The sequence below is a fragment of the Solanum lycopersicum genome, chromosome 11 (assembly GCF_036512215.1).
Source record: "Solanum lycopersicum chromosome 11, SLM_r2.1".
Lineage (NCBI taxonomy): Eukaryota > Viridiplantae > Streptophyta > Magnoliopsida > Solanales > Solanaceae > Solanum > Solanum lycopersicum.
Window position 1 is genome coordinate 47,305,202 of NC_090810.1, and position 144,179 is coordinate 47,449,380.

The following is a 144,179-nucleotide window of genomic DNA, read 5'->3' on the forward strand; positions in this document are numbered from 1 at the left end:
TAGAACCCATCTATACCTTGACTTTGTCTTTATAGAGTTCTTCAACTTGAGAGAGAAAGAAGAGAGAAGGAAGATAGTTTGTGTTTTGGAATATATGAGAGCATAGGGTAATCTAATTAGGTTAGGCCTTTATATAGGTTGTTAATTAACTTAATTAGGCTTCCCCTAACACCTAATTAACCTCCTAACTAATCCAAATAATTAAATGAATTAAATAAAAATTTGCAGCAAAACAATGGCTCCAAAGACGAGACCACGATCGACGGATCGTGTGTCCATCGACGGGCATTGTCCATCTCCGTGTTACACACTCGTCAATGAGTTTAGAGACTATTCAAAACAGGCCTCCCATGGATTTGTCTAAGTTAATATCGACAGTGGACATCGACACCCCGACGATTGGTCCACGATTCATCGACTGTACTCGTTTGTGTGCGCTGCCTTTTGGCAGCTTTTTGTCAAAATGCAACGGTCCTCTTCAAGGGCCATTGGTTGGTCCTTGGGGCGTCGTGCACCAAATTTTCGACTATGAACTAACTCTAGTACGTGTTAGACAACCTTCCACCAATTTTCATCATTTTCGGACTCTTAAAACTTAGTCAAACAGGCTGAGGAACACTAACAACTAATTCAACTAGTTTCCAGACGTCATGGACGTTCCTTGAAGTTTTGATTATAGACTTCCTAATGACTTATATTCATTAAAATTTACCTTAAAAAAGTTTCTAAACCTTTTTAAACTCATGTTAGCTCTAGAACACGTCTTAGACTTTCGAAGTGTTACATAGGTCAAAGTAACCCACATCATTAGACTTTCGAAGAGTTACATAGGTCAAACGAACCCACATCATCACCCTACAAGGCTAACACACTACCTTGACTTCTAGGATCAAGCCTATACACAAGACTTTAATCCATGAAAGTGAATTATGAATCATTTAACATATACCAAAGCAACAATGAAACATTTGCACATATACAAGGGCAACATTTTAATCCTTACACCCACAAAGAGACAACATGCATTCTTTAGATATTATAACACTTCTTCAAAGATTTCAACCTAAAATACAATATTAGACTATCATCATACAATCATATAGAAACATACCATTCAAAAGGGAAGCTCAATTCAACTAAAACAAAATTTAAACAAGCTTTAACGATATCATAGCATAAATCTTCACATAGTATGTCATTTCACTTAAATCACATATATAGCCATAAATGGCATCACATTAACATATATCAAGGTTCACCTTCACACATACACATATAACCATAAAACCAAGACAAGCATCAAAACTCACCTTTTCACCCTCAAGCATAGAGATATTATCTCATCCAAGCAATCATATCTAAAAGACCAACGGACAAGAAAACATATGAGAGAGATCTTATAGAGTTAAGTTCTACGGCACGACATGAGAATAGTGAAGAAGGGAAACTCTGTCGTCCAATAGCCTCTCTCTCATAGATGTGAGGTGACTCACCATCGATGATCGATACCCTACTAGACATGGAAATATGATAGTTTGGACCCTAAAACCACTTTCAAAAACCTCATGCTTTGATAACACATTTTTCACGACTAGGAACACCTCATAGAAGTAACATGGCATACTTGTCCTCTCCGAGGTATTATAAAAACCCATATATCATTCATCGCATTGACATCGGTAAATTTAGCGGAAAATTTAATACTTTCATAGCACATCATATGCTAGAACATCACTTCCAATGTGTGTGTGTGTGTGTGTGTGTGTGTGTATATATATATAAATATAAATAATATTATAATACATAGTTAAAGACTATAAGTCTCTTTTACATCTTAAATTCAATATCATTAGAGTATATTAGGGACACATCACTTTCAACATAATTCATAACTAAGCAATTACAAGACTTTACGTAAAGTAATTACATAGGAAATCCTTGAACTAAAGGATTCCATTCCTTGAGCTTGGGAATCACATATCAAGCTCTCACCTTAGATACATCCTTTAAGCACCCATAACCTACATTTTGTGTAAAAAGGTAAAAAGTAATGGTGTTAGTACAAGAATGCACTAAGTATGGCAACCATGCAAAAACATGCATTTGAAAGGGGACATCTTACTTTGAAACCATGCATCATTTTTTTTTTGTGAAAACCTCATAAATCTTGATACTTTAAGCATTATACGAGTTACATACTTCATTTTAGGCACATACAAGAGTAATAATATCACATAATATTATGCATTACATTTAAAATATATTTGGGACCACTTTACAGTGAGTAGCCTTCCTTTGACAGTAAGTATATTTCCGTTAATAGTAACTCCTTTTCTTGCTTAATTCCTTAACCTTCCAAGTAACCCTTTAGTGATACATTGGTGCAATGTATTGATAATGTCCCATTACCCCATCCATACTCAAGCATCACCTTAAGGCCACAAGGCAATCATGCATACAACCTTCATTAACCCAAAACATGCAATCATGGAACCATCTCATATAACAAGACATGAAATTCACATTTGACTCAACATACTTTGAGGACCACATAGAGGAACTCATTACAAGACAACATGAAACTCAAGACTTCTAATCATCATCATAGTAAGACACTAGTCATCATGCACTTCACAAAGACATCATAGAACTCTACTCACAATACCATTTCTATTCTTAATAATGTACATGTGAAGTCCCATAATCTCACACATACTAAGTAAACCTACAAGGAGACTACAATCTTTAACATACACTTCATTAATTAACAAGACAAGCATAGACAACCTCATTCATGCCAAGAAACACCTTCATTATATAGTCATTAAGGCCAACATTATGCATATAGGATAAGGCCACATCATATAGACTCATACCATACATTTCATCACAACAAGTAGACTGTAGTACAAAGTCATGCATAAGAAAATAAACATAATCATATACATTAGAAAACCTTCCTAGAACTCCCTTCAAGACCTACTTGTGCAATGCATCGGTAAAGTCCCATACCCTCACCCACACTAATTAAGTTCTCATAGGTTAGCCTTTTAGGCTACATACTTTATTTCCATTGTCCATTTTACTTCAGGAAACTATAGGATTAACCGACACTAAGACCATGGGTGCAACATGGAATTTGGTGTTGTAGAGCCTTATACTAAAGGAAGGTGATCAACCTTGCCAAAGCAGAACATTAACATCATGCTAGAATCTTAGGTGATATCATTTGCTCGATCCTATGGGGCAAGCATAGTTTATGGAACTTGGAGGCATATATGGAAACATCACTCTATATTCTTCGGCTATGAGGCTATCCACCTCGTGAGGACTATGGTGAACCTACCTTCCCTACAATGGAAAGGGACACCCCTCATCATCAAGTTCACTTGGTGATAAGAAAAGTTCCCTTCATTGAAAAGCCATTATTAGTATTATTTTATAAATGTAGGCTTTAGGATATTGACTCCCCATATTCTTAGATCATAGGTCATAGATGAGAGATTTCTTTCATCAACCTAATTCATGTAAGAAAACCTTTCACATGTACATAGCATACTTAAGCAATATCTAGTTTAGGGTACCCCTGAGAACACCTCTCAAAAGCCCCTCTATTGACTAGATCATCATACACTTATGTGTGTATACATATATGTGAGTACACCTGTCACGTAAACACTCTTAGATCACACATGCTCATACTTTATTTCATTCATGCATAAGTGTAAAAGTACACTATTTGAGCAATCCTTTCATATAAACACATTTATACACTAGACACAATCATACTTCATCATATCATATACTTGATATTATAGTATATAATGTGTGTTCATGACATACTCATGCATTCACATTCATGTACATAAATCACAAACCTAGGAACTATCCTATCAAGGCACACTTATTCAATGCATAGACGAGGTCCCATACCCTTACCCATACTATTACACCTATCAAGTCATCCTAGTCAAGGAATACATAACAAACTTCATAGACATATATTTTACATGCATAATATTAGACACAAGTGCATATGAGAATATCCTTTCATTAGACACCATGAACCTGTACTACTTGTAAACATGTATGATGTGTGAGTGTGTGTGCATTGGTAAACATGATCACAGAATTGATATCAACATCAAATTGAGTCAGCCACCCTCTTTAGACCACAATTTAAATACATGAATAGACCATACATCACAATTTAGCAAAGGGACAAGATAACATCACATCACATTCAAGACTCCTAACCTAAGCTAACCACACATTCATATAAGGGTACATAGGTAGGGGGTTATTAACCATCATTACTTCTTCAAAGGCAGCACCTAAACCATTCCCTAACATAGTCATTCACATGCTTATCACACTAGCCATACAACCTAGATTATAAACTTGAATAGAAGACTAGGCATGCTTTACATAGTGTGATCATCATAACCACACACTCATATAACATCAATTTGCCTTCAAGGCCATGATCAACACACACACACACACACACACACATATATATATATATATATTGACAAGAAGTAAACACCGCCACCATATGTGGACCATACCACACAATGTCATACAAGGCCAATTCTACAAGCCATAGTATAGAAAAGTAGATAGATAGAGAAACATTACCAAATCTCACTTGCTTTGATCATCAATGATTAGTACTTATAGTGCATCAATAGTACAATATAGGGAAGTAGATAAATCTATAATAACCTAAACTAATTGATACTTCAATTTTCCATAGAATCGAGATCATATCAAGTGCTCTAAATTAACAATCAATAGCAGATAGAAGAACATAGGTCAATCTCATTCAAATCTTCAAACCTTGATCCACATGGATCACTCATAAACAATTCACCATCAATATATAAAATTGTCAGTAGATATAAGCAATTCAACATGCTAGAATCACAATTCAATTAACACTTTATCAATATCCGTATGCCCATAACATAGGCTAATATGAAAATTAGAGGGAACATGGGTTCATCATGAAATTATTGAAATTCAGTTTAAAATTAGTACATTATCATCAATTTATCATGAACATGCTTTTGAAATCAGTTTGAGAAAGAAGTCATGGCTAGATTGAAAACAAGGAAGTTTTATTATGAACTTTCATTGAAAAACATTGGGAAGAGCTATTTAGATGGAAGAGTATCTAAGATGAAGGATAACCATACCCTATTGTAGGAGAGAACCACAAAATATTCATTATGAATTCCATTGGAATCCAAGCTCCAAGTTGTTCTTGAACTTCATCTCCATTGGAAGTTTCTAGAGAGGTTTCTTTAAGAGAGGGAAGTCTTATTTTTAAATATGAATTTGTTTGGGGGTTTTAATCTTTTTAACCAACTAAATATACCCAAAAATATATAAATAAACAGCCTAGGATCTGGTTAGGATGTGGGGTGAATTTCCTATTCACCCCTTAATGAAACAGTTTGCCTAACAGTTAGATTGCACGCTGCATCGATGAAGCAACTTACGCCCCATAGGCCCATCGGTGGGTCGTTTTGCTGTTGTCGTTTGGGTCTGAGGCTTGGCATATGTTGATTTGGCTTCTAGGATAAGTATGGAACGACTCCCACCCATTGATGGGGCGTCACCACACATACTGGCCGTTGTTTGCTAGGCGTAAGTAGACACTACCAAGGTTGTGTCTAAGCAGACTTTGGGTCCTCCTTAAGGGACTTTTGTAGGGCCCTTGGGTAGTCGTACTCGGACGTTTCCAATGTACATACATTCTTATACATGACAAGGACCTTCAATACCAGTTTGAGCATCAAAAAACACACGCAACACATCAAAACATGTTAAGCACACTCAAGTACGCTCAAGGGCTAACTTTCAAACGCCTTGGACGTTCTTGGACGTTTGACTTCCAAATAACGTCAAATCAATCCTACATTCTTTAAACACTTAATTAACATGTTAACAAGTTTATTAGGCACATGTGAGGCTCTAGATACCTTAATTTATTTTGGGGGTTTTATAGACAGATATATCCCTCAGGGGTCCCAGACAGAGAGACAGTGGGTGTGTATCACTAGGTAAAACATGCATCATTATACTTGAAATTCCATTCCATTGCACATATTTATCATAAGTAAACTTGATATTGTGTTTTGGTGATCTTGTGAATGCCTTCCTGTGAATCTTTGGTTAATGCATATTGAGGTTGTTATTGAGGATATGTAATGGTTAGAGTGTAGTTGTTGAGTTATGTGTTATGTGAATTATGAAATGGTAGGTTGGGTTTGTTTTAAGCTTCTTGTAGTCGTGGAGGTTGTAATTGATGAATATTGAGTTTGTTATTAAGAATAGGTGATTGTTAGAATGTTGTTGAGATACCCGCTTGTAAATTGTGAACTGTTAGGTTAGGCTAGTTTTATGTAGGTTGTAGTTGTCGAGGTTCGCTTGGAGTATAAAGAGTACTCGTGTTCTATCCCCTTAGCTTGTGTTTAGAGGTTTACATGCTTAGTACCGTGTGGTTTGGTACTCACCCCTTGCTCTACATATTTTTAGAGATAACTAGCCTGGACCTTTGTGATATTTTTTCTTCTCCTTGTTTGAGGCTTCTTATGGAGGTTTATATGATAGACGCTTGTCTATTCATCGGGCCTTCTTACTCCTATTTATTATCTTGTTCTATTCTACAAATAAGTTCATTTCAGACTTGTATATTTCTTTTGAATCGTTTGTAATAATTTAGAGGTTTGTGATGTCATGATTTTATAGTGCTTTCAATGCATTTTGCTTTAGAGTTGTGTGTAGAGCCTTTTTATAGTAGTTTTAACATGTTTTTTTAGTTTTTTTTGTAGGAAAGATATCCAAATTAAAATGCAGAAGGGAGCTGGAAAAGAGTGAAGAAAGATGACCACTGTATTTATGATGAGTCATTGGAAGAGTACTTCTACAGAGGTCAAGATGATAACAATAAAGCGGTTCTCGATACTATTGTGGGTGGTTCATATGGAAAGTGCACAGATGAATAGATAGCATAGAAGTTGGAGAATATATCTCACAACAACAAGGCTTGGAGAACCATAAAGTTAGTCATTGGAAGAAACACCTTTGGACTACAAGCTACAAACAACCCATCAGCAGATGAAATGAGTGAAGAGTTAGCACATATGAGAACTGAGCTAGGGTTGGTTTTTAAACATGTGAATGGAGGTGCACAGAAAGTAAATAAGGTGAATTATTTGACCATACCACCACTACCAGCAGATGAGTACTATTATGAAGAGAAAACTTATGTAGTTTATGAACAGACGGTTGTTTCCGACCAAACTCCCAAGGCTCCAATTAGGAAAATTGGTGTCAAGGTCATGGAAACCAAGGTCGGAACTATGGTAAATACAACTCAGAGGATCAATATGTTTGAGATGGGAACTACAACCGCGATAACAACTTCAATCGGGGTAACTATGCTAACAAGAATGATAGGAGTAGGCCCTATGTTCCACCTCAAAAAAGAGATGCTGCTCTTAGGGTTTGGAGGTAATATGGCGCGAGATCAGAATATGTTACAAAAAATGTTGAGGATATTTGATACTAGTGATGAGCATACCAAGGAGATGAGAGATGACTTAGCCAACATTTTGCAAAAGGTAGATGCACATGCAGTTTTGATTAAGCATCTTGAATTATAGATAGATCAATTGTCTAATACTGTGAATCAACGACAACTTGGCACTCTTCCTACCAACACCATCAGAAATCCTAAAAATTATGGGAATTACATGGCAATCACTACTCGAAGGGGTAAGCAAACAATTGATCCACCTATGCCGCCTGTTGTAGAAGATGATATGAGAAAAGACTAAGAAGTAGTAGAAACTAGTGGATTAGTGAAGAAGACTGAGGATGGTAAATACCGGCAATTTATAACTATGTTAAAACAACTTTCTATTAATGTCCTTTTGGTAGAAGCTTTGGAATAAATGCTCGGTTATGCTACGTTAAGGGATATGGTAACCAAAAAAAAGATCGGTGAGTTTTGAGGATGATGACAGCATGCAGCATTGTAGTGCTATTGTTACAAGGTCTTTTGTGCAAAAAAGAAAGATCCTAGAGCTTTCACCATACCATGTACAATCAGGTTTCTATATTATCCTAAAGCAATATGTGATCTTGGTGCAAGAATAAATCTCAAGCCTCTTTCCGTTCACAAAAATTTAGGTTTGGGTGACCCAAACACTACTACGATGTGGTTACTGATGGGTGAACGAACAGCGAAGAGGCCCATTGGAATACTCCATGATTTTCTTGTGAAAGTTAAGTCATTTATATTTCTAGCCGAATTTGTGATTCTTGATCGTGAGGAAGATTTTGAGGTTCCCATTATTCTAGGGAGGTCATTCCTTACCATCGGGAATGCATTCGTTGATATGAAAAAGGGGCAGATGAAGTTTAGGTTGAACAATGAAGAAGCAACTTTCAACTACATAGGTCCATGAACCAAAGCATTGAGATATAAACGATGTCTGCTATATCCTACATCGTTGAGAGTATAACTGAGGTACAAATTCAAGAGCGACTAGGTGACGAGGCACTAGGCAGTAATCATGAATTTTGAGAGTGATGGTATTGAAGAGTATGGGTCTTTGGTGGCTGCACTTGAACGAAATGAATATCGGTCAAAATCATAGAAATTGGAGTTAGATATGCAGCATCGCGAGTCTCCACCCACGAAACCATATATTAAGGAGGCTCCAAAATTAGAGCGTAAGGCTCTACCACCTCATCTGAGGTATGAGTTCTTGGGTAGAGATGACACTTTGCCGGTTATTGTAACGACCTGTTTAGTCGTTTTGAGCAGCAGATTTTATTCTGGAAAAACAGGCTGAGGTGACGGACCCAACGACGGACCTCATGGACACGACGGACCGTCGCAGGGTCTCGTTTCAAAACACTTAGAAAAACTGAAAATTGGGTACTGAAAATCGACTCTCTGAACTTCGTAATGAAATGGCAGGACGGACCGTCACAGACCCTTGGTGGAAATTTGGGTCTCTGAACTTTGCGACGACCTGCAGGACGGACCGTCGCAGGCACGACGGCCCGTCACAGGTTGCGCAATCCCAATCCGGGTCGGATTTCTTAATACATTTTAAGGGACGTTTGTGACTATTCTTGCCTTAATTATAAAGTTAGTGGGTTAATGTTAATAAGTCTAATTACTTGGGGGTTAAAAGAAGTAACCTTAAGTTAATTAGTGGGGCATTATTGCCATCTTTTATTCTTAATTATATACTAATTAGGGTAAAAGAAAGAGGGTTTGAATAAGAAAACAGAAAAAACAAGAAGGGAGAGAGAGAGAGAAACGATCGAGAGAAGAGGAAAGCACCAAGCTTTGAGGATTAACTTGCTTGATTTCAATTCTTCGGTGGAGGTAGGTTATGGTTTTCATGCTATTCGTAGTAAACTCTTAATAGCGAATGATATGTGTTAGTAGTATTGTAAACCTTCTATATGCTTAATTGTATGCTTGCATGAATGCTGTGATTATGTAATTGTGAATAAATAAGCATGATGAAGCTATTGAATCCCAAATCTTGAAAAGAAACCCTAATCTACTTTGTTAATGATGATGCCTTGGTATAAAAGAAGGCTTGATGAACGAAAGTGGTGAGATTAGGGGATCGGGTGCCACGTTCCGGTACCAGGATAGAATATGGATCGGGTGTCACGTTCCGACACCAGGATAGAATATGGATCGGGTGCCACGTTCCGGTACCAGGATAGAATATGGATCGGGTGTCACGTTCCGACACCAGGATAGAATATGGATCGGGTGCCACGTTTCGGTACCAGGATAGAATATGGATCGGGTGTAACGTTCCGACACCAGGATAGAATATGGATCGGGTGCCACGTTCCGGTACCAGGATAGTATATGAGGATCGGAGTGTCACGTTCCGACACCAGGATAGAATATGGATCGGGTGCCACGTTCCGGTACCAGGATAGAATGAGGATCGGAGTGTCACGTTCCGACACCAGGATAGTATATTGAGGAGCGGAGTGTCACGTACCGACATGAGGGGAATAAAGATAATGAATCTTGAAATATGTTAATATATCCAATCTAATGAACTAAATTCCCAAATGAGTATGATGAGGAGGTGTGAGTCCTCATTGATGTGCTTGGTGTTGTAACCAAGGGTTATGGTAACTGTAAATGCTGCATGCTAAGGATATTAGTTGATTTTATGATATTGCTTAATACATATTGTTTTCTATTTTGAGTTGGCCGATGATATCTACTCAGTGCCCGTGTTTTGTACTGACCCCTACTTTTATTGTTTTCTTCTTGTTTATTTGTGGAGTGCAGCAAACGTGTCGTCATCTTCAACTCAATAGTAACTCAAGCCAGTCTTACTACATCGGAAATTCAGGGTGAGCTAATGCTTCTAGCTTGGACTGGATCTTCTTCTTCAAGTCTTGATGCCTTGAACTTCCGGCATGGACTAGCTTCTTATGTATTTTTAGCTTCTTAGAATACTCTTATTTTAGTAATTTGATTATAGATGTTCTTGTGATGATGACTTCAAGATTTTGGGAATAATAAAAGTTATTGATTTTATTAATGAGTTTAAGTCTTCCGCATTACTTTATGTTGATATTACCTTGAAATGTTAAGGTTTAGATGGGTTGGTTCGCTCACATAGGAGGGTAAGTGTGGGTGCCAGTCGCAACCCGTTTTGGGTCGTGACAAACTTGGTATCAGAGCATTAGGTTCGTTGGTCTCATCACACAGAAACAGGTCTAGTAGAGTCTTAAGGAACAGTAGGGGGACGCATTTACTTTTCCTTGAGAGGCTATAAGACTTTAGGAAAATTTCACTCTTTCATTCTTTCTTTCGTGCTACTACTCGAGTCCAATTGGTATCTAGGCAATATGAATTGGTATCTGACCATCTTCACTCTCTTTCGCAGATGGTTAGAACTAGAGCAACGACTACGCCAGCATCAACACCAGCACCGGCGGGACAGGGTGAGACTGAGCCAGCCACTGGGGCTGTAGGTCGAGGAAGAGCAGCGTCAAGAGGCCGTGGTAGAGGTCGTGGGAGGACATCCTCTAGGGGAAGAGGACTAACACCTAGTCCATCTGATACTAGGGCAGTGACTCCTCCACCGACTGAGGAGGTAATAAGAGAAGGGGAGGATGGGGAAAATGAACAAGTGCAGAATGAGGAAATGCCACCCCAACCTACCCCAGAGATGATCAATCAGGTTCTGGCTTATCTTAGCGGGTTATCTAATCAGGGCCAGACACCCCCAGTGTTTTCTGCACCACCACCTCAGGCTCCGGAGGTACAACATGCGGCTACTATGGCTCCCCGCATGGATGTTCCATTGGAAATAGGCACGTTTCCATGTCTGACTACTGGGCCTATAATGACAAATGATCAGCATGAACTTTTCAGTAAGTTCTTGAAATTGAAACCTCCAGTATTCAAGGGTGCGGAATCTGAGGATGCTTACGATTTTCTGGTTGACTGTCATGAGCTACTACACAAGATGGGTATAGTAGAACGGTTTGGTGTTGAGTTCGTGAGTTATCAGTTTCAAGGGAACGCCAAAATGTGGTGGCGGTCACATATTGAGTGTCAACCAACAGAGGCACCACCTATGACTTGGGCCTCATTCTCTAGCTTGTTTATGGAGAAGTATATCCCCGAACTTTGAGGGATAGGAAAAGGGATGAGTTCTTGAGCCTAGAGCAAGGCAGGATGTCGGTCAATGCATATAAGGCTAAGTTTCGTGCACTATCCAGATATGCCACGCAACTTTGTTTCAGTCCACAAGAGAGGATTCACCGGTTTGTGAAGGGGTTGAGATCAGAGTTGCGGATTTCAGCCTTACAGGTAGCGGCTACAGCAAAATCCTTCCAAGAAGTGGTAGACTTCGTGATAGAGGTGGAAGGAGTGAAGCCAGATGACTTCACCCCGACATCGACATCAAAAAGGTTTTGAAAGGGAGGTGAGTTTAATGGTGCTTACACTAGAGGACAGGGTTCGGGAAGTTACTCAGTCCGACCAATTCAGTCTTACTGTAGTTGGGGGTCCACCTCTGACCGGTCAACACTTCTCTGAAAGACCTATATATGAACCCAAAGAGTGCTATGGATGTGGGGAGATTGGACATATTAAGAGATATTGTCCAAAACAGAGTTACAGACCTCCAATTGTTAGAGGTAGAGGTGGTCATGGCAGAGGCCGTTATTCTGGAGGACGTGGTGGTCGAGGTAATGGTGGTCACCAGAACGGCCGAGGTGATGGGCAACCTGGAGCCACTACATCACAACATGGTAGGGGCAACGGACAGACGAATGATATGGCCCATTGTTACGCTTTCCCTGGGCGGTCTGAAGCGGAGGCATCTGATGCTGTCATCACAGGTAATCTTTTGGTTTGTGATTGCATGACTTCTGTATTGTTTGATCCTGGATCCACATTTTCATATGTATCTTCCTCATTTGCTAATGGTCTAACTTTACATTGTGAATTACTTGATATGCCTATTCGTGTTTCTACTCCGGTGGGTGAGTCTGTGGTAGTTGAAAAGGTGTATAGGTCTTGTTTGGTGAACTTTGTGGGGAGCAACACTGACGTAGATTTGGTTATCTTAGAAATGGTTGATTTTGATGTAATTCTGGGTATGACTTGGCTTTCTCCGCAATTTGCGATCTTGGATTGTAATGCTAAAACGGTGACGTTAGCCAAGCCTGGGGCAGATCCGTTAGTGTGGGAGGGTGACTACACTTCCAATCCGGTGCATATCATCTCCTTTCTTCGTGCTAAGAAAATGGTTAGTAAAGGGTGTTTAGCTTTCTTGGCACATCTCAAGGATGACACTACCCAAGTACCTTCGATTGAGTCGGTTTCGATAGTCCGCGAGTTTTTGGATGTGTTCCCTGCAGATCTTCCGGGTATGCCACCAGATAGGGATATTGACTTCTGTATCAATCTTGAACCGGGCACACGCCCCATTTCTATACCCCCTTATAGAATGGCTCCCGCAGAGTTAAGAGAGTTAAAAGCCCAACTTCAAGAGTTGTTAAACAAAGGCTTTATTAGACCAAGTGCATCTCCTTGGGGTGCTCCGGTTTTGTTTGTAAAGAAGAAGGATGGGAGTTTTCGAATGTGTATAGACTACAGACAACTAAACAAGGTAACCATAAAGAACAAGTATCATCTTCCCCGCATTGATGACTTGTTCGATCAGTTACAAGGTGCTTGTGTCTTCTCTAAGATTGACTTGAGATCCGGTTATCATCAATTGAAAATACGGGCAACGGATGTGCCAAAGACTGCTTTTCGAACGAGGTATGGGCATTACGAATTTGTAGTGATGTCTTTTGGTCTTATGAATGCCCCTGCTGCGTTCATGAGCTTGATAAATGGGATTTTTAAGCCATATTTGGACCTCTTCGTGATCGTATTTATTGATGATATAATGGTATACTCAAAGAGCAAGAAGGAACATGAGGAGCATTTGAGAATGGTGTTAGAGTTATTGAGGAAGAAGAAGCTTTATGCCAAATTCTCCAAGTGTGAGTTTTGGCTAGATTCAGTGTCCTTCTTGGGACACGTGGTTTCTAAGGATGGAGTGATGGTGGATCTTTCTAAGATTGAGACAGTGAAGAATTGGGTAAGACCTACTAATGTGTCAGAAATAAGGAGCTTTGTTGGGTTAGCTAGCTACTACCGTCGATTTATCAAGTGATTCTCTTCTATTGCTTCCCAATTGACGAACTTGACTAAGCAGAATGTGCCATTTGTATGGTCGGACGAATGTGAGGAAAGCTTTCAGAAGCTCAAGACCTTGTTGACTACCGCACCTATCCTTACCTTGCCAGTAGAGGGTAAGAACTTCATTGTTTATTGTGATGCATCCTATTCGGGTTTGGGTGCAGTGCTAATGCAAGAGAAGAATGTGATTGCTTATGCTTCAAGACAATTAAAAGTGCATGAACGTAACTATCCAACTCATGATTTGGAATTGGCTGCGGTATTGTTTGCATTAAAGCAATGGAGACACTATTTATATGGGGTTAAGTGTGAGGTCTACACGGATCATCGTAGCCTTCAGTATGTCTTTACTCAGAAAGATTTGAACTTGAGGCAACGGAGATGGATGGAGCTACTAAAGGACTACGATATCACTATCTTGTATCATCCGGGAAAAGCGAATGTTGTAGCGGATGCTTTAAGTAGAACGGCGGGAAGCATGGGAAGTCTAGCTCACTTGCAAGCTTCTAGACGCCCACTGGCTAGAGAGGTTTAGACTCTAGCTAATGACTTGATGAGATTAGAAGTAAACGAGAAGGGAGGATTGATGGCTTTTGTGGAGGCAAGATCTTCCTTTCTTGACAAGATTAAGGGAAGACAGTCTGATGATGAGAAACTGCACAGAATTCAAGATAAGGTATTGCAAGGAGAGGCAAAGGAAGCACAAATTGATGAGGAAGGTGTTTTGAGGATCAAGGGAAGGGTATGCGTACCCCGCATCTATGATTTGATCAACACTATTCTGACAGAGGCTCATAGTTCAAGGTATTCTATACATCCGGGTGCAACCAAGATGTATCGTGACCTAAAGCAACACTTTTGGTGGAGTAGAATGAAGCGTGATATTGTTGACTTTATTGCCAAGTGTCCAAACTGTCAACAAGTAAAGTATGAACACCAGTGGCCCGGAGGAACACTTCAGAGAATGCCCATTCCTGAATGGAAGTGGGAGAGAATTGCAATGGACTTTGTGGTTGGTCTTCCCAAGACATTGGGAAAGTTTGATTCTATTTGGGTAATTGTTGATAGGTTAACTAAGTTTGCTTACTTCATTCTGGTCAAGGTGACTTACAATGCAAAGAAGTTAGCCAAACTTTACATCTCGGAAGTGGTGCGATTGCATGGGGTTCCACTATCCATCATATCAGATAGAGGTACGCAGTTTACTTCTAAGTTTTGGAAGACATTGCATGCGGAATTGGGTACTAGGTTGGACCTTAGTAGTGCGTTCCATCCTCAGACCGATGGTCAGTCTGAGAGAACGATTCAAGTGTTGGAAGATATGCTTCGTGCATGTGTGATAGAGTTTGGTGGCCATTGGGATAGCTTCCTACCCTTAGCGGAGTTTTCATACAATAATAGCTATCACTCAAGCATTGATATGGCTCCATTTGAAGCATTGTATGGTAGGAGATGTAGGTCTCCCATTGGTTGGTTTGATGCGTTTGAGGTTAGGCCTTGGGGTACTGACCTTTTGAGGGATTCGATAGAGAAAGTGAAGTCTATTCAAGAAAACCTTCTAGCGGCGCAAAGTAGACAAAAAGAATATGCAGATCGAAAGGTTAGAGACTTAGAGTTCATGGAGGGTGAACAAGTCTTGTTGAAAGTTTCACCAATGAAAGGGGTGATGCAGTTTGGTAAAAGGGGTAAACTAAGTCCAAGGTACATTGGACCATTTGAAGTACTTAAGCGAGTAGGAGAGGTGGCTTATGAGTTAGCCTTGCCTCCAAGGCTGTCCGGAGTACATCCGGTATTCCATGTGTCGATGTTGAAAAGATACCATGGGGATGGGAACTACATTATCCGTTGGGATTCAGTTTTGCTTGATGAGAACTTGTCTTATGAGGAGGAGCCTGTTGCTATTTTAGATAGAGAAGTTCGCAAGTTGAGGTCAAGAGAGATTGCATCCATCAAGGTGGAATGGAAGAATCGACCCGTTGAAGAAGCCACTTGGGAGAAGGAGACGGATATGCGAGAAAAATACCCACATCTGTTTACAGATTCAGGTACTCCTTTTCGCCCTTGTTTTCCTTTTTTTGATCATTCGGGGACGAACGATGGGTAAATTGGTATCTATTGTAATGACCTGTTTAGTCATTTTAAGCAGCAGATTTTATTCTGGAAAAACAGGCTGAGGCGACGGGCCCAACGACGGACTGTCATGGGCACGACGGACCGTCGCAGGGTCTCGTTTCAAAACACTTAGAAAAACTGAAAATTGGGTACTGAAAATCGACTCTCTGAACTTCGTAGAGAAATGGCAGGACGGACCGTCACAGGTGTGACGGACCGTCACAGGTGTGACGGACCGTCACAGGTGTGATGGACCGTCACAGACCCTTGGTGGAAATTTGGGTCTCTGAACTTTGCGACGACCTGCAGGACGGACCGTCGCAGGCACGACGGCCCGTCACAGGTTGCGCAATCCCAATCCGGGTCGGATTTCTTAATACGTTTTAAGGGACGTTTGTGACTATTCTTGCCTTAATTATAAAGTTAGTGGGTTAATGTTAATAAGTCTAATTACTTGGGGGTTAAAAGAAGTAACCTTAAGTTAATTAGTGGGGCATTATTGCCATCTTTTATTCTTAATTATATACTAATTAGGGTAAAAGAAAGAGGGTTTGAATAAGAAAACAGAAAAAACAAGAAGGGAGAGAGAGAGAAACGATCGAGAGAAGAGGAAAGCACCAAGCTTTGAGGATTAACTTGCTTGATTTCAATTCTTCGGTGGAGGTAGGTTATGGTTTTCATGCTATTCGTAGTAAACTCTTAATAGCGAATGATATGTGTTAGTAGTATTGTAAACCTTCTATATGCTTAATTGTATGCTTGCATGAATGCTGTGATTATGTAACTGTAAATGCTGCATGCTAAGGATATTAGTTGATTTTATGATATTGCTTAATACATACTATTTTCTATTTTGAGTTGGCCGATGATATCTACTCAGTGCCCGTGTTTTGTACTGACCCCTACTTTTATTGTTTTCTTCTTATTTATTTGTGGAGTGCAGCAAACGTGCCGTCATCTTCAACTCAACAGTAACTCAAGCCAGTCTTACTACATCGGAAATTCAGGGTGAGCTAATGCTTCTAGCTTGGACTGGATCTTCTTCTTCAAGTCTTGATGCCTTGAACTTCCGGCATGGACTAGCTTCTTATGTATTTTTAGCTTCTTAGAATACTCTTAGTTTAGTAATTTGATTATAGATGTTCTTGTGATGATGACTTCCAGATTTTGGGAATAATAATAGTTATTGATTTTATTAATGAGTTTAAGTCTTCCGCATTACTTTATGTTGATATTACCTTGAAATGTTAAGGTTTAGATGGGTTGGTTCGCTCACATAGGAGGGTAAGTGTGGGTGCCAGTCGCAACCCGTTTTGGGTCGTGGCAGTTATAATTGAAGAGGATTTGAATGGGCAACAACTAGAGTGTTTAGTGGAGGTTTTGAAGAGGTTCAAACGAGCCATTGGTTAGACTATTACGGACATTATTAGGATTCCTCTCTGTATTTATTCAAACAAAATCCAACTCATGCCCGATCAAAAACCAAGTATTGAGCACCAAAGAAGGTTGAATCCACCTATTCAAGAGGTAGTGAAAAGTGAGATCATCAAGTCCTTCGATTTTGGAGTCATTTATACTATTGCAGAGAGTAGTTGGGTGTGCCCTGTTCAATGCGTGCCTAAAAAGGGTGGGATGATAGTGGTGCCAAATGAGAGGAACAAGCTTTATCCAATGTGTCCAGTGACCAGATGGAGAGTTTATATGGATTACCAAAAGTTGAATGTGTGGATTGAGAAGGCCCATTTCCCCATGACCTTTATGGATCAGATGTTAGACAGACTCGCAGGCAAAGGGTGGTATTGTTTTATTGATGGCTACTCGGGTTACAATCAAATCTCTATTGCCCTTGAGGATTAAGATAAGACTACTTTTACTTGCCCTTATGGAACATTCGCATTGAAAAGGATTTCATGTGGGTTATGTAATGCATCGCCCCCTTTCCACAATGTATGATGTCGAAATTCTCCGATATGGTGGAGGACACTATTGAGTTGTGTATGGATGATTTTTCTGTGGTTGGCAATTCATTTGATCGGTGTTTGAGTCATTTGGTGGAAGTGATCAAAAGATGTGAATATTTTAATTTGGTGCTTAATTGGGAAAAATGTCACTTTATGGTGAAAGAAGTCATAGTGTTGGGCCATCGCATCTTGGAGAAGTGGATAGAGGTTGATCGAGCTAAAGTTGAAGTGATAGAGAGGCTTCCTCCACCCATCTTTGTAAAAGGTGTGAGAAGTTTTCAAGGCCATACGGGCTTTTATCGGAGGTTTATTAAGGATTTTTTGAAAATTGCACATCTTTTGTGCAAACTACTTGAGAAGGAATGTAAGTTTTATTTCAATTAAGCCTCTCTGAAAGCATTTGGAGAGTTGAAGGAGAAATTTGTGTCCGCGCCCATTATTATTTCCCCGGATTGGAGTAAGCCATTTAAGGTGATGTGTGATGCTAGTGGGGATGCTCGAAGCTCATACGAACTACATGGTAACCGAACAGGAGCTTCTTGCAGTGGTGTTTGCATTCAAAAAAAATTCTCCTATTTGCTTGGTACGAGGCTTATAGTGCATACAGACCATTCCGCTTTGTGGTACTTGATGGTAAAAAAGGATGTGAATCCAAGGCTAATTAGATGGGTATTATTGCTACAAGAGTTTGACTTCGAGGTGAAAGATAGTCTGGGGGACTGAGAATCAAGTGGCAAACCATTTATCTATATTGGAGGATGAAGCTATGCGAGAATTAGGTGAAAAGGCTGAAATTGATGACGCATTCCCAGACGAACATATATTGGCCTCTTCCCATGATTTGATCCCATGGTTCGCAGGATTCGCGAATTATCTGGCAAGTGATATAGTTCCATTTTACTTGTCTTTCCATCAAAGGAAGAAGTTTATGTATTATGTGAAAATATCTTTTGGGATGAGCCTTAGTTATACCGGAGTTGTACAGATGGGATTATTCGACGTGGTACACCAGAATTTGAGATGTTGAGTGTTCTGGAGGCATGTCACTCCTCGCCTGTGGGTGGGCACTATAGTGGTATCCGGACTACGCATAAGATCTTGCGCTGTGGTTACTATTGGCCAACCATTCACCAAGATGCTCATGAGATCGCCAAAACATGTGATTGGTGCCAACGAGATGGAGGAATTTTAAAGAGGCAAGGGCTACCTTTAAATCCTATTTGGGTGATTGAATTATTTGATGTATGGGACATTGATTTTATGGGTCCGTTTGTGAGTTTTCATGGGATGGAGTATATACTTGTGGAGGTTGACTATGTGTCAAAATGGGTGGAAGCAATAGCACTTCCTAACAATGAAGGGAATAGTGTCACCGCGTTCTTGAAAAAGAATACCTTCTCCAGATTTGGCACACCTAGGCCATTATTAGTGATGGTGGCTCTCTCTTTTGTAATGAATTGTTCAAAGGGTTGTTTGAGAAATATGGGGTTCGCCATAATGTGGCTAATCCTTATCATCCACAGACTAGCGGACAAGTAGAGGTGTCCAATAGAGAAATCAAGCAAATTCTGGCAAAAAGGTGAATGCTGATAGAACAGATTGGTCAAGGAGACTTGATATGCTCTTTGGGCCTACTGCACTGCATACAAGACTCACATAAATATGTCTCTATACCATAAATATGTCGAGTTAGAGCACAAACCAAGTGGGCAATAAAGAAACTAAAGATGGATTTGAACGAAGCGGCAGAACAAAGATTAAATGGGTTGAATGAGCTTGATGAGTTTTGCCTCAAGGCCTATGAAAGTTCAGCCATCTACAAAGAGAAGATGAAAAAGTATCACGACCAAAGGACTGAAAAAAACCAAATTTGTGGTTAGTGATTTGGAGCTTCTACTCAACTCTAGGGTACGCTTGTTCCCGGGCAAACTCAAGTCCAAGTGGAATCAGTCATTCCTCATCAGTAAAGTGTTTTCACATAGAGTGGTTGAGTTGGAGAACAAGGAGGGTGCAAATTCACATTCAATGGTCAAAGAATAAAGATCTACCTGGGGCATGCAGAGAGTGCCCATGAAGTGGTTGAGGCCTATCACCTTGATGAAGTCTGAGTAATCAAGGAGCCTGCATCGTGCAGTGACGTTAAATCAAGCACTTCTTCGGAGGCAACCCAAGGGTTATACTCTAACCAACAATACATTATATTTTCTTTGTAGCAACAGTCGTATTTTCTTGTTTCATTTTGTTTTTTTCTTATTTCTTAGAACTCATATAAGAACTCTAAGGTATAACCTTGGTGATCATACTAATACCTGCATCATTAATACCTTTAGGCGAGGGAGGGGTTGATTGATTAGGAGAATCTTCGTCATCAGAAGTAGCAATCTCTTTTTCTTTAAGAGAGACTTCAGCGTCCTTAAAAAATTGTTTTGCTAAAGCATTAATTTCGATTTTGTTAAGTCTTGACTTAACTTCTCGAACTTTTTCTTTGAGAGAGTTTATTTCTGTTCGAAGATCATTAATAGAAGGTTCTTCCTTCTTGTCATAAATCTTTTGCATGATTTGTTTCATGCTAAAAGGGACTACATTCTTTGTAATCTCTTTCTCCTTTTGCTAAGTGACAAGCTTTTGAAGTTCCAGAAGATAGCTTCTCCGAGCATCATCATCTTTGATGTTCTCAATGGTAGCAAAAAGGATTTCTGCAGAGTCTTCAGAGAGAACTCTAATAGATTGATGGTCACAATGACAAAACGCTCCTTGACAATTGCATTCTTGTCCACTGTCTTGAGCATTGTCTTGAGCAACATTGAGAAATTCATCGTCCTCGGTTTCTTCTTCTTCTTCTTTAGAAGACGAATCTGTTTCTTCTTCGTTTAATATAGACAGAAACTTTTCTTTAGTTTCTTCGTCTATTTGAAGAAGATTGATCTTCTTTCCCTTTTTCTTATTTCTAGGACATTCAGGAGACTTGTGTCCTGTCTTTCCACAAGTCCAACACTTATCTTCGTGAGAAGTTTTCTTACTTCTCTTATCCTTAGAATATCCTTTCTTTCTTGAGGATCTTCTCTTAGGAGCTTATTTTCCCGATCGCTCTTCTTTGGAAATCCTTTTTGCAGAAGGGGGTTTTAAACTAGGGAATCCAAAGTCTTGGCAAAAACTTCCAAGCTCATTACTTGAGAATTTTTTATCCTTAGTGTATGTATCCACATACCAAGCTTTTTTCAAAGCATGCTTAGGGCTTGTCCACCACTTATTAATCCTTTTTAAGTCAGGAGTAAACTTGTCGGCTGACTTAATAGTTCCTATAGAATCCTTTTTCTTATAAGAAGGAGCTTTCATTTCACTAGGAGTAGGACTACCCACGAAAGAAGAGTCATAATAAACTTTGGGAATGGTTTGGGTGAAATCAACCCCACGGAATTTACCATGTAGTTCGGAAACCTCAGCAGTTTCATATAAATCTTCATCTCCCTCCCGGGTTTTTGAAGTAGAAGGTTTAGCCATAGACAATCTCTTACTGAAAGACTCTAGGCTGAAAGAATTGGATCTATGAAACTTAAGGTTAACAGATCCACCTAAAAATTGCAGAATACTTTCAAGAGAAGACCTAGAGGGTTGAAGAGGAAGAGGTTCGGTGATGGATTCAAATTTCCAGCTTTCGTCGGAAAGGATCTCATTCCACTTTAACATCCTAGGCACAAAAGTAGTGTTATGCTCTTGGTTTGATTCCATAAGCATAGCAACACCTTTAGACTAGAGTTAATTGCCTTTGGGGCAATAGTGGTCTTCATTATCTTGTAATATACCCGATATATTATAGCTAAATCTCTGGTTCCAAGCTTGTTGTTCATGTTCTTGGTTTTGACATTAAGAGTCAGAGTATCAAGAATATTGGGGTCTTCAATTTCCACAGAGAAGTTAGGGTAACAATTGAAGTAAACCGGCCCCTGAGCAAGATTACTCTCTAAGATTCCTAATAAAGAATCATCAACATTGAGAAGTCTAGCATCTCTAAGCATTAAACAAATAGGAATATTTAAACCTTTACGGAAGAGGGGTTTCACAGCAACCTGTACAAGACCAATATGAAGGAATTTAAATTCCTTTCTATACATGTCAATGTCAGCAGCAATTAACAATTTACTAGTTTGTAAAGAACTATTAATTGCAGAAGTAGATTCACAAGTTTTTATATTAAAACTTTTAAATATATTAAAATTACCTATTTGGTAAATCTTATTAATAGGTTCTTTTGGAATAGACCAATTTTGTAAACACACGTCTTCTTTAGATATAGAACAATTAACAGAGTTAACAATATTGTTGCTATTCATGAGAATAAATAGTTGTCTTTTAGGCATGAAAGAATGTCAAGGATAAGGCAAGAGTTTAAGAATAATTTTAACAAAGATTATCAAACTAATAAAAGATTAAATTTGCTCTTAATTTTACTATGATTTAACAATTAAATTGTCCTTGGAAGTTACTCAACTTTTGTCACGCATGTTGGATATTACAAGTCTTTGGCAAGTCTTATTGTAGGACGGATCACCAAAAGATCGGTTGCCTGTCCCCCTGGGTCTTACTGGACTTACAATGATCTAGTTTCAGGCTATCAAAATCCTTAAGCCGGAGATTAATCGGCATACTCAAACTTATGCAGAGACTAAACCTCAACATGATAAAAGGAAACCATGGCCTTTAACATGCTTCAATCAAAAGTTAACTTAAGAATCAAATATAATAAATCATAAGCTGGATAATTACTGTTAAAATTAGTCTATCATCTCACTTATCACATGATTTCTCCACATTCTTTATTGAAATAAATGTTTTTAACGCACTTAAGTATTCGATCTAAAAAAGAAAATATTTATTACAAAAAAAATAATTATTAAACTTCTAGAATAAATTTTTGGATCATTTTTGTATTTTTTATTTTTTACAATTCTTAATGACGTCAAAATTAAGTGCATCATTTTTAAACATAATTTCTTTTTTGAATTTGTTAACCTTAGTTGTCAAATAGATGAGGGTAATGGGACTTCATGTCAGCCTCGGCCTCCCATGTTGGACCCTCAACTAGCTAATTTTTCCATAACACCTTTACGGAAGTCACCTCTTTGTTCCTTAACCTACTTACTTGTCTATCAAGGACTTCAATCAAAACCTCCTCATAAGAGAGGTTTTATTGAACACCTAGACCTTCAATAGGAAGAATGTACTTGGGATCACCGATACACTTCTTAAGCATGGATGGAAACATGGAATACCTGATGAAGCGACGTCAATTCACTAGTTAACTTCAACTCGTATGCAACCTTACCAACTCTTTACAAGATTTTATAGGGACCCACATAACGAGGACTCAACTTTCCTTTCTTGCCAAATCTTATCCCCCCCCCCCCTTTCATAGGTGAAAGTTTTAGATACACCTTATCACCTTCTTCAAATTCTAAATCTATTCTCCTATGGTCGGCATAAGACTTTTGCCGACTATAGGTTGTTTCCAAGTGATTCCTTATCATATGAACTTTCTCCAAAGTGTTATAAATCAAGTTGAGACCCTAAAGTAAAGACTCATCCACTTCAAACCATCCAATTGGAGATCTCTCCTTCCATACAAGGACTCAAAAGGAGCCATTGATATAGATGAATGGTAATTATTATCATAGGAAAACTCAACCAAAGGCAAGTGTTTATCCCAATTCCCCTTGAAGTCAATTATACAAGCTCTAAGAATATTATCAAGGGTTTTAATAGTATGTTTCGCTTGACCATCCGTTTGGGGATGAAAAGCGGTGCTTAGCTTCACCTTGGTACCCAACCCTTTTTTAAACGACCTCCGAAACCTAGAGGTGAATTGTGAACCCCTATCTGATGTGATGGATAATAGAATACCATGGCGACACACAATTTCATCTATGAAGATCTTTGCATAATCCTCCGTCGAGTAGGTGGACTTGATGGGAAAAAATGAGCAGATTTGGTCAACCTATCCACGACCACCCATAAAGAATCATGTTGCTTTTGTGTCCGTGGAAAACCTACCACAAAATCCATATTTATGTCTTCCCATTTCAGTGTTGGAACTTGGATTCTTGGAGTTAACCACCCGCCTTTTGGTGTTCGGCTTTCGCTTGTTGGCAATTGGGACATTTTGCCACAAATTTCGCTATGTCCCTTTGATTTTGATTCACAATACAAAATGAATATATATATATTTATCAATGTTATTTATGTGATTTATATTTTGCAGGAAGTTTGCTTCAACATAGTTAGTACTATATAAACACTGCCCTTTTGTTTTACTAGAGGGATATGAGGTACCACTATTCTAATGAAGTAAGTCGTTTTATCCTAAGAGGGAGCATTTCATAACCTTGAGTACTTGAGAAAAATAATTTGATGATATAATAATTATTTTGTTACTTAATAGATACATTAGTATGTAATGTTTCAATATAAATTAACTTGATATAGTCTTAATTCATTTGTTTTTTAAACAATTTCTCTTGTGATGTAGATATATGCTTCTGAATATCTTTTTCCAAAATTTAGAGAATTGTTAGGATTTATTTTTGATGCTCAAGACAAAAAAATGAGTGCAATTATCAATGTTACTTATGTGATTTAGATTTTCAGGAAGTTTGATTTAAAATAGTTAGTACTATATAAACATTGCCATTATATTTTACTTATTTACTAGTATTTTCTTAATATTTTAGTATTTTAGAAGAAGAAAAATTCATATGACTTGTAATAACCAGTTGAAATTAGTATTGGTTTAATTTTTATTATTTATTTAATACCAAATTTTATGAGATACATATTTTCATTAATGTAAATATGTATGTATATTTTGATAGGTATCTATGTTTAAACTAGATATCATGAGTCCGCGCCAGCGCAGGCCCAACGCATGTTAGTTTTTTCTCCCAGTTTATGTGACACAAATGAAATTTGAAAAAATGAACTAACATTTTTATGTGTTTTCTAAAAAAAATATTTTAGATTGTTAATTTATGTACCTTTTATATCATTTTCGAATAATATTTGTTACTCCATTTTTTTTAAATTTTATGTGTTACAAGCGATTTTAGGAAAGTGAACGAAGTTTGTTATTTGATTCTCACATATTTTTAGTTATTATTTTACTGTAATTCATAGTACTTTTTAGTTCTTACATTATTTTCAAACAATATATGTAACCTTTTTTTCCCCAATAATTATAAGGGAGTCAACCAAATTTCATTATGTTTTTTAACTATGTTTTTCTAAAAATATCTTAAATTGGTACATTGCGATTTTAAGCTTCTTTTTTAATGTAATTTTCAAATATGTAACAAATTACAAATTAAAACGAAGAATTAAAATTTTCAAATAATTATATTTCTATATTAAAATGTTCAAATCTTTAAAACTCCGCATATATACACAAATTAATAGAAGGAAGCCAAATAATTTTTAATAAAAATAATAATATATGAAAGCTCATTTCAATAATAACCCATATATATTTCTTTTTTATATATGACTCCCTCCTTTTCGATTTATATGAACTTATTTTTATTTCATTTCAAAAAGAAAATAACTTTTGAATTTTAATTTTTTTATATAGCATATTTAAGATCATAAAATTAAAAAAAATTCAATACATAAAATTTATATATACATCTAAATTTTAATTTTAATTTGAAATAATACACAAGTACCCCCTCAACCTATACCCGAAATCTCATAGACACACTTATACTATACTAAGGTCCTATTACCCTCGAACTTACTTTATTAATAATTTTCTACCTCTTTTGGCCTATGTGGCACAATCTTGTGGGTCCAACGCTAATTAACTTTTTTTTTCAAGCTAGTGCCACGTAGACCGAAAAGGGGTAGAAAGTTACTTATAAAATAACTTCAGGGGGTAATTGGACCTTTATATCGTATAAGTGTGGCTCTGGAATTTCGGGCATAGATTGAGGGGGTACTTATGCATTTTCCCTTTTAATTTCGATAGGTTCCACCTAATATTATACTTGATACATAATTATTAAGAGCTAAGTGTAATCATTATTTATTACTTTCATATAATAAATCGATATTACAATAACTCATAAAAATGAAGAACTAACAAAAATGAGGTAATACTAATAATAATAACTAAAGATGTTTCTAGAACTATTTAAGTTTCTTATTATCATTCTTGGTAGATTTTTGCTTGCATGAAGTTACATTTTTACCTTTGATCATCATTAATTTTATATATAGAAAGATGTTTCTAGAATTATGTATTCTTGATGCATTTTATTCTTGGTCATCTTTAATACAAATATATCATCCTATTCATTTTTATTTGTAAAGTTACTTTTTAACATCTTTTTCTTTAATTTCAATCTAATATATATTATTAATTTTATCACAATAATTTATTTTCAAGTATATTAATTAGAGCATAAATAAAGATTGAAATAATTGGTTCATGATATTTTTATATGAAAAGTAGGTTTTTTTTATAAACATAATAAATATCACAATAACTCACAAAAGAAAAGAAAAAGAGAGTGAAGTAATAATGAAATAAGTTAATGGTAATAACAATAACTTAAGATGTTTCTAGAACTATTTAATTTTTTTGTTATCATTCTTGATAGATTTTTGTTAGCATGAAATTACATTTTTGCCCTTGATCAGTATTCACTTTATATATATAGAAAGATAATTCTAGAATTATTTATTATATGTCATCCTAATGCATCACTCTCTTGGTCGTCCTAATTCATCATTCTTCTATATAGTAGTAAAAAAAATTTATACACACAAATTGGTTATCAAAGAGAAAATAGGACTAAATAATGTTTTTTTACACAAACAAGTCAAATTGTATATATAAATTGTAGTCCAGAAATTGAAAATTCATCAATTTATGAAAAAATATGAAAGAAGAGCACTGAAGATACAAAAAAATTCAGAAGAGAAAAAGACACTTACTAGAGAAGAAACTGAGACAACAATGAAGAGTGAGCATTGATGGAAAGAGAGAAGGTCTCTTTGTTTGTGTCTGAAGTGTAATTCTAGAAAATTCCTATTTAAAGTCATATAGGTAGATATTATTTAATGGTAAAAGACACTTTTACCCTTAGTCATTCTTGGACTTCTCTTTCTAGAAAATTCTCTTTTAGTGTTTGATAGTTAGTTAGTAGACATTAATAGTAAAAGACTATTTTACCCTTGGTCGTACTAATTCATCACTCTTCTAAATAGTTATAGTAAAAGACTATTTTACGTTTGGTCGTCCTAATTCATCATTCTTCTATATAGTATAGAGTAATTTTTTTAGTGTGGTGATATATAGTTTGTAGATATCATTTAGTTGTTAAAGACTATTTTTCCTTGGTCGTCCCAATTCATCATTCTTCTATATATTAGTAAAAAGAATTCATACATATAAATTGGGTATCAAAGAGAAAATAGAACTAAATAATGGTTTTACACAAACAAGACAAATTGTATATATAAATTGTGGTCTAGAAATTGAAAATTACTCAATTTATGAAAAAATATGAAAGAAAAGTAGTGAAGATAAAAATTCAGAAGAGAAAAAGACACTTACTGAAGAAGAAACTGAGACGACAATGAAGAGTGAGCATTGATGGAAAGAGAGAAGGTCTCTTTATTTGTATCTAAAGTGTAATTCTAGAAAATTCCTATTTATAGTTATATAGGTAGATACTATTTAGTTGTAAAAGACACTTTTACCCTTGGTCATTCTTAGGCTTCTCTTTCTAGAAAATTCCCTTTTAGTGTGTGATAGATAGTTAGTAGAGATTAATAGTAAAAGACTATTTTACCTTTGGTCGTCCTCTTTACCACTCTTCTATATAATAGTAATATAGTAAAAGACTATTTTACTCTTGGTCGTTCTAATTCATCACTCTTCTAAATAGTAGAAATTAAAGTATTTTATATGTCAAAAATGTATTCCAAATTAACGAGAGTTTTTAACTTCAAAATATATTATTTTATAATGTTCCAAGTTCTTATTTTTAAAAAATAACTCACAATAAATGCGAAAATATGTGAATATATATAATATAGTCGTTTGCTTCACATTATCATATGACATCTAAACAAGTTAACGTAGAATACACATGCATAGTACATCTGGTTAAATGACAAGAGAAATGCAAAACAAATACTATTGGTAGGGTAATATTAGTGATATAAGACTAATTACATGATTGAACTTCATCAAATTGAAATAAACATATACATTTATTGAATTCAACTAATATATTTTTTGAAAAATCATTTTCATTTTCTTAAATTTCGTGCTAAATCAAACTAGATCACTCATTTTAAATCCAAAAAAATATGATATTTTGGTAAGCTAATTATTCAAATCTTCACTTAATTAATTAAGTATAAATATATATATATATATATATATATATATATTTATTTATTTATTTTAAATAAAAAAGTAAAACCCTGAGCTTGTTGGCTGGCAGGTGGTGGTTGCTCATAAAACCTTGCGCCGTGACACTTTGCTATCAAATTCGAACGAAGAAAAGCGCGGGTTGGAAGTATTGGTTTGCTAGGGTTTCTACTTACTCCAATGGCCACAACTACAGAAGCTAATGATGAAGCTTCAAGAAGAAGCACCACCAAGATTGTTGATGCTTCGCTTTGGTGGGACCCCTTCCCTCAGTTGCTCGCTGAACTCGAATCTGTTTCTCCCTACTCTGACCTCCCTTCTCCTCTGGTAATTAAAATCATAGGGAAATGGTTTTTGGTGGTACTGAAATTTGCATTAGAAAATCAATGTTCTGCTATGTAGTTCCTACAGCTCTTAATATCTTATTTTAATTACTCAGGAAAAGAAGATAAAGGAAAACCATGCATGGTTTCTGGACACAGTTTCACTATTTAAGCCACCTAACCTGAAATCAAGGGAGGCTTTAGATGCTAGCCGACTGAAGATTGGTCTACACCAGATTACTGTAGAAACTGATAAAAAAGAAGCAGCCGTGAAAATTAGTTCTGCTTTGGTAAAGCTCTACTTTTTCTGGACCATATGCAATGTGCGGTACTCAAATCATATTGTTGTGTGGTTGGGCTGTAGTAGTTTTTCAATGCTGAAAGTTGTTTTATTCTAACTTTTTTCTGTTTGACATGGATCACCATTACTATTATTCTACATGATGCCTATTTAGTTAATTGTTGGAAAGGGCTAAATCCTCATATTTTTGCAGTGTTTGGATGAGGTGCAGTCATATATTCTTGTTGATAGAACCATTGATCAAAAATGTATTGTTGCTGATGGTGTATTTCGCGAGCTTCCTCATTTGGTTGGTGACAAAATTCCCTTGCTCTTTCATTCTCTAATGCTACTCATACTATATTTTGGAGAAAACAGTTTTCATTAATATTGAGTGGAAGAACAAATTCTAGCTTGACGCTTCGCCTCCGGGGCTTAGTTCAGTGCCTAAGGTTGAGGACTTGTAAGGTCACATACTTGAGCTCTGCGCCATGTGAACTAAGCTTGATATTTAAGTGGAGAAGGGAAGAGGGGGGTAGGGTTGGCCCCAAACAGATTTCTCAGTCATCAGAAAAAGAACTTCTAGCTCATTGAGGTATAAATAGGAAACATGTATATATCTATCCCCACTGCTAACGCCCACGCCCACGCCCACGCCCACGCCCACGTCCACGTCCACGCCCACGCCCACGCCCACGCCCACGCCCACGCCCACACCCACACCCACACCCACACCCAAGCCCCACCCAAGTCCTGCAGTATTGAGAATTTAGGCGAACAAAGTGACACATGGTAATTTACTTCAACAGTGGTCCTTGTTGGTCCAGTCGTGCCTTTGCAACAAAGTACACACTTGAAATTTAATTTTAATAATGTAGTAGTGCCTTATTCATATTGTTGAACTATTTGTTGCAGGAGATGTTTGTACAAGTTCTCTTTTGTTTCATTTTTTTCTTTTTATTGTTTTTATCCAGGTTATGCTTCAGTATTATTTGGAACGACAATGTTTAATGAAGTGCACACGTCATATAATTATGCAAGCTTGTGAGTCTTTCTTCTAGTTTGTTGTTACTTATTGCATAGTTAATTTTAAACTGCTGTAATAGGAGGTGCACAGGTTCTGCACTGTCCTTGCAGTGTTTCATATATGGGTTATGCTTTTTAACAATATTTGGCAATTTTCTAGGCTGAAATATTTAGTTGAGACTATTAATTTGAGCTCCAAATTTTGTATATCAATTGTAGCCAGATATTTTAGGGTCATTTTAATGAAATCTTTGTTCATTGTGCTGCTACACTGTGATGTGAAAATGCTAAGAAGCACGTTGATGTTGTTCTAAACTTAGTTCTGGTGTTGTTGAAGGTGAAAATGGAGCAAAGTGCAATCAAAATGCGAGTTAGTTTAAGAAAGGCGGAGAAGAACAAAATAAATAGAAAGAAAATATATGTAATGCAAGAAAATACCTATAGTTGCAAATATATTAATATAACCACTTACGCTTGCTGTAAATAGTTTGACACCTTCTTTGTTTGATATTAATGATACGATATTTGATTTTATCAAAAATAAAAAAGATCAAAAGGTACAATCAAGTGAAGTATGCTTATCTTTTAATCAAGACAATCAAGTGAAAAATGTTAAGTAAAAATCATGTCAATCAAGTTCAAAAATCATTTGATGATTTTGATTTGGATGCAATGATGTAGTTTTATATTTTTAAATTATATTTATAAACAAGTTAACAACAAAAATAATAACAACTATGCCTTAATCCTAAACAAATTATGATCAATTCTATGAAAAATTATTGAACATGTTCCCAATTTAAATTTATCTCAGTCCAATATAGTACAAAATAATAATAAAAAGTACGAGAAGTTCTGCATATTATATTGGCATAAGAATCTCTGAGCTAAAACTGCTAGAAAGCATAGGGCCTAGAGTAAACATAATAACTTGCATAACAATTATGGAGAATGTTCATTTGTCTAAAGTGGATAAGATGGGTGAAACCAGGGAGCATTAAAAGAGTCCTGAACAGATGGAATAGAGATGACAATGCTTCTGATAAGGAGAAGACATGGAAACTTGTCCCAGCATGTATTTGGTGGACAATCTGGAAAGAGAGAAACAACAGGAGTTTTGAAATGGGTAGAATAGCTTACAGAAGATCAAGATGAATTGCTTAGCTCTTTTCTATTTTAAGTTAGACCCCCAAAGAATATGGATTCAAATCTGGTGTAAATAAGATATATTAAACAGGATAGAAGACATCTTTGATATGGTAGATTCTGTTTTCTCTGTAAGTTGTAACACTTTTGAAGGGGAACTACACTTATGTTGTAATATACTGTGGATATATAGACTAAAGTTACCACTTTAAAAAAAACATGACTAAAAAATATATTCCCAATTAATAGGTATCACATGTATAAACTGTCATCCCCTACACCCTATCATTCGCTAAGTCTGCAGATTGTAGGTCTTTCAATGCTAAAACTATAATTTTTTTGTGGTGACTAACATTCATAAGAAAAAACGTCTGCACAAATCTTTTTTTTTTAAAAGGAAAAAGGTTTGCAGGAAACTTAACATATTATTGTTGTTAGCTGTACTTATTGTTTAATGCTAGCTCTTTTGTCATTCAAGACAAAATCGTGGATGATAAATCGAACCTTATTGCTTGCATTTAACTGTTGTCAAAGTGTGGGAAGTGTCCAACTTGCAATGAACTTGAATTCAAGCTTAAGCGCACCACAAACCTTCAAGGACGCAATTTAGTTTTTCCTTGATTTTTATCATGCACTCTTTCATGCTAGCTTTTTGGAACACTCAAGTGTTCAATTATACTTTCTGAATAGTATAACATATTAGCGTGATCCCACACGTGTGGTCTGGGGGATTCAACTCAAGAAAAGCGTTTTCAGAAGTAGGTTTGACAAATACAAGAGCAGAAGTTACAATGAAAATACTTTATAAAAGGAAAGTATTGACAACAAAAATAGTAAAGATAACTCAAGTAAAAGAAATAACAAGGATACAATTGGAGAATAAGATAATACTAATAGTAATGCAAATGGAGTAGGCAAGGTACATTAAGCTACTACTCTCTACCTTGATTCTCTACGTAAATGCTTTCTTATTTATGGTCATGTTTTGTGTGAGCTGAAGATGTGCCATGTCATATCTAAACACCTCTCCCCAATTCTTCCCCAATCTACCTCTACTCTCTCTTTAGACCTATCAATGTCACTTCCTTACTAGGGCTTCTGTGTTATTTCATCTCCTCTTTACATGAACTATCTGAACCTCGCTTCCCGCATTTATCTACCATTGAGGCAGCTCTGACTTTGCCCCATATATCTTTATTCCTAATCTTATCTTCTCCTAGTGTTCTCACATATCCTTCTATGCATCCTCATCTCTGCTACATTCATCTTCTGCACATGTGAATTCTTGACTAACCAATACTCTGCTTCGTAAAGATTGTCGGTCTAACACCTACTCTAAAAAACTTACCTTTAAGTCTCGGTGGCACCCATCTTTGGAAGAAGATATCCCTTAAACTTGAGTAAACAATTGCTTCCATAACTTTAAATTCTACTGGTAGAATATGTGCAACAAGAATTGCTTTGATTCTTGAGTATTGTCTTAAATTTTTTACATTGATTATGTAGTGTCCCTTGTCTTGTTTTCTTTTTGATGTCTAACCCTTGTATTTGTTTGAGGGACAATATTTTGCTGTTGAGAAAAATGGTAACTCGGCAACATGGCAGCCCTATAAGAACACTTGGCGTATGTTTGGAAATCCACTAGGTAATTGGAATTGGTGTAATTACTAGGGCAACATGTCTCCAATGTCAACGCCACTCTCATAGTTTTTGAAGCCATCTCTGGACTCCATAATAACTTGCTCAAAAGTGTGATATATCTAGTAAATCAGGCGGCCAATCTAGAGGAACTTGCTAGCATACTTAGTTGCAAAACTAGGTCATTACCTACCATTATCTAGGCCTTCCCTTGGGGGCAAGCTTCAAATCCTCTGGAACTGGAATGGAGTTATTGAAAAAATTGGAGAAGAGGCTAGCCACGTGGATAATGCAATACCTCTTTAAGGGTGGTAGGCTCACTCTTATCAACAGTGTCAAGACAATATTTCTACATACTATATGTCTTCATTTCCAATACCAGGTTCAATTTTAAAGCAAATGTATAGGCTCAGAAGGAGATTTTTGTGGGAAGGCAACAACCTCACTAACAAGTTCTCTCTTGTTAAATGGCAATCAGTTACTCACCCTAAGACACAAGGAGGCCTGGGAATCAGGAATCTCAAACTCCATGATAACAACCTACTCATGAAGTGGCTTTGGAGGTATGGACAAACTGAGGTTGGGTTTTGAGAAGACGTCATCAAGGCTAAATATGACATTCAAGATCACTGGTGTCCAAAGGAAAGCACTGAACCCCATGGTGTTGGGGTCTAGAAACATATAAGTAGTTTCCAAGATGATTTTTTTTCGGGAAGTATCCTTCAAAGCTGTTAATGGAATCAAAATCAGATTTAGGCAAGACAAATGGCTTGGGAACTCTATGGTAAAACACTCTTTCTCTCCTTGCTCCAGATAGCCTCCAACAAAGAAGCAACTATAGCCCCGTACACAGACAACAACTTTTGGGCTATTTTCAAAAGGAACTTTCAGGATTGGGAGATCAATGACATCCTTCCCTCCTAGAAACTTTGGAAAGCACTACTTTGGTAGTTGAAGATCAAGATAGGATTCTTTGGGTTAATTCTAAGGAGAAGGCCTACACTGTAAAAGAATGCTACAAAAATTTGAGCTCCTAGAATGGCATTCTTCAATTTTGGCCTTGGAAATATATATGGAAAACTAGGCAGCCTCTCAGAGTATCTTGTTTCACCTGGACAGTTCTGAAGGAAGCATGCCTAACATAAGACAATCTTTGGAAAGAAGGTGTAATCCTCTGTGTCATGTGCAAGCAAACCAATGAGAGTGTTAATCACCTTTTTTTACACTGCCCTGCAGCAACTAGCCCTATGGCGGTTATCTACTCTAAGATTGACCTACAATGGGTAATGCCTTACACCATCAAGGATGCCTATGCCAGCTGGATATTGTGGAATTAACAAATCCATCAGAAAGATCTGGAGAATGATCCCATCAACAATCTTTTGGAACCTATGGAAGGAGAGAAACAACATATGTTTTGAAGGAATATCAACTTGTTTTTGCATACTCAAAGCCAAATGTCTAGTTAGTTTATTTAGTTGGCATTTTTTTGCCATGGTAAACAGTGTGGATAACTTTTTGGATTTTGTTAGTTCTCTATCTCTAGTAAAGTAGAGTAGTAGGGCACTTTTTGTCTGTTTCTCAAGTTTTTGCCAAGCTAGCTCCATATATTTTTTTTGGAGCATCTTTTTTGCACATTGGGCTTTGTGACTTTGCATCTTTTTGATGCTTTCTAATGTCATTTAATTACTTTATCAAAAAATAAAATAAAAAAAGAATAGCTTGTTGGGATGTGGTCAACATAGAAGTAGTTGCAACAGTACAAAACTTTCATGCTCAGAGTTTTTTGGAAAAAAGTTATGATGTGACATTCATATTACTGATTCCAATAAAGATTGGGGCAAAGGAGTTGAAGGACTTCAGACCCATAAGCCTTATAGGAAGCATTTACAAAATCCTATCAAAAGTTCTTACCGAAATGCTCAAGAAAGTAGTCTCCAAGTTGGTGGATGCTCATCAATTGGTCTTTATAAAAGGCAGACAAATTATGGATGCAATTTTGATTGCAAATGAGTGTGTGGATGTTAGAAAGATCAGCAAGGTCCCAGGGATCCTTTGTAAGTCAGATATTGAAAAAATTCACGATCACCTTCATTGGGATTCCTCCGAAAGACATTGGAGAATATGAGTTTTGGTGGAAAATAGATATAATGGATGAAATTCTGCATCACAACTGTGAAGTTTTCCGTTCTGATAAATAGATTTCCTTCTGGATTCTTTTCATCTCAGAGAGAGGAGAGAGAGGATTAAGACAAGGGGACCCCCTATCCCCTTTTCTCTTTATTCTGGCAATGGAAGGACTAAATGACATGCTCAGAACAACCCAAATGAAAGGATGGATAAGAGGTTTCAATGCCAACATGAATGACAGGCAGGATTACACTTCAACTTGTGGGAAAGTTTCTTTTACTCCTTGAATAAGGTGCCCAACATAAATGTGTTAGCAATATCCTTGGGGGAAAGATTGGAGAACTTCGCATGCTGTACCTAGGCATGCCCATGGGGGATAATAGCAAGTCAAAAGGCACATGGAACAATATTGTGGAGAAATGTGAGAAGAAGCTAGTGAATTGGAAAAGCAAATATTTGTCTCTAGGTAGAAGAGTTACTCTCATCAATCCCGTGTTGGATTCCATACCAACATACATGATGTCAGTTTTCCCAATGCCTGCAAATGTGATTGACAGAATGGATGCTATTTGGAGAAATTATTTGTGGCAAGGGAAGTGTGATCCTAATGAGCACAAATATCATCTTGTAAAGTGGGATGAAGTCATTCAAAGCAATAAAGTAGGGGGTCTGGGGATAAGGAATCTAAAATTGCAGAATCGAAGCCTCTTGATGAAATGGCTGTGGAGATTTGCACAAGAACTAGCACTGTGGAAGGAGACAATCAAGGCTAGGATTGGAATGGAGAGAAAATGGACTACCTACACGCCAACACAACCGTATGGACCGGAGTATGGAGGTCTATCAGAACTCAGTGGATCAAGTTTGCAAACCACCGTAAAATCAAGTCGGGAAATGGGGGAAAACGCTATTTTGAAAAGATGTGTGGTCTGGACAAGAAACTTTGAAGAACAAGTATCCTGACTTGTTCAACCTGAGCCTTAAAAAGGCATCCTCTAGAGAAATGAGAGACAATCAAAGGTGGGATCTCAGGTTTAGGAGACACTTGAACGATTGGGAAATTAACAGTGGCTGAACTACTCAATAGTCTGGAGCAATACAAAAATTTAACTCGCAATGAGGACAATCTATTTTGGCTACCAGACAAGCAAGGTAGATTTTTAGGTGGTTCAGCTTACAAGACATCACAAAGATCAGTCTCTCAGAGCAAGGTACCCTTCAAGGTTGCATGTTTCACTTGGCTACTAGCCAAACAGGCCACGCTCACCCAGGACAACCTTATGAAAGGAGGTCGTCAATTATGCTCTAGGTGCTCTTTTGTGAATGTGAGATTGAGACGATAAATCATCTCCTTCTACATTGTAGAGAGACTCTGAATTTATGGCATGACAGATTTTCATCAATTTAAGAGGCATAGGCTGGACCATGCCAAGGAGCATCAAAGAGGCTCTAGCTTGTTGGAATAGGGATGGGAATCAGTCGCGACACAGGGAGAGATAGAAGATTGTCCCAGCCTGCATTTGGTGGACTATATGCATGGTAAGGAACCAGTGGTGTTTCAAAAACAAGAGTTGCTCTCTGCAGAAACTGAAGATCAACTGTCTAGTCCTTTTCTTTTTTTGGTGTAAACACGGATATCCTCAAGAAAAGGAGGATATTCCTAGTATTTTAGATTATTTATGAAGCTTAGTACGGACACCTCTTCCTTTGTAATTTTGTTAAAAGTAATATTGGAATACTTTTCTGAGTATTCCTTTTGTTCATAATACAAGTTACCTTTTTCAAAAAAAAAGAAGAAGTAAAAAGTAATTTTGTTAAAAGTAATATTGGAATACTTTTTTGAGTATTCCTTTTGTTCATAATACAAGTTACCTTTTTCAAAAAAAAAAAGAAGTAAAAAAAATTAAAACAAGAATAAAAAAAATAAATTGAAAAGTAATCAGGTGGTAATTACACCATGTAATTACCAGCAATCACATCCTGTGAATTGTAGAGTGTAGTTACCCCCAGCCAATTACACCAATTACCTGCTGACCAAGTAATTACATGTCCTTCTAAATAGGACAAGACAATGTAATTACATCAAATCCAATTACCAGGATGTTCTTCCAAACATGCCCTTAAAGTACTTGTGCGTTGACTTGGATATTAGGCCTGATTTCAGGAGAGGCTGATGTCTTTTTGTCAACTTTTCCCTTTAATTTTCAGTTGTAAGTTATATTAGTGTAGAATGTATTCCATCAGCTTATTTTGGGATTTCTCTTGAAGTGTTCTTTAAAAGAAAAAAACAGCTTTCTACGAGATTCCATTCAAGTACTAATTGTTGCTTCTATCTCATGAAATTATTGTTTTTTGATTGGATTACAAATGAGCTGAAAAAATCTCTTTTCGAATTCACAATACAAATTTATCGTCATTTGAGACTGTTGTCATAGTATGATATTTTCAATGTTTAAATGTCGACATAGAGCTGAGAGTCCTTATCAATGATCTGTTTGATTGTTTCTTCAATCTTGTTCTTTTTTCTGACTCTTTTAGATGCTTGGCTTAGATTCCGATGTACAGATATAAATTTATTAAACATTACATCTATTTTCTTTTATTCCTTTTTGTTTCTATAACATGTCTTCACCATAATTGTTTATGCATATAAATTTATCTGAAAATTACATCTATTATCTTTTATTACTTTTTGTTTCTATAACATGTCTGTACCATACTTGTTTGTGCACACACATTTGTTTGAAAATTACATATATTTTGCTTTGATTACTTTTTGTTTCTATAACATCTCTCCACCATACTTGTTTATGCGTTATATAAATTCATGTATTACTTATCTTATTCGTCTCCTAATGCAGTATATATCGCGACAAGATCTCAAGATGCGTTTATTGTAGATGAGGCACAGAAATTGATTTCTGATGGACTGGACAGGAAATTCTTTTCTGTCCTGCAGGAGAATCTACACTCTAACTTTCCTGAGAACATGGTAAACTATGTTTTGTATTTGGTGTTCCGGATTGAGTTTGTGTGACTTCAACTCAGGATGTGGTGATCAAAAGTGCTGGGCGAGTTTGTTCATGCATGGGATGGGCTTTAAGGGATTGGATGATTTGACAAGTCTCTGAAGTGGCTAATTTAAGAACTTAATACAGAAACAACAACATACCTAGTGAAGTTCCATTAAGTGGTTTTGGAGAGGGTAGAGTGTACGCAGACATTACCACTACCTCGTTGAGGTAGTGAGACTGCTCCTCTGCTCATTTAAGAACTTAATGATAGATAGTTATGGATGTATGAGCCACTAGGAGTGGTTTCTTGGCCTTTGATTCGCACTAAGAGAAGGAAAACAAGAATAAATGTGTGAGTTATTGGAGAGGAAGGAATACGAGAGTGAAACTTCACCTTCGAAGGGGACTTCTTCTGCACAATCACCCAATTTTGATAATCCCCTTTCTACTAATAAGATAATCATATACATACTTGTGTATTAGAAAGGAATACATTTTTATCTATCAAAGAGAAAGGAAAAAAGAAAGGTGTGCACTGTTGGATCGGGATGAATTAATATGAAGTAAAAAGAACTTATGAAGCAACAAGTAAAAGGTGAGGATTGAAGAAACATGGAGTCAAATGTGAGATCTGGACTTCTATGACTTTCTACTAAATGAATTTGGAGATAATAAACTTGTTGCTACTAGGACATCAAGGGAAACATACAAATGTTAATTTGGAAGCCATGTCAAAAAAGTTCTGTACTTTGATTATCACATAAGCTACTCTTCTTAAATTAGAAATTCTAATTTATTGGTTGCATTAGATAAATTTTAGTTTTCTGTCTTATTACATGAATGGCTGAATTAGCTTGGTGACAAGGTTTCAGCATTTTAGATAGACTCCATCATCGTCTAAATGCTATATATCAGAGTTCTAGTTCGTACTTTCTTCTTTGTTTTCATTTTTAGTGCAATCCGTTCTTGTTAATTATTTCAAAGATTGAAGTACCTGCCTTCTCATGCAAAACAGGATGTTGACCTTTATACTTTGTGGGCTGAAGAAATAGTAACTGAAGACAATGTTGTACTGGATGTTCTTTTCCTCATATTTTACGAGTTCTGCCCCTGCACGGGTGAACTGTGGAAAAAATTGTGCTTACTTTATGAGGTACTTCCTTGAAACTTTAGTTGGAGTTCTTATCTCTTAGACTTGCATATTTGCTGATCCTAGCACAATTATTTCAGGGATTCATTTCAAATTCTTATAATTTTGGGAGGTTGGCTGTATCTGCTGAAGCAGTTTCCTCTATTTATCATGCCAAACTGCAGCTGCTGCTTATCCTCATAGAAACTTTGGATTTGGAAAATCTTTTGCAGATGGTTCATGATGAAACTCCGTTCAGGTTGTTGTTAACAGTTCATTAGCTCCATGCTTACTATTACTGTTGTAATTTTTTTTAGTCAAGGAGTAAATTCATTAACGATGGGGAAAACTCCAATATACACAAAGGGGTCATTTGATAATTTGATACACTTTTTCAACCTATGTAAATATTAGTTATACACCCTATTTGGTACTATCCTATGTATAACTAATACATAACAAGCCAGGTCTTAACAATATCAAGTTTATTAATGCATACATTAGCATGGTTATAGATACAATTGCCCATGAAAGTGTATAAAACTATAGAATATGGAGTATATTGTAAATAATTTTTTTTAGGTATTATGCAATGCATATTATTTGTAATACACCAAACCAAATAGTGGAAGTTGTCTTTATTACCCCTTTTTCATCATTAGGATCATTTAATATATTTTAGTCCATTAACCACCAATCAAATTAATTATTTAAAATTATCCGTCAACTAAACAACCGTAGTTAATGAATAGCTCCAAAATCCCCAAATCAACTTCACCGGTTGATAAAAAATTACCCGTGGCAATTATAGGGAGGGGTAAAACTGTAATTTTAAGAAATTTACCAAAAATGACCTTCCTAGTTATTTCAATTTATTTAAAGTAATCTCTGAATGTTATACCCACACCACATGTGCTCCCAATAATTAAGCCTACTTCTTTCCCATGTCTTGGAAGTTATATTACCACTTAGATCCTCTCACCACTGCATAATGTTTCTCCAAAGACCACACTACAAGGAATACTAATGTTTCTAGTTTTCCACCCTCTTCCAATATATTCTGCTATCACATGTGAAATATAAAAAGCTTCTCATTGCCCTGAGAAATAATGTACCAGAGGTGCTCAAGAAATATGAATTTTGGATTATGTAGAGTATGATACATACGCATCCCTCTGTTTAAGCTTAGGGAAGTGCGATATTTGTAATTAAGTATACAATATTATATAGTGTCCTATAGAATATTCTCTATGATCTTTCTTATTCAAGTATAGACGTGTATGAATCTAAATACATATGCACTTAATATTCTAACATCCTTTCAAACTCAACATGGAGAAACCAACTTGAATTTGCATACTTAAAAAAATTAGAAGTTGGTGCTGAACTCTTGCTGGAATAGTGGCTAGTGCACAACCACCAAAAATAAAAGTGGTGTTGAAATTCTTTATTCCAGAAACTCACTGGTAACTACACAATGAAAAAAGTGCTTCTAGCACTGCATACAGAGAGAAATCTATTTTCAATCATGGAAAAAGATATAGTGTTGCAAATCTTAAGAACATTATCAGTGTAACATGAATTTGCAGAACAATGGCAATAAATTCAAAGTTTAGAGGAGGGATTCGATCATGTAAAATTCGCTGTGCTGTTATCACTGGTTTCTAGAGCGATGGATGGTAGTTGAATGATCTTAGATAGAAGAGCATGTTTGACTGGTCTAAAGAGACCAGGGCACTTGTTGCAGGAGAGAGGAGCATTGTCGGGCACCAAAGAACCCCATGAACTACCCAAAACCTCATAAGGTCCATAAGGGCTACCATTCATCCACAAGAACAATTGTCTAATTGTAGATTGCAATATCTTATCCAATTTCTCCACCTGTATGATAAACACATGCTCTCATAATGAAGTTTCGGAAGTTGCATTTGACATGATCATATGCCTTCCCAAGGTTCAACAAGCACGAAAAATGCAGGGGCTTTATCAACCACGTAGAGTTTCAACCCTTCCAAAACTGTAGTTTCATCAAAGTCTCTTTGCAGCCACTCTTTCTCCTCCGCTGTGATGAAAGACCTACCAGTCAGGCCTCCACGTTTCAGTTTCAGCATAAAGATCCTGATGGTAGCCTACGATTTCCATTTTTATATCTTTAGGATCAGTAATAACTTCCCTTGAACTTCCTTGTTATCAATATGGTTAAATCTTTGTGAGAGTTGGCCATTTTCTTGAAAAAACATGGTGTTTTTGTCTCCTTCAACCATAAAGTTCTTGACATTTGCCTCCATTAAATCTCTTCATATTTAGTTGCCTCTTAGCTTTCCATATAAAATTAGCTTTTTGTAACATTTCATCCTCAATAAATACGCGCTCAATTCTTGTAAGTTATCCAGTATTAAACTCTGGTTCATTATCTCTATCTTCTTTATTTTTAAATTTCGATAGTTGTTTGTGTGAGAAATATAGGAAAAGAATAGTATTGAATTGTTGTTGTGTCTACATCATTACATTGACACCTTATTTATATACACTAGATAGAATTTTTTTACCAAGTAGGATACTATTTACGATGCCTATTTCTATTGGTATTACTATTCCTATTCTATATAGGATCGTATAAACCTATTCCTATTCTGATAGGATTGTATAAACCTATTCATATTCTAATAGGATTGTATAAACATATTCATGTTCTAACAGTTTGCATTCCATTTCTTCAGCTTAGCTTTCATACTTTAAAGAAAATATTTGCATTCTTAACATTAATTAGGTGTACAGACTTTGTTTCTGGGTTATGTGCTAAATGACTTTGAGTAATGTTTTTACATGTTTCTTTTTTGAGAAATATTTGGTCTCGATATGTTAATTAATAACATATGAATAACCTATTAAACAAACTAAATTTGGTGAACTGTTGTGGAGCAGTAGAGGTACTGTAGTGAAATTCTTTGGCCAAAATTAGATTAGCCAAACAAATTATGTAATCTCATTGCTTTGTGTGAGAGCAATAAATACTACTGCCTGGATTTGATTAGCCAAGTCAATTAGGATCATTGCTTCATACCAGGAGTTGCATCAACTTTGGTGCTGTCTGTGGAGCTGTTAAAGATTATTATCTCTTTTTGTTTATGCCAGTCCTTATGTTCAACAACAACAACAACAACAAACCCAGTGAAATCCCACTTAGTGGGGTTTGAGGAGGGTATAGTGTATGCAAACTTTACCGCTACCTCGTGGAGATAGAAATGCCGTTTATTAAAGACTCTCGGCTTAAGTGCATCAAAACCAATTAGAATAAGAAGAAAACATTGAAGAAAGCATAGTCATTAATAAGAAAATAGTGCAAACTCTCCACAAGAAAACACTAACAACAGTAAAATATTGATAATCAAATACAATAACATATGACAAGAACTACAAGGGTACAACTAGTACTAAGACATGCTCTAACAAACCTAAACCTTGACCAGACAAGACGCCCTCCACCCCTACTATCCGTCTATCTAGTCTACCCTAATCTGCGAGCTCCACTCCTTCCTATCTAGAGTCATGTCCTCGCCTCTTCGGTAATATAAAGCTGCATCATATCTTGTCTAATCATCTCTCCTCAATACTTCTTCAGCTACCTCTACCCCTCTGCGAATCCCCTATAACCAGCCTCTGCATGCCCGGTCCAAAATATCCTTTTTATATTTTTTGACTAACTATATTTAATGTCACTAGCTGCTCACCAAAACTAGATTCTTGTTGTTGGCACATCTGTGAATAAGTAAAACAACATTTCATAGTGGAAATCATTTAAACTACGAGATTCTTTAACACATCATATGCACTGATGTATCACTATCACAATTATGGTCTCGGATGATTCAATGAACTGCAGTCTAGTGCAACTCCTTTGGAGTATGAATAGCTTTTTCTCTAATTCATGTTGGAAATTGTGTGATATCTAATTCTAATTATGGAGGGCAATTGCATGGCTTTTCTGCTGGATGACTGACCCCATTGGAGGGAAGATCAAATAGTACTGGTTAGCTATAAACCTCCGTCTTGTTTTTTCATGTTCTTATGGGTTCTTAACTTCTCTCAAGATTTTCTGTTCACTTTTATCGTTGTTGCTTAGGTATGTTTGTCCTATTTCCTTATTGACTTAATGACTACCTTTTTTCAAAATCAGGCATGGTTATGTTACTTTTTCTTTGTCGGAGGTGGAAGAAATTGATGCTATGGTATCCACTTTTGATGTTTTCGAAAACAAAGAATCGGGACCATTGGTTTTGGCATGGGCAGTGTTTCTCTGTCTAATTTCATCTCTTCCAGGAAAAGAAGAAAACAGTATACTGATGGTCTGTTGTGCTTCATATTGCGTAATTGACTTGCTTGTGCTTTCTCCAATAGCTGTAATGTTTTGAGATTGTTTTGCATGTCTTAATGCTGTTTCAGGAGATCGATCATATTGGTTATGTCCGCCAAGCTTTTGAAGCTGGATCATTGAGTTCTTTTCTTGAAATTATTGAAAATGATATACTGAGGGATTTTGATGTGAGTGAATTGCTTGTATATTCATTATATAAAAATTATATTTCACCCACTTACCTTTCTAAAGTATTCAGGTGGTGCATTATATCATTTTATCTTTGCTTTGATATTTATTAGTTTTTTCAGGGCCCAATTACTGGTTTTAGAAGTGTTTTGCGGACATTTTTATCAGCATTTATTGCATCTTATGAGATCAATCTCCAGGTTATTTAATTTCAAAGACTTCATTGCTTTTTGAAGGAATAAGCATATCTTAATTGTCATGCCTTTCCTGTTTTGCAGCTAGAGGATGGTAACCTGAAATTGATTTTGGATATTCTTTGCAAAATTTATCAAGGAGAGGTTTGGATGATTGTTGTGTTTTTGAGCCTTCAAATTCATATTTTCTCTCATTAATACAGGGTGACTATTGCCTTATTTTGTGCAGGAGTCCCTTTGTACTCAGTTTTGGGATAGGGAAAGTTTTGTTGATGGTCCTATCAGGTGCCTTCTTTGCAGCTTGGAGGGTGAATTCCCATTTAGAACTGCTGAACTTTTACAGTTGTTAACTGCACTTTGTGAAGGAGCGTGGCCTGCGGAATGTGTGTAAGTAACTTTCTCTTTCCGAGGAATCATGAAGGATCCTTTCATTTATGTTGCTTGTAGAATGTGTTGTGAGAAATTATGTATGCGTCTTGAACAGATTTAATTTTCTAGACAAGTCCACTGGATTGTCGTCTCCTGTTGACATCAGTAGCTGTGCAATTGTGAATGATGCTTCTCAGACTGTTATGGTGGTCCAACCATTACATCTTCCTGGTATTGAGGGGCTGGTCATTCCTAGTGGAACCCGTGGCCATCTGTTAAAGATGATTGATAGGGATATTGCTCTAGTCAGATGGGAGGTAACTATAACTGCTATTTCATTCATTTCACTATTATACTTCTTTGACTGTTCAATTCTTTCTACCACTAGCTATGGGAGCAAGCTTACCCTGATTTTTCGAAAGTTGTAATTTTTAGGAGCTAATTATGCTGCATTCATCTTCATTTTCATGCGTAACTTGGTATTAGTTTCTTGTTGATGCATGTCTTTGTTGGTTTTGCAAAATTTTATTGTTGACACAGCCAAACTTCAATTTTTAGAGAATTTTTAGATGTTAATATCGGACTGCTTTATGTTTCTTCTATATGACATTGATGCAAAGTCCATAATGGATATGATATGAAGTGGATTCTTTTTTCCGAACTGGTAAAGTAGTAATTGTATTAACGGAAAAGGGTACTTTTTTTTTCAAAAAAATTAACGCAAAAGGGTAATAAATGTCCTTAAGCTATGTGAAATTAACAAAAATGTCCTTAATTAATAGTTCGGTCCAAAAATGGCCTCATTGTTACTTAATGGGTCACAAATGTCCTCTTCCTACGGAGAATAATAGTATTTCTTTTTCTTTTTAAACATATGCTATTCCAAAAAAAATTATTATTAAAAAAATTAATTCTTGTTTATTTTCTTTTTAAATCACTTTAACTAATGAATAAGTAGGAAATGATCTTTTTTTTCCTTCTTAATCTCACTTTAACGATTAAAATAAAATAACTCAATTTACCTTTTTTTTTTTTTGAGAATTAGTACTGTTGTATTCTTCAGCATTAGGACTGCTGGCCACCACCAAAAACATGTTACTGGGCAGTGAGATTCAAATCTAAACTTTACGAAGTACCTAGAAAATCAACCAACTCTTCTACTTCCTCTATACATTTTTTTTACACCAACAAAAATAAGGTTTCCAGACACTTCCATTTCACATCATGAATGGACCTGATCTTGTCTTCAAAGCACCTTCCATTTCTCTCTTTCCAAATTGTCCACCATATGCATGAGGGTATTATCCTCCACCATATTTTCTGACTCTTGCTTCCGCCTCTTCTAATCCAACAGCTCATCAGATCAGGGCATTGTCCATGTTGTCTTTGTGAGACTGAAAAACAGATTCAACACTTGAGTAGTGAACTTACAGTGTAGGAACTGGTGATTATTTGCCTCTCTTGTTTCATTGCACAAAAAACACCTAGTCACCACTACTCTCCCCTTCTTTTGTAGTACTTCATGAGTAAGGCATGCATTTTTAACTACTAGCCAAGTGAAACCTCTCATCTTGGTTGGAGCTATATTCTTCCATACATTCTTCCATATCATTAGCTCTTCCTCTTGCATAACATTATATTCCCTCTTGTACAAATTTTTAACAGAGAAACTGCCTTCTGTAGTGTGTCTCCACCTTAGCTTGTCAGCTTCCATTGTGGTTCCATCAAAAACTTCCACTTCGTTTAGCAAACTAGCCACCCTTTCCACTTCCCAATCATTTAGATGTCTTCTGAAACTGAAATTCCAGCCCTGGTTAGACCAACATTTGGCAACATTTATCTCTGTATTCTCACATTACATCATAAGATATGGGATTCGTCCTGCAATGGAGCTTCGCCTAGCCAATTGTCCTTCCAGAACCCGGTTTTGAGGCCATTGCCCACCCTAATCCTTGAGTTCTTCTGCAACTTCGGCCATTGTGCTCTGATTGCTCTCCAGACACCCACCCCATATGTTGTATTTTGCTCATTTGTGCACCAGGGTTTGGTTTGCCCATACTTGTATATAATTGCTTGCTTCCAAAGAGAAGACTCTTCTTCACAAAATCTCCAAAGCCACTTCATCAAAAGGCTATTGTTTTGGGTCTTCAGATTTCTTACTTCTAGTCCCCCTTGGCCTTTGCTAGATTGAGTCACTTCCCATTTTACCAGATTGTAACCCTTTCCTTCTTTACTCCTTTTCCACAAAAAATCCCTTCTTAATCTGTTAAGTATTTCCACCACACTGTCCGGGATGAGAAACAAGGACATCACATAGGTGGGCAAGGAATCCAAGACTGAATTAATCAGTGTGATCCTTCCTCCTAAAGATAAGTATTGTGACTTCCATTTGGCTAGTCTCCTTTCAGACTTCTCTATAATTCTATCCCTTATCTCGACCTCTTTGAACTTCCTGCCTAAAGGCATGCGTAAGTACTCACATGGCAGAAGATCCACACAACATCCAAGCACACTTGACCTCTTTGATAGGGAAAATGATGCTTTTTCTCGAATTCACCTTTAGACCAGAAATGGCTTCAAAAACCACCAGCATGACTCATAGCTAACCTGCTCCACTACAGCTTCACAAAAAATGATAGTGATGAGATATCTCTAGGTCACTCTCTCCAATTTTGAAGCCCCTTTACCAGTTGTTATGAATTGCTACTCTCATCATGTTGCTAAGTCCTTCCATTGCAAGTATGAACAAGAAAGGAGATAAAGGATCCCTTTGTTAGAGTCCTCTTTCTAAGGGAAAAAAACCAATAGGTTCTCCATTCACTAAATAGAGAACCTGATAGTTTTAGGACAAAAATTGATCCACTTCAGCCATCTTTCCCCAAATCCCATCTGCTTCAAGACACTCAATCGATAGCCCCGATTCACATGGTCATAGGCCTTTTCAATATCTAATCTTTTATTTTAAGATTAGCTAGTCAGCAAGTTAATTCATCCTGGATTACTTGGCATGTAAACAATTCTCTCTCATGTTTTTGTTGTGCTGAAGATCTAAAAGTTTACCCAGTTATTTTATATAATTATGGGTCATGTTGCTAAAAAATTAGCTAAGGTTTTGTCCAAAATTATCCTGTAACTGAGGTTGGTTTTCTATAAAGCTAGAACATAAGAGAAAATGAAATCTTACCCGCCCTCCCCCTCCCCCCCAGGGTAATGAGCAAAGTAAAATAATTAGAGGAATATGAATTATTTAAAATTTCATCATATTTTGCTGCTAATATTCTGTCAGTAAGAACTCATATACAATCTCATCCTTCACTTTGTCAGCATTACCATTTTTATCTTTTGCTGACCGTTTTACACAATAATGTGAATGCTTCAGAATGATCTTTTGTTGTTGAAAGGATATTCTTTTAGTTCTTTTTTGTATTGCTTGTGTTTTAACTATCCTTTAATTTGATTTTGGGATTTTCTTATGTAAAAAAACACACATTCTATCTCTCTGCTGCTGTCTCCATTTTCTCTTCTTTCTGATAAAAAATTGTTGTGATCTAGTGTTAGGAGTTTGAAATTCAAACCTTTTCTCTTGTATATTCAGCTTCAGTAATTGTAACTTGCTAATTTGTAGTTCCCGCAATCTGGGATAGTAGTGCTGCTTTTGCGTTTGGCCCAAGGGCTGTACTTGGAGAAAACCAGTGAAATTGTTATGACTCTTGGATTTCTCAGCCGGCTTGTGACTTTCAACATGGTAATCCACACAATTAATTTTTCTTTGCATGGTGATTTTGATACATCTATTGCAACTGCCCAATCTAAGCGAAGAGATTTGTTCCTTCGTGTCATTGCATCCATATAAATGCATTTACACTGTTTTCTAGTTGATTTAGTGTGCCTGATGACGGGTGATACATTTGTATCCATTTGCACTGGTGGTTGCAATTGATGTTTGCTATGCTACTTCTGAAATCTTAGTTCTCTTAGTCCTTTTCTGCTGTCCATTTCTTTCTACCATTAATATGGTACTTTGTCAACTGCAATAAGGGCTGCAGTAATGACTCTTTGGGAAGGATACCTTGTAATTGGATCTGGGTATTACTGAATGTAAAATTACACAATTTTGGATTGTTTTGTCTGGTGTATTACATGGTCTGCATGGAATAGGATGTGATTAAGGGGGAGTAATTACACTTTCCAATTCTCAAGAGGAGTTAAGAGTTATTGGTAATTCCCAGGTGATTTTTCAAATTCTCCTTTATTCTAGTCTTTCAAGCATTTTACTCCCGCCTGTCCAATTTATGCGATATAATTTGAACCGGCATGGAGTTTAGGAAGGAAATGAAGACATTCGAAACTTGTGCTGTAAAATATGCCATAGTATTTGTGTGGCTATAGCCTTTCACATGCCATAATATTTGTGGTCATAAAAGATTCTCATAAGGGTATATTGGGAAGTATGAAGTTAATTGTTTTTAAATCTAGAAGTGTCATTCTTTCTAGGACGGACTAAAAAAAGGTATCACATAAACTGAAAGGAGGGATGATTATTGTATACTCTTATTTCAATCATTTCAAATATAGGAGCATCTATTTTAAACAATTTTGTGTTTTTTTGCTGGTTTTATTTCTTTTTATAATTAGTACAAGTATTTTGTTATAGAAAAATGTTTTCAAAAACTCATATGTTCTTTTATTATTTTGAATGGAACAAATCACAAATTCGATTATATTCATGTGTGGGAAGATACTGATTGCTCTTTATGATAGTAGCTATCAATTTATAATTAATGAATATATATATATATTTAAAATATGCATATTAAATACCTAGTAATTAATAAAATTTATATTTTTATATGCACGTATTTGTTACAGATTAATTTTTTTTAATCTAAAAAGGTTTATTTTATCATTATTGTTAACTTCATTTCAAAAATTTAAAATATATGTAATTATACGTGTGCAGCCAAAATGACATGGAATAACATTGTAATTAGGTTATAAAAAATAAAAAGTCTTACGTAACATGTAATTACTACTACTTGCTACCCTAGTAATTACACCAATCCAATTACAAGGTGTTCATCTCAACAAGCTTGCTCCACTTCTACCATGCTTTCAGAGAAAACAAGTCAAATACTCAAAACAAGTGTTTTGGAAAGACCAGCCTTGTGATGAGTCTTTTCATGTCTATGCGAAGCCTAAGCTTGTTCAGTTTCACGTTGTTGAATGCAAAGATGTATTCTTTGTTTCACTTAGGGGTCATTTGGTAGAGTGTATTAGAAGAAATAATGCATGCATTAACTTTGAGTATTAATAGTACCTTGTTTTGTACACTTTTCAACCTATATATAACTACTAATGCTTGCATTGATTATACACTCTATTGTGTATTAAAATGTGTGTTATTAATACCATGGATTTCTAGGTATTAGTAATGCAAGAGATTTAATGCGTGCATTAGCATGGTTAAGACTCAATTATCCCTCAAAACCCTTTTTACAGTTTTTCCACCATAATTGTGGATGATATTTTTTAAATTAATATTTTTATGCAATGAATGCAATTTACAATACACCAAACATTGCATAAAAATTATCTATGTATAATTATTGGAAGCAAAACTAATACAAGCACTACTAATGCAAGCAATATTACTATACTCTATTTAACATTATTTTTATACACTCTTATCAGACTATTCCTTAGTTTCTAAGTTCATGTTTTCTTAAGTTTCTATTTGTTAAAAGAGATGCGGTTTTGATGGAGTAAGAGGAGAGAAAATTACATAAATAAAAGATATTTCTGAATAGATTTGAGTTGTACTATGCTGCAAAATAGATGAAGTCTCTTAAATGGCTCTAGTTCAGCTTATTCGGCATTGGATATTTTGCATATACAAACTCCAACAACTTGCCAAACAATTATCTTTACAAGTTTCTATATTTTCGTCAAACCATATTTGCTTAACTTCAATCATTGTTGCAGTCATAAAAAAATAGTTGGTTTTCTTGCTAGATTGACAAATATTGTAGGGAGAATGAAGCAACTTTTAAAATACTTTTGATAAGAATGGACCTTGGCCAACCCTAATTCAATTCCCAAAACCAGCTCATGAGGTGAGGTTAGACCCAGTCCATATAAGGAGCCTAAAACACCCACAACTGGTGTAAAAAATTCAATATGAGAAGATATGCACTTGAGCTGAATTCAACCTTAAAAGTTAGGTCATGACTCAAGGATTGGCAAAGACAATATAAAGGGGCCACAACCCATTTCAATCTATGTGGACGTGACATGACTCCACACACAGCCAGGATCGGACAATTAGAGGGTGATAACATAACACAAGAGCTCAATTTTGAGAAACACAAGAAAGCGTCTGATGGGTCTAACACTGGTCTGCTACCATGTGAAGAAATAGATCTTATGTCTAATTCAATTCCAAAAGTTATCATGAGAGGAGGATTTTCCAAAACCATTTAAGGAGACTATAACCTAGTCTCTCAAACAAAAGGAAATGAGTTGTCTTCCTATACGATCTTTGAGCAATCTTGATGAGCTACCTTTTCGTGTTGAATTAGTTTTATGGTCCATTTGTTAATAAGGTACCAGACTAGACAAAATTCCTGTGTTCCAGTCTCATCACCTCCCATTATTAGGAAAATAATTTCCACGTGCTTGGCTCATCAAATAGAATCAAACTTGCATGTGTGGGGATGTGGTGAAGGCATATACGTAAATAAATCGAAGTATACTCTCTTTAATAGCTTTAGCTTTTAGATGGGGTGACCACCCACTTCAACATGGTATTAGAGCATACAAAAACATCAAGCTGCACGTGACATGGTGTATTGAGGATGCTGTTAATAAATTCAAAAGTATCCTCTCAACTACTTAATCTTTTAGATGAAATGATCACACAAATTTAGTGTGGTACCAGAGCTAAACAGACCCATTCCTATTCTTAGTGTACTCAGTGCTAGCCCCCCAGGTTATGCCCTTCAAGTTTCAAATGTCCAGTCTTTGTTGTGAGGGAGTGTGTTAAGTATCCCACATTGGTGGATGAAATCAAGTGTTGTCTCGGTATATGTTCTTGACAGTCCTTATCTCTAGCTTTGAGTTGAGTTAGATAACTGCTTCATTTTTGTTCCCTTTTTGAAAGGGGTAGAAACAAGTGAGAGGGAAATCACTAACTTGCTTAGACATCAAACTATTTAGTGACTAGATCCTTATGTCTAGTAAGTCCTGTCAACAACATAATACCCTGTATAGTCTCACAACAGAGAGGCTGTTCCCGATAGACCTTGGACTAAAGAAATCAATTTGCAGAATATGTTCAAAAGAACTACAGGAGTAAAAAACTATGCTGAAAATATTGAAAAAAGAGTTGTACTAACAGTAAAGTAGTTAACTTAAAAGGAACCATTATAGTAATAAATATTGAAGAATAAGATAATTAGCTTTCTTAATAATAATATGTATGGAAAATAAGAAATGCTCAATTACCTACTAATCGTCAATCCTAATCCTCGACCTCTATGCTCTATCTAGGGTCGTGTCCTCAATGAGCGAAAGATGCGCTATGTTCTGTCTAATATCTCTCTTCGATCCTTTCCACTTTAGATTAGCTAGGTTTGGATCAATTCCTTGTTGAACCTTTCTTGGATTCATGTCTAGTATGGTTTTCCTGTATGAGTTCATTATCTTCCCCGGTGGATAAATTCTGATGATTAACTGCCACTTTACTTGTCAGATGGACTTTTGTTATCTTGGAATTTTCTGTTCTCCCCAATCTTATTTATACTTCTATCCTTTTGTTTTACCTAGTTTCCTATTTACTTGTTTGATTTTTTTTAATTATATCTTGGTTGCTATCAAATATAGATGGCTGTGCTCCTATGTCTTAACCAAAGCTATGCACATGTTTTCAAAGTAACATAACTTTTGTCAAGGGTGTAGCTGAGAGAAAGATCTGGAACTCAACCTTTCTTATTTGTTTTAACTGGACGTCATTGACTCCTTTCTGTTTAGGACCAATTTTCTGCATTCAACTCTCTGTTCTTTTTTGTGTTTAAAAAGAAAAGAGTATAAGGAAGTTGGCAGGTGTAATAGTTTCCTCTGGACAATCAGAGATCGGAAAGTAGAGAGGTAGCTATGTGGATTCAAAAAGTCAGCAACAGCAAGTGTCTCCTCATAAGTCATATCTCTGAGCCATTTCACACATGCAATTGTTACCTCAAATATGGTTGCTCACTCTTACTTTCCTGCATTTACACTCTAGTCCTTATGTTTTACAGAATTGGAAGTGTTTGTTGATTCTTTCACTTTCAACTTTATCCTTTAAATTGGTTGAGAACATGAGAGTGAGTTATTCGAGGCTGGATTAAGAGTTAGTTGACCTTAGAGAGGTTGAGAATAAGAGTTCAGATTGCATCTATATTTGCTTTAACTTTGAGGAACAACTGTAGGCCATAACAAAGTTTGTGATTTTATGCCCATTAGTGTGAAAGTTTCCAAGCAATGGAAAATTGTTGGTTCCTCACTATGGAAACTTTGCTGAGATATTGATGATGAAACTTTTGTAATCCTATTTGCCAACTGTTTCTCATGGCATGTCAACAATTGTTTTGGCCATTGATTTTTCTTGCTGCTGATAATATTGTGTGGTTAGGGTGTTTGCTATTCTCTTCTGGACCTTGGTGGCTATATGCACGATGAAATGAATTCACCAACAGAACACCTGCGGTATGGCTATAGTTCATTAATGGACCCCCTCAGTTTTCAATTGAATGTTATCCTATATGGTTGTTACATAATCACCAAAAAAAATTTCTCAAATTCTCTGTAAAATACTGTCTTTTCTTTGACTAAAATCCCTTCTTCAACTGCAGTATTAATGTGGCTGAAATCATTTGTGCTTTTATCAAGAATCTGTCTCCTGATTGCTCTGGTGTGGAGTTGATGTCAATGGGAGTTAAGATTTTAGCAAAGATGTTAAAATGGTAAACCTTTTTGTCTATCAAGTTATTAACATTAACTGTGTTTACTTCTCTGGCTCCTTTTCTATGCCTACTGAATTGAAAATTCTTAAGAGAATCCTGCTATATTACTTTTACATTACCTGCCTTTAGGTTTATGTTCTGTTGGGTTATTGAATGAGCATTATGTGGTCAGAGGAAATTAAAATAGCTATCAAGTTGTGTTTATCTCCCTGTTCTATAAATGACGGAATCTACCATGAGGGAGTTTATTATTATTTGTCGTTTAGTTTTCGAGTTAGGTTTTTTAATTCTTCGACTTTTCTTATTGCAGCTCACCATATCATGTTTCAAGGTTGATAGTCCAGGCAAATATCTTTGATGTTGCTTTTAAGACGAATCCCTTCAAAGTTGACTCCAATGGCTTATCGAGGTCAGATGAATCCACCTTTCTCTTACTTCAAATGGAATTTCCGTCCTACTAAACATTTATGATTTTTTTGGGCACAATCTGGTGTATTTGTCAGGTTTACTTGTGATTTGTTAACTGTAACATGTTGTGTACAATCTGATTACAGTTGTGCTAGTGGCTTTTGACTGCTATAAACAACTATGACCATAACCTTTTGAGTAATAATGTACTATGAATTGATTTCTACATTGCTGTCCTTTGAGCTTTCCCTTCATGCACTCTTTCTGTTGATCCACTCCTGGACCCTGAATGGGTTGATTATATATGTCAAGGATTGCAAAGCCAAACCCTTTCACCCATGATGCACAAGGCTGAATGGTGAAGGGCACTTCGAATATGGAGTTTTTCTTTTGTTATACTCGTAAATAGATATCATCACTATAAAGTAATTTTCAATGTGCAGAGGATTCAAAACCCAAATTCAGTCATTCTCTCTCTCAAAAGTATCAAAAAAGTTTATGTTGCGAAGGGCATGATACCTTTTATAATAAAGTAAAATCTTCCCAACCAGAGGAAAGTTGAAGACTTCAATTAGTTTCTATTTTAATTTTTGGTGATAATGGGCTTCTATCAATATCAGTACCTCTTTTTTGACCTACATTTTACTTTTTGTGTTACTGTTGCTTGCATTCAAAATTTAATCTTCTCTTAGACATATTAGTTGTCTGCAATCTACACAAAAACTGATGTGTAGTATACCTTGGACAACATAGTTTTGTTCTAATAGTTTGCTGTTTAGCCTGATGTCTTAAACTGCATCAAGAAACTTCTATAATTCTTGGAAAATCAAAATTATCTGGACACCTTATTCTGTGTTTTTTGGGCTGCTTTAGTGGATCGTGGTTGCTTTCTGGCCGGCTCGCGAAAATGCTTTTGATTGACTGTGAGCAGAATGATTGTCAATTGACACTTTCAGGCATGTTCTTTAGTTGTATTTACTTATTTACTTGTGTTTATCAATTATGTTTGGCATGTTTGTATTTTATGTGAAGTTATTGGTGTTCTAATTGCTGTTATACCAAAGGGTGTCCATTGCTTCTGTCGCAGAAACATAGATATATCGCTTTTTCTGTCTAACCTAATATGTGTTTGGGTGTCTCATTTTCATTGGTCATTAGTCATGACGGCCTATTTTGTTCGATTGTGCAACTAGATTCTTTATGCCTTTTTCTGTAGGGTTTATCTTACACACTATTTTTGATCTCCAGTGCTTGACTTCACGATGCAGCTTATGGATTCTGGAATGGAAAATGATGTTGTCCTTGCACTAGTCATTTTCTCCATTCAGTATGTCCTTGTTAATCATGAATTCTGGAATTATAAAAACAAGCACACTCGGTGGAAGGTGACACTGAAGGTATCCTCTCATCTTCTATAATTTAAACATCTAAGCTTGCTTGAATGACATGATATATTCTCCTTAAAAGGGGCCTAGTTGGAGATTAGGTAACCATTTTAGATGCTGTTTTTGTTGGTATCCTTCATTGAGATTCTATAGAATAGGAGGGTTATGGATGGGGATGGAGCTATGTAGGACTAAGGGGGTTCATCCCAATGGACCCAACGCCCTTCGGTGGAAAATTGCACTATTTATACATGATTGAAATTAAATTTTAGGTATATATGTATGTTGCTTAGAGTCTTCATTTTTGGTGATTCACCCGTACGGCACTAGGTGTGGGATCCATATCGGATCAGGTCAATTGATTTTGGGTACTTTGACAAAATCGATGGTGAAATTGCGTGTAGATTCAATGAATTCTATAATCAAAACAAAAACTAAAGTGAAACTAAAGGAAATGAAATAGCTTGTATAGATCAATTTTTATGTCACTCTTTTTCCTTTTATCTCCTTAGTCCTTCAGTATTCTTTTTTTGATCAATATTTTCTCCTAATTTTTTCCACACAATATATTATAATTTAGGTTTTTATAACTCTAGATTTAGATATTTGAATTATTTTTAGCTGAATCCCTGCATATGTATCCAAACCTGGATTTGTATCGCCGAATCTTAAAAATAATATCATGAAGGATCCGATCTCTAGAAACGCACCCGTATCAAACACGCGCATATGAGTATGAGCAACATAGGTTTATGTAGTAAATGTGGGATGCCCTTCGACTTCTTCTTGTGTTTACTTTTTCATATTTTGAATCCTCTTAGTGAAAATCTTGGCTCCGCCATTGGTTATTGAAGCTCCATTAGAAGAATAATTTTTCACTTTGGAAAAATTTGAGGAAGGTCTTGTTAATTTAATTTAATTAATTCACGCACTAAAATTGGCAACGTCACTAATTTTCATAAAGAATTTTTGGAAATCATATAAAGAAATTTAGACCTTAGATGAAACTACATGGAAAATATTGCGTTACAAAGTCTAGGAAAATTGTTTTAGCAATACTTTGTTGAATTTTATTCCAAACTAAAAGAGGCGGTTAAGTGATACATTTTAGACCTAATAAGTAGTTTAATGTGTATTGAATTATATCTCAGTCACATTAGATGCTACATCAGTCACATTGGATGCTACATCGCTCAGATTCTTCAAAAATGTTATGGGTGCGTGTTGGATCTTCCCAAGTTATGCACTTTTGGAGGATATGACATGTGATTGTTAGAATAGAAATAAGTATTTCCTACTTAGAATAGATATAGTAATAGGAATAAGAATAGGAATCTTAGTTGGAAAATGATTCCAATGTAGTGTCTATAAATAGGGTCTCAATGTAACAATTTACATACACAATTCAATAATATTTTTCTTATGTATTTCTCACATGGTATTAGAGCATTGGTGAGAACAAACAAGTCACCTTATGTCTGTCAATTTTCGGTGATTGTTGGGTCTGATTTTGTTATTTTTTTTTCTTTCGGTGGGTGTTTGTGAAAACCAACACCACCATGAGGCTTGGAAAGCTCCCACGGCCAAACACCAACCAGAACCGCCAAAAAACACCACCCCACGCGCTCTCATGCACCAATCAGAGGTGGTAGCTTTCGGCAAGATTTGTGTTACGCGCCAGCGCATGAGGGTTTTTCTGATCACATTTTTTTAGAAGTTTTTTGGCAGTTGGGGTCGTCCAGCCATTCCAACCAAGCTAATACATTTTTTGACTAGATTCGATCGTCGGAATTTGGAATCTGACTATTTTGAGGTTGTTCCCGGTGACTTTTTCTTCGAGATTTGAATTTTCTGACAATCAGATCTCAATGATCAAGTTTTTTTTTGTTGTTTCCAAGACAAATTTAGCATAATGTGTTTTGGGTGTGATGTTTTTGGTTCTAAAAATATGGGGATTGGAAGTTGTAGCCCTATAATCACTTCTGAACTTTATTGGGAATTTCAAACTATTTATCTTCGGCTTCGTTGATTGAGCTATGGTGCAAGGGTCAAGGCGTCCAAGATCACTTAACAAAGAAGACTTATGTGGTAGATGTAAAGGCAAAGACTAGTGAGGAAGATGTAAAAACCAAAACACAATTGGAGAAAGTAGATGCTGAATTATGTAATCTCCTATGGCGTTCTATTGGTTCCAAATTGATGCCCTTGTTTCGCCCATTCCAGACGTGTTGTACAGTTTGAGAAAAGGCTCGTGCTTTATACACTGGATATGTCTCGATTCTATGATGTGATGTCTCGATTGACCAACTTAAAGAAACAAGAATTCGATATGTCTACTTGGGACAGGTACATGCAATCATAGAGGAATTCAACACGTTGATGCCAGTTACTATGAATGTGGAAAAACAACAAGAAGACGACAAATATTGTTTCTAGTTCTTACTCTTCTTGGACTTCCTCCTGATCATAATTTTGTGTGTGATCTGATTTTAGCTAGCCCTACAGTTCCTACAATCGATGTAATGCTTGATGAAATACATGTCTTAGAGGAAAATCACACATGGGATTTGGTGGATTTACCCAAGGGAAAATATCAGTGGGATGTAAGTGGGTCTTCACAGTTAAAGTTAATCTAGATGGGTCTATAGCAAGACTTAAGGCTAGCCTTGTGGCTAAAAGATATGCTCAAACCTAAAAGAAGATTATTCAGACACTTTCTCTGCAGTTTCCAAACTCACTTTTGTTCGCTTGTTCATTTCTTTAGCTGCTTCTTAGAATTGGCCTTTACACCAGTTAGATATTAAGAATGCATTCCTTCATGGTTATCATAAGGAGGAAGTGTATATAGAGCAACCACTTGGTTTTGTTGCACACTGGGAAAGTTTGTCATTTGAAAAAGTCCTTGTATCGCTTGAAACAAAGTCCCCGAGCTTTGTTTGGCAAGTTCAATGAGGTAGTATAGGATTTTTGGTTGAAAATGAGTAAATGTGATCATTCAGTCTTCTGTCGACAATCAATAACCGACAATTAACAACATGCATTATCCTCCTTGTTGTATATGTTGATGACATTGTTATTACAAGAAGTGATTATGTAGGGATTTCCTCCCTCAAGTCTTTTATGCATACTAGATTTTATACAAAGGACTTGGGCCAGTTGAAATACTTCTTGGTAGTAGAAGTGAACAAAAGCAAGAAGGGAATTTTTGTCTCGGAGAAAGTATATTCTTGACCTACTTGCAGACACTGGAAAGTTGGCAGCTAAACCCTGCAACACTCCAGTGGTACACCCAATGTACATCTTATGAAAGATGATGGTGATCTTTCGATGATCCAGAAAGATATAGAAGGTTTGTTGGGAAGTTAAACTATTTGACTGTGATTTGTCTAGATATCGCCTTTTACAGTAAGTGTTTTAAGTCAGTTCATGTCCGCACCTACGATAAAACATTGGGAAGCTGTAGAGCATATTCTATGTTACTTAAGAGGAGCTCCTGGACTTGGCATATTGTATAACAATCATGGTCATACTCGTGTGGAGTGTTTTGTAGATGCTGATTTGGCTGGATCCAAAATTGATTGAAGATCTACAACAGGCTATTGTGTCTTTGTTAGAAGGAATCTAGTATCGTGGAGGAGTAAGAAGCAAGGTGTTGTATCTCGATCTAGTGCAAAATCCGAGTGCAGAGCTATGTCGCAATCCACGTATGAAATTATGTGGATACATCATCTCTTAACTGAAATTGGGTTAAATCATCATACTCCAACAAAACTTTGGTGCAATAATCAAGTTGCTCTTCATATTGCCTCAAATCCGGTGTATAATGAAAGAACTAAACATATTGAAGTTGATTGTCATTTTATTTGTGAGAAAATTCAAGAAAATTTGATTTCAACTGGCTATGTGAAGACAGGAGAGCAATTAGCTGATTTGTTGACATAAGTGTTGAATGGAACTCGAGTTGATTACCTTTGTAACAAGCTGGACATGATCAATATCTATGTTCCAGCTTGAGGGGGAGTGTTAGAGAATCGTAAATTATATGTTTCCTGGTAGATAATATTCTGAGTTGATTCTTAGGGATTTAGATATTTGGTTACCTTAGTTAGTCTTTTCTTACTTGTATTTAAATCGTTATCTTCTTTGGATAATACACATTGAAATTACTTCATACTTCTGTTTCAACATACTAAGTATGGAGAAATGTTACCTTTATAAAAGATAATACATATAGAAATTATATTTAAAATATACCAATCATTGTTTTCTTAATAGGTATGCCAAGTCAAAATTTGACAAGTAAAAAGGGATGAGGGAGTAAGTATTAAGCATTAAGTACAAATAAAGTTAGAGGAGAGGATGGTTATATTACCTAAAGCATATGAGTTAATCTTGAATATGTCACCAAACATCAAATTGATGCATCACATGGAGTTCATTGAATGTGTGGGCACACACACACCATCATCATGTCACCCGCTTTAACATTCTCACTAGCATTATAAGTGACAACCTACAACATTTCAGTCCGATTCTCTCAATAGTCTTCTCAAAAGTTATAGGTTTTGGTGGAATAGGTTATTCATTGCTAGAATCGACACAATTAAGATACACTACGTATTGGAGAGTTCACCAAAATATTGAAGATTATTTTTCCATTTCATACTGTAATCTAGAAATGCCTTTGAAAATGGTGAGAATTGCCCTTAGATGCCTGATCTGAATCTCTGCTGGTTCACAAAGAACTGATGGGTCATCTGCATACAGAATGCGTGTAACCTCCAACGCATCAAGCCTGACTGTTTGTGCATTGAAACCCTGCAACCATCCTTTTCCATTTGCAATTCTGATCATGTGATTTGAGTCTTCATTGCTAGTAAAAATAGAAAGGAGAAAAGGTCCCCCTCTCTATGCATAGTATGCTTTCACTGAGTAAATACGATTACTTGGTGTATGCAGTACATACTATCATTTGCTTGGTCATTGATGTTGCATCCCTCTAGCTAAGAATTAGCAAGTAAGCTCATCAGTTCTTCCAACTCTCAATTTTGGACATGTTTTCTGAATCATGGAGCCCAAGAGGTTCCTTCACTGTAATGTGAAATGGCCATAGTCAAGGTCACTGGCCATGTTGAAGAGATTGGAAATTCATTCAACAATATAACAATTCCCTACTCATTTCAAGAACTTGTACAATACTAAAACCAAATGGAAGTTTTACTACAGAATACCCTCCCCCTTCCAATACTCAATACAAAATTATATTCTGTGCAAGGCGGGCACACTTTGATACTCAAGTGAACTAAACTATTTATTAAGGTCCCCTTGTCTCCTTTGCACTACCTTGCGGTGCGAAGTCACAACGCAACGTCTTGGGACCTGAGATTTCCTCGATTTACATGGGAGGCTGTCATAGGAACCCCTGTAGGTCTCCTTATTTTCTTTGCATTTTTTTCCAGTTTTGGCCACGCCCATTAAGCAAAACCACTTCCAACACGTGTTCTTCATCAAAGTATTAATGACCTTTCTATCCGCATGCAGTCTCTCACATACTTTGATGCCAATTAAATTGCACATATATATTATGGTTAATTCTAATTAGTTAGGAATAATTTACAGGGATTTAGGACATCTCCAACCCTACACTCTATTTTACTCCCCAAATATTGAGTTCTCTATTTTTTCAGACAACCTACTCCAACCCAATTCTCTATTTCACTCTCTAAAAAAGAATCTTTTTCTCCCTCCTCAATATTGTTTTATTATTTCTATTTTCTTTTTGTTTTATTATTCCATAATATAAATCCTTTCTTTCTTTTCTATGAATAATCATCCTTTATAATTTCATGTAATATAAAATTTTAATAATTTCTTGAAATTTTTTATTTAATATTAAATTGTATATTATTCTAAATTTCTAAAGAATAACTACGAATAGTTGAAAAAAGAAATGCACAACCACAACCGCAATCACAATCACAACTTCTTTAAATGATACGCTAATTCCTTTTTCAAATATCGTTAAATCTTGAAATAACTTACCGGATTACTAAAGTATTGTTGTGATTTTTAAAATTATTATGTTATGCATTGTATCTATTGTTATCTTGTATTTAAATTATTATGTTATGTATTATATTTTTAAATTAAAACCTTAATCTTATCATTTAAATTTTGTGCATTCTTCATAGTGGAAATTAATATAACATCAAATTATATCACAAAGTCACAAAAATTGAAAAAATATTTAAAATATTATTGATTCGAGATGAAAGTAGTATATATAAAATAAAATATTTTAAAGATGTATATTAAATTTAAAAAAGAATTGCATATATTAGAGATTTAATCAATAGCTTTATTAATTATAAAAAAAAGTAGAAATAATAATATTATATTCAAAAGTGAAATAGAGAGTGAATAGTAGTTCTCCAAAGTCTATAATTGGAGAGTAGAGGGCAAAATAGAGAGTGGTTGAAGAGGACATTCTCTATTTTACCCTCCAAATATAGAGAATGGAGAGTATAATCGAGTAGGGTTGGAGATGGTCTTACATGAGTATATTGCCATTTTATTATTTGAATAAACGCTGCCTATTTTAGGTTACATTCATACAAAGTAAACCAAGCCTAGTGGTCACTACATCTTATTGATATTGATTGAAAAGTTTGATGGAGCTTAGCGAAATGATTGGTGTGTATTATGACAGGTTTCATCAGCTCAAATGACCAAGTAGCAGATGATCTTTTCTTGTTCTTTATAGTTCTCTCAGGCTGTTATCGAATATCCATAGACTCAGATGTCTATATGTATTTCATATGGAAAGGTGTACTATCATCTTGATTAATGTTGTTTCTGTTGTTGACAGGTGAAAGGTAACTGTGTGAATCCTAATCCATCTTCTTCAGATGGTGTAATATTCAGCAGTATTGATTTATTAGTAATGTTATGTAGTAATCATGTAACTACTGTTGCTTCATTTGCTTAAATATCCTGTAATTTCGCTATCTAATTTCCTTGCAACCCTGCTTTGAATTCTTCTTTTCTTTTGAGCTGAGGGTCTAGCAGAAATAACCTCCCTACCCTGCAAAGGTAGGCTAAGGTCTGTGCACACCCTACTATCCCTAGACTCCACTTGTAGGATTACATTGGGTATCTTCTTGTTGTTATTGATATATTTACTGAGTCATTCTCTGTGTTACAAATTTTCTTTATAATCATTATATTGTACTGTCTGAATGCTAAGGAAGATGGGCTTTGTTATTTATTTGCTTTTAGGTGCTTGAAGTCTTGAAGAAATGCATTTTGTCCATTTCATATATCCAGAAACTTGGCGAAGTGGTCAAGGATATTTTATTTGGTGATTCTTCAATCCACAATGCACTCTGTCGACTTGTTTGCACAACTTCAGATGTCCTGGAGGTGCATCTTGCAACCTGTAGTTCCCTTAAAATATGCTAATAAACTCTAAATGTGCGCTGAATCTTTAGCCAGCATGCAGAATCCACACTTGATACCATTGCTTTATGTTTTCTTCAACAGAAGCTCTATTTTAGCCGGCTTTATGGACTGACAGACATTGAAGGATTACAGCAGGCTATTGTCTTGGGATTGGATATTCTTTCCAGTATGCTTTCTGATTTTTCAATGGTATGCTTGATAAAATTTTTGCTTCTCTTTATAAACTTGCTGAAGGGTTGCATGCATTTGGAAGAAAGTTCACTATTCTTCAATCTCTGTGCCCCTGTTCCATTCTACCTCAGGTTAAATAAAAGCAAAATCTTTCTCGTTTGTTACTTACTAGCTTATTTTAATAAGAACAGAAATGCTTGAGAAATTCATTCCGGAATGAAATGCTTTATTGTGGGTGAGAGAGGATGAGAATAATGTAGTTTGCCTTTACTTATTTGTGCTCAATTCTTCGAGTTTATTTTTTCTGGGGATCCAGATTAAGTTTGCTGTTGACAAAATCAGACATAAGTAATTCTTGCATCAATATTTTTGGAGCATCTGCATAAAGCATTCTAATCTTTAATCAAGTGAAAGGTGTCCCAACTTGGACTTCATGATCTTTGTCTAGTATTTTTCTCATAGCGGCACCCTGTTGAGTTGTTTATTTTTCTCTCATCTGTGATATTTATAGATTTCAGAGTTTTCCTGCTTTCTTTACTGCTGGAATCAGTCTAAAACCTGCTTATGGTTCATTTCAGGTTGTGCCTACTTTCACTGTCTTTTGTCAAGCAGTCATATCACAGACGGCAAAACCAGTGCCTGTGGTTACTGCTGTGATATCACTGATGTCATTCTTCCGAAATCCTGTATGTTGTCATCACTATTTAAATAAAAGCAATTTTTTTTCTTGTGTTGCAAAATTTCTTCGATGTTGAGGAATTTTCTGCTATTTTCTCTAGTGCATTAATACATTTACTAATTTGCTGCTTCTTATGGTGTTAAGGTTTTGAAGATTGTGAATCCCTATTCTTCCTGTTTTATCTTGGTTTCAGTGCTGATTTCCCTATTTTGGTCAGCTTTTGTGCTGACCCAGTAGTGAAATCCTGTTTCTCCAGGGCTGCTTCATTTCCAAACCTGATAGCTGTGTTAGTCTAATCTAACTTTCGATTAGATTTCTTTCAGTCAGGTGCAAGTTGTCTCAGTTTACCAATGTCATATATGTAGTGGTAATTGTTGATTACCACCTCATCTGTAAACTTAAGCTGTCAAAGAGGGGATACATTATTTATTAAGGTCCTCAAAAAGTCTTCTCATGTGTTAGCCTAATTCTTTTTTGCTGGCCAAGAATGAAAAAATACTCTATTTTTTTATATATGGGTCGCAGTGAGAGTACAATGTTGAACTTAGTGTCCGCTTCATTTACATGTGTAAGTTGTCACAAGGATAGTTTGGTATTGTTTATTTTGTTATGAGACAATAATGATCAAAACAAGACGTGTGAATTTCATCAACTGTCCCAAAGTCTCCAACAACTTTATGTTATGATTTAACTCGTTCAAGGTGAACTACTATCTCGATCTTTATAACTTAAATTGCTTTCTAAAACAACTACTCCCTCCATCCTATTTTATGTGGCCCCCTTTGACATGACACGGTGTTTAAGATTTTTTTTTTTTGAATCTTGTGGTCAAACAATCCTCAGATATTTGTGTGGTTGTAAATCATTTTACTAAGGGAAAAAGTGAAATTTTAACGTGATATTGTTTCCAATTATATTAAGTTGACATTCTTTTTAGGACGGACTATAAAGGAAAGAGTGCCACATAAAATGAGATGCAGGGGGTATAATTTTCCTGGCGTTATGTCAGGTCCCAAATTACCCCTAGACATGATTGGGCACCAATTGCACCCCACCGTCCAGACGAGCCTTTCTTGAGCTTCAAGTGCCTCATCTTCATGATCAAGGAGAGTAACTTGAAGATGTGTACTTGAGGTCCTTGAAGTGTGAAAAGCATGTTCTTGAGCCTCAAACCTTCATTTCAAACTCCCTCCAAGCCCGACACAGTTACTTGATGAGATGCTCTTCAACTCCCGAGCTTGCCTTGGTGTGTATGCATCACTTGTGGTCTTGAATATGCCATAACATTCTTACACATTTGTAAGATTTTTGAAACTCGTGATTTTAAATATGCCATAGCATTTGTGTGGCTATAAAAGTTTCTTATTAAGGGTAAAATTTAGAAATGAATCATTCTTATTGGAACTAGACTGAAAAAAAGAAACAAGTTTTACTTAAATACAAACATAAATGGCTTTTTGGGAAAGATCCAATCTTCAATACATAAAAGGAATTTCATGGGTGCACCAAATCAAAATGAAAAATATCCTTCTCAGGTGCACCAAGTTATTTTCATCTCCTCAAAAGCTCTCTTATTTTTTTCTCGCCAAATAACCCAAGCGGGTGCAAACTTCAATGTCTTGCATCTTGTCCTTCTACCATGTTTTTAGATGAGCATAACCTTTTTTATAATGTCTTGTATCATCTGAACTGACCCAAACCATCTAACGATTTCCACTACAATCTAGCTGCTAAAAAAATGTATGAGTTGGCTGTTGAGATCTTCACCTGAACCCTTGCACATAAAGCACCAACTGACATAAATAACCTTCGTCTTCTCAAAGTCTCAATTGTCAGCATCACCTGTCTTATTGCTAACTAAGTTTTAACACACATTCTTTTAGGTACCTTAAAGATCCAAATCGAACGAAATGGAAAGACAACCTCCCCTGTCAAAGGCTTCTCATAGAGAGACATAATAGAGAATTTTTCATTATTACCCGTCCACTTTCTGAATAGTGGCTATGTTGTGGTTTGTTGCAGACTGTATAACCTTGCCACCTCCAAGTGTCTTAGGATGCTGTGGAGAAGGTGTAGAAAGAGCTGACATGTCAGGTAGGGGGAAGCAATGAATGGGAGGGCAAATTAGTGGTGTACAATGGAAGGAATAAGGAGATGGGAAAGGGAAGTGAGGTGGAAGAACAAAATAAGAATACAAATGAAGGACTAAGGAAATGAGAAAAGGAAGACGGGATGGAGAAGTGAATAAGAATGAGAATGAAAATCTTACTAAATAAAAGGTCGGATGACCTAGCATTGACTTGCATTGCTATGACATCACGACCCCTTTATCTTATGTTGTCTCAACCAGAGATTTATAGATAAACTCGATATTCCTTTCCGACCATTAGTTGAACATATGTTGCAACTTGACGATTGAGTTCGATAAAATGCATGTGTTTCATGCGTACAAGGAGCGTGAAAATGATGATTTTTAGACCACGAGTCAAATAAAAAGAAAAAGAATAATGAAAAAATGGTTCTTTTTTTCCCTCTCTAGCATCCCCCGCCTCCAGCTCTTTGCACGTGCCACCGTTGGTTTCCACCTTTGCACCACTGTGTGTCGCCACCATTCTACACTAATTTTAGCCTAAAATTTTGCTCTCCACCCAAACCCCCTCGGGAACCACCCTATTATTTCTATATACTCATAAAATCACGTACCCTCCGATAAGGAACTCGAGCAAAAATCAACAGCCAAAATTCTTAGAATAAAAATTTTAACCTTAAAATTTTCAAGTGGATTACGAACATTGAGAATATGAATTCTCTAAATTCAACTTACCCTAAAAATTCTGAGTGAAATAAATGGAATAGTTTGATGAATGAATTTGAGAGGGTAAGGTTTTGGATTTTTATGACAAGGTCACTGTTTTTTTATGGTGAAGATGGTGGACTGTGCTTCCATGGAAAAAGATATCAACAGTGGTTCCCGACAAAGTGTTTGTAGCTGTGAGATGGAATGGTGGTCTGTAGTGGTAAAGAAATCAAGGATATGGTGGTCTATTGGGTGTATTATGATGGAGGAGATGATCCTTAATGGTGGAGAATTGTGCCGGCTATATATGTATGGTAATTGTGTCGACAAATTGTCTTACCTTCTGGATGGAAGAAGTGAGCATTTACTGTAAATGGTCATCGTAAATTGAGCAAAGAAGACTCTCTACCTCCACGAGGTAAGGGTAAGGTATGCATGCACTGAGCCCACACAGACCTCACCTATGGAATTACACTGGGTATGTTCTTGTAAATAGAGCAAAAAGACCAAACTCTGTAGACCCATTTTGATTTCTTGAGCATCAGATTTAATCTTTGTTTTTACTTTAAGAGAGTAGTCCTTGAGATCAAGACTTAAGTGTCAAGTGTAAAATGTATCTGTAGCAAGTTACCGACCAAGATAAATCTTGAAATAGTCAAGAAATAATGAAGAGAATGATCAGCTTAATAGAAGTAATAAAAAGAAGACAATGGTGGATTATCTCTTGCAAGTTACCCTTATCTCTTGCAAATTTACTTTGAAGACTTGAGAGAAGTTTGGTCGGAACTTGCTAGTGCCATTTCTCTGAACCATGGGTTGTATGTGGGAACTTTGACACTGTATTATTCCCATAAGAGGAGAGGAACTGCTATAGAATCAGTAGAGCAATGAAGGACTTCTCGGAGTTTGTTGGTGACATGGAGCTGGTTGATCTACAACTATCGGAGGGCTGATATACATGGAGACAGGGTGACATAGGGAAGTTTTTTTAGGTTTGCCAAATCTCTAATATCAATGTACTATAATGAGAGCTATAGGAATGTTAAATGATCTATTCCTCATACAGTTACATCTGACCATTTTCTTGTGATATTGCAATGTAGCTATTGGGATCCAGTTTGTGTATCAAGGGAAGACCTGACTATGTTTTGGCTTTCAAACTAAAGTCTCTCAAGGTTAAACTCAACCAGTACTCCGTTCAAAGAAACTTGGAGCTGCAGAAAGATTGTATTCTCAATCAATTAGCTTAGTTGAAGGAAATCAATGATAAAATGAACATGAATGAAGAAGAACCGGTAACGCAAGCATCTTTAACTATGGAATTTGAGAATATTGCAAGACATGACAAAGTGGCTTGGAGACAAAGATCCAAGGCCTTTTTTTTATATGATAAGGGTAACTTTGTATTCACAAAAAATTCAGCATCCAAGGGATGATGAATTGGAAACTTACATCCCACAGGGTGATGGGCACACCCTCAAAAAGCCATACAAAATTACAAGTTCCATTTAAAATCAACCATCTCTATGCTTTCCCCTATCAAGTCTTGTTTACACCAAAAAAATAAGACTTAAGCATTTCAGTTCTATCTTCTGAAAACCATCATTTTGACCTTCAAAGCACCTAGCATTCCTTTCTTTTCATAGAGTCCACCATATACAGGCTGGAATAGTCTTCCACCAATCTTCACTTTTCCCTCTGTTGCCAATTCTTGTCCAGCTATTAAGGAGCTCCATGGTTGTCTTTGGCATCACCCAACCAACCCCTAGTATACACAAAAAACATATTCCACAATTTTGAGGCTGCTTTACAGTGAATGAACAAATAAATATTTACTTCTTTTTTCTGCTCACACATAAAGCATCTTGAGCAAAACTGCATCCCCCTTCAAGGCCTTGTGGCTAAATAAGAGGGACAAAAATACAAGATATTTCCATAGAGTAGCAAATTATCATTAAAGACTTAAGAACATTGGTAGTTGTTAATTGTGTGTCTGTGTGGGGTGGAGGTGGGGGGCATTCTGATCAATCCAGCTGATATAGAAAAGGAAATTGTCACCTTCTATCAGAATTTATACTTTATATGTGAAGGATTGAAGCCTCAAGGCCATATAGGAAACTGTCCTAGGATCAATTTTTGTTTGAAGATAATGTGTTGCTTCAAAGGCGAAAGCCCCTTTTAAACACGAGATATGGGATATTGTGAAAAGATGTGCCTGGGACAGAGCCCCTGGACATGATGGAATCTATATGTTCTTTTCATCTAACGCGTGGTAGTTGCATTTCAAAATTACTATGATCAAGTTCTTTTTTCCTGAAAGAAGCTGTAATGCTACTTTTGTAGCCTTGATTCCAAAAAAAAAAGTTAGAGACTAAAGGAGCTGATAGATTTCACGCCTATTAGCTCGATAGGGCAGTATATACACATTCATTTCCAAACTCTTGACTGAGAGATTGAAGAAAGTAACATTCAAATTAGTGGCCAATCAAAGAATGACTTCCATTGAAGGAAATATGTCATGGATTCCATTTTGATTGTTAATGAGATGTATATGAGAATTAGAAGCAAGGAGCCTGGGATCAATGCAAATTTGATATAGAGAAGATTTATGATTGTCTCAACTGGAGCTACATATCAGAAACTTTGAGGAAAATGGATTTCGGTGACACATGTTCAGCTGGACTAAATGTTGCATCCATACAGACATACAATTAGGTCTTGGATATGGATCCCCAATTGGTTCTTTTTCCATCCAGAGGGGCTTGAGACAGGGTGATCCCCTATGGATATACTTAAGGATGGAGGTTTTAATGTGAGTTCAATGATAGACAACATTCTGGAGAATTCTAATATGTAATGTGCAGATGACACCCTGGTGTTCTGTGAGACCAACTGTGAATATTAAGGATTATTTTCATTCTCTTTGAAGATGTAAGTTTTTTTATCTAGTAAATGATGTGAACTAGTTCCATTTTTAGGTGAGTATTCTTGGTGGAAGAGTTGGGGCTCTACTTACTGTATCTAGGGATGCTTTTGGGAGCCGAACACGAGATAAAGGATATATGGAATAGAACTTGGTGAAATGTTAAATGAAATTAGTCAATTGAAAGAGCCAATATAGTTCATTGGGAGGAAGGCTAATTCAAGGACCATCAAAATTTGAAACAACAGTTTCCAAAAATGTATATAATTTCTCTACTATTGGTGGCATCAGTAGAAAAACTATGGAGCAATCAAGACTAGAATCTCACTTTCAGAAGACCACTTAACAATTAGGAAATAGATAGGCTAGAAGATCTGCTTACAACTTAAGAATATGTTAAGGAACTTTCAACATCTGAGCATAACATTAGGTGGAGTGGGGAGAAGCAAGGAAATTTTACTGTTAACATCGTGAACAAGGCATTGTACTCTTCTAACAATCAAATTGAGTGTTAACCATGGAAGGTGAAAATACCATACAAGGTAGCAGGCTTCACTGTGTGTTAGCTAGAGAAGTTGTTATTAGACATGATAACCTTTAGAAGAAAGAACATCTATTGTGCTCTAGATGCTACCTTTGTGGAGAAGAGGCAGAGACAATTGTTTGTCTCTTTTACATTGTAATACTACTCAGCTATGGAGGATGTTTCTCAGCTTAAGAGTTGTAAGTTGGAGCATGCCTAGGAGCATAGTTCTAGCATGTTGGAAAAGAGAAAGAGCTAACTTTTTTCAGAAGGAGAGATGGAAGGTTGTCTCAACTTTATCTGGTGGACAATGTAGAGGAAATGAACAATAAATGGTTTCAAGATAAAGACGAAGGGCTAGGTACTTTTGTATTTTGTTGTAAAGAAGAATGTGTTGGAGTCTATGAATCAATTTTTGATGTTTTAGACTCCTTTTAGCTGATGAAGGAGTTGTGTAATTTTGGATGGTTATACCGTACTTTCATTTATATACAAACTAGTAAAATAACATGCGCCTCGCGCGGGAATTTCGTATCACAAAATTTATAAAATAATACGTAAAACCTATCAATCAATAAAATTAAAACACTATTTTCTTACATATAAGATTACATAGTAATGAACATTAATGATTTTATAATTTATCCTTTTGCTTTTAGGAAGTTTACTATTTGATATATTTGAGGAATCAAATGAACATAGTAAACAAATATTCTTATTTTAATTTGTAGAAAGTTCAGCCCTAACTTTTACAATTTCATTTTAAAGTTCCTAGTTTTAGTATATTGTAAAACGGAAGAATGTATTATATTGGACAACAATTCAATTTATCATATATACTTGAAAGGGAAAAATATTACACAAAACTATTTAGTTTGTTTAGGTGCTTTTTTAAAATTAGCATAGTAGAGTAATTAAGTTCAAATTGAAACTACACTTCTATTCCAATTGCAATGTTGATAAACGCATCTATTACTTCAAGAAAAGTATCTACAACTTGCTGTAAACTTGAGATTCTATCCATATTTCATATTGAATATGAACAATTAATTTATTGGGTATTTATTTATGACTTTTGGATTAAAAGAGGCTCTAGTCTAGTCATATTCCTCTATAGGTCATTCGACACAACATCCTTGAAGCCATGTGAAAAGGTTATTATTTCTTGTCTTCTTTTGGTGGTTCACATTGCACATCAAGGTACGATAACGTTTTTAAGATTGTGGTGTCCTTACAATGACATACCAAATTTGAATTTTGTTGTTCAAGAGATGGTAATATATATCCTTAAGAGACGTTTTACTATACATTCAACAATTTCAGTGGAGAAAAGATACGTGAATACTCAATTAACGCGTGTTATTAGTCTGTAATAACAAAATACTTATAAAACTTTGCAGAAAAATAAACAACAAAGTTTAAATCATGTACTCAAAAACAACAATAAATAACATAAGCATAAAGTAATGACCGTAAAAAACATACCAGGATCGGTAAAAATATAATGAAATAGAAAGGAAAAATTCGAGCACACTGAATGCACACTATTCCTCTATGAAAATTATTTTCCTCTAGTATCCAAGGAATAAAAGAATAGATTCCTCTCAACATAGAACGATTCTATTCACCAGTGTATTGATACAAAACTAATGGTATCAGTGAGCCATTCAACAGGAGTAAAGTACACAAATATTTTATTGTGCAGAAAAAGAAAGAAGAAAATGTTCATGATTTGCGTTGTTATCCCTCTATTTATAGACAACAAAGGGTAGTGTGAACATATTCTTATTGTGCCTTATCGGAGAGGTCACAACTCTTTGGAAAAGTAACGACCCTTATGAAAGGTCACAACCTTTCATAAAAGTCACAACTTTTCATAAAAGTCGCAACTCTTCATAAAAGTTGCAACTTTTATTAAAGGCGCAACTCTTCATATTTCATTCATACCTTTAAAAATCCAACAACGTGTACTTCATATATCAATTCAAAGCTCTAATAAATGACATTGACATTCAATCTATATTGTACCACCCAACTCAAATCACCAAAGGTAAAGGATTATCGAGAAATGGTAGACTAATGCATTCAACAATGCATGCAACAATGATATGTTACTTTTCTCAAAAACTTTGAACTATAAAAATAAATAATTTTGTTTTTCTGATTTTAATATTTCTTTTACTTGTCGTGGGTTGTGGTATCATCCATCTCTGGGAAACTGAGGAACACACATTATCGGAGGGGTTCAAAATACTTGTTTTAAACGAGTTGAAGTGTCCGATGAAACTCCATGGAGTGGGGTGGCCAGGACTTCAGACGGTGTACGAAGAACTTTTCTATTAGACTACCAGAAAATATAAAAATTGACATTCTTTCTAAAACACGAAAATGTAGAAAAAGGGCAAGACCTGCTTCTGATGCTTTGCAGCATATTAAAAGATGCTTTCTTTTAATGAAAGGAGCTAATGAAGAAAATTAGTTCGGTATAAAATGCAAGAAAATTAACTAACATTAGCATTATCATTCTCAATTTTTTTATCTAACAAACAATTATTGTTTTAGTAAGAAAATTGAAAAATTAATCGGGTGAAATATATGAAGCAAAAAATCAAGTTAGTCAAGTTCCAGAACCATTTTCTCATTGAATGTAAATTTGCCTATTAAATTTTCCGGTTACTAGTTTCCTTGCAATTTCTAGTTTCGGTTCCTAATATCTACATCATTCATTTATAATGCTGTGTTAATAATCAATTTATTGATTTGCCAACTCTATTTATTGTCTAGTGCCACCCTCTTAAAGGCAGAGGTGGTGGGTGCATGCCTTAGCGCTTTGAATACAGCAGAATCTCTAAGAGGGAAGTCACGTAGGTTCAGGTTTATATGTGCCTCTAGTAAGTATTAAGAAACACTAGGTTCCTCAATGAAATGTGACATGATTCTTATGAAAACCCAAGTGCTGACTGCACAGAGAAATAATATGGATTATTTTTATAGTTTTAAAACGAAGTCAACCTTTTTTTTTTTATCTAATACTGAACTTTAGGATAATGTAATCTACTAGAAAGAACTTGATCTGCAGAATGTTTCTGGAGAAAACTCTGTGCTGCATCAAGGTCTCTCTTTTTTCTGGGTGGGGAAGAAAAAACTCAAAAAAGTATTAAACGGATATACAGGTTTCTGATGATGAGCAATATCTAAACCATTTATTGCATGTATGTGTTTAATTCGTTGAACCTTTTGCCTTCTCCTGTGCACTCTTCTGTTAGTTAAAGGTTGCAGCTTTTTTAAGGTAGTACCTATCTGCTTCTCCCCACTATTTTTTTTTATTTCCATGTAGTATCAGAAATTACAAGAAATAATCTTCTGTTGGTCAAAATAGAGTCTTGGCATTCAAAAGGAACCAAAATAGGTTCCAGTGAAGTTATTCCAACGTCTAATATGGTTTGTAACTGTGCTAAACGCAAAAATCTGCTGCCAATGCAGAAGATACAGGTGGGTGCAGCAAGACTGCTCTCCAGGTTGTTTATTATTAGAGACGACTCACAATCATATGCAATTAGCAGTGTATGTTTCGGTCTGGATGACAAGCAGGTTTAGCTTTAAAATATCGGTATTGCTTTTCTTAGAAGTTTATTATTATGTGGAATAAGTGTTAAGCTACTTTAACTGATCTCAACTTATGCATTTGCAGATCTATAATTTTAAAAATACCATTTGTAGCATTCTTTGTCAAGAGAAAGTAGAAAGTGAGGATCTCATAATTGCTACTTTCAAGATGCTTACTTCTGCTGCACGCTATCAGGTATTTTGTCACTTGTTACTTTCTTTTTGAGCTCATAATCTGCTGCATTGCTGCCAGACCAAGGGATTTCCTATATCTAAACAACCTATTGCCCAGGAGCATTTAAAGCTATTATCAAGCCTAAAGTCCATGAGCCCTTGAGCTTCAAACTTGATCCAAGTTGATTTTTTACCAAGGTCATGGGTAAAGTAGAAAATGATGAAGATGGAAGGCGTTGTATTAGTTCTGCCCCAAATTTTACCTTGAAATAGAAATATCCCGCCAATTATTTAAAGGAACGAAGGAAGGACAGCTTTGCTGTATTATGACCATTTTGCCTCTAAATCAATTTTATTGTCATTAAAAAATGTTTTCATGACTATATTATGCATCTTTATTCAAAGCTTCTGCAACAGTTGCTCACGTTATCTTCAGTATTGTTTTGTTACAATGGGGTGAAAGTCAATAAATAGCTTCTTATAACCATTTTTACCTTAAGCAATCAAGTGGAGAATGTAAACTCCTTGCTTCACACAGCTGTAACTTATAATGTGTGTTTATATGAACCAGCCAATCACCATTGTTAGAACTCCCACATCGGAAAAGGGATGGGCAATTGGTCTCCTTATATGTACTTGGACATTCTTCATCCTATGAACTAGCTTTTGAGGTTGAGTTAGGACATTATCCATTTCTTTGTATGATATTAGAGCTAGACCCAATGTGGGCTACTAGGAAATCGGGCATGGAGGTTGATATATCCCCAGTCCATAAATGTGCACGCACCAGACTGGATAGAGGAACCCCTGATAAAAAGAATATCCGGATCTTGGCTCCTTATAAGGCTTGGGCTAAATAAGTTTCCAGGGCCAGTTGTGTAGCATGGAGTTGCAGGAGCATAATTGCTGGTAACACTTTACATGTTGTTGCCTTCTCCCTGGTTGGGCCATTTTATTCTATCTGTAGCAATAGGGTTCACGTTTCCTTGCAGCAAATAAGTGTAGAGGTGTAGGAGCTCAAATAATCCCCAGTCATAGAGATTCCTGTACTTCTTCATAGTGTTATGTTCCAATTATCCCATTCTCTGTATGCAGCAATAACAGCGGTATCACCTTTTTCCTTATCCAATGCAACTCCTCACAGTAACTGTTCCTATCATTTTAGATTTCACTAAAATGTATTTATTTGATCTTTTGTTACTGTTAGTGTCTAATCCCTTAATAGATTTAGTTTTAAGCACTGAATTGGGTATGAATAAAGATTATAATCTTTGGCCCTTTCTGGTATTTAAATTGTAAACCATTCTTTCTTAGGCTTCTTTTCTTACCGCTGTGATCGCTTTGGAAGAAAATCCAATTTCTGAATCATGCAAGGGTGACAATCATCCAGCCAACAATGATGCATTACAGTGCAATGCTGCAAACTTATTGGATTGCATATGGATTTATGTTAAAAGATCTGATGATCTTGTGATGACGTAAGGTTTCTAGTCATTTTTTGTTATGCCATAAATCATTTCATTATTCCTTGTGACGTTTAATTATTGAGGTACTCCATGATTTGATTTAAGAGTTCTTTTTTGGTTTCTTTCAGCAAATCGCGTATAATGTGTAATGTGCTAAACTTCCTAAAAGCATTATGGCAAGGAGCTGCTCATTATACAAGTCTTCTGAAGCAGCTGAGAAATTCAGACTTCTGGGAAAAGCTACTGATTTCTGCCGTGCTCTCCATAAGTAAGAAGAGTTGCCAATCTGAAAGCACGACCAAATTGGAGCTCCAAAATCTGGCATACAAATATCAGTGTCAACATAATGTATTGGATGTGGTGGCCTGTGAAATGATCCTGCAGAAAAAGATTTTACATTCTGAGTTGGTCACAGAAGAATCTTCTAAATGTTTACATAATGGGTCAGATGGATGTAAAGTAGCAACAGCTGAAAGTTCATGTAACCTGAAGGAAATTTTTGGAGCGTGGTGTGGGAGCTCATTGGATGCGGAGACTATCAAGACATTTGTTTCATTTGAGTATGATGATTCTGTAAAGCTGCGTGCAAGGGTGAGCTGTATTTCCTGGAACTCTCGTTTTCTGTTCTGATTGTACGTAGTAACTAAGTCTCCACATTGATTTATGTTAGCTTACATCATTGCTGGTTCTGACTTTCAGCTTCATGTTGATAATGCATGTGAATAATGACAGGCATTCTATTTCACTTTGCTATTTGTACCTTTGGATTGAAGCTGAATCCTTATAGTTGCTTAGATTTTAATCTAGGTCTTCATTTTCTTAACTAGGGTCTTGAGGAGGTGAAATAAATTAGTATAATTAATTAAGTTGCAACATAATGTGTTAGAGCTAGAATGTTTGAGTTAGTATACCCATCAAGTTGCAACTTGAAGTGTTAGAGGTGTTGAGTCTTCAATTTTATGTCACATTGGACTACATGTGTAATGTTTGACATAGGTAATATTCACATGTGCATTTTTTTTCTTTATTAAAAAAATAGATGCATCGTGTGCTCAACAAATTATCAAGTCAGCAATATGGCTCTCTCTCTTGTTTTCTCTAATGACACGAAAGCCTATAAGATCTTGATAAAGACCTTATCAGATTCAACCTATTAAATATCACATGTGGTTTGTGAGTTCAAATCTCTTTCTTTCAATTGTTTTATAGCTATCATCTCCCCGTTGTTTGTTCCCACTGTGTTTGCATGTGCTTGGATGGTGATGCCGGTGTGGCAGTTTTCTTCCGGGGCTAGTAATGTCTAGCGCACAGACATTGAGGATGACGGATGCACAGCGTGGTTATGATATTACTGCAAGGAATGGAACTTGAGTCCCACATTGGTTAAATGGGGAATTGATGTGGGGCTTGTAGCCTTGGGCTCTCCCACCTCTGTAACTAGCTTTAGGGGTGTGGTTCTCCTAAGGTTGTATCAGGCGCTTTTTCAGTTCTCTAGGGAGTTTTCAGTTTTTCATGTAATCTCTGCTTACTGTTTTGTTTATTCTGAATGTGTTCTAAAAATATCACCTCCAGAGTGATTTGAGTTGTTCAAAACAGCTTATCTCTTTTTAATTGATATGAGGCTTTTCCGGTAGTTTCTGGAAACCTTCTTATTGTCCCTTGGTAATATACCAAATGAGTATGCCTTAAATCATTAGTGATAGTATTTGCAGGTTGCTGCTGGTCTGTTTGCTGTGCGCATCATGTGTAAAGTAAAAGGTGGTGATAGAGGAAGTTTGTCTGTTTCACTTGTTGATAAAATTACTAACCTGTGGCAAAAGGTTTTATTCCTTTATTCTTTTTGCAGCATTTCAAACGATCTTGCATTTCAAACAATCAGAGATACTTATTTTCTACATTATGTTTGTTTTCCTTTTTACAGTTGAGGAAGTTGCCAGCCTTTTCTGAGTTGATGGCTATTTATACGAAGCATGGTTACCGGTAAGTGCTTGATTTTTTCATGCCTTGTGAAAGTGAGACTGGTCCTGGAACTGGTTTGTCTGTTATTTATTACTCCCTCCGTCCCAATTTATATGAGTTAGTTTGACTTGTCATGGAGTGTATGAAAGAAGAAAAGACTTTTGAAACTTGTGGTCTAAAATAAGTCCTATATATTTGTAAGGCTAGAGCCTAGAAATAATTTCATTAAGGGTAACATGAACATTTTAAAGTTAAATCGTTATTAATTATAGAAATATGTCATTCTTTTTGGGACTGAGTAAAAAGGAAAGTAAGTCATATAAAGTGGGACAGAGGGAGTAGTTCTCAGTTATTTTATGAGAGTGATATCCTGATCATAGTCTTATTTGACGTGAGTAGTTACTAGTGTGGGAAATTTATAGTAATTGTTACTCAAGAGTTGAGGCAGAATGGACCAATTGTGATTACTTTTTGTTAAGTAATAATTTAAATCGACGGGGCATGCATGTAATTATACAAAAAAAAGGCAGTTGGGACGAAGCATTCCGCATTCACGCAGGGTCTGGGAAGGGCCACACCCCAAGGGGGTGTGATATAAGCAGCTGTCTTCCATGGCTCCAAATCCACAACATATAGGTCACATGGAAATAATTAACCGTTGCTCTGAGTCTCTCCTTCATGCGTGTGATTATACAACCGAAAAGTATTTTTCAAAGCAACTGAAATGCAAAATACCTTTTGTATCCAGTGGATCAATCTATTCTACAAGTTACACAAACTCAAGACTTATTCTTTCTTCTGTCTACTCTGTTGTCTTCCAGTGGAGGAAATGAACTGGACAACTTAATTCTCAATGATTTATTCTATCATCTGCAAGGAGAGCTTGAAGGTAGACAGATTTCCCACATGTCATTCAAGGAGCTGTCACAATATCTGCTACAGTCAAATTTCTTGCAAACATATCAGTGTAAGCACCATGAGGACATTTTCCCTCAAACTGATGGTGTCTGCTTATATGACACTGACCGTCTGCAAGGGGACATGGCTATTGATTTGTGGGATCTTTCGGATTGGAAAGCATCTAAAGCGGTTGCAGAAATGCTGTTGCTCTCTTTGCAGAATGTGAATGTCATGGTGTCACTCACAACATCCAAGCTTTCAGCTTTAATAGCTTTGGCAACTACTTTCTCCATATCTGACAATGATAATGTGAGTTTTGAGGTCAGTTGCATTTGACTTCTTCTGCAATCTTCTAAACTCGAGCTATTTAGGATTTTCAATTGTATGAACTTATTTCCTTAAAAAGCATCGGCAACAGTGTTATCTATGGTAATGCTGTGAGCTCCATTTTTAGTTGCATGTCCAGTTTCTACATACTGTCTTCTAAATAATTTAAGTCATTACCTTTATGCATAACCTTTAAATCTTATAAGTCATTAAATTGTGAAACTTCTTTGAATCGGGGCACCATGGTTGGTGAAGCTTTGTCATTGTTCAGATTATATATCAGAAGCATTATTGGTGTTTGATTTTTCAAATCGGCCTTGTGAAGATTGTTCCTGCTTTAGTTTGTATTTCATTACACCCAGTTTCTCTAGCATAAAGAATGCATAGCTTGCAACTGTGGTTACTTTGAGTTGTTCATTGCGTTTTGTGTAGCACAGATAGGCATAGTAGTGTTGTAAGCAAAACATTTTGAGAAAAGCGGCCCAAAAAGAATTGGACAAAAAGTTATACATTTATGAGGTGTGGGGGTATTAAGATTAATAACTATCAAGCAAAATATAGAGGATATACCCATCAATTCAACCATTTGAATTGATGAAATGTTCATTCAAGTTCAATATCATAAAGGAGCGAGCATCTAATAGCTCGAGATGCTGGAAAGGGTAAAACATGACACTAAACAGCCAAACCATTTTTTGATTTAAGATTTGGTTATATAAAGGAACTCAATGGGTTATTTCTTACAAGTTCTGTTCCATGGAGTGATCCAAATATTTTGTACTTGCACTGCTTCCTATTGACATTTAATGCAACTCAAACGGGCAGCCTAAAAGTGGTGTTTGTACTTACTATGTTGCATTTGAAGATGACAGAAAAATTAAGGCGTTATTACCTCATAATTTAATCAATATGCCTAGTCATGGAAAGAAATAGTTGTGTAACTACTCAAAAAGAATTTTGTCACTTATTCGTTTATAATACATTTATTTTTCTTTTGAAAATTAGAAGCACTATAAGCACACAGTGAAGAATTCATTATGGGACTTCGGACTACTAAAATCTGGTCATACATTAAATCATGGTCAGTAGGAAGTCTAGCATGTGTAAGAACTAAAAAGAATGTCTACCTGTGCTCTTGTTGTTTTTCCACGTTCATTGTGAATGGCATCAACGTTTCAAATTCCGCCATGACTGCCTGGACATATCTGGAATGGGCAAAACAAGGGCATCAACTTGAAATCATTGGATTGCATAGGAGACTACATAATTGAGCATTAACCTTCTGCCATTGTTCTTTTGGCTTTTGCATCTAACTCACCAGCCTTTGTGTATTCATTTACCAGACAAGCATTTTTCATGAAGTGGTCTTAGACACCTTGACCCTTGCACCACAACTCAACCAAGGAAGCCCAAGGTAAATAGTCTGTGCTTCCCAGTAATGGTTCTGAAGTAATCATAGGGATTGAACTTCTAATTCCTATATTCTTGGAGCCAAAAATATCAACCCCTAAAGACATTTTGAAATTAGAATTTTGTAGCCAAAAATCTAGAGACATGTTGCCAAAATTTGAAAAAGATCGCTAGAATTTGATTTAAAAAAAAGGCAGGGGTCTCTGGAAAGTTAGATCGGATTGCCAAATATTGGTTGGAATCAGGAAATTATTGTATGGGTTACCTCAGATTGAAGTGTTGATCCTACTAGGAAAAGAAGAACTGTTGCAAAGTGGCCGGAACATAGCTCATGTACTGGTGTGTGGTCAGATCTTTGCCGGAAAAGTCGCATCTCTGATTGGCGTGTGAGATGTTTTTTCCACATGGGTCTGACTGGGTTTTTGTCGTCGGAGAGTGAGGGAGCTAGTGGTGGTGTTTGTTTTCATACAGCACTTGGTGTTTGTTTTCACACAACACTAATGGAAATAGACACAAATCAGCCTTGACAGTCACTGGAAATTGACGCGTGACCTGTCTGATTGAGTTTTCTTCCTTGGAAGTTTCTCACCAATGCTCTGAATTCTGATACCATATGAGAAATATTGGATGTTCATATTATTGAATTTGTATCTACGTTATTACACAAGTAGCATATTATATACCATTACTATTCCTATTCTAACAAAAACCAATTACATACCTAACTGAACAAGTTAACAGATAAACAGCCCTACTTAAGGTCTTATGTTTTCTAGAAGTGTTTTATCTTAACTTATATGCCAATAGAAAATATAGAGAACTTTTAGTACTTCAATGTTTGATGCACTTGAGTCGAGGGTCTTTCGAAAATAGGGTCTCTAACTCCACGAGGCAACGGTAAGGTTTGCTTACGCTCTACCCTCCTCAGACCCCACTTGGTGAGATTTTACTGGGTATGTTGTTGTTGTTTGTATAATGTTTATCTGAGAAGAACTTAAATAAAACAACACCATAAGTGAGGATTCATATAGCTGCACCCAACTTGTATTGAAGTGTAATTGTTGTTCGTAAAAATGTAGCAACTGTAATTTTGTCCAATAAAAGGGTAATTGTATATATTTGCTCTCTATGTTTGACATGGTTTCCTTGTTTATGCAGTCACTTGATAATGAAATTAGGAGTGGCAGAAAAATTCCTGAAAAATCATTGTCATCTAGCATTGATAATATATGCCAGTCTCTCCACCGCACAATCGAGCTATTACCTTCTGTTTCTGATGCTAGTGAAGACATAGTTAATATTCTTGCAGCTCAAGCAGAGTTGCTTTTCCACTTTACCAGGTCTCCGAGTACACATTTATCTTTATCGACATGCCTTCTGATATTAAAAACAGCAGGTTGTGGCCTCAAGGTGTTGTGTAACTGTAGGCAATTGGTTACTGGTGTCTTGTTTCCAATGAAGATATTTTTGATGCTAGTTCTCTTTTCACTCCAATCAAGTCGGAGAGGTTCTCACCTTGGAGTACAAACAAAAATTGAGCATAATGAAGCCTTAGCTGAGGCAGCTAATGTGAGCTTGGGGCTACTACCGCTGATTTGCAGCTGTATTGAACTTACCGAACATTGTTCCCTCTCTGTGATTATTACCGATCAAATAATCAAAGGTTTTTCAACACTTACTACTTGGTTCCCCATAATTCAAAAACATCTCCCAATGCAGCGTATTGTTCTTAAACTTCAAGATAAAAGCTCCTATTCAAACATTGGCATTATATTGAAGTTTCTTTTGACTATTGCACATGTGAAGGAAGGTGCTGAGATGCTTGTAAAAACTGGTTTTTTTGCATCGTTAAGTGTGTTGTTGGCTGACCTATCTAACGGTAGACCTCTCTCAGTAGTTGAGAGGGAGAGAAATCTGGCAGACACCTTTGAGAATAATGAAAGGGCTCAACCCATTTGGGGACTTAGCTTGGCTGTGGTTACAGCAATTATTAACTCTTTAGGAGAAAGTTCGATTTTCAATGTGGAACACGTGGTGACTTACTTCCTCTTGGAGAAGGCTGATCTAATTTCATATTATCTAAGTGCTCCGGATTTTCCACCAGATGATCATGATAAGAAAAGACTTCGGGCACTCAAACCACATACTTCATTGAGTGCTCTTAGAGAGATTGAAAATACAGTTATGTTAATCTGTGTTCTGGCAAAGCATAGGAATACCTGGTCAAGGGCCATAAAAGAAATGGAGTCACAGTTAAGGGAAAGATGCATACATTTATTGGCCTTTATTAGCTGCGGTACACCACGTCATGGGGAATCACAAGGAAGAGTTCCCCCCATCTTTTGTCATCCTACCATTAGGGAGGAGTACGAGTGGCACAAAAAGCCATCATCTATCAATAGCAAAAATGGCTGGTTTGCTTTTTCTGCATATTGCTGCAGTCTAAATCCCAAATATTCATCTTTTTCGTCTAGAACTGGTACTGTGATCAAAGATCAACCAAATGAGCATGTTAACCTGACTTCGCAGACACACTTTTCAGATGCAATGTCTATTCAGATATACAGAATTACCTCTCTTCTCCTTAAGTTTTTGTGCCAACAAGCTGAAGATGCTGCTGCAAGGGCTGAAGAAGTGGGTTTTGTCGATCTTTCTCATTTTCCTGAGCTACCAATGCCTGATATCCTTCACTGCTTGCAGGTGAAACACTTTTTTTTGTCTGCTTTATCTTCGTGTTTCCGTTCTTTATCTTTGGATGATTTATACATTGAGCTTAAGTCGTCAGTATTGTAATGTAGTTTGATGAACACAGCTGTTTCTATGTCCCTGACCTTATGGAGGCTTAAGATTGCAGGTTGACTTCCAGGGTTTTCTCAATCTAACCACCTGTCTTGTTTAAAGGGAAAATAAACAGAGCTAACAGAAAGGATCAGTTTTACTTAATTGCTTCTGCAGTATTGACCCTTTTGTCCTCAATATTTATGTTTCCCCCGTTGTAGTTTGTTTATCTTAACCTTCAATTTTTCTTTTGAGATTTTGCGCTACGTTAGTCACTTCTAATGGGGGCTGTGCCATTAATCTCTTAAAGATGATAAATTTTTATTCTAATGTGAATGTGAGAAATACAAGTTTTGTGCTGTAGGATGTAAAAAGGAAGGAACTGCACCTAGTTTCCAACTCTGCATTGGTCAAGCATTATTTTAAAAAAACTTCATGAGGATACTGCATGTTGCCTTCCTAGAAGATATTTTCTAGCAGTCTTATGACACTCATGTTATGTTTCACCTTGGGGTTGTAGGATCAAGGAATATCTATTGTCACTGAGTTGTGCGAAGTCAACAAGTTGAAGCAGGTTTCTTCTGAAATACAAGGGGTCTGTGTTTTGCTGTTGCAAATTACTGTTATGGCATTGTACCTGGAATTTTGTGTGATCCAAATCTGTGGAATGAGACCTGTCCATGGACACGTTGAGTACTTCTCCAAGGAATTTTACGCTCTGACAAAAGGTAGTGTAATTATATGATTCTTTCTGCATGGTGTTTGTTATTTTTGATGGTTTCAATCTGTTACACTGTTGTTTCTTACAGCTATGGAAGGAAATGCATTTCTGAAAGAATCTATGAACTCCTTGAAGCAAATGGTGTCTTTTGTGTATCCTGAATTATTGCAGGCAGAAGATCTAATATGAAATTTAGGTTGTCTTTGAGCCCTTGGGTAGGTGAATCTCATAATATTGTTGATAATTAGTTGATTTCTTTTTGCCTCTTGATGTGCATTTTCTTGCTTCATATTATGTGAAGCCTTTTGTCCCAACAATGGTTACTGGGGCAGGAAAGTTGGGGTATAGGCTGCGATGCGATTGTTGACAATGATGAAGGGGTTATGATTTCAGTTTGATATTTGAGAGTTCAGACCAATGTATGGGAAAGGAAAGAGTGGAAGTATCCCCCATCCTAGATATTATTTTGTTAGGATACATTTGCTGAAGAACATTTTGCAGAAAACGATAGTATATGTATATTGCTATAATTTAAGTGTAATGTTGGCAGCAAAGATAGAAGGGGCTGCAGAAACCAGTCCAAGTATATCTTGACTTTGTATGGTTTGCTGTAGCTTCTGTTGAATCTATATATTTATCTTTATAAGATGACCTGACATTTTTCATTGACGAAAGATTCTCTTTATTCTTTAGTGATTCATTTCATCTAATAATTCATTCATTTTAGAAGTTAAGTAAAACAACATCAATAACCATTTGTTAAAACTCCTATTATGTCTATCATGATAATTCATCTATCCGTTTCTTCTAAATTCGTGTGAGCGGAAAAGCTTGTCGGTTAAGTTTTGATGATGAAAAGTGTTGAGACAACTGAAAAATACATCTTTTTTAAATAGAACCACTTCCTTTGTCTAGTTCGCATTTTATCCTCTTATTTTAATGTATTTTGTTTTCTCAAGCTTGTCTTTTGCATGATTTAGATTTGTGACAGCTAATTATTATTTTAAATGTTATTTTTATACCAAAATTATTCAAATTAATCCACCGAAGTTCAGCTTCTGGAGCCAATATTTATTTGTACCCAATGATCAAGTCTGTATGCATGTTTACCAATTCAAAAAACAACTCTAAATATGTGAATAAAGTCGTTAGAATTTGTGTACAAATTTCAAACCATTTTTTACTCAAATGTTATTTTAAAGCTGGGATAATGCGTAACTACTGCTTAATTATGATGGAAATTCTAGTGGTACACCTAACTTAACTAGAACTATTTTTAAATGGATTAAGAAAGTTGAATGCAAGTGAAGATCTAAAGAATTGAACACGTGTCATTTTTCAATTGGTCCATTTACGATTAGTTTACAATTTCTTTTTGCATATTTAATTACTTTTATTTTTTTCTTTGTAAAGTATTTATTTTATTTTCTTTCTCACTTTAAACTTTATTCTTTTCTTTTACTTTTAATTATTTTCAAAAAAATCATGTGTATTTTTTAAAAAATAATAAACTAAAAATTGTTCTATAATTTTGTACGTCTTAATTTTTTTTTTCTATATTATATAATTTTCTTCACTTGTTTGATATCCTTCAAAATTTGCTTATTTTAAATACAATTTTTTAATTAAATTTGAAATTAAATCAAAAGAAAAGACAAACAAATAAAAGGAATAAATAAAATCAATAAAAGAAAAAGGAGAAAAAGTTGAATGAAGGTAAAGAAAATGAAGAAATAAAGTTTAAAACAAGACGAATGTAACGACCCGCTAGGTCATTTTGAGAACTAGAACTATTTTGACTCTTTTGAAAAATTTAAAGGGGTACTTTAAATTATTCGGTAACTATGAGTATTTATTGATGAATTTTTGTTACATTAAAAATAGTATAACTTACCTAAATTCCACAGTGTAAGATTTAAATTACATTCTATCCCTACTCTTTTTAAATTTACGAAAATTCCTTAAAAATAATGTTATTCGGATACATAGCAAATAAGTTGGATATATTAAATATGATACATTAAAAGAAATTCAGTTACACTTTTAAAGGAAAGAGAATATAAAATTGATTGTTAGTTCCTCAAATCACGCTAATTTAATTGATTTCAATCTCTTCAAAATCTTATCAGATTTAATTAAATCAAAATTTAAATTTTCTTCTCCAATTCTCTTCCAAATCTGTCCGCCTTCAATTCAAAATTTAAATTTTTTTCTCTCAATTCTGTTCCAAATTCATATGGTTTCAAACAATTCAAATTTTCATCTTTCAATTTTCCCCCCAATCATAATAGATTTTAAAAGTTGAAACCAATAGGCGATACATGATCATGAATACGTTCAAGAATCTGGAAAATCAAGGTGAGTTATGAATGATACATAAGTGAGATTTTAAATTTCTTTTTCCAATTCCTCGAAGATCCATTCAATTTTAATTCAAAATCACAAAAATAATGAGAAGGTACATCATGAATATTTTGATTTTGCTAAGACAATGAAGAATATGAAAAAAAATCTGATATTCAAAAATCTGGAAAAAATATGAGTCTTGATTTGCAAGTATGAAATAGATCAGAGTTTTAATTTCATAGTAAAATAGATATGACAATCAGAGGTATGAAACTACATATATTGTGTTGTTAATTCGATTTTTATTTATATTTTTGAGATGACCATTTAATTGTGACACATTAGTATTTGGGTTTCTTGTATAAATTGATAAGTGCTATACTCCTAGTAATTAGATACATTAAATAAGTAATATTGAAATTAAAGATCAACAAGTTACTGTGTGATACATGTAATATTAATTTAAATTATTGTTTCATTACCAAATATCTAATATGATACATTACTATTTGTATATCTTGTTGTTTGTGGAATACTTTACTTTATAGATGATACATTATGCATATATTTTATTGTAAAAGCATCAAAATGTTCAAGAATGACGTATGTATCAGATTAAAGTTATATTTTGTACCTGATATAAGTATATAAGTTTAGTTGTTTGATTGTTTGTGATTGATGCATAGAAATAACTGTTTTACGGAATGTGTCATTAATTTCTTTAATGTTAACAGGTTTTTGAATCATCATAGTATCTATATTCAGTCTATGATTCTGGAAGAAAGATATATTGTTTGCTTTGAAAGATAAATATGCAATTGTGGAAGATTCCAAGTTGATCATATGCTTTTTTCTATAATTTCTTTTTGTTGATAATAATGTATCAGATACCGTAAGGTTGTGAAAGAACAGTGCGTGTAAGTTGAAATAAAGTGTATATATAAAGGTATCATTTAGTAGTTGATTATGTATTTGATACAATAAGTACGTATTTATGTATCAAGATATTTAATTTGATACATAGTGTTTTTATCAAAATAAACGAGATACATTGAAAATTAAATATCAGATTCGTGAAACAAACAACGATTGTAGCAATGATGTATCGGATCAATTATAAAAGTAACAAGACTAATTTAAGAATCAAAATAAATGAGATACATTGTGTCTTTGATAGTGATAATCGTGTAATGACTGATCCAACTATTTCTTTTTCTTTTTGTGAACTTGTATTTCAATGTAGATTTAAAATTCGAATATGTATAAACATTGCAAATCAAATACGACTTTCTAGTTTTTGATTTATAACAAAAGACTTCTAACAATATGAATGAAATAAGAAAAATATTATTTAATAATAAAATAATCAAATATGAAGAGAAATCCTAATATAATTAAATAACAAATATTCTTCCATAATATAGTAATTTGTGATTGATAAGGTATATCAATCAGTTGATTTTCTTTCTATTAGTTGATTTTTATTTTTGTTGTTATTATTTTTTCTATTTTTTTCTTAACGTTATTCTCAAATCTCAATCATTTGTTATTTTTTTTTTAAAAAAAAAATCATCACCAAAAAGTAAAAGAGTTTTTCTAAATCTTGATAACATATAATTTTTTTATGATTCAATCAATTTTAATTTTTTTGCTTTTTCTATTAGTTTTTTGCTTTTATCTTATTTTTTTTCATTTTCTTAATATGATTTTTTTTGTAGAAATAACGATTGTTTTTTATCAACTTTAATGTTATTTTTACTTTTTATTATTATAATCTTAAATTCTATTGTTGAAAAATAAAAAATTATTTTCTGAAATTTTGATTCCATTTTTGGTGTGGTATAGGGAGTGGTTTATGGATTGAAATAGGAAGGAACAAATATTAATTTTGGGAGTTAGAATTTATGTATCAAATATTTGAAGTTTGGGAGTAAAATAAGGGATTTTTAAAAATTTTAAAGCTAGCAGGGAATAATGGAAATTATGAAATGAAAAGATGTGTATATAGGTAATTTGTCCTTAAAAATATAATTGAATAGTTAGTGGGTCACATTCATAATTAATAGATACTACTTGGCGCATGTATAGAATTGATTAAAGAGGGGTTTAATAATTAGAAAAACTACTTATCTAGACATATTGCACTATCATATATATAAATTTTACCTCTAGTTTTAAAATATTACATATAATATCACTTTTTAATATTTATATCATAATTTTCTAAAAGTTAAATTAGATACACATTCCCCTTAGATATGATTTTTAATAATTATCTTAAAAATATATGTGCTTAAATAATGGGACTTTACCAATTCAAATTACTTCATCCCTTTTCACACCATCAGCCCACTCCCCCCACATTATTCACTGTTCACGCACATACTATTACCTCCTTCTCCCTCGAACCATTTCAATACATTTTGTTTCACACACATCTACCATTGCCCCTTTCTTCCTCAAGCATCATTGCATACGTTAAATTCATAATCAATTCTCTATAATCAACATTATATAAATAGGTAAAGTAAGATTTTGTTTAGTTATTTCAATATATTATATTGTAACTCTGTTCTTACCATGATTATGTATCTACTTCGAAGCTCTAATTATTTTAAAGTTTGAATTTAGGATTTTCACATTGTTTGAATCTATTGGTTTCCATACTGTAATTTTTATTTATTTTTGAATTAATGAGAAGACAAATGCTCCATACTCGTGATTTAATCATAAGTTTGTGTGTTTTAATTATATTGAATATTTAGATATATATAATTATATTTATGTGCTTACTATGTATCCGAGATATATATTCTCGAATATGATGCATGCAATTGATACTTGATACATCATATTAATACGAGATACATATAGAAGATACATGAAATTGAAATTAAATCATATAAACAGATAAGTGAAATTAATATTAGGTTAGATAAATAGATACATCGAATTGATACTAGATACATTTATGATACATATAAATGTACTCGTATGATACTTATGTATCTAGTGTTAAGTTTGTTGGATACATCATATATTGATAATAGATACATCAAATTAATGAATTTATTATTTTAAGAGTAATAAAATGAAATTAGTCAAACTAAATGACCAAAATATACACGTTGCTGTCTATTTATTAATAATACTAATCAATATTATTATTTCAAAGAATACTAAAATAAAATTAATTAAACATATATACATTCCTTGATTTTCACCTTATATTAAGAGTTTTGATTAATTTAAATTTCTAAATAAATTGTTCATGTATTATGAAATTATGAAAATTTGTAATGACTCCTCTAATAAGGAAATCAGTTACAATCAATTAAATTGAACAAATAAAGTACATATCTCGATTTTAAAATTCGACAGATACATGTATCTCGCGGATTCAAATTCATGCATCTCAAACATGAAATATGGTAAAAAAAAAAAAGAAGTAATATTTAAACTATCGAGAATCTTAGTATTTAAGAACTAAACTAGTTGGATTTATGTAGTTTGCCATAAATAATTTTTGACTCATAACTCAGAAACCGAAATAAAAACTCAAAAAAATAAAAAATTAGGGCACTCTTTTGCGTCATTTCGTTGGTTTCCAGGTAACCTTAGCAATGTCTTTCTAATTAATGTTATAGTAAGTATTTAATGTTTACAGTTTGGCGAATAAGAGTTTTATGGCTCTATTAGGGGGTTAATGGGAAGCTTCCAGTGAAAACCAAATCATTTTGAGTTAATTGCAAATTTGATAAGGGTTGTTTACGGTTGGTGTTGAGTCGTTGGAATACTAAACTGTCAACTCAATTTATGCAAGCATTGATTCATTTAAATGAACCTTTCTCTAGATAAGATTAAAGGCATAAGTCTTATAATTATCTCTTGAAATAATATTATTCTCTTGAACTAGTATATGTGAACAACCTTGAATAGACTCTTAAATGCATGTTTTAATAGGATTAAACTTTGGTCTTACAGTGAGCATAAATGGTAATATAGTATTGCATGGAAATTGTGAATCTCAGGCTTAAATACTTCAAAAAAATAATGATAATAAAGTTAGGATTAAAGGACTAGTAATGGGCTAATCACGGTAATTTAGAGGTTTTACTTAATGAGATTCTGCATATTTTTGCTATTTAGTATTATTGTTCTTCTCGATGCTAGGATACTGGGTAGGTAAATAGTGAGTCAAATTGTTGGAATTTTTCTTATAGGTATTAATTGCCATTGAAGTTTAATTATACGGGTATGCGTAATCAAAATTTTTGTATATTGTATTACATAATTATCATTACATTTATGATATTTTGTAAATTGAGACTTAATCCTAGACTGAAAAGTTTTATGAGAGTTGATATATTGGTTGGTATCACAACTAGGAGCTTGAATTATAGCAATATGATGAGTTATTGGTTCAGGTTAGAAATATACTAATATGAGTGTTCTTGAACTCACTTACTTACGAATATTGCATAAGAGGCAGTTTATAACGTTCCGAAACTTTGTGAAAAAGAAAGAAAAAATCTTGAAGATTCATGGCACAGGCTCGGCATTCAAGGTATGTTAAGACTTTCAAACTTTGTTGGATGATGTTTTCTTAATTAAAAGATTAATGGAATAGACAATGGGTAAAGGGAAAAGATGGGGGTCTCGTACCAATGGTTGCCGGCATTGGTACGAGTACTGGTGATATCACGGGAAAGTTTATTACTATTAGAATGTAGGTTAAAGCCCGAGAATGACAAAATATATGTGCGTTAACTTATGTATTATTGACTTGAATTCTTTGTGTGATTGTGTTTTCTTTGTTCTAGCCGTATAGTTGTGATAATTGAGGTGGTTATGTATTATGTTGATATTGATTTATTTTGAAGCATTAGCTGATTTTGATGTGATTCTTGGTATGAATTGGTTATATCCTTTACCACACAATTTTAACTTGTCATGCCAAGATATTAACTTTAGCTATGCCTGGAATTCCTGTAGTAGAATGGAGATGTTCTTTCAGTCACCCTCCTTAAGGGGTGATATCATTTCTTAGGCTTGTCAGTTGGTATGATGTTTGACTTACCTATTGGTTGGGAACATAGGTGTCATAAGGACTTGTAATTTTGGATCGTGACAGTGAATATATATATATATATATATATATTGACTTAATTTAAATAGAAGATAAAAAAAGTAAAAATATTTAAAAATAAATAAAAGAAAAACTAATTTTTTTTCCTTAAAATAAGTACACATGTGGCAGGTCTGTGTTGTACAAACGCGGTCAACTTACCTGGTTGAAGGTGTCACTCAGCATAAGGTGCACAAAAATATTTAAAAAACGAGTTCAATAGCGTGGAAATAGGATCCTAGTTAGATTAAGATATGTCACTAGGATTTTGATCGTAATTTAATGATACTTATGAATTATCCTTTTGAAGTTCAAATATCAAACCTTTTTGTTTGAAACATAGGACTCTTTTATAACTTAGACATTTGAATGTAGAGTTTGTCTGTTAACTTTGCTTAAAGAGTTGGTTGGTAGGGTGTACAATAATATTATTAAATAAAGTGTATAAATAATGTTGTGACAAGTTATGTTAGCATCATTTTTTTATCACTATTTGCTATGTTGTATGGAGTAAGGCATAATCATTATTTTTATCAACTATTTGATATGTTGCATGGGATAAGACACATGTACCATATCAAACGACACCCAAAATTTCAGCGAAATACCTAGACTTAACTAGGGTCCTATAATCTTCTTGAACTCATTTATTTATATTTTTCGTGCTCTTTTTATACTGATGTAAAGTCAAGACCCAAGACTCAATTTAATTAGCGTGGTGACATGACACACACCACCATGCGTATAATTTTTTTTTAAAAAAAAGATAGATCTTATTTTCTTTGTCATGTCTAACACTTTGAAAGTGCCTAAATCAGTTAAAAGTGAGAAAATGCAGAAAAGTTGTCGAAGTCTGCAATTCTTTTCTTCCATCAGAAGTGTTCATGGCCCATGATAACACTGCAATTACTCTAAAACAACTCGAAGAATAAAAGAATGTTAACAACAAAAATATCCAATAAGAGAGTCGGAGTTGAATCGAGTCGGATTTGAATCGAGTCCAGGTCGAATCACACAAACAGTGATATAATGCAAGGAATTCTATTAGGTGATTAAGCAAGCAACCCAAATCATTGTTGTAATAAGAACAAGGTGGATGATTCCACAAAATTTACAAAAAAAGTTTTGGTATCAATCATCACAATTAATCTAAAATTAGGAATTCAAACAAGTATAAGACGATCAAAGGGGTGTGGTTGTTATTGATGTGGTGTGATTTTTCAATAATGTTAGACAAACATGGATACTTTGGGTAATCTTCAATGACACTAATCTACTTTTAATCTCAAAGCATCATATCATAGGATCTCCTTCGAGTCTAATCTATGTGTATCACAACTCAACCGAATATCTTACTAGTATCTCTTTTTTTAGCAGTTTTGACATCTAAAATCGAACAACAATTTCTCTTTCATGCAAAAAATAGAAATCAAATCTTAATATGCATCACGCGATTTACCCACTTCATTTGATCTTTTTGAGCATCAATCGAAGATAAAAATTAGGATTAAGTTTGAAACCTTAAACCATATGTTCTTCCTAAATAACTAAAAAAATCATGAATGAACACAAATAAAGAGAGGAAAACAAAAGATCCGCGAAATTAAATCAACACCCAACCCTATAATCACACCCCTAAAATTAGGATTTTAGCCTAACATCATAAAAGAAAAAGAAAGTACACTCATATGTTTCGAGCCATTAGAGAGTTGAAATTAAGCAATAACTTTAATATCCACTTTGATTTGAACCCTCAAATGTTAATTACTAAATTGTTCAAAATTTCCAAAAACTAAGAATATTTCTCAAATGAAAAAATATTAATTAAAATATCATCTAAATTGTTTACTGAAAAATGATGAAAATTTTCATACTCTCTCTCTCTCTCTCTCTCCCCTTTGAACTATTTATAATTTCCCGAAAATTGGTCTAAAATTTCATGCACGGTCAGTTCAGCTACATTAGTCGGGCTCGCCTAACATGTATGGTGGATTGTTGATTACCATTCATTAGTCTATTGTGCTTTCATTTACCTTAGAGATCTGTTACATTTTGCGATGAAAGTGCTAGCTCTCTCAATATGTTTAGTGAATTGTTTCAATTTTAGTTTGCGAACCCGCCTTGAATATTTTACATTGTGAACCTTGTCACACTGGGCGAGGTCTTGCAAATTGGGACATCCGCCCTTTTGGTTAGGTGACCACCTATCGAGAGTTTATACTCCTTTCAATGTTTTTGACCTCTTTTTCATGTATTCATCCTTGGCCTTTAATTTGGCTTCATAGTTGCAAAACATAAAATTATAATCTTAATAGAATATAAATAGATATTGAGAGCATTAATTGTTGAACTAAAAATTTCCCAAATGAGTGAAAATCTACCATTCATCAATACCCGACTTAAATTTTTTCTTGTACTAATATAAATCAAGAACATAATTAGTTCAACTTGTCTACAACATTTCTTAAATGGGAGATAATATGAAGGTGTGCTCACAAAACTACTAACAATCATATGTAATACTTAATCATTCTTAAAAAGATTCAAATGATGACTTGCTAATCTCAATCCAAGCTTAAGCTCACTAGTGATAACTTCTAATGCAAAATATTTTTCAACAAAAGCATTTAAGTTCTCTCACAACAAAAATGATTTCATGCTCTCACGAAGCACATTAATAAAAAATTTAGAAATTAATACAACTCTTAATCTCCGAAAGAGAAATACAAGCAAGCTTCATCCCAAAGCTTTGCCCATATTTTGCACTCATCATACAAACTAGTTTATGTAAGATCTCAAGGGTCTTTTAGGCTTGTAATGGAGTTAAGGATAAAAGTATGGTAAATTTGACTTAGTGACTTCACCTTTTCAATGCAGTGTTGTACTCCTCTGCACCTCTTCTCCATTTCTTTTCATCCTTTTCACTTGTCGACTCAAACCTAATTTTTTTCATTCTAATTTTTGGACTACCCTTTTATTTATATCACACATTCTTTTTCATTGAATTTTCAAGATTTTGATCACCTTTTTTATAAGTAGGAATTTCTTTGTTTTTTTTGCTACAAAACTCAAGGTTGAGTCTCACTCTTCTTTCTTCTTTTTCACTTTACTTTTTTTTTATTCCTTCCTTTCTGAACTCCCATTCTTAGGATTTTGGCATAAGTTGTATATTCAAACAAAAAAATCCATAAAAAATGATTTCTGGGTGAGAAGTTAGGGACAAATTTTGCTCAAGAGGTTTCAACAAGGTTGACAACAAATGGTTTAGAATTAAATGGTAGCAATATGGTTGCACACCCTCAGAAGGTATTCACTAAAGGTATGAACATTTGTGTTACTTCTCATAATTCGTCCCAAAGATCATTTCTCGTATTCAGCAAGGATAGACAATTATACTAATAAGGAAATATCTAGGAATCAACATGCATGATTTCAAGAAGAACCTCACCATACATGGAACTTCAAACACAATCATTTTACAATAACTCTACAAAATCAAGGAACTTACATGCGATGTCCATCCAAGATTCACATCAATATGTATCAAATACACGAATAGAAAAGATCATTCAAAAGTAATGCCACACTAATTTCTTCTTGCAACGTCAACACAAAACACATTTCTCATCATGAGTACTACTAAAGATATCAACATTTGACTCAATGGATCGTCGATCATCAACAATGAAAACACAAGAAGTGTCAATCATTTAACATCTCCAAAATCACGGGGCAAAGGATAGAGAATTAAAATGAAATAAAAACTACCAAGTATTTAAAAAGAAACCAAATATCATGAAGAAAATCAAACTATTAGAATATCTAAAATAAAAAAGAGACAACAACATACAATAAAAAATATTGGCATAAATACGCTGGCCTCATAAAAAGTAACTAGTACTGTCCTCAATTCTATCGAAATAAGTATGTGAGGAAAATGAGTGAAAGGTCCCTGACAGGATATGCCTATGAATAACCTAGTCCTATGGATTTCAAGGGATGTCATCATCTTGGGCATCAGTACATGGTACAACTAGAGAGAAAGGCATTTCAGGAGCATCAAATGATATATCAGTGCCAAGCACATTTGTGGGAGGAATAGTTTAGTATGAAAAATAGAACCAGTAGTACAAACTGTGGAAGTATCCAGACGAGATCTCTCTGTAGTTGCGTGCACTATCGTTTCCTCTATAACCTACACCTCTGCTAGGTTCTACACAATCCTTTTCTCATCCTCATACAAGAAAGCATCCTCTTCAGTATTCTCAGTAGCATCATAATCATCCTCATCATCAATATTTGGCGGCTAGTCAGTCACTCCAGTAGGTGCATCTACTCTCATATCCCTAGGAGGCACAAAATTGAGAAAGAGAGACTCCATACATAACATAGATATATCGAGGGACCTCATCTGGTCCACATTAGCACTAAGTGTCATGACCCAGGGGTAACCTTTAGATGCAACAAGCGTCTAAGACCACGATGGACCTCTATAACAATCCTCAAAATGAACTAGCTTAATGTAAAGCCTCTCATGTGTTCAAAGAATTCATAAGGTGTTGAATTTATTAATAATAGATTTAGGAGGCAGTTTGAAGAGGTTAGAAGTGGAAAGTTAAATAATGACCAAGACACTTGGAAACTAGTCTTGTGTATGCCTGTGTGCCTTTGCATGTTTTATGTGTTGTCCGGTGTCTAAATTGATAGGAAGGGACCCTAAAATTTAGATGGACATGTTTAGAGTCAAAAAGTTTGGGTACGAATCCCCAAGTACCACTATAAGAGTCCTTGAGGAGAACCCAAATGTTGGCCATAAATCTACTAAAGCAGCCCCAATCGACGACCCATGTGATGCTCCATTGGAGGAGTGCTGGACCGTAAGTGGGGTGTGTGGATCCATAATTAGTCATGGTATATTAACCTCTACTTTGAGGAGCCTCAGTACAGAACCACAGAGCTGCAGGACGACCTCGTCACACCACCTACGGTCTGTAGGTAGTGGTTGCAGGTCACCATCTGCAGTTTATGCAATGGTTCATCAAACTAAGGGGTGAATCGGTAAATTCACCCACGTACTAATTAAGTCCTAGTTGGATTTATTTGTTTCAGAGTATTTAAGTTAGTTTATACACCTAGACCTAAATTAGACTCCACTTTTCAAAGTCAAAACGCCTCTCCAAAATAGAATTCTCTTTAGACTCCAGGGGAGCTTGAACTCAAGTTGAACCTAAGATTGAAGATTTCGTTTTTTTATCCATAAACTTCGACGGATTTCAACTAATAAATGTATGGTGATTTATTCCTTGATTTTTAATCCATTCAAGGAGCTTTTTGAGATATTCTGAAACCTTAAAATCCTATTTTGATTTCTAAGCATGGGTTCTTGCATAAGAAGGTTTGAATTGATGTTTCATGATATAATCAATGTTAGTTTATGGTTTTATGATAAAAATTCAATGAACCCATGTATTCCTTGAATTCCTAATTTTGGCTCTAAAGTGTGTTTACTGATCATTATCTATATGGGTTGAATTCATGTCTAGACTATTATAGACTATTGAATTATATGTGGATCATTATTGAAATTGTTCTTAGATTTCCTTATAGTATTGGTACCTAGATTGTGTTTTGTCGGATCATTGATATAGATGAATTGTTGGCCTAGTCTTATGTACATTGATATTGGTAAGATCTCTCGTTGTGAAAATTTTGTTGGAAAGGCGAAGGAATGATGATTATGGCTATGGGAAGATGGTGAGTTGACCTAATTTCTTTATTCAAGTATAATTTATATCAAATTGCTATTATTTCGTATGGTCTACTTATGGTGGAAATGTTAAATTGTTATAAGTGCTATGAAGTCGGCATTATCATATGAATGGTGATATTACCGAGTTATAGTATATATGAATGTATAAGGTGAAGGTGCTCATGTGATGTCTATATAATATTTTATGGGAGCTATAATGACATAATTAAATGTATTTGTTCTCTAGTTGTGGATATATGATAATGAAGGACTAAGAATGGTATTATAGAATGATGTTGTATGTCACATCTGAGGAGCACCCCCTAGATGTAACCAGCGTCGTCGTCCTTATCGAGGACTAAGACTAGCCTTTTAACTTACATCATTACATTCATAGGTTAAAAATAGGGAAAATTTAAAACTTTTCATTTATTTCTACATTGAGGTTTACTTAGACCTCTCTCATACACGTAATTTATTATATTCATATCGAGTACTTAGTGTCACATCCGGGAATACCCCTAGACAAAATCGGCGTTGTCGTCCTCTTTGAGGACTAAGACTAGTCCCTTAGCTTACATCATTACCTTCATAGGTCAAATTTAGTGGAAACTTTAAAACCTTTTACTACTTCTAATTGGAGGTTTCATAGAACTCTACATACACATAGTATATATTTATCGAGTATACATAGACCCTTCATATAGAAAGATTACTTAGTCTTCTACTTTTATTGCACGTATATATATAATATAATATAGTCTCAAAATAGTTGTCTCATCTCATAACCATCTAATAAGATTATATCAAATTGGGCGTAGCCCATACATCAATACAATAAGAGCACATATAGGTCATACGATATCTAATACTCAAATGAAAGACAAGAAACATAAGAGTCTTAAAACTAAAACAACGTCATAGCTTGACATTAACATTTCTCTCCAAAAGTGAGGATCTACCCAACTTAGATGATCAATAATTCCAAGTCTTCTTCAAAGTCGTCTCTAAAAGTCCTTCAACAACCTGAACCTAAAATGTCGGGAAAAAGGAAGAAATGGGGTTAGTACACCACTTGTACTAAATATGAGACCATAAGCATACATACTTTGAAATCATGCTAAGAAAAGGGACATTCCAATAAGTATGCACTTTTCATTAAAAACCTTTATCCATATTCAACAAGACCATACCAACCAATAGGACATGTCATTAAGTCATAGGCATGCAAATCAGAAGAACAACAACATCAAGTCTAGTCGAATCAACATGCATATCATATAATTTAATACATAGTCAAGAAACTCTATCATCAAGTTATAATAGCAACAAGCATGAATAAGAGTACATTTTGATATAACCAAAGTAAGACACTTATCCATGAACCTCTATCAAGTCAGTAAGTGAAATGACCAAGCAAAGCCCCATAACCTTACTCAATCAAGTAACCCAACAAGAATCATGACTAACATCCTAATTCACATAGCATGGCATTTAGTAGTACATATCAACATACTTTAAAAACGTAGACCAGCACTTATTCATAAGTGAAACTAATCAACATATAGTATCAACAATGTGCAAGTTCATCATATACATATCATATACCATCATAAGCATATTCATACATAAGAACATCCTCATAAGACTTCCCTCAAGTCTAACTAGTGCAATGTTTAGGTAGAGTCCCATACCCCTACCTAGACTAAGCTAAACCCCGTAGGTTATCCTAGTTAAAGTCCATTCCTTTAATTCATTTTACCCTTTGGGAACATCTTTCCCTAACCGACATAGACCACATGAGTTAATGTGGAATCCCGTGTCATGGAACCCTACACTGAAAGAAGGCGGACTACTTGCCAAGGTAGTACCAAAACATGAACATAGAAACTACGTGAATCCACTAACTAGTATGGGGTAAACATAGTTCAAGAACTAGGAGATATAATTCGGACCCTCTTTATGTTACAAGCATTATAGTCTCCAATATCAAGAGTATATTAGTGATCCTACCTTCCCTATGTTGGAAGGGACACTCCTCACTCTAGTTTACTCGGTGCTAAGCTAAAGTCCCTTTTGAAACGTCTTAATGTCTTTATTAATCGTCATAACTTATTGTAGGTCATAGGGTCTAACCCTTGTATATTCATAATCATCATAGATCAATAAGAATTGCATGAGTATACTCCTTTCATTATAAGTGAGGTTAGCACGTTTACATATCACTTCATAATAGGACACATTGGTAAATCATTCACCATCCTTATAACATTTACATCTTAAGGTAACACCTCACAAACCATAGTCAATATATTTCAATTCAACATCATATTACCGTATCAATCCTAATAAAAGGCGTACTCCAATACAATATCATGACTTAATCACAATTAACCATAATTTGAAATAAACGATAGGGATCACATGACTTACCAAGTCATCTTCATAATTCATCATCAAGGTCTTACCATTAACCCTTAATTCAACCCAATTAGGGTATAACATCATCATAATTCAATGATAACAAGGCTAAAAGAATCACTATATCACAATTCAATACTAGTTCATGGCTTAAGACAAAATACTTAGGTCAAACTCACAACATACTTCATAACCAAGATCACTTCTCAAGAACTAGTATGAAAGGACTATAAATCAGCCTAATTATTTCATGATTAGTACAACATCATCATGTAGTAGTAATTCAACCAATAACCAAGTAAATTGAACCAATATAACATAATTTATATCAAGATCATCATCTATGGTTAAGGGTAAAGGTCATCTTCTACAAACCAGACAAACCATCAAGATATATCATAATTAAGTTAGAATAAATGTTAATCGATTCATAATGTCCAGAAGAAATCATAAACTAATCAATTCACAACATCAAATTCGTATTGGACGAAAACCCACTTGAAAACTCAACTTTTGAAATTAATTTGATGGAACCCTTTGAGGAAAGAGGTCTCAAGTATGAAAGAGATCCCATACCTTACATAATGATGAAGATTTATGGTGAAACTTGACTCTTTCCAGCCCTTAAATCAAGTTTGTCACATCTGGCAATACCTCGTGGACGTAACTGGCTTCGTCGTCCTCTTTGAGGACTAAGACTAGTCTCTTAGCTTACATCATTACATTCATAGGTCAAATTTAGCGGAAATTTTAAAACCTTTCATTACTTCTAATTGGAGGTTTATCTAGACCTCTACATACACATAGTATATATATATATATATCGAGTATACATAGACCCTTTGTATAGGAAGATTACTTAGTTTTCTACTTTATTGCACATAGATATATAGAATATAACATAATCTAAATATAGTTGTCTCATCTCAAAACCATCTAATAAGAGTATATCAAATTGGGCCTAGCCCATACATTAATACAATAAGACCAAATATAGGTCATACAATGTTTAATACTAAATTAAAGGAAAGAAACATAAAAATTTTAATACTAAAACAACTTCATAGCTTGACATGGGCATTGCCCTAAAAAATTGTAGACCTATCCAACTTGGATGATCAAGAATTCAAAGTCTTCTTCAAAGTCATATCCAAAAGTCCTTCAACAACCCGAACCTAAAATATTGGGGAAAAGGAAGAAATGGGGTTAGTACACCACTTGTACTAAGTATGAGACCATATGCACATATACTTTGAAATCATTCCAAGAAAATGGACATTTCAATATGTATGCACTTTTCATTAAAAACCTTTATGCACATTCAACAAGACTATACCAACTAATATAACATGTTCATTAAGTCATAGACATGTACATCACAAAAACAACAACATCAAGTCTAGTCAAGTCAACATGCATATCATGAAATTGAATACATAGTCAAGTAACTCTATCATCAAGTTATAATAGCAACAAGCATGAATAATAGTACATTCACTTACCCATAAACCCCTATCAAGTCAGTAAGTGAAATGACCAAGCAAAGCCCCATAACCTTACTCAATCAAGTAACCCAATAAGAATCATGACTAACATCCTAATTCACATAGCATGGTATTTAATAGTACATATCATCATACTTTAACAACGTAGACCAACACATATTCATAAGTGAAACTAATCAAAATAGTATAAACATTGTGCAAGTTCATCATATATATATATTATATACCATCATACACATATTCATGTATAAGAACATACTCCTAAGACTTTTTTCTCAAGCCTAACTAGTGCAATGTTTAGGTAGAGTCACATAATCCTACCTAGACTAAGCTAAACCCCTTAGGTTATCCTAGTTAGAGTCTATTCATTTAAACTTTTGGGAACATCTTGCCTTAACCGACATAGACCACATGAGCTAACGTGGAATCCCATCTCTTGGAACCCTACATCAAAAGAAGGCGGACTACTTGCCAAGGTAGTAACAAATCATGATCATAGCAACTACGTAGATCCACTTGGTTCAAGAACTAGGAGATATAGTTTGGACCCTCTTTATGCTATATATAATAGTCTCCAATCTAATGAGTACATTAGTGATCCTATCTTCGCTATGTGGGAAGGGACACTCATCACTCTAGTTTACTTGGTGCTAATCTAGAGTCCCTTTTGAAATGCCTTTAATATCTTTATTAATCATCATAACTTATTGTTGGTCATAGGGTCTAACCCTTATATATTCATTATCATCATAGCTCAATGAGAATTGCATGAGTATAATCCTTTCATTATGATTCAAATAAGTGAGGTTAGCACATTTACATATGATATCATGATAAGGCACATTGGTAAATCATTCACCATCCTTATAAAATTTACATCTTAAGCCAAAACCTCACAAACCATAGTCAAGACATTTTCATTCAACATCATACTACCCTATCAATCCTAATAGAAGTCATACCCCGATACAACATCATGACTTTAGATAATTTGAAGTAAAGGATAAGGATCACATGACTTACCAAGTCTCCTTCATAATTCATCCTCAAAGTTTTACCATCAACACTTAATTAAAAAAATTAGGGTATAAAATCATCATAATTTAATTATAAACATGATACAAGGCTAAAAGAATCACTAAATCACAATTCAATACTAGTTCATACCTTAGGACAAGAAACTTAGGTCAAACTCACAACATACTTCATAACCTAGATCACTTCTCAAGAAATAAAGCTAAGGACTATAAATAAACCTAATTCATACATGGTTGGTAAAACAAAATCATCTAGTAGTAATTCAACCAATAACCAAGTCAATTGAACTAACATAACATAATGCATATCAAGATCATCACCTAGGGTTAAGGGTTAAAGGTGATCTTCTACAAAACTAGACCAAACCATAAAGATATATAATAAATAAGTTAGAATACAATTTAATACACTAATAATACCCAAAATAAATCATCAACAAATCAATTCACAATATGAAATTCGTATTGGATGAAAACCTACTTCAAAACCCAACTTTTGAAATCAATTTGATGGAATCCTTTGAGGAAAGAGGTCTCAAAGGTGAAAGAGATACCATATCTTAATAATTTATGAATATTCATGGTGAAACTTTACTCTTTACATCCATTAAGCCCTCCTATCTTGGTCTACAATGGAGGTCTTTACTAGATAGAGAAAGAAAAGAGAAGAGTTATAAGAGTTTAGATTAGTCTAATGGGGTTAGGGTCTTTATATGGAGTGTTAATTAAGTTAATTAGACCTACCAAATCCCCCAAATAATTTACTAACCCTTGAATTAATTTATTGGAACCAACTTATAACATGCAGAAAAGTCTGGCCCTCACAGACGAGACCTCGACCAACTGTCCGTCTGTGAGTCGACGACTCCTGCCCCCTTCCGTGCTACACTTTGTCCATGAGTTCAGAGAGATGTACAAATGTAATATTAGCCAAAATGTATAAGTGTTGATAGAAGGATAGCACCGACTCCCCGTCGATCCACACACACCCCATCGACTTCCCTCCTGGTGCCCACTACCCTGGCAGTGCTTTTGACCCAAAATGAAAGGGTCCTCCTGAAGGACCCTTGGTTGGTCCTCTCGGAGTCGTACTCAGACATTTAGACCATGAATCAACCTTAAAGTTATACAACCTTACACCGAATTTCTTGAATTTGCAACTCCTAAAAGCTAGTCAAATAGGCTAAGGCACGCTAGTACCTCCTTGAACTAGTTTCTGGAAGTCATGGACGTTCTTGGATGTTTTGTTTTCTTGAATTCCTAAACTTATATTCATTAAAATGGACCTTAAAGCAGTTTGTATACCTTATAACACTTATGTTAGTCTCTAGAACACGTCTTGGATTTTCGAAGTGTTATATTATCCCCCCCTTAGGAATATTCATCCCCGAATGACACTAAAATCTCTTGAAAGAAAGGAATAGACTCAAGACTAGCAGATCAATCAACAAAAATACATAAAAACATGAGTTGCAACATCAATCATATCATTTACAAAAGGTAATTAAAAAAACTTCAATTACCACACATAAGGATGAACATCACATTATGAGGATTATCCTTCTCACAACAACAAGAGTTTAACAAAGCATTTATGAGTCAATTATGCTAACTTTCAACTTACCAAAATGCTACATCCATTTCATAAAGACTCACCAAATCAAAATGTACAACATAGCTGAAACAAGCAAAATTGCAGATTATTAGCATACTTCACTGTAAGCCACTGTAACAACATCCAAAAAATGCACATTTTGCAAAACTTTAAAAAAAATCAAGAAACTTCAAGTTTTAGTCATTATTTTCGTTATTAGTAAGAAGAACTAACTTTAGTTATCAAATAGATGAGGGTAACGGGACTTCATGTCGTCCTCGGCCTCCCATGTTGTACCCTTAATTAGGTGATTCTTCCATAACACCTTTACGGAAGCCACCTATTTATTCCTCAATTTCTTTTATTGCCTATCAAGGATTAGAACAGAAAGTTCCTCATAAGAGAGTTTATCCTTTACACCAAGACCCTCAATAGGAAGAATAGACTCAGGATCACCGACACAGTTCTTAAGCATGGAAACATGGATAACCGGATGAACCGAAGCCAATTCACTAGGAAGTTTCAATTCATAGGAAACCTTACCAACCCTTTACAAGATTTCATAGGGACACACATAAAGAGGACTCAACTTCCGTATCTTGCCAAATCTAACCACCCCTTTCATAGGCAAAATTTTCAAATACATCTTATCACCTTCTTCAAACTCTAATCCCTTCTCCTATGATCGACATAAGACTTTCACCGAATATAAGACATTTGCAACTAGTTCTTTATGATACAAACTTTCTCCTAAGTCTTATAAATCAAATCGGGACCAAGAAGTGAAGACTCACCTACTTCAAACCACCTAATACGATGCCTACACCTCTTACCATTCAAGGCTTCATAAGGAGCCATGGATATGGATGAATGAAATCTATTATTATAAGAGAACTCCACCAAAGGCAAATGCTTATCCCAATTTCCCTTGAAATCAATGACGCAAGATCTAAGCATATTCTCAAGGGTTTGAGTAATACGCTCCGCTTGACTATCCGTTTGGGGATGAAAAGCGGTGCTTAGCTTTACCTTAGTACCCAACCCTTCTTGGAATGACCTCCAAAACCTAGATGTGAATTGTACACCCCTATCCGATATGATGGATAACGAAATACCATGGCGACATACAATCTCATCCATGAAGATCTTTGCATAATCTTCCATCAAATAAGTAGACTTGACGTGAATAAAGTGAGCGTACTTGGTCAACCTATCCACAACTACCCATATAGAGTCGTATTGCTTTTGTGTCCAAGGTAAACCTACCACAAAATTCATACTGACGTCTTCCCACTTCCAAGTAGGAACTTGGATTTCTTGTAGTAAATCACCCGACTTTGATGTTCTCTTTCACTTGTTGGCAATTTGGACACTTAGCAACAAACTCCGCTATGTACTTTTTAAAACCTTCCCACCAAAATACTTCCTAAGGTCATTGTACATTTTTGTCGAACCTGGTTAAATCGAGTAATGGTACCCATGGGCTCTGTTCAATGATCCAGTTCCTCAAACCATCTACAGTGGAAATACACAACCTTCCTTGATACCTCAAGACACCATCCCCCCTAAGGAGAATGACTCATTAAGCTTACCAAGAACCGCTTACTTTAACTCCTTCAATGGTTTATCAAGGTGCTGTTTGGACTTCACCTAAATCACCAATGAGGACTCGAAGTTACGATGGACCAAAAAACCACCATTCGGAGAATCTTCCAACCTCACACCCAATCTAGACAACCTATGAACATCTCTCAGTAGTTCTTTCTTGACTTCTTCTATGTGAGACACACTACCCATGGCCATACGACTTAGAGCTTCCGCAACAACATTGGCCTTGCCGGGGTGATAAAGAATGCTCATGTCATAATTTTTCAACAATTCCAACCACCTTCTTTGTCGGAGATTCAACTCCTTTTGAGTAAACACATATTGGAGACTCTTGTATTCGATATATACATCAATATGAACACAATACAAGTAATACATCCATATTTTCAAGGAAAATAAGACGGACGCTAACTTAAGATCGTGAGTCGGGTAGTTCCTCTCATCCACCTTAAGTTACCTAGAAGCATAGGATATTACCTTCCCATGTTGCATAAGTACACACCCTAGACCCACTCTATATGCATCACAATACACAATAAAACCCTTTCGTCACTTCCGAAAATCACACCTTAGAAGATATAGCATTCTCAGAATGCAACCGACGTACTTGACCTCTCGGAGGTCTTGTACAAGCCTTTTTTGTATCATTCATCGCATATACAAGTATGAAAAGTAGTGCGGAATTAAAACTTTTAACACGAATATCTTAAAACATCTTTTCATATAAAATCATAGAAATACTAAGGCTCAGCATATGCCATCTATAGACACAAGAATACTTGGGACACGACCCATAAAATACTAATATAGAAAACACTTAGTCTATTACAATATTTTGAAATAAAATACATATATGTATGCCCTCGAGTCAATTAAGGACATACTTCACTTCGCTTGAACGACTCTAGAATCAAAACTTTCCTTCACGATCCTTCTCACCTTTCATGTACACCTTTAGAGATAAACAAATGTATGTAGTGTGTACAAACATTTGTACTAAGTATGGCTTTATGCATAAAATCATGGAATACATATATGTTATTAGAAACATGTGCTTTTTCATTGAAACATCATATCATAATCATAATAATAAAATTTAACAACTTAGAAACACATAAGAAATCTCTTGGACCATTTATCACATTTTAAAAAATCTTTACACTGAACTATGTCACTTTACAGTGACTATTTCTTAAGGTTACAGTGAAGTTTGTCAACTTCACAAGGAACTATTCCTAGCATGCAATCCTCTCATAAAAAAGACTCACTTAACTAAGAAAAAAAAGAGAACACCCATACACCCTCTCTACCCGAACCTAAATGATCATTAAGACCACCTATAATGGTATCATCACACACTCACAAGACACCATACACATGAAAATGACATTCTCCTTCAAAATGCTATCAAAACACCTACTTAAGTAAATCAAGAAGACAACGTCCATGATTGACCTATTCAAGATTACCTAAATAATACTTAAGACTGTCTAAGGCTTAGATCATGTCTACATAATCAACCATCTTCCCTCACTAGAGTCATTCTTAAGACTTATCTAGGTAAGATATGAAGTGACCATTCATATGACCCCTTCACACCTTAACTAGAAAACCCTTAACTACTCTATATAAGTACTTATTCATTTTACATACTTTCTTAACTTTAAGTCATTATATTCATTAGTCCATTTAAGACTCATTCATGACATAAAGACATTCTAGTAATGTTCTGGGATAAGATCTAGGGATTCTAACTACCGCCTTCAAAGCATTTTGTGCAATGTCTAGATAGCGTCCCATAACACCAGCTAAACCTCATAGAACTTCTCTAAATCTAGTGATGAGAATAGGCAATAACTGACATTGACCATGATATCTAGACATGAAATTCAGATTTCTAATCTACTTTAATGAGGGTGTTTGATATACCGCGGTTTCACGGTGTTTTTAATGCTTTTTCCTTAAGTTTAGTGTGTGTCCAAAAGCCTTTTTGTATTAATTTTTACGTAAGTTTCTCTTTATTTGCAGGTTATCTCTCTAAAAGATGAACGCAGAGCTTTTTGAGCAAGAAATGTAGAAAAGTACCACCCACGGAGCTTATGATGGTCTGTCGTGCTCGTGACAATCCGTAGGTGGCATCATAGTGAAGCAGCTGAAGGAAAATGAGGAATTCTGACCAAGTGTGGGGTTACAGAGTGCGTGATGAACCGTCCTAGCCATGACGGTCCGTCCTGCTGGTTCATCATGAAGATTAGAGAAGTAGTCCTTGTACCCAAATTCCAAGAGTTGAAGTGTTATGAAACGGAATCTCTCGACGGACCGTTGTGCCTGTGACGATCCGTCATACCTGCCGTCGAGGATAATGAAGAGACCAGCCAGAAGAATTTGCAAAGTATGGGACGACGGAGTCCATGACAGCCTGTCGTGAAAACGATGACCCATCGCAAGGTTCGTCGACCCAGCCGCGTTTTGAAAGCTTTCCCGCAAATAGAGGCTTTCTTTAATTAGGTTTTTGTTTTTTTATAAATAGTTCAAAAAACCTCGTTTTTGGGGTTAGACTCTTTGGTGATTAGACTCTCTTATAGTTAGACTCTTGGTTATTTTAGTTTTTTTTTTGTGGATTAGACTTGATGATTATTATTACACATTTGGAGAATCTTTACTCTTCAATTAGATTCAGTAATTTCAGAAATTAATTTCAGGGACCAGGGCAAACACATCATTCCCAGAAAAGATCAGTTGGGGTTAAAAAGAAAGGTCTAGTTTATGCTCAAAACATTTGGATCAAAGAAGGATTATTTTTTTTATTTAGGCTAAAAATGGGCTATAGTGAACAAGGGCCTATGATCCTTTCGTAATTGTCTATTACAACTTACTTTTAACAGGACTAACCAGGCAAGTTCTATCTTAGTACAAATAGTGGACTATTCAAATCTTCCTGACACTTGCTTGGCATCGTATTACTCTACCAGATTATCAGACACCTAGTTCGAATTTTAGACTTAGGGTCATGCAGTGGTGTACCTCTATGTAATGCTTAGAGCTACACATTTATAAATTATTATGCCTAGTCATGCATCATTTTCATTTCATCACGATATCATTTTATCCATCATGCTTCAGAATTAAACTATGCACACAAGATATAGACATGCCGGTTCAACAGTAAAAATAATCAGTCTCTTAGGGAAAAAGAACACAGGCAAGAAAACCCCAAAAGAGGATAGTGAATTGGGATACTCAGACTTCACCCTAGCACTCAGTTTCCATTTACCCCTACCCCAACAAAAAGACATGCAATTGTCCCCAATGCATAAAAAAATTAGAATACAAGAGTGGTAGGTGAAGTAAACCTGGGGCGCAAAGCGCCGACGATCACCAAGATGGTGGGTCCGGTTCCTCAGAACCCACTACCACTTTAATATGGAAACCCTCAATAGTGTCCTTAGCAGCAACAACAATATCAGCAGTGCCTCTCGCTATCTCCACATTTTTGGAGATAGATGCCCAGCAGCTGACTCTACGACCCTCATTTGACGCGCCTCCTCATTAGCAAGTGAGGCTCTCCTCTCAACCTCCATCTCACGACGCTCCTTCTTCCGTGCTCTAGACTTATCCTCCTCTCGACCCCTACGCCTCTTGGCATGCTTTCGAGGGGGAGGTGGCGGAATCTCAGAAGTGGCGAATAAGGCCGCCATCATTGTGTCCTCAGCAGGCACTGCAGAAGGGGCCTCAGACTCAGGCACCCTAGACTCTAAGATCATATCGATGTCTGCGCGAAGACTCTCGATCGTAGGCTGAAGGTTTGACACATCCACCTGAGGGGATGGCTGGGCTAGCACCCTCAACTCAAAAGCGTCCAAGTGCTGATAAACCTCATCAATATTCCAATCTGTGTGCTGGAAAATTCTCTGCTCCAAGCATGGGAAAGGGTAAGTAGTTGTGACCTTAAGAACCCTCTCGTGCATGACCGCCTGTGGAAGCCAAGAAAAGTCCACCTCAAACCCGGCTATCAGTGCCGCCATCAGTACTGCATGATCCCATGTGACTATATTGTTAGCGGCTGTGGGGGGAAAGGCAGTGGTGAATAATCAACCATAAGAACATTACCGTGAAGGTCAGGTTAGCCTTCTTAATGGCTCCCTTTGGCTCGGTTACCCAGTCAGCACCCTCTCAATCAACAGACAAGGCAGGGACATCCACCTCTTGGTGGTCACTCTCAGCGATGGCTCATGCAAGAATAAGCCATCTTTGACAATTTTCCACCGATAGTTAAGCTCGGCGGTGATAGGGGTCCGGTTGGCATCAATATCCTCGCCGTATAGATACCGGCAGATGGTAGGCAGGGAGATATCTACCTTAATTCCACGTACTCGGACATGCTCCTGTGGGGACTGTTTGGAGGGGGCAGCCCGCCTATCAACCTGTGATCTGATAGTATCCACGTAGCATGCGTAGAACTCTGGGACCAACTCTTCACTATAACGGCCCAACGAATGCGCTTTCCACTCCAGTCAATGTCTGGTGAAGAGATTGTGGATCTCTGGCATAGTCGGGAGACATCCTATAAGGACACCCCTCTCCTATGTAAGGGTCAGTGTCATGAAACCTTTGTCATTAAGAAAATTTGCGTTTGAATAAACTTGATACTGCTCGTCGATACACCACCGGTTGGTCTGGTCGGCAACCGGGGTGAGAGCACGAGTCGCTGAGCTGGGTGTGGATTCAGAATTGTCAGCCTCATCAGACGAGGAAGACTGTGCAGCTGTGGCGGGTGCAGGGACCTCAGCAGATCCAGAGGCTTCCTCCGACCACGAAACTCCTAAAGAGCTGGACACTCCTTCTTCATGAGTAGCTGACCCAGAAGGTGTACCAGTCAGTGTGCGCTCCTCATCAGACTGGGAGAAAGTGACTACGCCAGACTCCACCTTTTTGGGTGTGGCTCTGGCAGCACTTACAACTTGGTATGGGGTGGAAGTGCCTGGGGGCACGTACTCGGGGCCACGCTCATCATCAAAGCCAATGACGGGGCGGGCAGACGGGGCGACGGACTTTGATCACCCATGTACGTAGACTCGATCTTGTTTTTATGTCATAATAGATAATACCTATAAAGAATCAATATTAGTACTAGAAGGAGCAAACAAGACAAGCAAAACGACACAAAATAAATAAAAGAGTTAAGATATAATGACATTTCTATAGTAACAGTGAAACACGACGGACCAGGTGACGGCTCGTCGTGAGTACGACGGACCATCATGGGGTCCGTCATGTATTACTTAAACTATGTTTTTGTGGATACCCCTGAAGGAAAGTCTCCTACAAATATGACTGATAAGCAGGACGGACTGTTGTGATGATGACGGTCCATCGTCGATGTCCGTCATGGGACACTTAGAAAAATGTATGGAGACCCTTAGGAGAGGGGTCTCTGACCGTCATTACGGTTATGCATGATAGACCGTCGAGGGTATGAGGTCCATTGTAGATGTCCATAAGAGGAAACTTGGAAAAAGTTTGAGACCCTTAGGAACAAGGTCTCTGGTGACCAGAACGGTTGTGAAGGACGGACCATCGTTGGAACGACGGTCCATCGCATGTGTCCATTGGAAGACACTTAGAAAAAGAGAGAGACCCTTAGGAATAGGGTCTTTGACAACCAGAACGGTTGTGCAGGTTAAAACCGTCGTGGGAACGACGGTCCGTCGCATGTGTCCGTTTGTGGACACTTGGAGAAAATTGGACAGTGTGGTGTTAGGGATGTTGGGACGGACCTATGACGGTTCGTCATGGGTACGACGGTCCGTCATCGGGGTCTCATTCTGTTATTCTCTGACAGAATTGGGGGTGCCACATTCATCCCCTATGACCCAAATGGAATTTTTAGTGTTTTAACCTACATTTGTTTAACCCAAATACCTAGTAAACTAGCAATGCTAAAGCACCTATTTGTAGTGTTTTCACAAGGAAATTTTGAGGATTCTTAACCTAGGTCAGACACAATATGTATTAAAGAATGAACCCATCAATAAGAAATAGGCTAATACTAATTGATAAACAAAAATGCAATGTAAATGGGTAGAAAATCAGAAACACATACCTGCGAATTTTAGAAAAACAAGCGAGGAAGGTTCTTGGTGATCAAGAAGAGAACCATAGCAGCAGACTCTGACAAGTAGAGAGTGGATTTTACGAATTTGGGAATTGGGGAAAATGATCGATTGAAAGAGAGGTAGGAAGTTGGAAGTTGAAAAGGGAGGGAAATGGGTGAAATGAAGGGGTGGGTTTTTTTTAAATGTTAAGATTTTTTAAAAACCACCAGCAGGGTCGGGTTGAGTACGCTTCACTAATGACGCAACGAGTCCCCGACGACTGTCCATCGTAATTGTGATGGTCCATCATTAGTTCCGTCGCGTGTGACCTAGTTTTGAAAATAACTCAAAGACGTACCTGGCACGATGGATTCATGCGACAGTCAATCGCGTTTGTGCTGGGCCATTGATGGGTCCGTCAGTGACTACTGCAGAGCGATTTTCTGCAGAATTTCCTTGTGATGTGCCTGCAAATTTTAAACCCATTAGTAGAAAAGGCTACCATTACTATAAAGAAAAACTATAAGTATTGGGTTGCCTCCCAACAAGCTCTTGATTTGACGTCGCCGCACGACTGAGGACGCTTGATTACTCAGCCTTCATCAAGATGGTATGCCTCGATCCCTTCATTTGCTGATTCAATATGCCCAAAATAGGGTTTTATTCATTCTACGTTCAGCTTGAACCGCACTCCCTCCTTGGTTTCTAACTCAACTTCTCCATGAGGGTATAATTAGGTAACCAAGTAAGGACTAGTCCATTTTGACTTGAGCTTGCCCGAAAGCCAACGCAACCTAGAACTGTTTAAAAGCACCATATCCCCAACCATAAACTCTCATTTTTCACATTTTAGGTCATAATCCTTCTTCATCTTTTGTTTGTAGGATATAGTTGGTACCGATTGGAGCTCACCACTCTGCCTCATGGACCTACAAATGTTGAAGGTCGTTTCTTCATTGTTCAACCGAAATTTCACCATCCCTTTTTCCAAATCAACTAAGGCTCTACCCGTAGAAAGGAATGGCCTCCCACGAATAACAGGCACTTCAAAATCGACCTCACAATAAAGGATAACAAAATCTGCTGGAAATATGAACAGCTCCACCTTTACTAGCACATCTTGGAGTATCCCTATAAGCCTTTTCACTGTTCGATCGGCTATCAGTTGCTGCATCATAGTGGGCTTTCGGTCACCCAAACCCTACTTCTTGTAAATCGAGAAGGGAATGAGATTTATGCTTTCCCCTAGATCATATAATGCTTTCACAAAATGTAATGATCCGATTGTATAAGGAATAGTGAACGCACCCGGATCTTCTTTCTTTTGTACACGAGATCTTGTAGCAATAGCACTACAATGCTGCATTCTTTCATCATCCTCGAAAGTGGCCGATCTTTTCTTTGTAGCCAGATCTTTGATAAACTCGGCATAACTGGGCATTTGTTCTAGAGCTTCTACCAAAAGGACATTGATAGAAAACTGCTTCAACATTGTTATAAAACACCGATATTTACCATCCTTGGTTTTTTTCACTAATCTTTGAGGAAAGGGAGGTGGAGGTCTAGGCATGGGAATTACCTTTATAGGTGCTTTCACATCTTTTCTAATGCTATCTTCTGCTTCACCACTGCCCTCTACCACCTTATCATTATCCTTTCTCACCTTTTCCACATTAGACGACATAGGTGGGTCAATGGTTTACTTACCATCCCGAGTAGTGATGGCCATACAGTGTGCATCATTTTTTAGATTTTGGACAGTGTTTCTAGGAAGAGTGCTCGGTTGCCGTGTGTTCAACATATCCTCAACTCGCGCCATACTATCTCCACCATCCCTATGAGTAACTTCACGATTTTAAGAAGGGACATAAGGCCCATTCCTATCATTTCTGTTACCATAGTTACACATGTTGAAGTTTTTGTCGTGGTTGTAGTTTCCATATCGGACATAATGACCCTCACGGTTATGCTTACCATAGATCCGACGTTGGTTTCCTTGACCTTGGCGCCAATTCTCCTGATTTGAGCCTTGGTCAGTCGATCAGAAATCCCTCGTCTGCTCATTTACTACATAGGAATCCTCCGCATAATAGCATTCATCATGTGGTGGTGGTGGTTTAAACAAGTAGTTAACTGCATTTATCTTTTCTTCACCCCCATTGATATGTTTTAATACCAACCCAAGCTCAGTTCTCAACTGAGCCATCTCTTCATGAATCTCATCTGTGGCTGGTTTGTGAGTGGATTGCAAAACAAAGGTATTTCTCTAGTATCCGACTTCCTAGTACTCCAAGCTTTATTGTTTCGGGATATTTTCTCTAACTTTTAAGCATTGTCAGCATTAAGACACTCCCCATAAGAACCACCAGCTATAGTATCGAACACCACTTTATTATTATCATCATATCCCCGATAGAAGTATTCCTTCAGTGACTCATCATCTATACGGTGATTGGGGACCCTTCTAAAAAATGAGATTAATCTATCCCAAGAACTACTAAACAACTTTCCTGGTAGTGCCACAAAGTTGTTCACTCTGTCTTTGTGGTTTAGTTTCTTGGATATCGGGTAGTAGCGTTCTAAGAAGACGTCCCTTATTTGGTTCCAAGTGAAAATTTAGTTATAAGGGAGCTCAGTGAACCAAATAGCATCCTCTCTCATCAGTGAGACAGGAAACACTCTTATCCCTATTATATCAAAGTACAAGTCAGTCCTCCCTACACAACTTTTACACACTGCCCTCACCTTAGCTATGTAGGCATGTGGATCCTTAGAAGGTAGCCCTGAAAACAAACCTCTGGTAGTGAGCATTTGCATCAGGATATTAGTACCACAAAGGTGTGGCCTGGTGGTAGAGGGGGCAAGACAAGTGGCCCATCAGAGTCTGCTATATTGTCATAGCCTCTGTAGTATTCTTGGAGCCGTGGAGCAGAATTTTGTCCCCTCTATTGGTTTTCACCTGGAGCATCGAGTAACAACTTACCATGAACATAAACCGGAGCTGGGATGTTCTGGTTTGGATTATCATCATTAATGCCCAAGTTTCGATTCATGTTGCGTAGTGTACGCTCTAATTCGTGATCATAGGGAAACAAGGGTTCTCTTCCTCTTCGTGTATTTGGCATACAAAGAAGATAGTTCTTGTAATGATTCAAAAAAAAGAGAATTATATAAATAAGAATAAATAGGTATTTAAGGGCATAATTGTCCTTTCACGTTTTAAATGAATAAATAAATAAATAAGTAAATAAATAAAACAGATTTGTATTTATTTATTTTAAATGTTATTTGACTAATTCTTGAATTAGTCTCCTAATCCAAATAGTCCTCTCTCTCTCACGCTTCTTAACTCCCTCTCTCACGTCCTCCATCTTCCTCACATTATTTCTGCCAAAACATCAACAGTTTTCATGCTTGAAGAACTAACAAAAATTTTTAAGCAAAAGAAAAGTAATCAAAACGTCAAGGCTAAGAGAGGTTTGTCGAGAGAGGTGTACGTTGAAGTGAATTGGGAGTGGTTTGGAGGAGTTTTCCGGGCAGCAACATTAAAGTTTGAACATCGATTAAGGTATGGGTTTCTCTCATGGAATTCTTTCTCCAAGAGTACTTTCTTTCGGACGTTTCTTAAACTCTTGAAACTAAGGTTGTTCCCCTTCGTATGTCCTTGTCCTTAGCTCCCTAATGAATTTGTAGGATGGGTATGTTGTGCTGCTAGATTTTTGCATGAATGATGTGTTTAAATTAAATATGACTGTGTTTATGTGCGGGAAATCGCGATAATGATCATCAAAATATGACCGGAAAAAGTTGATGTATGGGTGTGTATAGGGCAGTGTTTTAGGCATTGTTTTGGGGTATATAAGTTGTTTATTTATCATGTATTTTATGTCTGAAATGGGTGTGCAATGAGATGTTCATTTTGACGAAGCATAGTGAAGTGAATGAACCATGAAATCTCCCTAAGAACTAATGTGAAACTTGATGAAAAAGTGCAGAAAAATAGTGGAATAAATTTCCAAAAACATAGAAATAGGTTTAAAAAGAATCTGGAAATTTTTGGATGTCAAAGAATTAAAAAAAAACGTTTTGAGGCCTGCAGGGATCGAACCCAGGACCTCCCTGCAGCTGCCTTAACAAAAAAAAAGATTTAAAAAGGGATGCTGGGGGCGGGGATCGAACCCACGACCCCCATTCGCGAAAAAGAAAAAAAAAAGAAAAGGGGAATGCTGGGGGCGGGGATCGAACCACGACCCCCGTTCGCAACAAAAAAAAATATAAAAAGGGGGATGCAAGGCGTGGGGATCGAACCCACGACCTCAGGGCTGAAGGGGGGATAAAATATTAAGGGAATAAAGGTGAGGCTGTGGGGGTTCGAACCCACCACCTCACAACCTCCATTCCCAGCGAAATTAAGAGGAAAATAAGGGGGGCTGTGGGGGTTCGAACCCACAACCTCCCTATTCAAGCGAATTTAATTAAAAATAATAATAATAATAAATTAAAATTCTAATTAAAGTTGGAAAATTAATTCTCTTATGTAAACATTGAGATTTAATTTAGAATTTTAATTAAAAATAGAATATTAATTCTTTTATGAAAATATTGAGATTTAAATTGGAATTCTAATTAAATTAGAAAATTATTTTTTCATGCAAATGATTGAAATTTAATTTAGAATTCTAATTAAAATAGAAAATTTATTATTTCACGAAAATGTTGAGATTTAACTTAGAGTTCTAAATTTATGAATATTAGAACTAAAATCAATGAAAAATATAAATGATATCCAAATAATTCAAAATTTGGGTTCTCATGTCCAAACCTCCGTATTGATACATAAGTCATACGTGAGCGAAATATTCAAGAATAATGTCATCTACTTAGATCAAAAATCAAAGATCTTGGCATATATACAAGATACATAAGTCTTGTAATACATAATCTTAGAAAAACAAGAATTCACTTAACGAACTATAAATGAAGCATCATGGCTTGTATGTATAGACATATAAGTTTAACATACGTTCAAGAATAAGTGAACCTAAGATATACGTAATGAAATGAAGAATGTGGTGACAATCATGATGTGAGGCTAATGCATATGATGAGAGCAATCTCAAATGAGCCTAAGTAAATGTTACCAATACATACTCACCAATGAGAGTGTAAGATAATGAAGAGACCAGTCTCAATGAACATTCTAATGAAGAATATTGAGTTTAAAACACTTAATACTAATGATGAGATGAGAAATCATCTATTGAGCTATGCTGTCCTCATACTAGAAGCCAACTTCTATGATGTATGAGTTGAATGTAATGGAACTTTATACCGAGCACCGATAGGGTAGCTATGAGTGGTGATGCATTCTTTCGGGAAGGGCAGAGGTTCACGTAATTCTCATGAGATGAGACTGTCCGGCTTGCCGGGTATGGGTCTCCATACATCTCCTAGTCTTTGAACCTATATTGCCACTATAGGGATCTGGCGGGGTTAAATTCCCATATACGCTAGCATGTTATTGAATCACTTTGGCCGGTGATTCCACCTCTTTTCGGTTAAAGTTAAAGTTCCCAATGAATGAATGAGGCCAGACTCAAATGAATTATATAAAGAAATGAATGATACCGAAGGTGTTAGGATAGGATAATCAAGAGGTGAGCTAGATTCAGGTAATGACATTAGGTCATTCCTGATCATTGCACAGCAAACCCGATGAAAGTCTTAAACTACATCCTAGGTATAGCTGGTGTTCGCACTGGCCTATGAATGAATTGAAATGAAATACGAATGAATGAGTGAAGCAGACTCTGTGTTTGCTAAAGAAGGCTCCCTAGTTGAGGTCCCATATGTTGAGCCCTCATTTTGGAAAGTCTTAAGGTTAAGTCTATGATAATAAGGTCTCATGGTATATGACTGAATTATATGAAAGAAACTATGTATTATATGTTATGTGATATGTGAAGATGTTATGTCTTGTGTGCAATACGATGATTATAATGATGCATGTCACTCTCATGGCATAACTTTCCTAATCTCATTTTAGCAAGTCCACTGACTTGACTTCCAAACATCATGTTGTTAGGAAAGAGCTCTTCTTCCTCATGCATGTCCCTGGTGTGTGCTTGCATATACCCATACTTAGTACAAGTGTGTACTAATTCCATACGAACATCTACTTTTAGGTGCAGGCACAGGTGGACGCTAGAGCTACAAGTTCGTTGTTGCAGCTATCCGGACGTCAGTATTCATCCGGAGTTTGATAGGTCCTCATGCTTTTGAGGATGCTACTGTTTTACATTCTAGCGTAGTTTTAGAGTTGAGTTAGTGGAGCATGTTCCACTAGCATATCTTTCCTGTTTTGGTTTAGACTTTGTATTGGTGCTATTTTGGCCGATATACAATTAATACTTAATGAATTATTTCTTTCAGTTGCTTATCTCTTAAATGTTAGATGGTTGATGATGAACGATTACGAAATGTTAAGAATGTTCAGCAAGTATGATTAAAGAATCAAAAATTTCAAATTTTCCGCTAAAATTAATCTATGTAAAGTAAGAATGACGTAAGTAGGCTTGTCTGCGACCTCTGAGAGGTCAACGACGCCGGTCTCGTCTGGGGTCTAGATTCCGGTCGTGACAAAGTTTGTATCAGAGCGCTAGGTTAAATTCCTAGAATAATGAGTCACATCAACCACATTGAGTAGTTTCTAAGTCATGGTAGTGAAGTGCACCACTATCCTGGATTAGAGACTGCATGATGCGTAGGAAAGACTTCCCTTCTTCTGATCTTATTGTGCTTTTCCTAATGTTTGAATTCTTGGTGTTACGAACGTGTCTAACATCAACCTTGTTGTTTTCAGAGAATGAACACTTGGGGAACTAAGGGTCTGTGGACGGGAGCAGCAGCAGCTAGGGGTAATCAGAATCCACCCCAGGCTCCAGCTGAAGGAGTGGCTATGCCAGTTAACCCAGCTGGGTTGACTGATGCGGAGGTGAGGGCATCTCTAGCCCAGATGGCACAGGCCATCACGATGCAGGCCCAAGCTATGACTGCCTAAGTCAACCGGCAGGATGTTCTGAGGGAAAACCCACCGGTTCGCAGCATAGCTGACAGACTGCGAGACTTCACGAGGATGAATCCTCCAATTTTCACAGGGACTAAGACTTCAGAAGATCCTCAGGAATTTATATACGAGTTGCATAAGATACTGGTGGCCATGGGGGCCACTGATATTGAGAAGGCTGAGTTGGCTTCCTACCAGCTCAAAGATGTTGCACAAACTTGGTGCAAAATGTGGCGAGATAGCCGTGTCCTAGGAGGGGTGCCAGTCACCTGGGAGCTGTTCAAGACAGCATTTTTGGAAAGGTTCTTCCCTAAAGAGATGAAAGAAGCCAAGGTTGAGGAGTTCATCAACCTCAAGCAAGGATCCATGACTGTCAGGGAGTATTCCCTGAAGTTTTTGAAGTTATCAAGGTATGTACTTCCCTTAGTATTTGATAACAAGAATGATGAGAGTACTTAACTTTGTTGAAATTATCCAGGTACGCTACTCCCTTGGTTTCTACCAGCAGGGAGGAGATGAGCAGATTCCTCACAGGAATCAATGGAGACCTGGAGGAGGATTGTCGGGCTGCGATGCTCCATGATAATATGGACCTTTCTAGATTAATGATGCATGTCCAACAGGTAGAGGACAACCGAAAGAGGAGAGGTGTACGTGATGTTAGGAGGCCTAGGCCTCAAGATCAGGCAGGTCCCAGCCATGGAGGCCATAGAAACAATTTTGGCGTCCGCGAGCAGCCCAAATTCAAGAAGGGGCAACAGAGTGCTGGAAATTCTGACCCTCAGAGAAATACAACGCCTAGAGGAGGCAGACCCAAACCCAAGAGGGGCAATGGAGGTGAAATGCAGCGTCCAAGGAAGACTTGTACTAAGTGTGGCCGAACTCACTTTGGAGAATGTAGACAGGGCACTAATGCCTGCTTCGGTTGTGGTAAGAGCGGACACATGGTCATAGACTGTCCCTAGAACAGAGGTCAGGCTGGGGGTAATGCTCAGCCTAGGCCTACCCCACATAATGCAGCAGCAGCCGAGCCTCCGAAGAGGAACAGATTTTATGCCTTGAAAGGTAGGGAGGAGCAGGAGAAGTCCGCTGATGTGGTCACAGGTATGCTGCAAGTATTCTCAACTTCTGTTTATGCTTTACTTGATCCAGGGTCTACGCTTTCCTTTTTGACTCCTCTGCTTGCCCTTACTTTTGAAATACTACCTGAAGTTCTGCATGATCCTATAGTGGTTAGTACGCCTTTAGGAGAAAATGTGAGAACCGATAGGGTATACAAGAATTGCCCAATAGTTGTGAGTGGCAAGGCTATGTGTGCAAACTTGATTGAGTTACCCATGCGTGATTTTGATATTATTCTTGGCATGGACTGGCTTCACAACTATTATGCTTGCTTGGACTGTCGTAGTAGGGTGGTGAGGTTTCGATTCCCTAATGGAGAAGAGTTAGTCTGGGAGGGGTACAATCCGATTCGTCCTAACCCCTTGATTTCAAATCTTAAGGCCAATAAAATGATGGCTAAAGGGTTATTATGTCATCTAGTGAGTGTTAATGATTTAGATCATGATGTTCCTTCCATAGACTCGGTGCCTGTAGTAAATGAATTCCTAGATGTGTTTCCTGAAGATTTGCGTGGAGTCCCTCCCCTTCGAGAGATTGACTTTGGTATCGACTTAGAACCTGATACTAAACCAATCTCAATTCCTCCTTATAGAATGGCTCCAGCAGAACTCAAGGAGTTGAAGCTGCAGTTAAAAGATCTCACTGATAAGGGTTTCATTCAGCCGAGCATATCCCCTTGGGGCACTCCAGTGTTGTTTGTAAAGAAAAAGGATGGGACCCTTAGAATGTGTATCGATTATCGGCAGCTCAACAAAGTCACTATAAAGAATAAGTATCCACTTCCCAGAATTGATGATTTGTTCGATCAGCTCCAAGGGTCTAGTTTCTTCTCTAAGATTGATCTTCGTTCAGGGTATCATCAGCTTAGGGTTAGGGATAGGGATGTCCCAAAAACAACTTTTCGTACCCGTTATGGTCATTATGAGTTCTTGGTTATGTCATTCGGTCTCACGAATGCACCTGCTGCATTTATGGACCTCATGAATAGATTCTTCCGTGAATACCTTGACTCTTTCGTCATAGTATTCATTGATGACTTTCTCATTTACTCTAAGACCAAGGAAGAGCATGAACAACATTTGAGACTAACCTTGCAGGTACTTAGACAACATCAGTTGTATGCCAAATTCAGCAAGTGTGAATTCTGGCTGAGATCAGTGACCTTCCTGGGCCATGTTGTGTCCGATCAAGGTGTAGAAGTAGACCCCAGAAAGACTGAAGCAGTTAAGAAGTGGCCAAAGCCTCTTACACCCACCGATATCCGTAGCTTTCTTGGATTGGCTGGTTACTACCGCAAGTTCGTGGAGGGATTTTCTTCCATTGCTGCCCCACTTACAGCCTTGACAAAGAAGAAATCCAAGTTTGAATGGACGGAGACTTGTGAGAAGAGTTTCCAGGAGCTCAAGGACAGACTCACTTCAGCCCCGGTGCTTACTCTGCCTAAGAGTGGCGAGAATTACACTGTCTATTGTGATGCATCTAGGGTTGGTTTGGGATGTGTTCTTATGCAGTCTAGTAAGGTGATAGCCTATGCTTCCAGACAGCTCAAGGTTCATGAAAAGAATTATCCCACTCATGACTTGGAGTTGGCAGCCGTGGTGTTTGCATTGAAGCTGTGGAGGCATTATCTGTATGGGGTACATGTGGATGTGTTCACGGATCATAAGAGTCTCCAGTACGTGTTCATGCAGAGGGAGCTGAATCTACGGCAACGCAGATGGTTGGAGCTGCTGAAGGATTATGACATGAATGTGCACTATCATCCAGGTAAGGCTAATGTTGTGGCTGATGCTTTGAGCAGGATGAGCATGGGGAGTACAGCCCACGTTGAGGATGAGAAGAAGGAGCTAGTGAAAGAGGTACACAGACTGGCCAGACTGGGTGTGCGGTTGGGTTGACTCTACTAGTGGAGGTATTTCAGTTCACCCTAGTTCTGAATCATCCCTGATAGTGGAAGTCAAAAAGGGTCAGCATCTTGATCCTGTGTTGATGGAGATGAAGAACTCAGTGTTGTTAAAAATGAATGAGTCTTTTGCTTTGGGGGATGATGGCATACTTAGATACCAGAACCGGTTGTGCATACCAGATGTAGATGACTTACGGACCAAGATTGTTACAGAGGCCCATGGTTCCAGATATTCCATACATCCAGGTTCCACAAAAAATGTACCATGATCTTAAGCAGATTTATTGGTGGGATGGCATGAAGAAGGATATTGCAGACTATATGGCTAAGTGTCCTAATTGTCAGCAGGTTAAGGCAGAGCATCTTAAGCCTGGTGGTCTGACTCAGATTATTGAGGTTCCGACTTGGAAATGGGAGGCCATTAATATGGACTTCGTAGTTGGTCTTCCGAGGACTAGGAGGCAGCATGACTCTATATGGGTTGTTGTGGACAGATTGACTAAGTCTGCCCACTTTATCCCTGTGAAGTCTACTTACAGGGCTGAGGATTACGCGAGACTTTACATTGATGAGATTGTGAGATGGCATGGGATCCCTTTGTCTATTATTTCAGATAGAGGAGCTCAGTTTACTTCGCATTTTTAGAGATCTTTCCGGAAAAGCTTAGGCACGCAGGTGAAACTTAGCACTGCCTTTCATCCTCAGACAGGTGGGCAGGCAGAGCGCACTATTCAAACATTGGAGGACATGTTAAGAGCGTGTGTGATTGACTTTAGAGGTAATTGGGATGACCATCTACCTTTGATGGATTTCTCGTATAAGAATAGCTATCACTCCAGCATCGGGATGGCACCGTTTGAGGCATTGTATGGTAGGAGGTGTAGATCTCCAGTTGGGTGGTTCGAGGTTGGAGAGTCATCTATATTGGGTCCAGAGATCATTCATGAGTCCTTGGAGAAAGTTAGATTGATTAGGGACAGGTTGTCTACTGCTTACAACCGACAAAAATCATATGCAGACAACAGAAAGCGACCCTTGGAATTTAACGTTGGTGACCAAGTCTACTTGAAGATATCTCCTATGAAAGGGGTGATGAGATTTGGTAGAAAAGGGAAGCTTAGTCCGAGGTATGTGGGGCCATATGAGATCCTACAACGCGTGGGTGAGGTGGCCTACGAGTTAGCATTGCCTGCGGAGCTAGCTTCTGTTCATCCAGTCTTTCATGTCTCTATGTTGAAGAAGTGCCTAGGTGATCCAGCATCAATCCTGCCTGTAGAAGGTTTGGGGGTTGGTGAAGACTTGTGTTATGAGGAAATACCTGTTGAGATCTTAGACAGACAGGTCAAGCGGCTGAGGAACAAGGAGATTGCCACAGTGAAGCTATTGTGGAGAAACCATCTTGTTGAGGGTGCTACGTGGGAGGCTGAGGCCGACATGAGATCCCGATATCCACATCTTTTAAACTCTTGAGGTCAGGCTTCCTACTCGTAAGACCATAGTTCCTTATCTCTTCGTATTTGTTGCTATTGGCTGATTGTACATAGCAATTATGTTATGATCTGATTGGCATTATGAGGTGTAATGGTAGTGTTATTCGGAGACGAATGTTCCTAAGGGGGGGGATAATGTAACGATTCAAAAAAAAAGAGAATTATATAAATAAGAATAAATAGGTATTTAAGGGCATAATTGTCCTTTCACGTTTTAAATGAATAAATAAATAAATAAGTAAATAAATAAAACATATTTGTATTTATTTATTTTAAATGTTATTTGACTAATTCTTGAATTAGTCTCCTAATCAAAATAGTCCTCTCTCTCTCACGCTTCTTAACTCCCTCTCTCACGTCCTCCATCTTCCTCACATTATTTCTGCCAAAACATCAACAGTTTTCATGCTTGAAGAACTAACAAAAATTTTTAAGCAAAAGAAAAGTAATCAAAACGTCAAGGCTAAGAGAGGTTTGTCGAGAGAGGTGTACGTTGAAGTGAATTGGGAGTGGTTTGGAGGAGTATTCCGGGCAGCAACATTAAAGTTTGAACATCGATTAAGGTATGGGTTTCTCTCATGGAATTCTTTCTCCAAGAGTACTTTCTTTCGGACGTTTCTTAAACTCTTGAAACTAAGGTTGTTCCCCTTCGTATGTCCTTGTCCTTAGCTCCCTAATGAATTTGTAGGATGGGTATGTTGTGCTGCTAGATTTTTGCATGAATGATGTGTTTAAATTAAATATGACTGTGTTTATGTGCGGGAAATCGCGATAATGATCATCAAAATATGACCGGAAAAAGTTGATGTATGGGTGTGTATAGGGCAGTGTTTTAGGCATTGTTTTGGGGTATATAAGTTGTTTATTTATCATGTATTTTATGTCTGAAATGGGTGTGCAATGTGATGTTCATTTTGACGAAGCATAGTGAAGTGAATGAACCATGAAATCTCCCTAAGAACTAATGTGAAACTTGATGAAAAAGTGCAGAAAAATAGTGGAATAAATTTCCAAAAACTTAGAAATAGGTTTAAAAAGAATCTGGAATTTTTTGGATGTCAAAGAATTAAAAAAAAACGTTTTGAGGCCTGCAGGGATCGAACCCAGGACCTCCCTGCAGCTGCCTTAACAAAAAAAAAGATTTAAAAAGGGATGCTGGGGGCGGGGATCGAACCCACGACCCCCATTCGCGAAAAAGAAAAAAAAGAAAAGGGGAATGCTGGGGGCGGGGATCGAACCCACGACCCCCGTTCGCAACAAAAAAAAATATAAAAAGGGGGATGCAAGGCGTGGGGATCGAACCCACGACCTCAGGGCTGAAGGGGGGATAAAATATTAAGGGAATAAAGGTGAGGCTATGGGGGTTCGAACCCACCACCTCACAGCCTCCATTCCCAGCGAAATTAAGAGGAAAATAAGGGGGGCTGTGGGGGTTCGAACCCACAACCTCCCTATTCAAGCGAATTTAAATAATAATAATAATAATAATAAATTAAAATTCTAATTAAAGTTGGAAAATTAATTCTCTTATGTAAACATTGAGATTTAATTTACAATTTTAATTAAAAATAGAATATTAATTCTTTTATGTAAATATTGAGATTTAAATTGGAATTCTAATTAAATTAGAAAATTATTCTTTCATGTAAATGATTGAAATTTAATTTAGAATTCTAATTAAAATAGAAAATTTATTATTTCACGAAAATGTTGAGATTTAACTTAGAGTTCTAAATTTATGAATATTAGAACTAAAATCAATGAAAAATATAAATGATATCCAAATAATTCAAAATTTGGGTTGTCGTGTCCAAACCTCCGTATTGATACATAAGTCATACGTGAGCGAAATATTCAAGAATAATGTCATCTACTTAGATCAAAAATCAAAGATCTTGGCATATATACAAGATACATAAGTCTTGTAATACATAATCTTAGAAAAACAAGAATTTACTTAACGAACTATAAATGAAGCCTCATGGCTTGTATGTATAGACATATAAGTTTAACATACGTTCAAGAATAAGTGAACCTAAGATATACGTAATGAAATGAAGAATGTGGTGACAATCATGATGTGAGGCTAATGCATATGATGAGAGCAATCTCAAATGAGCCTATGTAAATGTTACCAATACATACTCACCAATGAGAGTGTAAGATAATGAAGAGACCAGTCTCTATGAACATTCTAATGAAGAATATTGAGTTTAAAACACTTAATACTAATGATGAGATGAGAAATCATCTATTGATCTATGCTGTCCTCATACTAGAAGCCAACTTCTATGATGTATGTGTTGAATGTAATGGAACTTTATACCGAGCACCGATAGGCTAGCTATGAGTGGTGATGCCTTCTTTCGGGAAGGGCGGAGGTTCACGTAATTCTCATGAGATGAGACTGTCCGGCTTGCCGGGTATGGGTCTCCATACATCTCCTAGTCTTGTAACCTATATTGCCACTATAAGGATCTGGCGGGGTTAAATTCCCATATACGCTGGCATGTTATTGAATAGGTTTGGCTGGTGATTCCACCTCTTTTCAGTGTGGGGGAGACACTGGATTTCATGATGCTCACATGATCTATGTTGGTTAAAGTTAAAGTTCCCAATGAATGAATGAGGCCATCCTCAAATGAATCATATAAAGAAATGAATGATACCGAAGGTGTTAGGATAGGATAATCAAGAGGTGAGCTAGATTCAGGTAATGACATGACATTCTTGATCATTGCACAGCAAACCCGATGAAAGTCTTAAACTACATCCTAGGTATAGCTGGTGTTCGCACTGGCCTATGAATGAATTGAAATGAAATACGAATGAATGAGTGAAGCAGACTCTGTGTTTGCTAAAGAAGGCCCCCTAGTTGAGGTCCCATATGTTGAGCCCTCATTTTGGAAAGTCTTAAGGTTAAGTCTATGATAATAAGGTCTCATGGTATATGACTGAATAATATGAAAGAAACTATGTATTATATGTTATGTGATATGTGAAGATGTTATGTCTTGTGTGCAATACGATGATTATAATGATGCATGTCACTCTCATGGCATAACTTTCCTAATCTCATTTTAGCAAGTCCACTGACTTGACTTCCAAACATCATGTTGTTAGGAAAGAGCTCTTCTTCCTCATGCATGTCCCTGGTGTGTGCTTGCATATACCCATACTTAGTACAAGTGTGTACTAATTCCATACGAACATCTACTTTTAGGTGCAGGCACAGGTGGACGCTAGAGCTACAAGTTCGTTGTTGCAGCTATCCGGACGTCAGTATTCATCCGGAGTTTGGTAGGTCCTCATGCTTTTGAGGATGCTACTGTTTTAAATTCTAGTGTAGTTTTAGATTTGAGTTAGTGGAGCATGTTCCACTAGCGTATCTTTCCTGTTTTGGTTCAAACTTTGTATTGGTGCTATTTTGGCCTATATACAATTAATACTTAATGAATTATTTATTTCAGTTGCTTATCTCTTAAATGTTAGATGGTTGATGATGAACGATTACGAAATGTTAAGAATGTTCAGCAAGTATGATTAAAGAATCAAAAATTTCAAATTTTCTGCTAAAATTAATCTATGTAAAGTAAGAATGACGTAAGTAGGCTTGTCTGTGACCTCTGAGAGGTCAACGACGCCGGTCTCGTGTGGGGTCTAGATTCCGGTCGTGATAGTTCTGCAAGAATAAAAAATAATAAATAAAGTAAAATTAAGAAAATATTGACTAAATTTTAGTAATAAGTTTAAGTTAATCTAAAAGCTACAATCCCTGACAGCGGCGCCAAAATTTGATATGCTCAAACTTACTTCTCAAATAAAAAGTAAAGTGGCCGTATCAAGTAAAGAACCCAACTAATGAGGTTGGGATCATTCCCACGAGGAAAATAGTTCAGACTTAACCTCAATCTATTACTACTACTATGTAGTCAATTATTTCCTTGGAAAGCAAAGATAATAAAAGGGGAATTTTTATTTCTAAATGAATGAAAATAATTAGCTAAATCAAAGTAGACCACTAATAGATTCAAATGTTGGAGTTTAATTACTTGATAAAGGTAACTAGGGTTTACGTGTTCCCCACATGTACCTAACTTGATAATTCTAACTATAACAATTCTTTCCTAGTATCTTGCATGCAAAGTGATAAGTTATGTATTTCTAAATCCTTGGTCCAACATCTAGAAAATTTCACTCCGCACCTTTGTCCGGTTACATGTGTTGCTATACTATCTCTTACCTTTACCTCACATTAAGCATCATATTTGATATTTGACTAAGTTATTGCCTCGTACCAATCAATACTAGCCTATTAGACAGTATACACTAAATCTATGTTGATAATTCTTTTCCTATTATCTACCTCCTTGGTCTGGCAAGTAACATTAAGGCGAAATCTAATGTTGTCCATATGTTAAAAAGAGTTCTAAGCGAAAGAATTGTTAAAACATGCAAGACACTATTCTAGAATTGTTATTTTAGTTAGGTTTTACCTCATAATTTGCATATGGTTCCCACAACCCTAGTTATGGAGTTTAGTTACCCATAGTCATTCACAATATTCAAATATGTAATATAATAATTTATGCACTTAATTCAATGAGAAAGAATAAAATCCATAAGTTCACTTGATTAATCAAAAAAATCACCAACAATCAATTACTGAAATTAATTGAAGACTAAAGATTCTCCAAAAGTGTAGTAGTAATCACCAAGTCTAATCCACAAAAAAAAATCTAAAATAACCAAGAGTCGAACTATAAGAGAGTCTAATTACCAAAGAGTCTAACCCCAAAAACGAGGTTTTTTGAACAATTTATAAAAAACAAAAACCTCATTAAAGAGGGATTCTATTTGTTGGAAATCTGTCAAAACGCGGCTGGGTCGACGGACCTCGTGATGGGTAGTCTTGGTCACGACGGGCCGTGATGGACTCCGTTGTTCCATACTTTGCAAATTATTCTGGATTCTCTCTTCATTATACTCAACGGTAGGTATGACGGATCGTCACAGGCACAACGGTCCGTCGAGGGTCTCCGTTCCATAACACTTGAACTCTTGGAATTTGGGTACTCGGACTACTTCATTAATCTTCATGACGAACCAGCGGGACGGATCATCATGGCTACGACGATCCATCACGCACTCTGTAACCCCACACTTGGTCAGACTTCCTCATCTTCCTTCAACAGCTTCACTACAATGCCACCTACGGACCGTCACGGGCACGATAGACCGTCACAAGCTCTGTAGGTGGTACTTTTCTGCATTACTTGCTCAAAAACCTCCGCGTTCATCTTTTAGACAGATTTCCTGCAAATAAAGAGAAACTTACATAAAAATTAATACAAAAAGGCTTTTGGACACACACTAAACTTAAGGAAAAAACACTAAAAATACTTTGAAACCATGATATATCACTGCCTGGGAAACTAGCTTTTAGATTAACTTAAACTTATTACTAAAATTTAGTCAATATTTTCTTAATTTTACTTTGTTTATTGTTTTTTATTCTTGCAGAACTATCTTCCTTGCATGCCAAATACACGGAGAGTAAGAGAACCCTTGTTTCCCTATGATCATGAATTAGAGCTTACACTACACAACATGAATCGAAACTTGGGTATTAATGATGATGATCTCCCAGCTCCGGTTGATGTTCATGGTCAGTTGTTACCCGATACTCCGGGTGAAAACCAACTGAGGGGACAAAATCCCGCTCCACGGCCCCAAGAATACTACAGAGGCTAAGACAATATAGCAGACTCTGATGGGCCACTTGTCTTGCCCCTCTACCACCAGGCCACACCTTTCTAGTAACTAGTAGCCTGATGCAAATACTAACTGCCAGAGGTTTGTTTTCAGGGCTACCTTCGGAGGATCCACATGCCCATATAGCTAAGGTAAGGACAGTGTGTAAAAGCTGTGTAGGGAGGCCTGAATTGGACTTGGATGTAATAGGGCTAAGAGTGTTTCCTCTCTCACTGACTTGAGAGGTTGCTATTTGGTTCACTGAGTACCCTTATAACTCAATTTTCACTTGGAACCACTTAAGGGATTTTTTTAGCACGCTACTACCCGGTCTCCAAGAAACTAAACCACAAAGACAGAGTGAACAATTTTGTGTCACTACTAGGAGAGTCATTTAGTAGTTCTTGGGATAGATTCACCTCGTTTTTGAGAAGCGTCCCCAATTACCGTATAGATGATGAGTCACTGAAGGAATACTTCTATCGGGGATAGGATGATAATAAGAAAGCGGTGTTGGATACTATAGCGGGTGGTTCTTCTGGGGAGTGTCCTTATGTTGAGATTGCTGAAAAGTTAGGGAAAATCTCCCAGAACATTAAAGTTTGGAGTACTAGGAAGTCAGATAGTTAGAGAATTACCTTTGCAGTGCAATCCACTCACAACCCAGCCACAGATGAGATTCGTGAAGAGATGGCTCAGATGAGAACTAAGCTTGGGTTGGTATAAAAACATATCACTAGGGTGCAGAAAAGATAAATGTAGTTAACTACATGTCTAAGACACCACCACCACATGGTGAATGCTATTATACGGAGGATTCTTATGAAGTAAATGAGCAGACGTGGGGTTTCCAACCGAGTGCCAAAGTCTCAAATTAGGAGAATTGGCGCCAATGTCAAAAGAACCAAGGTCGGATCTATGGTAACTATAACTTTGAGGGTCATCATGTCCGAGATGGAAACTACAACCGCGACAAAAACTTCAACATGTGTAACTATGGTAACATAAACGATAGGAATGGGCCCTATGTCCCTCCTCAAAATCGTGAAGTTACTCCTAGGGATGGTGGAGATAGTATGGCGCGAGTTGAGGATATGTTGCACAAAATGATGAGGAGGTTCGATGCTAATGATGAGCACATTAGGAGTTAAGGAGTGATTTAGCGGGTATTGTGCAAAAAGTCGATACACATGCAATATTGATTAAGCAGATCGAGTTGCAAATGGCCCAATTATCAGCGACTGTCAACACATGGTAATCGAGCACTCTTCCTAGCAATACTGTCCAAAATCCGAAAAATGATGCACACTGTATGGCAATCACTACTCGAAATAGTAAACAAACCATTGACCTACATATGTTGTCTAATGAGGAAAAGGTGAGAAAGGATAATGGTAAGGTGGTAGAAGGTAGTGGTGAAGCAGAAGATAGCACTTGAAAAGATGCGAAAACACCTATAAAGGTGATTCCCATGCCCATGCCTCCACCTCCCTTTCCTCAAAGATTAGTGAAAAAGACCGAGGATGATAAATATAGGCATTTTATAACAATGTTGAAGCAACTTTCTATCAATATCCCTTTGATAGAATCTCTAGAAAAAAATGCACGGTTATGCCAAGTTTATGAAAGATCTGGTTACAAAGAAAAGATCGGTCACTTTTGAGAATGATGATAGAATGCAGCATTGTAGTGCTATTACTACAAGATCTCTCGTACAAAAGAAAGAAGATCCGGGTGCGTTCACTATTCCTTGTATAGTCAGGTTGCGAAAGCATTATGTGATCTAGGGGAAAACATAAATCTCATGCCCCTCTTGATTTACAAGAAGTTGGGTTTGGGTGACCCAAAACCCACTGTGATACGGCTAGTGATGGCTGATCGAAAGTGAAAAGTCCTATAGGGATACTCCACAATGTGTTAGTAAAGGTGGAGTTGTTCATATTTCCAGCAGATTTTGTTATCCTTGATTGTGAAGTCGATTTTGAAGTGCCTATTATTCTTGGGAGGCCATTCCTTGCTACGGGTAGAGCCTTAGTTGACATGGAAAAGGGGCAGATGAAATTTTGGTTGAACAATGAAGAAGCGACCTTCAACATATGAAGGTCTATGAGGCAGAGCGGTGAGCTCCAATCGGTATCTGCTAAATGATACACTCAAACTTACTTCTTAAATAATAAGTAAAGCGATCGTTTCAAGTAAATAACCCAACTAGTGAGGTTGGGATCGTTCCCACGAGGAAAATAGTCTAGCATTAACTTCAACCTATTATTACTATTGTTTTGTCAATGACTTCCTTGGAAAGTAAAAACACAAAAAGGGGGGTTTCTATTTCTAAATGAGTGAAAATTAATAACGAACTTGAAAGAGACACTTAACAACTTTGACAGTTGGATTTTAATCAATTAATCAAAGTAACTAGGGTTTACGTGTTCCCCACAGGTTCATAACTTGATAATTCTAACTATAACAATTCTTTCCTAGTATCTTGCATGCAAAGTAATAAGTTATGTATTTCTAAATCCTTGGTCCGGCATCTAGAAAATCTCACTCCGCACCTTTGTCCGGCTACGTGCGTTGCTATCTTAACCCTTATCCTTACCTCATATTAAGCATCACATTCGATATTTGACTAAGTTATTACCTCGTACCAATGAATACTAGCCTTTTAGATAGTATACACTAAATCTATGTTAATAATTCTTTTCCTATTATCTACCTCCTTGGTCCGGCAAGTAGCATTAAGGTGAGTTCTAACGTTGGCCATCCGTTAAAAAGACTTCTAACCGAAAGAGTTATTAATACATGGAAGACACTATTCTAGAGTTGTTATTTTAGTTAGGGTTTATCTCATTATTTGCCTATGTTTCCCACAACCCTAGTTATGGAGTTTAGTTACTCATGGCCATAATAACAATATTCAAATATATTAAATAAGAGTTCATGTACTTACTTCAATGAGAAAGAGTAAAATCCAAAAGTTTGCTTGATTAATCACAAAAAATCACTTGCAAGAATCTCCAAATCTAACACTAATACACAAAGTCTAATAATATGATGTCTAACAATACAGAGTCTAACAATGCAGAGTCTAACCTCAAAAACGAGGTTTTTCGAACTATTTATAAAAAATAAAAAAACATAATTAAACAAGGATCCTGTTTGCTGGAAATCTGCCAAAACGCAGTTGGGTCGACGGACCTCATGACGGATCATAGTGGTCACGACAGATCGTCATTGACTCCATCGTCCCATACTTGTGCAATTTTTTCTGTTGCTTTCTTCACCACCCTCGACGGCAAGTATAACGGACCATCATAGGCACAACGTTCCGTCGAGGGTCTTTGTTTCAAAACACTTCAAATCTTGGAATCTGGGTACTGGGATTACTTCTCTAAACTTCATGACGAACCTGCAGGACGGACCGTCATAGCCACGATGGACCGTCACAAGCTTCGTAACCCCACACTTTGTTATACTTCTCCATCTTCCTTCAGATGCTTCACTACGCTGCCACCTATGGACCGTCACAAGCACGACTGACCGTCATAAGCTCCATAGGTGGTATCTTCTGCATTTCTTCGCTCAAAATCTCCGCATTCAGCTTTGGACAGATTTCCTGTAAAAACAAAGAGAAACTTATATAAGAATTAGCACAAAAAAGGCTTTTGGACATACTAAACATAAGGAAAAAGTATTAATTATACCGTGATACCACAGTATTTCACTATATCCTACAAAGAAGATATGAATAAGGATTATGACCTAAAATGTGAAAAATGAGAGTTTATGATTAGGGATTTGTTGCTTTTATACAGTTCTAGGTCGCGTTGGCTTCCGGGCAAGCTCAAGTCAAAATGGACTGGCCCTTACTTGATTACGCAATTATTCCCTAATGGAGAAATTGAGTTAGAAACCAATTAGTGAGTACGGTTTAAGGTAAATGGAGAATGAATCAAACCCTATTTTGGGCATATTGAATCAACAAATAAAGAGATCGATGCATGCCATCTTGATAAAGGCTGAGTAATCAAGTGTCCTCAATCATGCCGCGATGTTATATCAGGCGCTTGTTGTGAGGGAACCCAATACTTATAGTTTTTCTTTCTAGTAATGATAGAATTTTCTACTAATGGGTTCTAAATTTGCAGGCACATCACCAAGAAATTCTGCAGAAAATCACTTTGCAGCTGTCACTGAAGGGCCCATCGACGACCCATCAAGAACGCGACGGACCGTCGCATAAATCTGTCATGCTAGGTACGTCTTTCACTTATTTTCAAAATTATGGCACACGCGACAGAACCAATGACGGACCGTCACAACTGCTATGGACCGTCGTCGGGTACTCGTCGCGTCGTTACTGAAGTGCACCCGACTCGACCATGCTTGGTTTTTTTTAAAATTCTTAACATTTAAACCCCCACCCCTTCCTCGCTTGTTTTTCTCGAATTCTCAAGTATGTGTCTCTGATTTCTAGCCATTTACATTGCATTTTTGTTTATAAATTAGTATTAGACTATTTCTTATTGATGAGTTCATTCTTTAATAAATATTCTGTTTGACCTAGGTTGAGAATCCTCAAAATTGCCTTGTTAAAACTCTAGAAATAGGTGCTTTAACATTGCTAGTTTACTAGGTATTTGGGTTAGACACATGTAGATTTAACACAAAAATTCTATTTGGGTCATAGGGGATGAATGTGGCATCCTTAAATTGTGTCACTAAATGAGAGAACGAGACCTCGATGACAGACCGTCGTACCCACGAGGGTCCATCACACCATCCCTAACACTCCACTGTCCAATTTTATCCAAGTGTCCACCAATGGAAATATGCGACGGACCGTCGTTCCCACAACGGTCTGTCATGCACAATCGTTCTGGTTGTCAGAGACCCTATTCCTAAGGGTCTATCACTTTTTCTAAGTGTCCTCTTATAGATATATACGACGGACCGGCATACCCGCGACGGTCCATCCTGCATAACCGTTCTGGTTATCAGAAACCCTGTTCCTAAGGGTCTTTAACTTTTACAAGTGTCCTTTTATGGACATCTACGAGAGACCGTCATACCCACGACGATGCGTCCTTCATAACCATCATGACGGTCAGAGACCCATCTCCTAATGGTCTCCATACTTTTTTCTAATTTTCCCACGACGAACATCGACGACGGACCATCCTCATCACAACGGTCCGTCCTTCTTATCCGTCATTATTGTTAGATACATTCTTTCAGAGGTATCCACCTAAACATAGTTTAAGTAAGACATGACGGACCCAATAAGGGTCCGTCGTACTCACAAAGAGCTGTCACCTAGTCCGTCGTGTTTCACTGTTACTATATAAATGTCATTACATCTTAGTTCTTTTATTTATTTTGTGTCGTTTTGCTTGTCTTGTTTGCTCCTTCTAGTACTAATATTGATTCTTTACAGGTACTATCTATCATGGTACCAAAACAAGATCGAGTCCACGCACGTGGGCAATCGTAGTTTTTCGCCCCGTCTTCCCACCTTTTCATTGTCTCTGATGATGAGCGTGACCCTGAGTACGTGCCCCCAGGCAGTTCTACCCCATACCGAGCTGCACGTACCTACAAGACCCACATCCAAAAAGGTGGCGTCCAGCGTAGTCACTGCCTCCCAGTCTGATGAGGAGCGCACACTGAACGGCACACCTTCTGGGTCAACTACTCATGAAGAAGGAGCGTCTGGCTCCTTAGGAGTTTCATGGTCGAAAGAAGCCTTCAGATCTTCTGAGGTCCCTGCACCCGCCACTGCTGCACAGTTTGCCTCGTCTGATGAGGCTGACAGTTCTGAATCCACACCCAGCTCACCAACTCATGCTCTCACCCCGGTTGTTGACCAGACCAACCGGTGGTGTGTCGACGGCTAGTATCAAGTTTCATCAGACGCAAAGTTTCTGAATGACAAAGGAGTCATGACATGGACCCTTACATTAGAGAGGCGGGTCCTTACGGGAAGTCTCCCGACTATGCCAGAGATCCACAATCTCTTCACAAGACATCGACTAGAGTGGACAAGCATTCGTTGGGCTGTTTAGTGAAGAGTTGGTCCGAGAGTTCTACCCCTCCTACGTGGCTACTCTTAGATCATAGATTGATAGGCGGGCTGCCCCCATCAAACAGGCGCCACTGGAGCATGTCCGAGTACGTGGCATTCAGGTTGATATATCCTTGCCTGCCATCTGCCGGTATAGATACGACAAGGATACTGATGCCAACCGGACCTGTATCATCATCGAGTTTGACTACCGGTGGCAAATTGTCAAAGATGGCCAATTCATACGTGAGCCATTTCTGAGAGGATACCAAGAGATGGATGACCCTGCACCTGTCTATTAATAGAGAGAGCTGACTGGATAACCGAGCCGAAAGGAGCCATCAAGAAGGGTAACCTGACCTTCACGTCAAAGTTCTTATGGTTGATTATCCGCCACTGTCTTTCCTCCATAGCCACTGACAATATAGTCAGATGGGATCGCGTAGTACATATGGAGGCAATGATAGACAGGTTTGAGGTGGACTTTTCTTTGCTTCTACAGGTGTGCCCATATGGCACATTGATCAGCTCAAGACCCCGCTGGGTAATGTTGATATCGGCCTCATCAAGGATGAGGCCAATGAGTTGGCTCCACGCCGAGGGCCCCATCCAGAGTTGCCTCCACTCGGTGACAATCTGGCTGATACGGTAGCACAGGCTCGCACGGCTACACAGGTTTCTTCCACTAACACTACCCCGGTCGAGTCTATCCCGGGAAGTAGCACTACCCCTTTCCCTGCTCTGGTCCCGCTTTGTAGACTCCAAAAACTAGAGGCACAGATGGCTACACTTCTGCATCACATCCAACCTTGGATGCATAGGTCTATTGGTGAGGCAGAAGAGCGCTTGGAGCGGAGAATGGTCCAGCACACAGAGCGGAAGATCGCTGAGGTTCATCAGCGCTTGGACGCTTTTAAGTTGCGTGTGCTATCCCGGCCAGCCCCTCGAGTGGATGTGTTGACCCTTCAGGCTACGGTCGAGTGTCTTCGCTCAGACATCAATATGATTCTAGAGGCTAGGGTGCTTGAGCCTGAGGACCCCTCTGCAGAGCTTGCTGAGGACACAATGATGACGACTTTATTTGCCACTTCTGAGATTCAACTTCCTCCCCCTCGAGAGAATTCCAAGAGGCGTAGGGGTCGCTTGCAGATGAAGAGGCGCGTAGACTGAGGGTTGTAGAGTTAGCTGATGGGGCATCTAGCTCCAGAAATGTGGAGATAGCGGGAGGCAATGCTGATAGTACTGTTGCTGCTGAAGACACTACTGAGGGTGTCCAAATTACAGAGGTAGTGGGTTGCAGTGAACCATACCCACAAGCAGGCTGATCGTCGGCGCTTTACGCCCTAGGTTTGCTTCACCTACCATTCTCGTAATACAATTCTTTTTTATGCATAAGGGACAATTGCATGTCTTATTGTTGAGGGTAGGGTAAATGGAAAGTGAGTGCTAGGGTGATGTCCGAGTAGTCCAATTTACTATCCTCTTTAGGGGTTTTCTTACCTGTGTTCTTTTCCCCCCCAAAGACTGATTATTTTTACTGTTGAACCGGCATGTCTATATCTTGTGTACATAGTTTAATTCTTAAGCATGATAGCTAAAATGATATCCTAATGAAATGAAAATAATGCATGACTAGGAATAGTAATTGATAAATGTGTGGCTTTAAGCATGACATAGAGATTCACCACTGCATGACCCTAAGTTTAAAATTTGAACTAGGTGTCTCTGGTAGAGTAATGAGATGCCAATTGAGTGTGAGGAAGACTTGAATAGTCCACTGTTTGTACTGAGCTAGAACTTGCCTGGTTAGTCTTGCTAAAAGTAAGCTTTAATAGAAAATTAGGAAAGGATCATAGGCCCTTGTTCAACATAGCCCATTTTTAGCCTAAAAAATCCAAATGAAATTAATCCTTCTTTGATCCAAATGATTTGAACTTAAACTAGACTTTTCTTTTTCACCCCAACTGATTTTTTCTGGGAATAATGTGTTGGACCTAGTCCCTCCTTGGACATGTGCACCCCAGCCTATGCCAAAAGCATAAGTTGAGGGTGTCTAGTGCAGTAAAACACCTTTTTATGGCCCTATCCCTACTTTGGGTATTGTGTACTTTGACTCATGGCAAAGCCATGAGTTGAGGGTGGCTATTATGAGGAATGCTCTAGAATGCGGGGTTGAAAGAACAAAAGTAAAGTGACTCAAGAATCAGTTGAAAGAAAAGTGAAATAAAAAAAACAATAACAAAAAAAAGAAATATAAGCAAGAAAAGAAGAGAGTCACTACATAAATGATGAAAGAAGAAAAAATAGCAAGGTGAAAGAATATGAGAAACTGGGCAAAATAAAATGATAAAAAGTGGTATGTTTAGCCGATATATCAAGAAAGGCAAAAAGTCACTAAAGTATGCCTAAATATACCCTACCTAACCCTGAGGCTATGTTACAATCTAAGAAAGTTCTGTAGTGATCCTAAAAGTTGTATAGAGAACTTAAAGCAGTGAAAATAAGGGCAAGTTTATGGCAATATGTATGAATGAGTTGTGATTCAGTTCTGAGAGTGAGTGTTGAAAAGTAATCCTTATACTCAAACTAAAATCATTGTGTGAAAAATGAGGATATTGTTTTGAAGTGAGGACACTAGTTACAATACCAGAAATATTAGCACTTCGATGAGAAATTGAAGAGGATAGGTGTTAGTGCGTGGTGAGTCTATGTCATGGTATGATTCCATATAATTCAAGCCTAATAGTCATAGCATGCATAAACATGATGAGACTGATAGGGATTGATAGCCAAATGATTGCGAAAGATAAAACATGGATACTATTGTACAGAGATTTTGTATTGAGTCATAATGTGTTGCTTGAGGACAAACAACGAATTTAAGTTAAGGGTGTTGATATACCGTGGTTTCACAGTATTTTAATGCTTTTTCCTTAAGTTTAGTGTGTGTACAAAAGCCTTTTTATATTAATTTTTATGGTAAGTTCTCTTTTATTTGCAGGAAATCTATCTAAGATGAACGCGAAGATTTTTGAGCAAGAAATGCAGAAAAGTACCACCCACGGAGCATGTGACATCCGTCGTGCCCGTGATGGTCTGTAGGTGGCATCGTAGTGAAGCTGTTGATGGAAGATGGGGAAGTCTGACAAAGTGTGGGGTTACGGAGTGCTTGACGGACCCTTGTACCTATGACGGTCCGTCCTGCTGGTTCGTCATGAAGATCAGAGAAGTAGCCCTGTACCCAAATTCCAAGAGCTCAAGTGTTATGGAACGGAGACCCTCGACGGACCGTTGTGCCTGTGACGATCCGTCAAACCTGCCGTCGAGGATTATGAATAGAGCAGTAGAAGAATTTGCAAAGTATGGGGCAACGGAGTCCAAGATGGCCCGTCGTGACCACGAAGACCCATCGCGAGGTCCATCGACCCAGCCGCGGTTTGATAGATTTTCAGCAAATAGAGCCCTTCTTTGATTAGGTTTTTGTTTTTTATAAATAGTTCGAAAAACCTCATTTTTGGGGTTAGACTCTTTGGTGATTAGACTCTCTTATAGTTAGACTCTTGATTATTTTAGCTTCTTTTGTGGATTAGACTTTGTGATAATTATTACACTTTTGGAGAATCTTGAGTCTTCAATTAATTTCAGTAATTGATTGTTGGTGATTTTGTTGATTAATCAAGTGAACTTCTGGATTTTATTCTTTCTCAGTGAAGTAAGTACATGAATTCTTATATTACATATTTGAATATTGTGATTATGACTATGGGTAACTAAACTCCATAAATAGGGTTGCGGGAACCATAGGAGAGTAATGAGGTAAAACCTAACTAAAATAACAATTCTAGAATAGTGTTTTGCATGTATTGATAATTCTTTCGCTTAGAAGTCTTTTTAACGGATGGCCAATGTTATAACTCGCCTTCATGCTACTTACCGGATGAAGGAGGTAGTTAAGAGGAAAAGAATTATCAACATAGATTTAGTGTATACTATCTAATAGGCTAGTATTGATTGGTACGAGGTAATAACTTAGTCAAATATCGAATACGATGCATAATATGAGGTAAAGGTAAGGATAGTATAGCAACACACATAGCCGGACAAAGGTGCGGAGTGGAATTTTGTAGATGCCGGACAAAGGATTTAGAAATACATAACTTATCACTTTACATGCAAGATACTAGGAAAGATGTAAGTTTGAGCGTATCAGTGTTCTACTAGCCAAGGGTAGAACTAGGACACATCCAATGAAGGCACATGGTTAAGGAATATGAAGGGCTTCTATGCACTCTAGTCTTATTCTCAAGTAGAGCTACATTGTACTTTAGTCTCTGTCTGAAGTAGAGGTACTTCTCATGACATAATCACTCGGTACTAGCCTTTGTTCTCATACAGTAATTCACATTAAAAGATTACATGAAGAGGTTCCTTATCTAGTTCATAACCTAATCACATTCACCCTACCAAGAGGTCCTCTAGGTCTAACTATAAATGGCGACTAAGATAGCTCATTATGACTCTCCTAAGGATGATATGATTCCGTTACAGCCAACCAATTCTAAGTACATCATCCTTTTCATGAAAGATACCATTACGACTCTTCGACTTCAACATTTATAACATAACCTTTTCCACGTACATGACATTTTTAACATCATTTAAGGTCTCACATATCATTCATTCATGCATGAAAAGGTTGAACTATGCCTACCTAGTCAATACATCTCATATCCACATATCATTCATACATGTATCAAGTAAGAAACACAAGTCTATGAAAACAAGATATAACATTTTTTATTTTATCACATATAACATATCATGCTTTTAAGCACCTAGGAATGAACCTTATCATCTTTATGTTATCCTATACATTACTATATCATTATCAATATAACCATCACAAATCATATAGTTGAGTAGGAAAAATCATGCATCAACATCTAAGACTACACATATCAACACATAGTCATAGTCTACATGATCTCCTAACATACATTAAATGAACACGTAGTTTCACATTACTTCACATGTAGATAGATATGCTCATACTTCAAATAACTCAACTACACAAATCATCATAATACTTTCAGTGCTGACAAGGCCATGATCATCATATTACATAAAGTAACACCGACAAAACCATATATTTTTAAAATAAAACACATAACACCGCCACCATAAGTGGAACATACCAATCGCAACATAATTGAAGTATAAAGAACATAAAATAAATGGGATTAGGGAAGTGTACCACCACTCCATCGTCAACACTTTAATCCAATGCTAAATCATCCAATTCAACATCATAAGGCTCTTACACATGGCCATACCCAATAATTCAATATAATTATTAAAATACTTAATGAAGCTAGGTCAATTCATCATATATTCATCAATATAATACAACCTACATATCAATTCAATCGAATCACATCATTCAATGGCCCATAGAAAACTACACTAGAATTCATAAACATGAAGTCCAAATTGCTTAACCCATAAAATAGTGAAAAACTAGGGTTCATCTGTTACATTTTTCATAGGTTAATTGACTTAAAATCATCTAATTAACTAAAATTCGATCAATAATAAATTCTTTAAAACCTTTAATGCAAGAACCAGTAGATAGATCATGAAATTCAACAATTCATCTTTGAAGATTTTAGAGAACTTCTTTGAAAATTAGGCGCCTTGATAAATAGAGTTTCATGGATAAAAAACCATACCTTAATGAAGATAATACTCCAATTTTATGAAGAATATCCACTTAATTCTCCAATCCAAGCCCTTCCTTGAGTTTTGGCTCTAATGGAGTTCTTGAGAATTTCTAAGGGAATTTGGGTTTTGATTTTGAAGAACAAAATCTTCTAAGTGTTAAAGACTTATATATATGTTTAAAGTACCCTAAATACAATTAAGTAACTTCCATTTCTCTTATTTGGATGTGGTGTGAATTTACAGTTTCACCTCTATCATTATAGTGATTGTACACACAAAACCAGTAGCATCGATGATTGGCAGTTGATGGATCGTTTGTCCACAAACGGACCGTCCTCTCCTCTCGTTGTTTATTTAAGAGACTTGACTGTGGGATACTGAGCTACCTAGACTAAGTATTTACTCACGACACCCATCGACGGGGCTTCGACTGGCCCACGAGTCATCGTTTACGTTAGTCGTTTGGGGCCTGGTCTAGACAACCTTGACTCTTGAGAAGGGTCCTTCTTCAAGAATCCTTGGTTTGTCCTTGGGGATGTTAACCTGGATGTTTCCAACCCAAATATTCATATACAAGTTTAGAATGTCTCACATGAATTTCATCCAAAACAAACACATAAAACTTGACGAAACATGCATAGACACAAAAGGTCGTTTCAAGGCAAACCTTTCAAATGTCATGGATTTTCTTGGACGTTTGACCTCCAAACTTCACAACACTTGACACACTGTGTATAAACACTATAATAACGCATATTAATACCTCATTAACTCATAAAACGCACATATATGAATATAACCACATATGAGGCACATAGGTGACTTAGTCGTCGATTGTCATAGTCGTCCCTTCACGTTTCACTTCCAAATCACCTAAAACTCTAGAAACTACCTCAATACCACATTATAAACCATTAGGAACTTATAAACTCATAACAAACATGTTAGGCTCTAGCTTCACCTAATTCAATTGAGGGGTGTTATATTCTCCCCTACTTGGACACCATTTGTCCACAAATGACAATTTGCCACTCTTCGAACAGTTCCAAGAATAGAGATTCAACTAAATAGATCATGACCATATCATATAAAATCTCATACAATACAAACATAAATTACTCATAATCAAGGAATCACAACACAACAAGAAACTAGAATAAATTCTAAAACTCATTATGCAATTAAACTCACATCCTTCATTCCAAATAGAGAAAAACTCATTTTATATTTAATATAATTCTCATATAAATAAGTTCTAACCATATTAAAACAATTTTAGCCAAAAAATGAATTAGTCAATTTTGCAAAAATCTCACAGTGAATGGTAGTGCATTACAGAGAATTAAGCAATTTTTCCAAAAAAACTACTTTTAGGCAATTTATGATAGAAACATGCCAACATAGAACCACATAAACACATCTTACAACATAATAAAAACTTCATTTAATGCACAATGCAAGTAATCAATGAAATTCAATTTCAACAAGACCCCTTAAAACAATGCAACATGCAACATACTTCTGTGACTTTCTACTCTCATGCTTAGCTTAACTAGAGGGGATGAAACAATATCATCATCCTCATCCGGATTCTATAATCTTGATCAGAGTGCATATAAATGAGCCTTTTCCTTTGGAACAACCTCCTTTGGAACAATAGGATCAACTTGCTTACCTTCTCTTCCTCTAGCCGCAATAGTAGGACAATTTCTCACCGTATGATCATCCTTTCAACAACCAAAGAAACCACTAGTACATGCTATACACTTCCCATGGTGCCTCTTTACATACATGTAGGCTTTTCATTTTGAGAACCACCTTCTCTTTCAAACTTAACCTTAGCACTCCTAGATCTTTCTTGAGTTTGAGCCCTCTTCTTGGGCCTAGGTTGATCTTGATCAATTGAACGACTCCTCTTTAAGTTTCTAGCCATCCTCTTAAGTGTGGACTCTTCAATTGATTAGTCATACAACATGAGTCTAGATAGGGTCATATCATCAAGTAGTATGTCCGTACAAAATTCTTCCCTCACTATATCGGCGACACATGTCATGAATCTACTCATCTCATCCGTGATTAGAAGCAAGATATGGGGCATATTTGGACAACATAGTGAATTTCGAGATTATTCCTCAACACTTATATTGACTTTCTTAAGATTGATAAATTCATATACTTTAACTTCCTTCCTCTTACGGGGAAAGTAATTTCAAAAAAAAGTTTCCTGAAATTCCTTCGGCTCTATAGGACCCGACTTAACCTGCCTATTGCCTTTCCATTGTGTATAACACACATGATAAACATATTTCATTGATATGAAGACAACTCCGGTTTCTCCCTAGAAGTCACTCCCATAGAATGCATTATCTTATACACCTCATCAATAAACTCTTGGAGATCCCCTTCCACCTTAAAGCCAAGAAAGATAGGAGGATTTATCCTAGAAAGTTTCTCAACCTAGACGCCATATTGCTATCCACAACATTCATACTAGGCACCATACTCAAATTCACTTGAGTATTCAAGGCTTGGGATAAGGCAAACAAAGCCTCTCTAATCTCTCTATTAGTCAATTTTGGGGGAACCACCGAAACATTATTACCTCCTTCCACAATAGGGAGTTGATCACCTTGGGGAGGCACTTGAGAACCTTGAGCACCTTGAGGAACCTTCTAACTTGCTCAACTTGTGGAGGAATCTCCTCATTCACATCATTCTCCTCAACTCTTCTAGATGGTATAATTTTCGTTTTCATCTTCATAGAAACACAAAGAAAACCATATTAAAATAGTACTCATACACTTTTACGCTACGACATGACATAGGAGTAGAATAGAAGGGAAACTCTATCGTCCTATATCCTCTCACCCATAGATGTGTGGCGACTCACACTGATGGTCAATTCTCTACTAGACATGGCTTCATGAGACTTTTTGATTCCTAAGACTACATTAATAAACCTATGCTGTAATACCATGATTTTCACATCTAGAAACCACACCCTAGAAGATATGACATTCTCGGTATGCAACCAGCGTAGTTGATCTCTCGGAGGTCTTGTACAATCCCTTTTCATATCGTTCATCGCATATACAAGTATGTAAAATAGTGCGAACTAAAACTTCTTACATGAATATCATAAAACATCTTTTCATATAAAATCATACAAAAGCTAAGTCTCAACATATGCCACCCTTAGACTAAATAATACTTGGGACACGGCCCATACAATACTAATAATAGAAAATAATTTGTCTTTTAACATTCTTTGAAATAAAATAAATATATGTATGCCCTCGAGTCAATTTAAGGACATACTTCACTTTGCTTGAACGACTCTAGAATCCAAGTTTTCCTTCACGATCCTTCTTACCTTACACCTACAACGTTGAGATAAACAAATGTATGGAGTTAGTACAAATATTTGTATTAAGTATGGATTTATGCATAAAATCATGGAAAATGGACATTTTATTAGAAACATGCTATTTTTCTTTGAAACATCATATCATAATTAAAATAATAACATTTAACAACTTATAAACACATAAGAAATCACTTAGACAATTTATTACATTTTTAGAAATCTTTATAGTGAACTATGCCAGTTAGAGTGACTATTCCTTAAGGTTACAGTGAAGTTTCTCAACTTCACAAGGAACTCTTCCTAGCATGCAATCCTCTCACTAAAAGCTATCCTAAGACTAACTTAAGTAAGACAAAGAGACACCTCCCATACACCCTCTCTAGGCACACCTAAATGATTATTAACACCACCTATAATGAGATCATCACACACTCACAAGACACCATACACATGAACATGTCATTCTCTTTCCATAGGCTATCAAAAGTACTTAAGTAAATCAAGAAAACAACGTCCATAATTGACCTCTTCAACATTACCTAAATAATCCTTAATACTACCTAAGGCTTAGATCATGTCTACATAATCAACCATGTTTCCTATGTAGAGTAATTCTTAGGACTTATCTAGTTAAGATACGAAATGACCATTCCTACGCCACTTTCACACCTTAACTAGACAACCCTTAACTACTCTATATAAGTACTTATTCATTTAACACACTTTCTTACTTTCATTCATTACATTCATTAGTTCATTTAAGACTCATTCATCATATAAAGACATTCTATTAATGTTCTTGGATAAGATCTAGAGATTCTAACTACACACCTTCAAAGTCTATTGTGCAATGTGTAGATAACGTGCCATACCACCACCTAAATCTCATAAAACTTCTCTAGTGCTAGTAGGTATCCCATATGATGAGAATAAGTACTAGCCAACATAGACCATGATAGCTAGACATGGAATTAAGAGTTCTAACCATTCCAATAGCTAGACATGGAATTAAGAGTTCTAACCTACTCAAACGAGGGTGTTATACTTGCCGAGGGTAGAACTAGGACACATCCCATGTAGGTAAATAATTAAGGAATATGAAGGGCTTCTATGCACTCTAGTCTCCGTCCAAAGTAGAGCTACTTCCCATGAATTAATCACTCGGTGCTATCCTTCGTTCTCATATAGTAATTCACATTAAAGAATCACATGAAAAAATTCCTTATCTAGTTCATAACCCAATCACATTCACCCTACCAAAGAGGTCCACTAGGGCTACCTTATAATGGCGACTAAGATAGCTCATTATGACTTTCCTTAGGATTATATGATGCTTTCCAACCAATAAACCCTAAGTCCATCATCCTTTTCATGAAAAAAACCATTACGACTCTTTGACTTTGACATTTATAACATAACCTTTTCCACGTACATGACCT

The 144,179-nt window shown here is 36.5% G+C and overlaps 2 protein-coding genes across 6 annotated transcripts; both read left to right on the plus strand.

Annotated features, from left to right (window-relative positions):
• Positions 1 to 17,847: 17,847 nt before the first annotated feature.
• LOC138339443 (uncharacterized) lies at positions 17,848 to 19,395 on the plus strand. The gene is made up of 4 exons (XM_069291040.1): positions 17,848 to 18,121; positions 18,242 to 18,489; positions 18,563 to 18,733; positions 18,823 to 19,395. Exons 1-4 carry the CDS (start codon positions 17,848 to 17,850, stop codon positions 19,393 to 19,395), a joined length of 1,266 nt encoding a protein of 421 aa, XP_069147141.1.
• An 8,937-nt stretch (positions 19,396 to 28,332) lies between these two features.
• On the plus strand, positions 28,333 to 83,441 carry LOC101245721 (uncharacterized). 5 transcript variants are annotated; one of them, XM_010314721.4, is made up of 32 exons: positions 28,333 to 28,615; positions 28,728 to 28,901; positions 29,106 to 29,201; positions 29,866 to 29,935; positions 37,693 to 37,823; positions 38,861 to 38,998; positions 39,076 to 39,233; positions 43,152 to 43,320; positions 43,418 to 43,516; positions 43,631 to 43,717; positions 43,796 to 43,855; positions 43,941 to 44,098; positions 44,196 to 44,397; positions 47,706 to 47,825; positions 52,749 to 52,822; positions 52,969 to 53,079; positions 53,390 to 53,488; positions 54,361 to 54,443; positions 54,736 to 54,884; positions 62,151 to 62,294; positions 62,415 to 62,522; positions 63,083 to 63,190; positions 72,910 to 73,017; positions 73,118 to 73,228; positions 74,521 to 74,684; positions 74,801 to 75,263; positions 76,385 to 76,492; positions 76,594 to 76,652; positions 77,453 to 77,852; positions 80,427 to 81,968; positions 82,567 to 82,774; positions 82,856 to 83,441. In XM_010314721.4, exons 1-32 carry the CDS (start codon positions 28,469 to 28,471, stop codon positions 82,954 to 82,956), a joined length of 5,949 nt encoding a protein of 1,982 aa, XP_010313023.2. In that variant the 5' UTR covers positions 28,333 to 28,468; the 3' UTR covers positions 82,957 to 83,441. The 5 variants fall into 5 exon arrangements, with proteins under 5 accessions (XP_010313023.2, XP_010313025.2, XP_004250794.2 ...); XM_010314723.4 differs by having other exon boundaries at positions 77,453 to 77,840; XM_004250746.5 differs by having other exon boundaries at positions 43,640 to 43,717.
• Positions 83,442 to 144,179: the final 60,738 nt, after the last annotated feature.

What these genes read in the sequence shown, in the direction of transcription:
- LOC138339443 (XM_069291040.1), top strand. Translation starts at nt 17,848, where the DNA reads ATGTCGAAATTCTCCGATATGGTGGAGGACACTATTGAGTTGTGTATG. An exon ending in CCGCTTTGTGGTACTTGATG is followed by an intron (nt 18,490 to 18,562) that starts GTAAAAAAGGAT and finishes TCGAGGTGAAAG; the next exon opens with ATAGTCTGGGGGACTGAGAA. An exon ending in CAGGATTCGCGAATTATCTG is followed by an intron (nt 18,734 to 18,822) that starts GCAAGTGATATA and finishes GATGAGCCTTAG; the next exon opens with TTATACCGGAGTTGTACAGA.
- LOC101245721 (XM_010314721.4), top strand. Translation starts at nt 28,469, where the DNA reads ATGGCCACAACTACAGAAGCTAATGATGAAGCTTCAAGAAGAAGCACC. An exon ending in TTCGCGAGCTTCCTCATTTG is followed by an intron (nt 29,202 to 29,865) that starts GTTGGTGACAAA and finishes GTTTTTATCCAG; the next exon opens with GTTATGCTTCAGTATTATTT. An exon ending in TTGTCAATTGACACTTTCAG is followed by an intron (nt 54,444 to 54,735) that starts GCATGTTCTTTA and finishes TTTGATCTCCAG; the next exon opens with TGCTTGACTTCACGATGCAG.